Here is a 108410-nt window from a genome sequence, read left to right on the forward strand (position 1 = left end):
AAACCAAAGTTTTGGACCATTTGGAGCAAACAGTTACGATTGTCGCTGGTAGTAGTAGTAGTTGTTTAAACAGTAGTATCTGGGTAACTACTAGGAATATTTCCCTTTTTTTTTTCGATCCTTTCTGACGACTAATCTTTTGATTTCGGTGAGTAGTTTGTTTAACGATTTACAACAGTTGTAACCGATTTATAGCCGTCAAGGTGCGTCTGTGCGAACTCACACAAAACATTGAAGAGAATTATTACATTAGGTTGTGCATAGATAGCTCTCGCTGAGATTAGTGTAGCTCTTAGTATTCATTGTACTTTTTTTTATGACATCATACTAAAATGCATTTTTGTGAAATATGCATTTGAAATTTCGCTGGTTTCCTGTCTCGGGGTTGGTTGTACTTTCGAATGCTTTTGATACTAATAATATGAAGGCACAATATTGTTTTTTTTTTATTGCACAAGATAGCAATACAATCCATATAATAGTCGATTTGTAATGTAAAACAATGCGTGTAGCATAAAAACGTGTGTGGATGGAGTGAAATAGGACACTAGATTTAGTTCTGTTTGTTGGGGGATAAATTATTATTTTGTTTTTACGAATTCGTCCGTTGCTGCAATATTCTTTTTGCGTTTTGCAAAACTGCTGGAGCTGGAGGACAGAGAAAATGTCTTCAAAATAATTACTTTCTTTTGAAACGTAAATTAAAACATAGAATAAAATTAAAAAAAAAGACCTTACAACCCACCCCCCCATTAAGAATAGTAAGAAAAAATAATAAGATCAAGATGTTCAAACAACAATCCACAGTCTATACAGAGATAGAGCTCTGAAAGAATTCAAACGAGACACATCATACGTATTGACTACAGGCCCCACAGCAGAATGTCTCAAGCCAGTCGTACAGTATACACACACACACAAACACACTAAAGAACTGCACTATTGGAGTGATGCACCACAGGCACACAGAGCTGTGCGGAAATGGGGGAACACACAAGAAAACATAACACTGCCTGCCACAGAGAGCGACCGTTTCCTTCGCGCCACAAACACACAAATAAAACAAAACGTAAACGTAAAACAATGTCTCCCGCCCCCTCTCTTTTTTTATTTGTACAACTAATAGACAGATAAACACACGCAAAGAAATGAAATGTATAACCAATGTTAAATGGCGAAGGCGATCGGTATGACAGAGAGAGAGAGAGAGTGCGCGCAAACCATAAGAATAAACGTTGAAACATTGAAGCCAAACCTTCATTCTTACTTGATAAATAAATCATAAAGCCATAACCGATACTCATACAGTAATGTAAACGCACAAACACACATGCGTTCATACATGTGCATGCATGTCCACTCAATTACATATCACCCCGAATACATTGGCGATAGCGTGATCTCTTGAAGCAGACGAGCGAGTGCCATTTGCCTGCCGAGACACGGGAACCAAGGTGAGTAAAGTGAGTGCCGGAATAATGGAAAACGGAAACATCTCAAACAAATCACTGTAATGCAAAAAAAAAATAATAGAGTGGTACAAAAAAAAGAAGAAATGAAAACAAAAAAGCGAACCGGTGCCATGCGAGCGTAAAACAATAAGTAGGAGACGAACGAGTCACTCACAATTACTAGGAGCGAGTACAGTCGCTTAGTACACTCACCGTGCTGGGTGGGATATGTTTTACCGCGCTCAACGCGTCTGGACAGTTATTGAAGCGTTTTGGAAGCAACGCTTAACGCTCACTATCATTGCAAAACTCATCGCAAAACAAACGTCCTGTGGAGAAGAAAGTCATCCAGACAACACAGTGACAGTTTATCGCAACAAGAAATGCAACAGAAGAAAGAAGGAAAACAAAAAAAATAACAAAGTAAAAGCAAACACGAGTAAATGAAAATAAAATAAACATAGTATGACACACGTGAGGCAGTGCATAGAAGAAATTAACAAAAAAGAAAAACCATTCCCATTGTAATCATTATTCTTACGCATTCAAATCTGCATGTAGCATCTAGTTTGTCGCAGCAGGCGGTAAAATGAAGAAAGTAATACATTTATTAAATAAAGGTAAAACAAAACCAAAACAACACACTCAAATATTACTATAAACACGGACCGAGAACGGCAAGCCGAGAGGCACGAGGAAGGAAAACAACATTTTAGCAAGCGTACAGTAAAACGTAAAAAGTAAATAGCAAAGGCGAAACAATTTTCGTACAAAATTGAAACAGCAAGTAGACGCGCAAACGAAAGAGAAAAGAATCCCCTCATCCGCCTGCCGCATACAGACACACACTCACCCGTACATGTACAATGTGTAAAAAGGAAAAAGCAAAAAGTGTGTATAAAAAAAAAAAAAAAAAAACAAAAAGTTTATATTTTACCGTAGAATAAGTTACGCTGAATTTTGTGTTAAGCAAAGCACAAAGAACTTACCAACAACACACTGGTGTATGCATACAATCTCCTGCATAGACCGGACATGCATAAAACATACGTATATACACAAACACACAGCATACAACAACACACAATGCAAGTCAACCAGAGCTGTAAAAAAGTGGCACACAAAACACCTAAAGCTGCTGCGACAGAGATGCTAACGAAAACGAAAACAAGTTTAAAAGAAAAAAAACAAGCAGTTACAAATTGCAAACAACAGATTAGATGAAAGGTTCGTATATTTTTATAAGAAGCGAGTCAAATTTTGTTAAACATTGCCCTCAATTATCGATCAAACCCCTTTCCCTGGAATGTGCGGCGATGCAAAGCGAAGGAGAGAACGGTGGTAATGGAAGGCGCAAATCGAACAAGAAACTGTTGTTAAATCACAAGCGAGCAGAGGAAGATTACGGATTGATGCGCTTGCATACTAACCCTTGTAAGGGAAAGGGGGTAAGGATCTTTGTTGTGATTATGTATACATTGTACCTTCCTTACCTGTACGGAGAAGAAAACAAAAGTAATCAAAACGATTGGGAAAACAGAGCCAATAGCAAAGGTGACGCTAGCGGAGGGGAGTGCGAAAAGTAAGGGCAAGCTGGGATGAACTAGATTAGGGAGCCGGATGTTGAACTGGTGAACTTTTCAAGCAAATGGCGCTAAGAGTGTGGCTCTTGATAGACCATATATATATTCTTGTTAGTTTTATTATTCTTCAAATTCGGGAGGGAGCATACGGTCAGCTGAAAAGTGAAGAAAGCGAATGAAGACACAGATGAATCGCTAGTGTAGTTTGGTGCTCCGCGCGGAATCATCTAGCGACGAGCAGCAGACCACAAACAGTGTTGGTTGGCTTATGTTTAATTACCTTAATCCTGCAACGTTCTGTAAAGCGAAAAAGGGGGCAAATGCATAATGCAGTGCAGATCATTTTAAAACGTATGGTAGCTTTACTTTGACAATTTCATTACATGAGCTTAATTATTCCATTTCATTTTCAAAAAAATATGAAAGAATCATTCCTTCAAAAGAGGCCATAGATACTGTAGGAATCCATGCACTGAGACAAGGGTTGATTTTTTTTAAATAAACATCATATCGATTATGTTGCTAGTCGTTCTCCAATTTCCGTATAATAAAGCTACCATAAAGAACCCCGAAAACCAGGGAGTGAGAAATACAAAATGATTTTTTTAGAAGCAAAGCTCTACACAGATTGATTTATATATTTATATAGATGTATGTGTGAGTTTTTTTTTTTTGTGACACTAAAGTATGAAATACCTAGCGAAGAAACACTACAGGACGAGAATGCTGACTATAAAGTGTGCTGTTTGGTTAATTTGATCTCCCGTAGGGTAGTTTGCTTGGACAGGATTGGTACATTACACACACACACACAAAATGCAATGAATACTAGTGACATACACACACACTACACTTTAAAGATTACAAGTACGAACCAGAACCCGGAAGCACCGGAATGTTTGGCGGGTGGGAATGAAGATGACAATGGATGATTGTATGAAGCCACACGATCGCGCTCGTGCGTGTGGGAATGTGTGTAACAAACGATCTCGTATGTGTAGAAATCAGTTGATGGAATAAAATTTGAACCTATTTGGCTAATGAACTGTAAACAAACGTATCGCGGTGTTTAAGCTATATAAGTTAATAGTTTTAAAATCAAATCATTTTGTTACAGAACGATGCAGATCCAGACTCGTTGGGACTCGGTCGAAATTGCGGAATTAAATACAATTTTGAGCTGAAGTCGGATTGGGATTTCCAGAACCAGAGTCATCAGTTTGGTGTGGAAAAGTGGAACTTCAGACAAAAAGCATTCAATTTACACCGACACTGTTTCGAGACTACAGTTCTATTTATGAACTTTCGTTGCTTTTTACTGTTTATGGATGTAAATTTATAGGGCTCTCCTCCAAACCTCTATCCCGTAGTAGGGCCTATAAGATCCTGTTCGATATCCTACTCTGTATGCTTGTTGGGTCTGTCTAAGGTAAATACACCAGCGACAAAATGTGCAGAACCTTTAGAAGTGCCTAAACTACCAGATTCCTGCACACTTCAAGGCGGCCTACGATACCATAGCGGAATCACTTTCCTGGGAGTTAGAGTCCCCAATGAATTGGAATTAAAATCATTGCGAAAACGAAGTACCTGTTTGCTGAAGGATCAACCCTTGATATACCCCAATTGGGAGGCAGCTTTTTAGTGCATGGTGACAATTTGAGGGTGCTAGACGAGTTCTGCTATCACAGGTCGTCACAACGACGTCAGCAGCAACATCTGGAGACGCCCAGTGGTCCTCTATGGGCATGAGTTTTGTTTGAACGACGCAACCTTCCAGATCATTTATGGCTGTGTGTTCGAGCATGAAGTGTTGAGGCGAAGGATGAATCAGGAGCATGCTGAACTGTACGGCAAACCTTAAATCCTGATAGTGGTGGAGGTCGGCATGTTATAAGGATTGTGGACATATACCCCACCGAGAAGGTGTTTCACAGCAACATATAGCTCGGTACGTTCACTGGAAAAATTCACGTTGTTTCGGGATTTTGCTAAACTTTTATGTTCCTTGGTAGGGTAAATGTACCAATATTGGTGCAATTTGTGGTGGTACAGATGTATTCTAATGGATTTAAAGTGTCAGGAAGGACAATTTTTGAATATTTTAACACATAAAAGTTGGAATATGTTTTATCTTCGCAATCATAACCATTTTTACCATGAAACACATCAAATTAACGAAAAAATACATATTTTTGTGATTGCTTCGTTGTACCTATAATGGTGGTATGGTTCCTATAGTCGTCGTATTGTGTTCCTATAGCGGTGGTAAACAAAGATACCTCAAAAATAGTGTATAATATCAATGGAACTTAGTTTTGAAGCTGTTTTCGTATGAATAGCAAGGATTACTGCGATAATAATGATTTCTTTCGTAATTTAATCGTAAAAAATGTATGAATTTGGTTGATGAAAATATTGACTAAAGTACTGAATTACACCTGTCGTCAACCCACACCCAGAAGAGTTTGCTTGCTTTGAAGTCTATTTTTCACTCAGCCAAATAAGCGAATTTTGGCCTTTGTTTGGTAAATTATTTACAGAAAACTCATTTTTGTTGCTTATTTTAATGAAAACAGTGCGACATGTCAAAAATGTTGTCGAAAAATATCTAAAATTACCTGTTTTTATTGATTTTACAACTAGGACCACTAAAGGAACATGCCTGTTTGGTGTACCTATAATGGCACTATCGTAAAAAACACTTAAAAATACGTAAATATGGTCAAAAGCCAATGAATTTGTATAAAACAATATCATTTGATAACAATTATGTTAAAAAACTAATAATTGCGTTGTTATGAGGTCATTTAGAACGTTAACAAAAATATGAGTGTCGTTATGAAATCCTAGGGATTTTGGAAAAATGTTGATACCTTTCGCAAAATAATGGATTTTTCGGTCACTAAGAAACGGAATAGCCCCATTTCATTTTAAATCCTTTGCTAATCCTTTGTTCTCTAAAAGCTAGAGAACATTTCACACTATCGTAGCTAACTTAAATACTGTTAATTTATCGTATGAGACGCATTTTCGTGCAATACCACCACTATTGGTACTAGCACCACTATAAGTACGTTTACCCTATGACTTTTTTTATTTATTGCCATCGTTGTTGCTGGGGCTAAAACAGAATTTGGACAACATATTTAAAATATATTTTTTGAAACAAACAATTTTGAGTATCCCTTGTTAAAATGTTGATAAAATGTACTGGCGGACCTGGTAGATGAAACTCGCGTGTCACATTCTTTTGGAATCCGGTCTCCTAGGAGGACTCAGCAATTTTTTTTTCAATTTATTCAACGTATGGGGAACGTTGAATAAATTGAAGAAAAAAAAACACAATTTGCTGAATTCGATGAATTGGTAGTACTGAGGCATGTGATTCATTCGTTAATATTTCTTTTGTTTGTATTTTTTATTCAAATAGCAAAATCAAGACCCCTTCGTTTGATAAAACATCATATACACTGGAAAGTGCTTGTTTTGAAGCCTATCCAGTGATGAGCTTAGAGCCACTACAGTGACTAGTAATCAGATTCCAAATGAACGGCACTTTTCTGACATCAAATGGTTTTGAAGGCGATTCGAATGCATTTTAGGGCTTAGTTGGCTTAGGAGGGTAATAAGGTTTTTATCTGAAAATTTTACGGCCGCAAGATAATTTCCCCAAAACTTTTCAAATATTGAATTGGTCAAAAACGGATAGCTTATCGCTATCTGAATTTGTTGTTTGATTTATTTTTAAGTTCGTTTCTGGTTTCAAAAACAGCGAAATATATGTTCAAAATATGAAAAAGACCTGTGTTTTTGAATTTTTATTTGTTTTAATACTGCGTTTGTATTTAAATTACAAGTTTCATGCTATAATCAAGTAAAAATAAATTTTAGGAACAAAGAATTATCATTCAGTAACTTTTTAAAAATTATTTCATTTACTAGCAATTCCTGCAAAAATTCTGATTCTAGAATTGGCTCCCGAGTCGAAATTGACCTGAGAATCGCAATTTGCTCCTGAAACGGAATCAGAATTGACTACAAAATTGGAATTAGCTCTCGAAAGAGAATTAGTTCTTGAATTGAAATAAGAAGTTTTGGAAGCGAAATCAGTCCAGAAACCATTCTGAGAATTGATCATTTACTAGTAAATTCCGTTTCTTTGCGGCTATCATCATTGGACCCAAACGGCTGTTCTCATGGAGATGCCGAATTCAGAGACAATTTAAATTCCGAAGCCGACTCCGGAACCGATTCCGATTCCGATACTAATTCCGATTCGAGAGCCGATTCCGGAATCAATTCTAGAGACTTATTCCGGACCTACTATTCGGAATCGATTCCAGAAAACATCGGCGCCAGCAAGCTTCGACTCCGACGAAAACTTCATTTTTCTCATCACTACAATGACGTAATGCTGAAATATTTCATGCAACCATTCAAGTCTTCCATGTATGAACTGTCAAATTGAGCGACAATAAATGACAGTTGGCTCGACACTGTCCGGTGCGGACGGTTACCAACCATATGCGCTGCAGGGGAAGCGAACAAACGCGGCGAACATTGTACCATCACCGACGAATTGTACAAAACATGGCAACATTGTCCTACAGCCTCAATGTATACAGTGCTGGTTAAAAAAGTAGCAGAAGGTTAAATCAATATCTTACGCAGATTAATCAATTCCCGCTGGTGTTTTGTTTAGAGAATTTACAAATTGCACCGAAACTTACGCGCTTGTATGTATGCAATATTTTGTGAATATTACCATTTGCCCAGTTCTGGACCGGAAATTGGCGTAAGAAACGAATCATATTCATTGTTTTCGTGTTTTTTTTTAAATAATTTAATAATTATTAATAATTAATTTAATAATTTAGGTAATAATGATGCATCAGTTCAGGCCAAAATGCCAATCAAATTAACATCCGGGTCCTCAGGCTGCCTTGCGCTCCGGCTTTGAGCATCCGTTTTAGCAACCCAGAGCCATGTGCATTTTGCTTTCGAGCGATTTTTCATGTCTATTAAATTGGTATGAAATTTTGCCGTGGTGGAATAGTGAAGAAAAAGGATAAAACCATTCGTTGGACATTCTAGGCTAACACTACGTCTAGAGTTCAAATTATGGATACGGGAAACACAAAATCAAATGAATCGCTTTTGTTTAAACGAACCAAAAATGTTGTCGCCGAAGACGTCGCCCAAAACGAAGGAAATAACATTTTTTTACAACTTTTTGATTTTTCAATTATTTGATTTAAATATATTTATTCCCGAGCTTGAATAGCGCTTCGTCTTTAGTTTAAGTAACGACAGCTTCCATATATGGTATAGTATTTGTATCTTCTTTTTTTTTTGCTTTGCTTGCTCTTTGTTCTGCTGCATGCTGCAGCTAGGCGCGTTATACACAGGCAGGGCCCTACAGTGCGCCTTTCGATCCGAGGCGCTAGGCGGTAAGCGACGGGGTATCACTATTCTTCTCTAGTTTTGGTAACATTTGATGATCAACAATTCGTACACACGTACACTGTTCCTGAAGTAACGCAACAAACACAAAAATTGGGTGATGAGGGGAAAGATGGGAGGGTCTGGGGGGGGGGCAGCTATTACCGAAACGCGTGCAACACTTTCCCCTTACGTTCAACTTTAATTATATTTAAATACACCGACACGTGCTGTAAGGACACTTATTAGAATACTATACTGTATACTATGTATGTATTTGTTTGTTTTTGTTTTGTTTGTTTGTTTTTACTATCCTCAAATCCCCTATATTTGATTCGGGGCCTAATTGGTGAAGAAAAACGTGCAAAGAACGCGTTTTAGATTATCCCGTAGGTGTAATGTTGGTGCGGAAGCTGTACACTAACGCTGCTGCCTGTCATTCGTCCCTGCGATTACTTCTTCAAACAACGCCCTTTAGAACACCGCTGCTTCTTGCATAGAGAGATAGATAGATAAATAGTGGCAAGGTAATGATCGAATCAAGTGCAAAATGCTAGCGATTCTATTGTTCTATAAAAAAAAACCCTCCCAAAAAACGAAACAAATTCCCACCCAACTTTTAACCCCCCTCCGTAATGTAATTGTCCTAGCTTCCGCCGTATTTGTCGTCACTATTCGGTCACCATTTCAAAACTGATACTGTTACTAAACACAACCAACCTACTGCTGCCCATCCGCAATTGGAAAAAAAATGTAACAACAATCAAACGTGGAATCCAATAAAAGACGAAGGCCAATAAATTAATACTCAAAGCCCCAACGAGTCGCTCACTTCCCCGGTCAGGCACAGTAACTCCTATGGGCGCGAGGAGGACCGTTGATGTACGCTGCTGATGCCGCCGTTACTGGAAATGTGAGAGCAGCGTGTTAGAATACTCGAACCATCAAAACCCAGCGTCCAGTCCCCAAACTTACGATTTGCTGCACTTCAGATGGATGATGAGCAGCACGCAGCCGAGCAGGAGACAGACGCTACCGACCACGATGTAGGCGAAGCCGAGGAACGGGTTCTTGCCGCCCAGAATCGAGGTCGTCGACAGGATGAACTTCTTCGTGCCCTCGAACTCAATCACCGAATACGCTGAGGGGGCATCGGGTGAGCAAATAATAAAAATAAAAATAAAATACAGAAAATTGGTTGAGTTTCATCAATCTTTCGCTGAGACTCATTCCGATGAATCTTCAGTGATGAGTGATACGAATCTTGAATCGACTCTTCAAAGATTCGAGAATCTCAAAATATTCATGAAACTCCAAGGTTTTATGAATCTCAAAAAAATCATTAATCTTCAAGGATACATGAATTCCAAACGATACATGAATCTTCAAGGATTCATGGAACCATTAAAATTCATATATCTACAGGGATTCATTAATATATAGAAATTACTCACAGTACTTCACCGTGAGCGTGTAGTTGCCGCTCATCAGCCCCTCCCGGAAGTGCTCGTGCGAGTGGTCGATCCGCCGGTGCAGCTTGCGGAACGTGGGCAGCGCGGCCGTCCGCATCCACACGATCAGGTCCTCGTTCTGGAAGCCGTTGTTGTCCTTGTTCGTCTCGTCCAGCTCCCACAGCTCGCGGGTCCACGCCTTCGGGCGGCTGAAGCCGCGCAGCGCCTCGCGCAGGTCGCCGTCCGGGTTGCGGAACTTGATCTGCCGGTCGGACGGCCACGCGATCTCCGTCTGCAGCAGCGGCACCGGCGTGCCGAGCGTCTGCGAGAACAGCTCGAACTTGTCGCTGAACAGCGAGTTGGCGATGGCACCGCACGGCGCGATCGGGACGCGCTCGTCGTCGTCCGCGTACGCGAACGGCGCACAGTCGCTGGACGGGATGGGCGAGAGGCGCCCGAGCAGCTGGTCGTCGTCGCGCGACTTCACGTACCGCCGGTGGTTCTGGTAGTAGTTCGTCAGCCCGTAGTACAGGTACACCTTGTCGTGGAAGTCCTTCTCCAGCTCGAAGTGGATCGTGCAGGCGCAGCTCGTGCCCGGGGCGGCGCTGATCAGCTCCGCGCAGCTCTGGTTGCCCGTGTCCGGCATGCAGTGCGTGTAGTCGTACACGAACTCGTTAATCTGTGTGGCGCGAGAGTGCAAAAGGAAGGGGGTGTTAGATGGCCGGGGCACGCAGCAGGCTCCAGGGCTGGGCTACTTACGGAATTGGACGACAGCAGCAGCAGCACACCGATCGGTATGAACAGCACGCCGATGAGGAAAAAGGCTGGCAGTACCGTGCCAGCGGTCAGGACGGGCTGCCAGGCCGGAAGCCGCTGCTGCTTGAACGCGGAATCTGCAAGAACAAAAAACAAAAAAAAAGTCTCCTTATCATACACACACACGCAAACACGCTGACACGAGCACGGTTTCGCATGTCACAAAAGAAGGTAGGGCGCGCTCCAGGGCGCTTACCTGAAGGTCGTTTCGACTTGGGTATCTCGGCCCCGTCCACCGTATCGGGCATGGCCTGGCTTATTATAGCAGCCATCGTTGCTCACTGCTTGCCTTTCCGTGCGTTTGCGGAAAACCCTTCACGGGGAACACTTTTGATTGCAGTCGCGGAGGAAATGCAAAATATTGATCGAGCCAGCCAGTCGGACTGAATTTTCACCACCAGCTTCGCACACAGTATGACGCACCTGAGTGAATGTGTGTATGTGAGTGTTTTTGTTGTTTCTTTTTTTTTGTTTTTTTGCAGAAACGTCAAAGCAAAGCTTGCAGGGGGAAAAAGCTCGCCCAAGCAGTCGTTTTCGAACTTCAGGGGCTGACAGTGGGATCGCCGGGTGGTCATGATTCCATTGCATTACTGTTTATTTCAAAAAACCACCTTCCAATGCCGTTTTGTTCATTAATTTCAAAATAACTTTTTATTTAACAATCTTATCGGGTTCAAATTTTTACAATACCTAGCCAAACATGTGATCCAAAAATCAGATTTTCAAAAATGTGAAATGCTTGTACATTTTTTTAATTTCTCTTTGCACCTCTTTACTTCTATAACCACCACCCTCTGCTTAGGAAATACATGCAGTAAGCGGGATTAAATCATTAATTTTGTTATGATATGAACAGTAGTTTGTGTAGTTAAACTTATAGTTTCTATTTCAAAAGTTGTGCAGCCTCAAACCGTTTCCTAAAACCATACAGATTGCATTGTTTGGTCCGAATAACTAGAATAACATTCCGGTGAAACCACTTTAAATATTTATTATACATTAAAATTATCATCACAATCACTGTAACAATTCTACTAAATTTCCTACGCTAATTCCTACGCTGCACATTAACTATCGGGTATGGTTTGACGACTGATTGTAACGGTTCCATACCCAAACCAGGTCCAAGTATCGTTCCGAAATCGAATCCAGAACAGCTCCAGGTACAGTTCTTAAAAATAAATGTAATCGGGAGCTATTTCTGTCGGGACCGGGACCGGTATGGGTTCAGCATCAGTTTCGATACCGGTATGGGTTCATAACAGGTCCCAGGAACAGCATGGGTCATGACAGGTCTCAGGACCAGTATGTTACTGATTGGTTCCAGGGCAGCTATATCTTAATGATTGATTCCAGCACCGCTATGGGTTCATGATCGGTTCTAGGTCCGGAATAGAGGCATGATTGGTTCCAGCAACGGTATGGGTTCATGATCGGTTCCAAAACTGATATGGGTGCTTAATGAGGTCTTCGACTGGTATGAACAGTATCGGTTCCTGTACCGGCATAGGTTCAGTAACCAGGTTCAGGACTGACATTTGATCATGTGCAGTTCTTGAACCAGGAAAAGTGATGTATTGGTGCCAGTACCTCTATGGGTTGGGTTTTAGGTCTCATAAGGGGTCGACCTAAGAACCTCATTTTAATAAAATTCCAAGACCACTTTTTTCGGCGTACTCTTAACAGTAAAGGGGATCTTTGAAATTTTGTTGCGTAGCCCTGTAATCTGGCAATATTAACTTAAAATCAATTGGTACCATAAAAAAAAATAAAAATATGTAATAAATACGATTTTTATTTTTGTATTTGGAAATCAAACAAACTCTCATATGAAATGTTCGGCTACACCTTTACCTTCCCAGCAAGATGGTGGTGAAAGAAAAGTTGTAGCTTTGGTTATAGATGTGCAGAGAAACTGATCCAGTATTCCCAGTCGTGATGGGAAAAAAGAACTAGCTCCGTAGTTGTCTGGGATTAATTCTGGATAGTAAGTCCGGAATCAGTTTCCGGAATCGAAATCGACCCCGGAATTGGTTACGGAATCGACTTCGGAGTCAGAATCGACTCCGGAATAGGAGTCGGTTGCAGTATCTCCATAATCGTTTGGGTCTAATGTTTCTACGTACTAATAGCCGCAAAGAAACCAAATTTACTGGTAAACTATCAATTCTCATAAAGATTTGAGGACTGATTTTGCTTCTGAAAAATCTCATTTGAATTCAAGAACTGATTTGCGAAGCTGATTCCAATTCTGGAGTCAATTCTGATTCCGTTTCCGGAACAAATTGCGATTCCTAGGTCGATTCCGACTCCGGCATCGACCTAGGAATCGGAATGGATTCCACCATTGAAATCGGCTACGGAATTGATTCCGAACACGAAACCGGAATCGATTCCGAGCTCCGACCACTAGTTCCGAGGGTGGCTGTTTGGGATATGGAAATTCCAAGAAATGAAATGAATCTGTTCCCGCCATGTGAAGAAATTACAAGAGACGTCAAGATTATCAAAAAACTTCAGAAAAAAATTCTTCGTACACTCACGGGCTGCTGATCTATTTACTCAGCAAATAATATTTGTATGGGCCTTTTTTAATTTGAAATGTTTTACATGTTGACAATTTCGAGATGCATAATATGAAAATAGCCTCACGGTGAAGCAGCATATTTATGGCTGTAGAAAGGTAATACAATTCCAGAAATGTTTCCAGAAGTCAATTTAATTACAGTTCCGCTCCAACAATGTGATATCAGCAGTTCCGAAACCAAGATATGTTCGAGTTCAAATTTTAGATCCTGAACAGAATATACATGAGACCATTTCCAAAGCAAACGATGACTTCAGGAAGTTTCGCGAAGCAACTCAGACCCTAAAAACACAAATTAGGATAACGTGTGGCTTTTATTTTTTACATTTCATTCCTCCCCAAAATATATCGTTTTCATCGTTGCGTCCTTCTTGCCGCTTTTACTTGCTACAACAATATAATTCTAGCAAAAATCTACCTATTTGAGCCTCATGTCACTCTTACAATGTGTATCCAAATTTGTACATCCTTACAAAAAAAGAAGAAGAAAACAACTCCCTACTCGGTACTCCCGCTCTCGTCACCATTCTAACGGCTCCGCCTGCTCCAGCCGCCGCTGCAGCTCCGGCAGCCCGGTGAAAACGTGCCCGCTCGGGATGGTCGCCAGCAGCTGCCGGTTCTTCGCGTTCGGTGGCACGTTAACGAGCAGCGCACACCAGCCGGCACTGCGCGCCCCCGCATAATCCTCCCGGCACAGGTTGCCAATGTGCAGCGCCTCGTCCGGCCGGATCTCCTGCCCAGCCGGCGCCCGGTGCACTTGGTTCGCGCGCCGCAGCGCCGCTTCGAATATGGCCGCGCTCGGTTTTTCCACCCGCGCCTCGTAGCTGGTCACCACAAAGTCGACGACCGGGCCGCCCGGTGTGATGCCATTGTTGCGCAGTATGATCTCCAGCCGGGGATCGAAGTTGGACACGATGCCGAGCGTGCGGGTGGGAGCGGCCGGCTGGCGCAGCTTGGCCAGCAGCTCGTCCACGCCGGGCCGCTGCCGCCAGCAGACCCGCCGCCCGTCGTACGTGTAGTCGTCGATCAGCTGCTCCGCGATGGCGCGCAGGAGCGGCGCCGGGATGGCCTGGTGCCGGTCGGTGCCGGTGGCCGCAGCGTCCACTACCACGCGCTCGACCAGCGTGCGCCACCACCAGCGCCAGCCTTCCTCGCTGCCGGTCGGACGGTGGCGCTCGGCCCCGAAGTTCGGGTACTGCTGCTTCATCGCCCGGAAGCAGCGCCCGAACGCGGGGCCAATCTGGTCCTCGCGCAGCGTAAGCCCGAGCCGCGGCTCCAGCACGCCGTTGATGACGTGGGCGTAGTGCCGCTCCGGGCGGACCGCGTACTCCAGCAGCGTGTCGGTCACATCGAACGTGATCAGCCGGAACCGGGCCAGATTGTTCCGAACTGGGGAGTGGAATAAGCAGAGGAAACTCGGAGTAATCGGGGGTGTGCTCGTCCCCTTCCCATACTTACAGTGGTTCATCTTCCGCTTGTCGCGGAACGGGGAGAGGAGATTTGTTGTGGTCCTTGGACGCTGCTTTGCTGTCACTGGCACACCGGTTCGCCTTATTTACACATTACATAATGCAGCACACCAACAACACGGCGCCGTCTCACCATCCCATCGTAGTTCGGCCAGAGAAAATAAATGCACCAAAGCCTGGAGAAAATAGTGGAAAATCGAAAACAAAATACGCTTGAATTTCAAGAGCAACCTAAATGTGGCAACAAAAACTCACCCCCGAACAACAGCGAGCCGGAGCCGAAAACAGCTGATTTGTCAAATGTAGTCCCTGACTGTAATCGGCCCGACAGCGAGAATGCAAGTGTGTCTATCTCTCTGGCAATGCGATGCACCTTACACGGTGCACGAAAATTTGCATCTCTTCTTCTTTTGTATTTGCTTTTTTGTTTGTTTGCTGATAAGAAACGGTTTGAGACGAGAAGAAAACGATCAACACTACGGTTAATATTGCTGAAGAGGAAGTTAATCTCCACGGCACCATACTTTTGCACTCCATTCCGCGACTTTGCTAGTGTACAGTATGGTATGGGCAGGGCAGATCAACCATTGTTGGAGGTCCTCGGGCCACAGTTTACGCAGAATCCACGATTCGAAAAGACCAGATTAATGTTTAACCGTTGGCTCTATGACCAAATTTACATCTTCATCTCTACGTTTCGATACATTTTTGGTATGGAAAGTTTTTGTTTTTCGCATTAACTCTTCAATAACTTTTGTTGCGTAAAAAATTCAAATTTCAAATTTGGTACAAAGATGCGGACACATTAGTCGTATTTACTTTAGAGAAAAAAATATCGGATTTTTATAGACACGTTTACTATTTTTGAATATTTTTTTAAGTCTGACAACTCGCCTTTTAAATTGATGTTTTCACTGCTGTTTTATGTCAAATACATTGAAAGTGCCTTTTTCCGTACATTGTTCTGATGATTAAAAAACATCATTTTTCAATTGTTTTATACTGTTTCTATGCTTCTATGCTATGTTTTATACTGTTTCTATGTCTACTATGCTATCAAACATCATACGTTTGGTAAGTACTCTTTCATAATTATAGAATTTCATGAATAATACTAATTCTATCACACTTTTCTCCGCCGGATTTCTTGTAAATGCAATATTATTAAAAGAGATCGAATATGAGGGAAGCAAAAGGACATAATGCAAATGTAAATAATATCAAGGGGTTTTTATTATTTTTTTGTGGAAAAAAATTAATAACAGAGAACCATGTTCAAAAAAAAATTATGAATAATTTCTACTTTTCTATTCATTTTCTATTCTATTCTATTCTTCAACAAAGCACATAAGACTAATGTGTTTATCATTAAACCCTATTTTGAAATTTTAATATTAACCATAAGTTATGAAAGTTTTAAAATGAAAAAGTATCACTTCTCATACAAAATGTATGGTATACCCGGGCTCTCTCTACGCCCGGCCTATGAGACAAGGGGAATCAAACGAACATGTTAAAAAGAAAACAATTGGGAATTTTTGAAAAAATAAGTGTATCATGTGCCCTTTATAAGAATTAAATTACCTAAAGATACGGGAAAAATAAGTAGCTCAAATAAGTTCAAATAAGTCCAGTTTGAAAATGAAAATAATACCCGCGGGTATCAGGCCGTAGAGTTGAAGGTGAATTAAGTTATTTGTATGGTGATAATGTTGAACAGATTAGAATGGATTTGAATTTAAATCTAGTTCAGAGTTCAATTGTGAAACATTGATGAACAAAAATCATTAGAAAAATGAAAAGAATTATTTGATTGCTGTTCAGGGTGGTTGGTTGCCCATCCCTGGCCTTTAACTTTTAAAAATAAATGTAGGCATTATGCATTAAATATTTAATTTATGGCAAGTTTTACACATTTTAAACATTAAGTGTGACAACTATTTCAACTATTGCAAACTGGCTTTATTTTTTATTGAGTTTGATAATCATATTATTCTGTTTTGGCTTATTGAAACAAAACCAACAAAAAAAAACTAATTAAATTTAAATTAGCCCAAGCTGATTCATAAAATCGCATTTTTCCAATGTTTGGTCTTCGCCGCTAATTGTCCCCAAAAGTAACACGCGCACACTCACAACCACACACACACACTATAGAAAATTTCGTTTCGTCCCCCGTGGCCCCTGCTTCGCCCGCTCACTTGTAGAGCAGACCGGCGGCAACCTTGTCGGCCACCTCCTGCCCGACCAGTGCCGCCCCGATCGCCAGCCCAAAGTCGAACGTGGTGGCCGGCCCGAGGCTGGTAATGAGGTTCTCGTCCCGTACGACCCGCCCGAGACTGCCGGCCGCCGGTTCCTCCCACCGGTACCCATCCGCCTGCAGCTTCTCCCGGAAGGACGGGTAGGAGGTGAGGCGCCGGCCGGCGAACAGCTTGCCGTGGGCGGCCAGCACCGTCGGCGCGGCACAGATGGCCGCGACCAGCTTGCCGACCCGGGCCTGGCGCTCCAGCAGTGCGCCGACCGCCGGCGCTTGGGCCATCGCTTTCGCGCCCTCGAGCCCCCCAGGGAGAATGATGGCATCCGGCAGGCCGTCATCGGTGGCGGCCTGCTGCTCCACGTACGCCTGCAGCGTGGTGTCCGCCTTCACGTTAACGCCGCGGGAGCAGCAGGCCACGAGCGGCTCGGTATTGCCGCCCGCTGTGCTCTCCGCCTCCTGCACCAGCGCAACGGTAACCTCGACCTGCAACGTGCGATAAAGGTGGTACGGGTGAAGTGAGACGGGTCAGTCAGCAGGAGTACAAGTGTTACGGCATCTTACGTTACAGCGGCGCAGCACATCGACGGTAATGACGAGCTCCATCTCCTCCGAACCGCGGGCGATCAGGGCAAGGGCGCGCTTGGTTGCTGCCATCATAACGCTGTAGCTAATGGTTTTTTTTAAACGCAAAGTTATGGGCTTTGCAGACCGGAAAATTCACGGGAAACTGCTGTCCGGTACCGGGCCAAACCGGGATCTGTTGTTTTGGTCTGCGGTGAAGGTCAGCGGCGATAGAAAGCTTTTCGGGGACCGTTGACGTTTCGGTACAGCTGTTAAAGCACATCATCGTACCGCTGTATCGAGCAGTGAATTTTTTTTTTCCCAAGTGACATTTGCTCGAAATTGTTTTTCCATATCTGCTCGATTAGTACTCGAATAACCTGAAATTGTAGTTTTGAGTGTGATCAAGTGTGTTGAAAGCGTCAAGATTTTGTGTGTTCGTAAATTAGACTTGCTTCTTTCAAATTCACACAAATGGTAATTGATATTTGTTAGCACGGAATTACGATAATTCGAACTATTTCCCTTAAAATTAGCGCCTTAAAACTTCCTGAACCTTTAAGTGGGCAACCGGATACCCGGGTATTTTTTTCAACTTTAAACTGCAATAACGTTTGATTCATTGCTTGTATTGACCTGAACTTTTCCGTAGCCTCTCAACTTTTAATTTCAGATTTTTTGGTGCATATATTGTAGTTTTGACGAATATCTCTCAATAATTAATTTTGATTTATTTTAAACTTTACCACGTAAGTTGGCAACCAGCACATACGGGTATTCCATACCTCAAATAACCAGCATGTACATTATAGCTACATTGATGATGTTTGTAAAAAAAATGTAATATTCTTTCAATATTTTCTTCCGAAAGTAGATCAAAACTTTGAGAGGGTCGATAAAAGTTTTTTTTCTCTTATCCTCAAATCAATTTTTTGTAACCGTTTTCGTGGTAATACTGATGGTACGATGCTGGAAATAAACTTTTATCTATTACATCACTATATCACTATACAAATTCTACTAAATTTCCTACGCTATTTCTTACACATTTCCTACGCTGCACATGTAATCCCGGATATGGTTTGTCGATTGAAATTGGAACTGTATCGGTTTCAAAACCAGACCATGTGTTCAAGAATCGTTCTGAATCCGAATCGGGAACAGTTCCAGGTACTATTATACATAACTAATGGAATCACGTGCTTTTTCTGGATCGGTATGGGTTCATTATCGATTCCAGGACCGGTATGGGTGTATGATAGGTTCCAGGATCGGTATAGATTCATGATCAGTTCTAGTATTGGTATGGGTTCAGTATCAGTTTCAGTACCGCTATGAGTTCATGATAGGTTCTAGGACCAGTATGAGTTCATGATAGGTTCTTGAACTGATATGGGTACAATATCTGGTCCAGAACCGGATCAGATCTAAGACCAGAATGGGTTCATAATCAGTTTTTGTATCGGTATTGGTTCATGGTAGTTTCCAAGACCGGTATGAGTAGTATCGATTCGTAGACCGGCATAGGTTCAGTAACCAGGTTCAGGACGGCCATTTTATCATGTGCCGTTCTTGAACTATGAAAAGTGATGTAATGATGTAAGTGATGGTTTCAGGACCAGTATGGGTTTGGTTATAGGTCTCTTTAGGGGTGACCTAAGTACCTCATTTTAATTGGATTGTGAGACCATTATGTTCCACTTTCTCTTTTCAATAATGGGAATTAAAAAAATAAATAAATTGTGTAGTCCTGTAACCTAGCAAAATTAACTAGTTTTTTTATATAAATGGCCCTAGACAATCGGATAACAAGTTTTTATGATTGTCTGAATTATTTTTGCTGACTCTGCGTATTTGAGGGGCCTAACCCAAATAGCCAGCTCGTACTTTATAGCTGATTTAGAGCTGTTTAACGAAAAATCGGTCCGATGTCGTACTTTGTGGCTGATTAAGAGATAGACGGTACTTTGCGGAACTATGGAGCTTTTTAACAGGCACATGGTACTCTTTGGAACTTTGCGGCTGATTAGCACTATATGTAGGGTTCATGATGGAACTTGAAGGCTTGTTAAGAAAGGGTACTGAACTTGGTGGAACTTTATAGCTTTTTAATGCATGACATCGGTTCAAGGTGGCTCTTGTCAAAGTGTCAAAGACAAACGCCGGCAATAATCTCATTGCTGCTGCACAAGTTAGATTCGTTAAATGAAGAATGAATATTGAGTGAAGTGATTGTGAATTATCAGTAAATTGTGTAAAATTTTGTGTAATTCATCAATACAAAAGATTAAAAAATATACATATGTGTTTAAACGAAACAAATCTTGTTGTTTATTTCATCGATGACGCTTGCTTGAAAGTAAAACACAAAGAAAAATAATCCCTGGCATCGTGGCATAAGGAAGCTGCTTAGGCGCTGTTTGAAAGACCCACATAGAACTTTGATGCTGTTTATCTACTGCAAAAGGCGAATTAGAGCAGCGATCTTTAGCGTGCCAAAATGAGCTGCTTAAGCAATTCTGGCTATTTGGGAAGGCCTCAGTATTCAAACTGTTGTTTAGTTTTTTTAACTTGTTCATTTATTTAATCTACAACAATTTTTCGATTAAATGTACTCTTAAAACATATTTTGGGCTTTGTAACTTCATATTTAACATAAACACATAGATCGAGCAAAGGTATTGCAGTAAACAACAATTATATGAAGTGTTATTGCATGGATGTATTGTATAATTCACTGTGTTTTTCGATATATTAAATGCTAATAAAATAGAAATATTTTATTTAACTTCTTTTCATATTCATTACTCATTTTCTACTCATTATAGCGAGAAACTATCAGGCTTACGGACGATTTGAGAGTAATGTGTACTCTTACTTACTTGATTTTAGATTTCGTGACTAAAACAATCATCAAACCTTTAGTTAATATGATGGATATTTGCTACAAAATCAATACAATCAATATAGCAAGAAATCTATATAACCAAGAAATCTGTTACATTTGCAATGTTTTGTTTACGGAAACCATTGGTTAACGGGTTTAAAAATGACGTAAGGTCCCTCACATGTAGCGACGCTTGAAAGGCCCCTTTTCACAACCTAGTATCTTTAATACAGCTTGTTCTATTTCTCAGAAACGTCCTTAAGGTATTGCTGAGATTTTCTGGGAAGCGCGAACCAATTATTTAAAAACGCGTGTCGATCTACGATCGCCACATCCCTCACCCTTCCTCTTTGCTTTGCAAACCAAAAACGGATTCGAATTCGAAGATTCAAATTCTTCTTAGCATTCGTTTTTCCCAACACTAAAACAGACATTTTTGGGAACGGCTTCAGTTCGTCAATAAGCGTAACCAACACGGTCCGACGTAGGGTAATAAAATAACCCTAGGATTGGTACGAGCAGCGTGTGAAAAGAGATTAGGAGAAAAATGCAATCATGCTGAACACTTTAATGTGCACCAAATAATGTATCCTTTCATTATCCAACCCATGGCGCGGTGGTCATAAAATCTCGCATGTGCTTCGGATCGAACAAGAAATGCATCATAAAGAATCGTAAGGAACAGAAAACAGATCATTGCATAGATTTCCAAAAAGGCACAATATTTTTCACACGTATCGAAACCAATACATTTAAACATCGGGTTCGGTTTAATAGCTTCACGTTTTATAGCTCCTTTTGGGCAGAAACCCACTTCATTATATAAACCCGTTTTCGGTTGGAGCTTAGGACTCTAAACGCTTTTCCTTCGCGTTATCTGGCCCGAGTTCCGCCGTCAACAGGCTTTCATTGTGCGGTTACCGTTTGGAAAAGTAAGTTGTTCTTTTTTTTGCTCGAAATCAACATGAACCCCATCGAAATTACCAACTTTGGCGCCGTTGTCCAGTGCCCTTACAACAAATCGCACACTATTCTTGCGCAGCGTTTTGTGAAGCATCTGATCAAGTGCCGGCGCCAACATCCAAATGCCAAGATCGCTATCTGCCCGTTCAACAGCTCCCACCACGTTAATGAGCAGGAGATGAAAGTGCACACGACGACTTGCCCCGATCGGGGACAAATCGAATCGTTCATGTATCCGATCGGGTGTCTGGCAAATCCGTCGATGGATAGTACGCCAGTTCCGTCTGACCAATGCGTAGCTGGTGGATTGATCGATAGTACGCTGGTTCCGTCCGGAACTGGTATACCGGATGAGGCGGCACACTGCTCTACGTCCGATTCATTGTGTGAGGAGGAAAATTGGGACGACATGGATGAGCCGCCCTACAATCCGCAAGAGTATTGCGAGCGCAATCTGATCATCCGGAAGGCGACTCAAAAGACAAAATTTCAAAGACAACAATTTCGTGAGGCAGAAAGGAAACGTTTTGAAATGCTGAAAAATCGTGACGCTTTTGTTAAAAAATCGTGAAACATGATGTGTGTATGTGTTGGAAACCCCCGAAAAGGAGATATTTGGAGATCGTTTTTCATATTGTTGCAAATAATTTACAGCAGCGAGTCCCTCTTTTACGGAACAAGTAGAAATGCAGACGGGTGAAACGATACACCGACAGCAACCACTGTATCCATCACAAATGATTTCAAAATAAATCTTCCCCAATCAAACAAGCTACAGCAAATCGCCCTCTTTGTGTGAACAGACACGAACTAAGAAAGATTGTTCCCTAGCAGACAAATGCAGTCGAAATATTTTTTATATTTTTTCAGCATTCTTATGTTCTTCGGTCGAAGATTGCTTTGTTATTTGATGGACACTTGCTTAAATGGTTTTATGTGACGAAACTATGACGATCGATTGTATGACAGTCGACTGCGCCATAACCATCTTCAATGCTGCAAATATCTATTCGCCTGTTACGCCGGAGGTTGTTTTCTCATATTTGTTCTTTAGTTTGTTACTATGATAGTTCCTTTAGTTTTGAAATAACAAATAGAATAACAATTTATTGCTATTTCTGCTTGAACATTGGATTATTCAAACTGAAGCGGACTGATAGACTGTTGGTGCTGAATTGAATAGCTTCTGCTGGCCGCAGGTTGTTTTGTGTATCCGATGGTCATGTTAAACACGTTGGCCTGACCTTGGAAACATGATGCTGCACGTCCCAAATAGCCAGCTTGTACTTTATAGCTGATTTAGGGCTGTTTAACGAAAAATCGTTCCGATGTCGTACTTTGTGGCTGATTAAGAGATAGACGGTACTTTGCGGAACTATGGAGCTTTTTAACAGGCACATGGTACTCTTTGAAACTTTGCGGCTGATTAGCACTATGTGTAGGGTTCATGATAGAACTTTAAGGCTTGTTAAGAGTGTGTATCGAACTTGGTGGAACTTTATAGCTTTTTAATGCATGGCATCGGTACAAGGTGGATCTTGTCAAAGTGTCAAAGAGAGACGCCGTCAATAATCTCATTGCTGCTGTACAAGTTAGATAAGTTAATTAAAGAAGGAATATTGAGTGAAGTGATTGTGAATTATCAGTAAATTGTGTATAATTTTGTGTAATTCGTCAATACAAAAGTTTTAAAAATATACATATGTGTTTAAACGAAACAACTCTTGTTGTTTATTTCATCGATGACGCTTGCTTGAAATAAAACACAAAGAAAAATAATCCCTGGCATCGTGACATAAGGAAGCTGCTTAGGCGCTGTTTTAAAGACCCACATAGAACTTTGATGCTGTTTATCTACTGCAAAAGGCGAATTAGAGCAGCGATCTTTAGCGTGCCAAAATGAGCTGCTTAAGCAATTCTGGCTATTTGGGGTAGACCGTTGGGCATATCCGGGTGTCGCTAGTTATCGTGGGGAAACTTGCAACTTGCAAATTTCATGCTATGCACAAACGATGTACAAAGCTTTATATAAATCCTTGTAGGTGATGTTGTAGGTTTAATGCAAATTGCAGAATACGATGGATGAAGCCATCAGGCCGTTTCACGAGCGAGGGCCCAAATAGCCAGAATTGCTTAAGCAGCTCATTTTGGCACGCTAAAGATCGCTGCTCTAATTCGCCTTTTGCAGTAGATAAACAGCATCAAAGTTCTATGTGGGTCTTTCAAACAGCGCCTAAGCAGCTTCCTTATGCCACGATGCCAGGTATTATTTTTCTTTGTGTTTTATTTTCAAGCAAGCGTCATCGATAAAATAAACAACAAGATTTGTTTCGTTTAAACACATATGTATATTTTTAAATCCTTTGTATTGATGAATTACACAAAATTTTACACAATTTACTGATAATTCACAATCTCTTCACTCAATATTCATTCTTCAATTAACGTATCTAACTTGTGCAGCAGCAATGAGATTATTGGCGGCGTACGTCTTTGACACTTTGACAAGAGCCACCTTGTACCGATGTCATGCATTAAAAAGCTATAAAGTTCCACCAAGTTTGGTACCCTTTCTTAACAAGCCTTCAAGTTCCACCATGAACCCTACACATAGTGCTAATCAGCCGCAAAGTTGCAAAGAGTACCATGTGCCTGTTAAAAAGCTCCATAGTTCGGCAAAGTACCGCTTCATCTCTTAATCAGCCCCAAAGTACGACATCGGAACGATTTTTCGTTAATCAGCCCTAAATCAGCTATAAAGTACGAGCTGGCTATTTGGGGGGGCACGGATACTTCAGACTTGACTCATACACAGGCTTAGTTTCCTGTTACAACGATATAACCAGATTAAAGAGCATTTTGTACTGCTCTTATTTATAAAACCTTTTTATAACATTTTTATAACTTGTCTATAGTTACATAACTTAAACATTAATTTCAGGCGTTTTTGTACATTTTTTCTCATATTTGGCAAACAATCCTGGAAAACAATCCTTTATAATGTATATCAGCAACATTGGTTAACAATTTATATAGTTCAAGTACAGGCGGCCCTAAAGATACACGGTACCTCTTATACGCGGATTCGGAGATACGCGGTTTCCTCAATTTGATAGTTAATTGGGCAAATTGTACTGATTTGACACATCCATTGTCAAATGCCCAATAATTTCCATATTGATAGAATGTTTGAAACCATTCGGAATGAATTAAAATTTCTTAAATTCAGTCAGAATCACAACAATTAATTAATACCCCAAGCACCACAGATTAAACTTAAACGACTGTGAAATCAAATACTCATAAAAACAAAACTAAAGCTCCATAGCTTCATTGGTTTACTTAAAAGATGACGTATTACAACTCATCATTATATTGCTGTCCTTTCCTTGCAATGTGTTTTGACAAGCTTCATCTAATCGTGACCTATCCCAAACAGCCAGAATTGCTTAAGCAGATCATTTTGGCACGCTAAAGATCGCTGCTCTAATTCGCCTTTTGCAGTAGTTAAACAGCATCAAAGTTCCAGGTGGTCCTTCTAAATAGCGCCTAAGCAGCTTCCTTATGCTACGGTACCGGGGATTATTTTTCTTTGTGTTTTATTTTCAAGCTACCGTCATCGATGAAATAAACAACAGGATTTGTTTTGTTTGTGTACATGTGTCTATTTTTAAATCCTTAATATTCATAAATTACAAGAAATGTATCACAATTTGCAGTACAATCACAATCACTTCCCTCAAAATCCCTTCTTCAAAGAACTAATCTCACTTGTGCAGCAGCAATGAGATGATTGACGGCGTCAGACTTTGACAATTTGACAAGAGCCACCTTGTACCGATGTCATGCATTAAAAAGCTATAAAGTTCCACCAAGTTCGGTACCCACTCTTAACAAGCCTTCAAGTTCCATCATGAACCCTATACATAGTGCTAATCAGCTGCAAAGTTCCAAAAAGTACCATGTGCCTGTTAAAATGCTCCATAGTTCCGCAAAGTACCGTCTATCTCTTAATCAGCCACAAAGTACGACATCGGAACGATTTTTCGTTAAACAGCGCCAAATCAGCTATAAAGTACGAGCTGGCTATTTGTGATATAGCCTTCTAACTTTCCGAGCAAAAATCTATATGAACCCAAATAGCCACAATTGCAATGTGTTTTGACAAGCTTCATCTAATCGTGACCTATCCCAAACAGCCAGAATTTGCTTAAGCAGCTCATATTGGCACGCTAAAGATCGCTGCTCTAATTCGCCTTTTGCAGTAGATAAACAGCATCAAAGTTCCAGGTGGTCCTTCTAAATAGCGCCTAAGCAGCTTCCTTATGCTACGGTACCGGGGATTATTTTTCTTTGTGTTTTATTTTCAAGCTACCGTCATCGATGAAATAAACAAAAAGATTTGTTTCGTTTGAGCACATGTGTATATTTTTAAATCCTTAATATTCATGAATTATACAAAATGTCACACAATTTACTGTACAATCACAATCACTACACTCAATATTCATTCTTCAATTAACGAATCGAACTTGTGCAGCAGCAATGAGATTATTGACGGCGTCAGTCTCAGGGTATACCTATAGGCACATCAAAAATTTCTCAATGACGAAAGAATTACCGTTTGAACGTCATGAAACGATTTCTTCGGCTGCTAAAACTCATTCATATAAAAAATCGGTAGGAATACAAATAAATCGGTATTTCTGGTCACTCTGCGTGCCCCAGCCAAGCGATCCCGTTTAACCGGGCCAACTCCATCATCCAGCAGCAGCAGCAACAGCAACAGCAGCAGCAACAACAACAACAACAACAACAGTAACACCAGCATCAGCCTGCCGCGAGTGGGGGCACCCAAAACACGGGTACGGTAAAAGCTACAATGTTTTCGCAACAAGCTCGTGCTCCTGTCTAACTTGTTTCTTCGCCAGTTGCGGCCAAGCCCAGGCAAGTGATTCTGTGCTGAGCGTAGTGATTTGCAAAACATGTAACAACAACAAACGCTCACCTCACGGGAAGGGGAACGCTTTCCCCCGGGTGGTAGGAGGGGAAGGGAAGAGAGAGAGAGAGCGGGATAAGAGCCCAAGGATTGCGGATCTGGGTTGTGCAAACAGTGCACTCCTCGCGTAGTGTAAATAAGCACGGCCGGAAGCGTGCAGCGCTGGTCCCAAAAGCACAGCGACCAAAACAGGTGGTGCCTGGCGAAAGGGGTTTTTTCCCCCGTGGCGCAATTCCGAGATGCAGCTGGAAGCTCCCGCCTGGCACCTCTCTTTGTGTGATGAAGGAAACAAAGCGCCACCAGCACCACCGCATACCAGAGCGCACGAACTACCTGCGGAGAGTAGTAGGGCTCTCGAGGCAGCAAGGAGGAGGGAGCAATACACCAGAAAGTGGCGGCCAAACACACACACACACAAACACACAGCAAGAGTGATATTGGAAGAAAAAAAAAACATACTATTCCGCGTTTGATTCAACCCTTATCCCACCGTCCGAACTGTGAAAAGGTGGAGTGCGGATCGGAAAACGGTGGGAAAGGGGGGGGGGGGGGTCCGAAGTGAGGTGTGGTGTTTGTGTATGAAAAAAAAGTTGTTCAATTGTGCTCTTTAAATCAGTGAAAACAACACCTACATACACACATACACGCAAACATTTAGCAATGGTCCACCCACAACACAACAATTGCCCCGTGCGTGCGTGCGTGTGGTTTTGCTGTGTGTGTGTGTGTGTGTGCCTTTATCTCTGTCTCTAACGCCCTCTCCTCTTTGGTTCTGTTGGTGGTGTTGCTTCACTGTGCAACATATGCAAAAACCAACAAGACCATAATCGGTGTCAAACGCATATGTTCCACCTCCTTTTAACGGGAGATTCCTCTCATGTCGGATTATGTCATAGTTGCCAACATTCTAAGCTTCCCCAACCACCCCCACCCACCTCTGCGCTAAAATTAAACCACACAAACCCAATCTTAGCCATACACACACACACACACACACACATACAGGTGGTTCCAATAATGCATTTCCAAAACATACACTGGAAATAGTGAATTCCATGGTGGTCGTTTTCTCTTTAACGATAGAAGATTTTCCTATCCAAAACAATCTCTTTGTTTTCCTTCCTCTGTGTAAGTGTGTGAGTGTTCTTGGGGTTTCTTGTCCTTTTTTGGCTCTCAAAAAAAAAGCTACGGAACTTGTGTTATAATAATACATTCGGGAGTTGTGCAGATGAAACATGTGATTGTGCGTGTGTGTGTGTGTATGTGTGTGTGCAATGCCCATTAGAAAGGAGGATAGAAAACCTTTCACCTTGCCACGCTTGCGAGGGTCGGGGAGCGAAACGGGAGTAGCCGCAATGTAGGACACGGTGATTTAAATTGTTGTTTTTTTACGTTCCCCCCCCCCCCCCTCGCTAACTGCCAACGAGTCAACTCCCTCCGCCTCCCCTGCACCATCAACTGTATCAACAAGCAGGCTTAACACGCTGCACATCGCATCTATCAGCCGCTACACTCAACCCGAACATTGCACTATGCGATCGACGATTAGCTTTTCGATGGCTCGATGGCGTCCAATCCGTTTTGGCGTTATATTTTTCCTGCAATTATGAAACTCTAATTGTCTTTTTTTTTTTAATTATTATTCATTTGTAGATTCACCCATCGCCTCCCCCCCGCCTCAGGTGGAGCAGGGTGGGGCAAACGGAAAAGCGCGGCCCCGATGGCCGCAGCCCGGCCAGACAATGGCAGCAAGCAGAGCGACACCGCCCCGATCCAGCCGATGCAGCGGCCGAAGCCGCCCCAACAACATCACCCAGCAGCAGCAGCACCACCACCACCGTCGTCGCCATCTTCGGCTGTGAATCGATATCCCACGATCTTGCTGAACGCGCGCAAACAGGCACCACGACCGGCCGTGCCGCACGTGGTACGCCGGCTGGCCCCGGCCGTACCACGCCGGGGCCAGCTGCCCAGCAGTGCCAGCCCGATGCTGATTACGGCCGACAGCTTGCGGCGCACGGTGTACGCTACCCTGCCATCGGTTTCGTACCACAGCGCCGGGCCCGGTAACGGGCTGACCACGAGCACGATCGTTAGCTTTGCGGGCAAGCAGCAGCCGCAGCAGCCACAACCAGCCACAAACGAGCTGGTCTCGGTGGTACGGCCAACATTGCCACCGCCGCCGGCCACCATCTACAAGCTGGTCAGTGCTTCGGCCGCAACCACCGGCCGGAAGCGGATGCCCCAGATAGCGCCGAAACCACCGCCCCTGCCGCCGGCCAGTCAGGCCGACCCAGCTCCGAAGGGTGAGCAAAGGCCGCCGACGGTGGCAACGGTGCGGCAGCGGCGACCGGCCCCGAAAGCGACACCACCGTACAATAATGCACCCGGCTGGCGGCGTATTCTGCGCAACAAGGTGATCGTTTATATAAGGTAAGTTGGGGCAGCGCGCTTGTAAATAGCCGGCGTTTGGACGAGAATTGTGTTTCGAAAAAAGCTCTTTTATTGAAGTAGATCTTAAACGTTCTTTTTTTTATTTGAAACAATGGCATTTTTAAGATTTTTTTGACAATTGGGGCATTTGAAAATTCGCGACGTAACAAGGAGTATTCTGCTAAAAGAAACAAACAAATTTAAATGCCATCAGACTAAATGGTTGAATATAAAAGCAACGAAAATGTTTCTAGTTACTAGATTACCTAAAAATTATTCAATACTCAAAATACTATTAATCAAAGTAGGCGTTGAAAGCAACAAAAAGTTTGGTTACTAGATCAGCTCCTAAAACTTATTTAATAATCACAATGCTTTTAATTAAAGCAGGCGTTGAAAGCAAAAAAATGTTTGGTCACTAGATCAGGTCTTAAAAATTATAAAATAATTAAAATGCTTTTAATCAAAGTAGGCGTTGAACGCATAAAAAGTTTGGTTACTAGATCAGATCTTAAAAATTATAAAATAACCAAAATGCTTTTAATCAAAGTAGGCGATGAAAGCAAAAAAGTTTGGTTACTAGATCAGATCTTAAAAATTATAAAATAACCAAAATGCTTTCAATCAAAGTAGGCGATGAAAGCATAAAAAGTTTGGTTACTAGATCAGGTCTTAAAAATTATAAAATAAACAAAATGCTTTCAATCAAAGTAGGCGTTGAAAGCAAAAAAGTTTGGTTACTACATCAGGTCTTAAAAATTATAAAATAACCAAAATGCTTCCAATCAAAGTAGGCGTTGAAAGCATAAAAGTTTGGTTACTAGATCAGGTCTTAAAAATTATAAAATAACCAAAATGCTTTCAATCAAAGTAGGCGATGAAAGCATAAAAAGTTTGGTTACTAGATCAGGTCTTAAAAATTATAAAATAAACATAATGCTTTCAATCAAAGTAGGCGATGAAAGCAAAAAAGTTTGGTTACTAGATCAGGTCTTAAAAATTATAAAATAAACAAAATGCTTTTAATCAAAGTAGGCGTTGAAAGCAAAACAAGTTTATTACTAGATCAGGTCTTAAAAATTATAATATAATTAAAATGCTTTCAATCAAAGTAGGCGTTGAAAGCATAAAAAGTTTGGTTACTAGATCAGGTCTTAAAAATTATAAAATAATTAAAATGCTTTTAATCAAAGTAGGCGTTGAAAGCAACAAAGTTTGTTTACTAGATCAGATCTTAAAAATTATAAAATAAACAAAATGTGTATAATTAAAGTAGGCGTTTAAAGCAAAAAAGTTTGGTTACTAGATCAGGTCTAAAAAATTATAAAATAACCAAACTGCTTTTAATCAAAGTAGGCGATGAAAGCAAAAAAGTTTGGTTACTAGATCAGATCTTAAAATTATAAAATTAACAAAATGTGTATAATTAAAGTAGGCGTTTAAAGCAAAAAAGTTTGGTTACTAGATCAGGTCTTAAAAATTATAAAATAACCAAAATGCTTTTAATCAAAGTAGGCGTTGAAAGCAAAACAAGTTTATTACTAGATCAGGTCTTAAAAATTATAAAATAATTAAAATGCTTTCAATCAAAGTAGGCGTTGAAAGCATAAAAAGTTTGGTTACTAGATCAGGTCTTAAAAATTATAAAATAATTAAAATGCTTTTAATCAAAGTAGGCGTTGGAAGCAAAAAAGTTTGTTTACTAGATCAGATCTTAAAAATTATAAAATAAACAAAATGTGTATAATTAAAGTAGGCGTTTAAAGCAAAAAAGTTTGGTTACTAGATCAGGTCTAAAAAATTATAAAATAAACAAAATCCTTCCAATCAAAGTAGGCGTTGAAAGCAAAAAAGTTTGGTTACTGGATCAGGTCTTAAAAATTATAAAATAACCAAAATGCTTTCAATCAAAGTAGGCGATGAAAGCAAAACAAGTTTGGTTACTAGATCAGGTCTTAAAAATTATAAAATAACCAAAATGCTTTTAATCAAAGTAGGCGTTGAACGCATAAAAAGTTTGGTTACTAGATCAGGTCTTAAAAATTATAAAATTAACAAAATGTGTATAATCAAAGTAGGCGTTTAAAGCAAAAAAGTTTGGTTACTAGATCAGATCTTAAAAATTATAAAATAACCAAAATGCTTTTAATCAAAGTAGGCGTTGAAAGCAAAACAAGTTTATTACTAGATCAGGTCTTAAAAATTATAATTTAATTAAAATGCTTTCAATCAAAGTAGGCGTTGAAAGCATAAAAAGTTTGTTTACTAGATCAGATCTTAAAAATTATAAAATAAACAAAATGTGTATAATTAAAGTAGGCGTTTAAAGCAAAAAAGTTTGGTTACTAGATCAGGTCTTAAAAATTATAAAATAATTAAAATGCTTTTAATCAAAGTAGGCGTTGAAAGCAAAAAAGTTTGGTTACTAGATCAGGTCTTAAAAATTATAAAATAACCAAAATGCTTTCAATCAAAGTAGGCGATGAAAGCAAAACAAGTTTATTACTAGATCAGGTCTTAAACATTATAAAATAAACAAAATGCTTTCAATCAAAGTAGGCGATGAAAGCAAAAAAGTTTGGTTACTAGATCAGGTCTTAAAAATTATAAAATAACCAAAATTCTTTTAATCAAAGTAGGCGTTGAAAGCAAAAAAGTTTGGTTACTAGATCAGGTCTTAAACATTATAAAATAACCAAAATGCTTTCAATCAAAGTAGGCGATGAAAGCAAAAAAAGTTTGGTTACTAGATCAGGTCTTAAAAATTATAAAATAAACAAAATGCTTTCAATCAAAGTAGGGTTGAAAGCAAAATTAGTTAATTACTAGATCAGGTCTTAAAAATTATAAAATAACCAAAATGCATTTAATCAAAGTAGGCGTTGAAAGCATAAAAAGTTTGGTTACTAGATCAGATCTTAAAAATTATAAAATAACCAAAATGCTTTTAATCAAGGTAGGCGATGAAAGCAAAAAAGTTTGGTTACTAGATCAGATCTTAAAAATTATAAAATTAACAAAATGTGTATAATTAAAGTAGGCGTTTAAAGCAAAAAAGTTTGGTTACTAGATCAGATCTTAAAAATTATAAAATAACCAAAATGGTTTTAATCAAAGTAGGCGTTGAAAGCAAAACAAGTTTATTACTAGATCAGGTCTTAAAAATTATAAAATAATTAAAATGCTTTCAATCAAAGTAGGCGTTGAAAGCATAAAAAGTTTGGTTACTAGATCAGGTCTTAAAAATTATAATATAATTAAAATGCTTTTAATCAAAGTAGGCGTTGGAAGCAAAAAAGTTTGTTTACTAGATCAGATCTTAAAAATTATAAAATAAACAAAATGTGTATAATTAAAGTAGGCGTTTAAAGCAAAAAAGTTTGGTTACTAGATCAGGTCTAAAAAATTATAAAATAAACAAAATCCTTCCAATCAAAGTAGGCGTTGAAAGCAAAAAAGTTTGGTTACTGGATCAGGTCTTAAAAATTATAAAATAACCAAAATGCTTTCAATCAAAGTAGGCGATGAAAGCAAAACAAGTTTGGTTACTAGATCAGGTCTTAAAAATTATAAATAACCAAAATGCTTTTAATCAAAGTAGGCGTTGAAAGCATAAAAAGTTTGGTTACTAGATCAGGTCTTAAAAATTATAAAATTAACAAAATGTGTATAATTAAAGTAGGCGTTTAAAGCAAAAAAGTTTGGTTACTAGATCAGATCTTAAAAATTATAAAATAACCAAAATGCTTTTAATCAAAGTAGGCGTTGAAAGCAAAACAAGTTTATTACTAGATCAGGTCTTAAAAATTATAATATAATTAAAATGCTTTCAATCAAAGTAGGCGTTGAAAGCATAAAAAGTTTGTTTACTAGATCAGATCTTAAAAATTATAAAATAAACAAAATGTGTATAATTAAAGTAGGCGTTTAAAACAAAAAAGTTTGGTTACTAGATCAGGTCTTAAAAATTATAAAATAAACAAAATCCTATTAATCAAAGTAGGCGATGAAAGCAGAAAAGTTTGGTTACTGGATCAGGTCTTAAAAATTATAAAATAACCAAAATGCTTTTAATCAAAGTAGGCGATGAAAGCAAAACAAGGTTGGTTACTAGATCAGGTTTTAAAAATTATAAAATAACCAAAATGCTTTCAATCAAAGTAGGCGATGAAAGCAAAAAAAGTTTGGTTACTAGATCAGGTCTTAAAAATTATAAAATAACCAAAATGCTTTCAATCAAAGTAGGCGATGAAAGCAAAACAAGTTTGGTTACTAGATCAGGTCTTAAAAATTATAAAATAACCAAAATGCTTTTAATCAAAGTAGGCGTTGAAAGCATAAAAAGTTTGGTTACTAGATCAGGTCTTAAAAATTATAAAATTAACAAAATGTGTATAATTAAAGTAGGCGTTTAAAGCAAAAAAGTTTGGTTACTAGATCAGATCTTAAAAATTATAAAATAACCAAAATGCTTTTAATCAAAGTAGGCGTTGAAAGCAAAACAAGTTTATTACTAGATCTGGTCTTAAAAATTATAATATAATTAAAATGCTTTCAATCAAAATAGGCGTTGAAAGCATAAAAAGTTTGGTTACTAGATCAGGTCTTAAAAATTATAAATAATTAAAATGCTTTTAATCAAAGTAGGCGTTGAAAGCAAAAAAGTTTGGTTACTAGATCAGGTCTTAAAAATTATAATATAATTAAAATGCTTTCAATCAAAGTAGGCGATGAAAGCAAAACAAGTTTATTACTAGATCAGGTCTTAAACATTATAAAATAAACAAAATGCTTTCAATCAAAGTAGGCGATGAAAGCAAAACAAGTTTGGTTACTAGATCAGGTCTTAAAAATTATAAAATAACCAAAATTCTTTTAATCAAAGTAGGCGTTGAAAGCAAAAAAGTTTGGTTACTAGATCAGGTCTTAAAAATTATAAAATAACCAAAATGCTTTCAATCAAAGTAGGCGATGAAAGCAAAAAAAGTTTGGTTACTAGATCAGGTCTTAAAAATTATAAAATAACCAAAATGCTTTCAATCAAAGTAGGCGTTGAAAGCATAAAAAGTTTGGTTACTAGATCAGGTCTTAAAAATTATAAAATAAACAAAATGCTTTCAATCAAAGTAGGGTTGAAAGCATAAAAAGTTTGGTTACTAGATCAGGTCTTACAAATTATAAAATAACCAAAATGCATTTCATCAAAGTAGGCGTTGAAAGCATAAAAAGTTTGGTTACTAGATCAGATCTTAAAAATTATAAAATAACCAAAATGCTTTTAATCAAAGTAGGCGTTGAAAGCAAAACAAGTTTATTACTAGATCAGGTCTTAAAAATTATAATATAATTAAAATGCTTTCAATCAAAGTAGGCGTTGAAAGCATAAAAAGTTTGTTTACTAAATCAGATCTTAAAAATTATAAAATAAACAAAATGTGTATAATTAAAGTAGGCGTTTAAAACAAAAAGTTTGGTTACTAGATCAGGTCTTAAAAATTATAAAATAACCAAAATGCTTTTAATCAAAGTAGGCGATGAAAGCAAAACAAGTTTGGTTACTAGATCAGGTCTTAAAAATTATAAAATAATTAAAATGCTTTTAATCAAAGTAGGCGATGAAAGCAAAAAAGTTTGGTTACTGGATCAGGTCTTAAAAATTATAAAATAACCAAAATGCTTTCAATCAAAGTAGGCGATGAAAGCAAAACAGTGTGGTTACTAGATCAGGTCTTAAAAATTATAAAATAACCAAAATGCTTTTAATCAAAATAGGCGTTGAAAGCATAAAAAGTTTGGTTACTAGATCAGGTCTTAAAAATTATAAAATTAACAAAATGTGTATAATTAAAGTAGGCGTTTAAAGCAAAAAAGTTTGGTTACTAGATCAGATCTTAAAAATTATAAAATAACCAAAATGCTTTTAATCAAAGTAGGCGTTGAAAGCAAAACAAGTTTATTACTAGATCAGGTCTTAAAAATTATAATATAATTAAAATGCTTTCAATCAAAATAGGCGTTGAAAGCATAAAAAGTTTGGTTACTAGATCAGGTCTTAAAAATTATAAAATAATTAAAATGCTTTTAATCAAAGTAGGCGTTGAAAGCAAAAAAGTTTGGTTACTAGATCAGGTCTTAAAAATTATAATATAATTAAAATGCTTTCAATCAAAGTAGGCGATGAAAGCAAAACAAGTTTATTACTAGATCAGGTCTTAAACATTATAAAATAAACAAAATGCTTTCAATCAAAGTAGGCGATGAAAGCAAAACAAGTTTGGTTACTAGATCAGGTCTTAAAAATTATAAAATAACCAAAATTCTTTTAATCAAAGTAGGCGTTGAAAGCAAAAAAGTTTGGTTACTAGATCAGGTCTTAAAAATTATAAAATAACCAAAATGCTTTCAATCAAAGTAGGCGATGAAAGCAAAAAAAGTTTGGTTACTAGATCAGGTCTTAAAAATTATAAAATAACCAAAATGCTTTCAATCAAAGTAGGCGTTGAAAGCATAAAAAGTTTGGTTACTAGATCAGGTCTTAAAAATTATAAAATAAACAAAATGCTTTCAATCAAAGTAGGGTTGAAAGCATAAAAAGTTTGGTTACTAGATCAGGTCTTACAAATTATAAAATAACCAAAATGCATTTAATCAAAGTAGGCGTTGAAAGCATAAAAAGTTTGGTTACTAGATCAGATCTTAAAAATTATAAAATAACCAAAATGCTTTTAATCAAAGTAGGCGATGAAAGCAAAAAAGTTTGGTTACTAGATCAGATCTTAAAAATTATAAAATTAACAAAATGTGTATAATTAAAGTAGGCGTTTAAAGCAAAAAAGTTTGGTTACTAGATCAGATCTTAAAAATTATAAAATAACCAAAATGCTTTTAATCAAAGTAGGCGTTGAAAGCAAAACAAGTTTATTACTAGATCAGGTCTTAAAAATTATAAAATAATTAAAATGCTTTCAATCAAAGTAGGCGTTGAAAGCATAAAAAGTTTGGTTACTAGATCAGGTCTTAAAAATTATAAAATAATTAAAATGCTTTTAATCAAAGTAGGCGTTGAAAGCAAAAAAGTTTGTTTACTAGATCAGATCTTAAAAATTATAAAATAAACAAAATGTGTATGATTAAAGTAGGCGTTTAAAGCAAAAAAGTTTGGTTACTAGATCAGGTCTAAAAAAATATAAAATAAACAAAATCCTTCCAATCAAAGTAGGCGTTGAAAGCAAAAAAGTTTGGTTACTGGATCAGGTCTTAAAAATTATAAAATAACCAAAATGCTTTCAATCAAAGTAGGCGATGAAAGCAAAACAAGTTTGGTTACTAGATCAGGTCTTAAAAATTATAAAATAATTAAAATGCTTTCAATCAAAGTAGGCGTTGAAAGCATAAAAAGTTTGTTTACTAGATCAGATCTTAAAAATTATAAAATAAACAAAATGTGTATAATTAAAGTAGGCGTTTAAACAAAAAAGTTTGGTTACTAGATCAGGTCTTAAAAATTATAAAATAAACAAAATCCTATTAATCAAAGTAGGCGATGAAAGCAAAAAAGTTTGGTTACTGGATCAGGTCTTAAAAATTATAAAATAACCAAAATGCTTTTAATCAAAGTAGGCGATGAAAGCAAAACAAGTTTGGTTACTAGATCAGGTCTTAAAAATTATAAAATAACCAAAATGCTTTTAATCAAAGTAGGCGTTGAAAGCATAAAAAGTTTGGTTACTAGATCAGGTCTTAAAAATTATAAAATTAACAAAATGTGTATAATTAAAGTAGTCGTTTAAAGCAAAAAAGTCGGTTACTAGATCAGATCTTAAAAATTATAAAATAACCAAAATGCCTTCAATCAAAGTAGGCGTTGAAAGCAAAACAAGTTTATTACTAGATCAGGTCTTAAAAATTATAATATAATTAAAATGCTTTCAATCAAAGTAGGCGTTGAAAGCATAAAAAGTTTGTTTACTAAATCAGATCTTAAAAATTATAAAATAAACAAAATGTGTATAATTAAAGTAGGCGTTTAAAACAAAAAAGTTTGGTTACTAGATCAGGTCTTAAAAATTATAAAATAACCAAAATGCTTTCAATCAAAGTAGGCGATGAAAGCAAAAAAAGTTTGGTTACTGGATCAGGTCTTAAAAATTATAAAATAACCAAAATGCTTTTAATCAAAGTAGGCGATGAAAGCAAAACAAGTTTGGTTACTAGATCAGGTCTTAAAAATTATAAAATAACCAAAATGCTTTTAATCAAAGTAGGCGTTGAAAGCATAAAAAGTTTGGTTACTAGATCAGGTCTTAAAAATTATAAAATTAACAAAATGTGTATAATCAAAGTAGGCGTTGAAAGCAAAAAGTTTGGTTACTAGATCAGATCTTAAAAATTATAAAATAACCAAAATGCTTTTAATCAAAGTAGGCGTTGAAAGCAAAACAAGTTTATTACTGGATCAGGTCTTAAAAATTATAATATAATTAAAATGCTTTCAATCAAAGTAGGCGTTGAAAGCATAAAAAGTTTGTTTACTAGATCAGATCTTAAAAATTATAAAATAAACAAAATGTGTATAATTAAAGTAGGCCTTTAAAACAAAAAAGTTTGGTTACTAGATCAGGTCTTAAAAATTATAAAATAACCAAAATGCTTTCAATCAAAGAAGGCGTTGAAAGCAAAACAAGTTTGGTTACTAGATCAGGTCTTAAAAATTATAAAATAATTAAAATGCTTTTAATCAAAGTAGGCGTTGAAAGCAAAAAAGTTTGGTTACTAGATCAGATCTTAAAAATTATAAAATAACCAAAATGCTTTTAATCAAAGTAGGCGATGAAAGCAAAAAAGTTTGGTTACTAGATCAGATCTTAAAAATTATAATATAATTAAAATGCTTTCAATCAAAGTAGGCGTTGAAAGCATAAAAAGTTTGGTTACTAGATCAGGTCTTAAAAATTATAAAATAATTAAAATGCTTTTAATCAAAGTAGGCGTTGAAAGCAAAACAAGTTTATTACTGGATCAGGTCTTAAAATTATAAAATAACCAAAATGCTTTCAATCAAAGTAGGCGATGAAAGCAAAACAAGTTTGGTTACTAGATCAGGTCTTAAAAATTATAAAATAACCAAAATGCTTTTAATCAAAGTAGGCGTTGAAAGCATAAAAAGTTTGGTTACTAGATCAGGTCTTAAAAATTATAAAATTAACAAAATGTGTATAATTAAAGTAGGCGTTTAAAGCAAAAAAGTTTGGTTACTAGATCAGATCTTAAAAATTATAAAATAACCAAAATGCTTTTAATCAAAGTAGGCGTTGAAAGCAAAACAAGTTTATTACTAGATCAGGTCTTAAAAATTATAATATAATTAAAATGCTTTCAATCAAAGTAGGCGTTGAAAGCATAAAAAGTTTGTTTACTAGATCAGATCTTAAAAATTTTAAAATAAACAAAATGTGTATAATTAAAGTAGGCGTTTAAAACAAAAAAGTTTGGTTACTAGATCAGGTCTTAAAAATTATAAAATAAACAAAATCCTATTAATCAAAGTAGGCGATGAAAGCAAAAAAGTTTGGTTACTGGATCAGGTCTTAAAAATTATAAAATAACCAAAATGCTTTTAATCAAAGTAGGCGATGAAAGCAAAAAAGTTTGGTTACTAGATCAGGTCTTAAAAATTATAAAATAACCAAAATGCTTTTAATCAAAGTAGGCGTTGAAAGCATAAAAAGTTTGGTTACTAGATCAGGTCTTAAAAATTATAAAATTAACAAAATGTGTATAATTAAAGTAGTCGTTTAAAGCAAAAAAGTCGGTTACTAGATCAGATCTTAAAAATTATAAAATAACCAAAATGCCTTTAATCAAAGTAGGCGTTGAAAGCAAAACAAGTTTATTACTAGATCAGGTCTTAAAAATTATAATATAATTAAAATGCTTTCAATCAAAGTAGGCGTTGAAAGCATAAAAAGTTTGTTTACTAAATCAGATCTTAAAAATTATAAAATAAACAAAATGTGTATAATTAAAGTAGGCGTTTAAAACAAAAAAGTTTGGTTACTAGATCAGGTCTTAAAAATTATAAAATAAACAAAATCCTTTTAATCAAAGTAGGCGATGAAAGCAAAAAAGTTTGGTTACTGGATCAGGTCTTAAAAATTATAAAATAACCAAAATGCTTTTAATCAAAGTAGGCGTTGAAAGCATAAAAAGTTTGGTTACTAGATCAGGTCTTAAAAATTATAAAATTAACAAAATGTGTATAATCAAAGTAGGCGTTTAAAGCAAAAAAGTTTGGTTACTAGATCAGATCTTAAAAATTATAAAATAACCAAAATGCTTTTAATCAAAGTTGGCGTTGAAAGCAAAACAAGTTTATTACTGGATCAGGTCTTAAAAATTATAATATAATTAAAATGCTTTCAATCAAAGTAGGCGTTGAAAGCATAAAAAGTTTGTTTACTAGATCAGATCTTAAAAATTATAAAATAAACAAAATGTGTATAATTAAAGTAGGCGTTTAAAACAAAAAAGTTTGGTTACTAGATCAGGTCTTAAAAATTATAAAATAAACAAAATCCTTTTAATCAAAGTAGGCGATGAAAGCAAAACAAGTTTATTACTAGATAAGGTCTTAAAAATTATAATAAAATTAAAATGCTTTCAATCAAAGTAGGCGTTGAAAGCAAAAAAGTTTGGTTACTAGATCAGATCTTAAAAATTATAAAATAACCAAAATGCTTTCATTCAAAGTAGGCGATGAAAGCATAAAAAGTTTGGTTACTAGATCAGGTCTTAAAAATTATAAAATAACCAAAATGCTTTCAATCAAAGAAGGCGTTGAAAGCAAAACAAGTTTGGTTACTAGATCAGGTCTTAAAAATTATAAAATAATTAAAATGCTTTTAATCAAAGTAGGCGTTGAAAGCAAAAAAGTTTGGTTACTAGATCAGATCTTAAAAATTATAAAATAACCAAAATGCTTTTAATCAAAGTAGGCGTTGAAAGCAAAACAAGTTTATTACTAGATAAGGTCTTAAAAATTATAATATAATTAAAATGCTTTCAATCAAAGTAGGCGTTGAAAGCAAAAAAGTTTGGTTACTAGATCAGATCTTAAAAATTATAAAATAACCAAAATGCTTTCAATCAAAGTAGGCGATGAAAGCATAAAAAGTTTGGTTACTAGATCAGGTCTTAAAAATTATAAAATAACCAAAATGCTTTCAATCAAAGAAGGCGTTGAAAGCAAAACAAGTTTGGTTACTAGATCAGGTCTTAAAAATTATAAAATAATTAAAATGCTTTTAATTAAAGTAGGTGTTGAAAGCAAAAAAGTTTGGTTACTAGATCAGATCTTAAAAATTATAAAATAACCAAAATGCTTTTAATCAAAGTAGGCGATGAAAGCAAAAAAGTTTGGTTACTAGATCAGATCTTAAAAATTGTAAAATAAACAAAATGTGTATAATTAAAGTAGGCGTTGAAAGCATAAAAAGTTTGTTTACTAGATCAGGTCTTAAAAATTATAAAATAATTAAAATGCTTTTAATCAAAGTAGGCGTTGAAAGCAAAAAAGTTTGTTTACTAGATCAGATCTTAAAAATTATACAATAAACAAAATGTGTATAATTAAAGTAGGCGTTTAAAGCAAAAAAGTTTGGCTACTAGATCAGGTCTTAACAGTTATAATATAACCAAAATGCTTTTAATCAAAGTAGGCGTTGAAAGCAAAAAAGTTTGGTTACTAGATCAGATCTTAAAAATTATAAAATAAACAAAATGTATATAATTAAAGTAGGCGTTGAACCAAAAATACTTTTGGTTACAAGATCAGGTCCTAAAACATATTCAATAATCAAAATGCTTTCAATCAAAGTAGGCGTTTAAAGCAAAAAAAGTTTGTTTACTAGATCAGGTCGTAAAAATTATAAAATAACCAAAATGCTTTTAATCAAAGTAGGCGATGAAAGCAAAAAAAGTTTGGTTACTAGATCAGATCTTAAAAATTATCAAATAACCAAAATGCTTTTCATCAAAGTAGGCGATGAAAGCAAAAAAGTTTGGTTACTAGATCAGATCTTAAAAATTATAAAATAACCAAACTGCTTTTAATCAAAGTAGGCTTAGAAAGCAAAAATATTTTGGTTACTAGATCAGGTCTTAAAAATTATAAAATAACCAAAATGCTTTCAATCAAAGTAGGCGATGAAAGCAAAAAATTTTGGTTACTAGATCAGGTCTTAAAAATTATAAAATAATTAAAATGCTTGTGATCAAAGTAGGCGTTTAAAGCAAAAAAGTTTGGTTACTAGATCAGATCTTAAAAATTATAAAATAACCAAAATGCTTTTAATCAAAGTAGGCGTTGAAAGCAAAACAAGTTTGGTTACTAGATCAGGTCCTAAAAATTATTCAATAATCAAAATGCTTTTAATCAAAGTAGGCGTTGAACGCATAAAAAGTTTGGTTACTAGATCAGGTCTTAAAAATTATAAAATAACCAAAATGCTTTCAATCAAAGTAGGCGATGAAAGCAAAAAAGTTTGGTTACTAAATCAGGTCTTAAAAATTATAAAATAAACAAAATCCTATTAATCAAAGTAGGCGATGAAAGCAGAAAAGTTTGGTTACTGGATCAGGTCTTAAAAATTATAAAATAACCAAAATGCTTTTAATCAAAGTAGGCGATGAAAGCAAAAAAGTTTGGTTACTAGATCAGGTTTTAAAAATTATAAAATAACCAAAATGCTTTCAATCAAAGTAGGCGATGAAAGCAAAACAAGTTTGGTTACTAGATCAGGTCTTAAAAATTATAAAATAACCAAAATGCTTTTAATCAAAGTAGGCGTTGAAAGCATAAAAAGTTTGGTTACTAGATCAGGTCTTAAAAATTATAAAATTAACAAAATGTGTATAATTAATGTAGGCGTTTAAAGCAAAAAAGTTTGGTTACTAGATCAGATCTTAAAAATTATAAAATAACCAAAATGCTTTTAATCAAAGTAGGCGTTGAAAGCAAAACAAGTTTATTACTAGATCAGGTCTTAAAAATTATAATATAATTAAAATGCTTTCAATCAAAGTAGGCGTTGAAAGCATAAAAAGTTTGTTTACTAAATCAGATCTTAAAAATTATAAAATAAACAAAATGTGTATAATTAAAGTAGCCGTTTAAAACAAAAAAGTTTGGTTACTAGATCAGGTCTTAAAAATTATAAAATAAACAAAATCCTATTAATCAAAGTAGGCGATGAAAGCAAAAAAGTTTGGTTACTAGATCAGGTCTAAAAAAATATAAAATAAACAAAATCCTTTTAATCAAAGTAGGCGATGAAAGCAAAAAAGTTTGGTTACTGGATCAGGTCTTAAAAATTATAAAATAACCAAAATGCTTTCAATCAAAGTAGGCGATGAAAGCAAAACAAGTGTGGTTACTAGATCAGGTCTTAAAAATTATAAAATAACCAAAATGCTTTTAATCAAAATAGGCGTTGAAAGCATAACAAGTTTGGTTACTAGATCAGGTCTTAAAAATTATAAAATTAACAAAATGTGTATAATTAAAGTAGGCGTTTAAAGCAAAAAAGTTTGGTTACTAGATCAGATCTTAAAAATTATAAAATAACCAAAATGCTTTTAATCAAAGTAGGCGTTGAAAGCAAAACAAGTTTATTACTAGATCAGGTCTTAAAAATTATAATATAATTAAAATGCTTTCAATCAAAATAGGCGTTGAAAGCATAAAAAGTTTGGTTACTAGATCAGGTCTTAAAAATTATAAAATAATTAAAATGCTTTTAATCAAAGTAGGCGTTGAAAGCAAAAAAGTTTGGTTACTAGATCAGGTCTTAAAAATTATAATATAATTAAAATGCTTTCAATCAAAGTAGGCGATGAAAGCAAAACAAGTTTATTACTAGATCAGGTCTTAAACATTATAAAATAAACAAAATGCTTTCAATCAAAGTAGGCGATGAAAGCAAAACAAGTTTATTACTAGATCAGGTCTTAAAAATTATAAAATAACCAAAATTCTTTTAATCAAAGTAGGCGTTGAAAGCAAAAAAGTTTGGTTACTAGATCAGGTCTTAAAAATTATAAAATAACCAAAATGCTTTCAATCAAAGTAGGCGATGAAAGCAAAAAAAGTTTGGTTACTAGATCAGGTCTTAAAAATTATAAAATAACCAAAATGCTTTCAATCAAAGTAGGCGTTGAAAGCATAAAAAGTTTGGTTACTAGATCAGGTCTTAAAAATTATAAAATAAACAAAATGCTTTCAATTAAAGTAGGGTTGAAAGCAAAATTAGTTAATTACTAGATCAGGTCTTAAAAATTATAAAATAACCAAAATGCATTTAATCAAAGTAGGCGTTGAAAGCATAAAAAGTTTGGTTACTAGATCAGATCTTAAAAATTATAAAATAACCAAAATGCTTTTAATCAAAGTAGGCGATGAAAGCAAAAAAGTTTGGTTACTAGATCAGATCTTAAAAATTATAAAATTAACAAAATGTGTATAATTAAAGTAGGCGTTTAAAGCAAAAAAGTTTGGTTACTAGATCAGATCTTAAAAATTATAAAATAACCAAAATGCTTTTAATCAAAGTAGGCGTTGAAAGCAAAACAAGTTTATTACTAGATCAGGTCTTAAAAATTATAAAAAAATTAAAATGCTTTCAATCAAAGTAGGCGTTGAAAGCATAAAAAGTTTGGTTACTAGATCAGGTCTTAAAAATTATAAAATAATTAAAATGCTTTTAATCAAAGTAGGCGTTGAAAGCAAAAAAGTTTGTTTACTAGATCAGATCTTAAAAATTATAAAATAAACAAAATGTGTATGATTAAAGTAGGCGTTTAAAGCAAAAAAGTTTGGTTACTAGATCAGGTCTAAAAAATATAAAATAAACAAAATCCTTCCAATCAAAGTAGGCGTTGAAAGCAAAAAAGTTTGGTTACTGGATCAGGTCTTAAAAATTATAAAATAACCAAAATGCTTTCAATCAAAGTAGGCGATGAAAGCAAAACAAGTTTGGTTACTAGATCAGGTCTTAAAAATTATAAAATAACCAAAATGCTTTTAATCAAAGTAGGCGTTGAACGCATAAAAAGTTTGGTTACTAGATCAGGTCTTAAAAATTATAAAATTAACAAAATGTGTATAATTAAAGTAGGCGTTTAAAGCAAAAAAGTTTGGTTACTAGATCAGATCTTAAAAATTATAAAATAACCAAAATGCTTTTAATCAAAGTAGGCGTTGAAAGCAAAACAAGTTTATTACTAGATCAGGTCTTAAAAATTATAATATAATTAAAATGCTTTCAATCAAAGTAGGCGTTGAAAGCATAAAAAGTTTGTTTACTAGATCAGATCTTAAAAATTATAAAATAAACAAAATGTGTATAATTAAAGTAGGCGTTTAAAACAAAAAAGTTTGGTTACTAGATCAGGTCTTAAAAATTATAAAATAAACAAAATCCTATTAATCAAAGTAGGCGATGAAAGCAAAAAAGTTTGGTTACTGGATCAGGTCTTAAAAATTATAAAATAACCAAAATGCTTTCAATCAAAGTAGGCGATGAAAGCAAAAAAGTTTGGTTACTAGATCAGGTCTTAAAAATTATAAAATAACCAAAATGCTTTTAATCAAAGTAGGCGTTGAAAGCATAAAAAGTTTGGTTACTAGATCAGGTCTTAAAAATTATAAAATTAACAAAATGTGTATAATTAAAGTAGGCGTTTAAAGCAAAAAAGTCGGTTACTAGATCAGATCTTAAAAATTATAAAATAACCAAAATGCCTTCAATCAAAGTAGGCGTTGAAAGCAAAACAAGTTTATTACTAGATCAGGTCTTAAAAATTATAATATAATTAAAATGCTTTCAATCAAAGTAGGCGTTGAAAGCATAAAAAGTTTGTTTACTAAATCAGATCTTAAAAATTATAAAATAAACAAAATGTGTATAATTAAAGTAGGCGTTTAAAACAAAAAAGTTTGGTTACTAGATCAGGTCTTAAAAATTATAAAATAAACAAAATCCTATTAATCAAAGTAGGCGATGAAAGCAAAAAAGTTTGGTTACTGGATCAGGTCTTAAAAATTATAAAATAACCAAAATGCTTTTAATCAAAGTAGGCGATGAAAGCAAAACAAGTTTGGTTACTAGATCAGGTCTTAAAAATTATAAAATAACCAAAATGCTTTTAATCAAAGTAGGCGTTGAAAGCATAAAAAGTTTGGTTACTAGATCAGGTCTTAAAAATTATAAAATTAACAAAATGTGTATAATCAAAGTAGGCGTTTAAAGCAAAATAGTTTGGTTACTAGATCAGATCTTAAAAATTATAAAATAACCAAAATGCTTTTAATCAAAGTAGGCGTTGAAAGCAAAACAAGTTTATTACTGGATCAGGTCTTAAAAATTATAATATAATTAAAATGCTTTCAATCAAAGTAGGCGTTGAAAGCATAAAAAGTTTGTTTACTAGATCAGATCTTAAAAATTATAAAATAAACAAAATGTGTATAATTAAAGTAGGCGTTTAAAACAAAAAGTTTGGTTACTAGATCAGGTCTTAAAAATTATAAAATAAACAAAATCCTATTAATCAAAGTAGGCGATGAAAGCAAAAAAGTTTGGTTACTGGATCAGGTCTTAAAAATTATAAAATAACCAAAATGCTTTTAATCAAAGTAGGCGATGAAAGCAAAACAAGTTTGGTTACTAGATCAGGTCTTAAAAATTATAAAATAACCAAAATGCTTTTAATCAAAGTAGGCGATGAAAGCATAAAAAGTTTGGTTACTAGATCAGGTCTTAAAAATTATAAAATAACCAAAATGCTTTCAATCAAAGAAGGCGTTGAAAGCAAAACAAGTTTGGTTACTAGATCAGGTCTTAAAAATTATAAAATAACCAAAATGCTTTTAATCAAAGTAGGCGTTGAAAGCATAAAAGTTTGGTTACTAGATCAGGTCTTAAAAATTATAAAATTAACAAAATGTGTATAATTAAAGTAGGCGTTGAAAGCATAAAAAGTTTGTTTACTAGATCAGATCTTAAAAATTATACAATAACCAAAATGCTTTTAATCAAAGTAGGCGTTGAAAGCAAAACAAGTTTATTACTAGATCAGGTCTTAAAAATTATAATATAATTAAAATGCTTTCAATCAAAGTAGGCGTTGAAAGCATAAAAAGTTTGTTTACTAAATCAGATCTTAAAAATTATAAAATAAACAAAATGTGTATAATTAAAGTAGGCGTTTAAAACAAAAAAGTTTGGTTACTAGATCAGGTCTTAAAAATTATAAAATAAACAAAATCCTTTAATCAAAGTAGGCGATGAAAGCAAAAAAGTTTGGTTACTGGATCAGGTCTTAAAAATTATAAAATAACCAAAATGCTTTTAATCAAAGTAGGCGATGAAAGCAAAACAAGTTTGGTTACTAGATCAGGTCTTAAAAATTATAAAATAACCAAAATGCTTTTAATCAAAGTAGGCGTTGAAAGCATAAAAGTTTGGTTACTAGATCAGGTCTTAAAAATTATAAAATTAACAAAATGTGTATAATCAAAGTAGGCGTTTAAAGCAAAAAGTTTGGTTACTAGATCAGATCTTAAAAATTATAAAATAACCAAAATGCTTTTAATCAAAGTAGGCGTTGAAAGCAAAACAAGTTTATTACTGGATCAGGTCTTAAAAATTATAATATAATTAAAATGCTTTCAATCAAAGTAGGCGTTGAAAGCATAAAAAGTTTGTTTACTAGATCAGATCTTAAAAATTTAAAATAAACAAAATGTGTATAATTAAAGTAGGCGTTTAAAACAAAAAAGTTTGGTTACTAGATCAGGTCTTAAAAATTATAAAATAAACAAAATCCTTTTAATCAAAGTAGGCGATGAAAGCAAAACAAGTTTATTACTAGATAAGGTCTTAAAATTATAATATAATTAAAATGCTTTCAATCAAAGTAGGCGTTGAAAGCAAAAAAGTTTGGTTACTAGATCAGATCTTAAAAATTATAAAATAACCAAAATGCTTTCATTCAAAGTAGGCGATGAAAGCATAAAAAGTTTGGTTACTAGATCAGGTCTTAAAAATTATAAAATAACCAAAATGCTTTCAATCAAAGAAGGCGTTGAAAGCAAAACAAGTTTGGTTACTAGATCAGGTCTTAAAAATTATAAAATAATTAAAATGCTTTTAATCAAAGTAGGCGTTGAAAGCAAAAAAGTTTGGTTACTAGATCAGATCTTAAAAATTATAAAATAACCAAAATGCTTTTAATCAAAGTAGGCGTTGAAAGCAAAACAAGTTTATTACTAGATAAGGTCTTAAAAATATAATATAATTAAAATGCTTTCAATCAAAGTAGGCGTTGAAAGCAAAAAAGTTTGGTTACTAGATCAGATCTTAAAAATTATAAAATAACCAAAATGCTTTCAATCAAAGTAGGCGATGAAAGCATAAAAAGTTTGGTTACTAGATCAGATCTTAAAAATTATAAAATAACCAAAATGCTTTCAATCAAAGAAGGCGTTGAAAGCAAAACAAGTTTGGTTACTAGATCAGGTCTTAAAAATTATAAAATAATTAAAATGCTTTTAATTAAAGTAGGCGTTGAAAGCAAAAAAGTTTGGTTACTAGATCAGATCTTAAAAATTATAAAATAACCAAAATGCTTTTAATCAAAGTAGGCGATGAAAGCAAAAAGTTTGGTTACTAGATCAGATCTTAAAAATTGTAAAATAAACAAAATGTGTATAATTAAAGTAGGCGTTGAAAGCATAAAAAGTTTGTTTACTAGATCAGGTCTTAAAAATTATAAAATAATTAAAATGCTTTTAATCAAAGTAGGCGTTGAAAGCAAAAAAGTTTGTTTACTAGATCAGATCTTAAAAATTATACAATAAACAAAATCCTTTCAATCAAAGTAGGCGTTGAAAGCAAAAAAGTTTGGTTACTAGATCAGGTCCTAAAAATTATTCAATAAACAAAATGCTTTTAACCAAAGTAGGCGTTGAAAGCAAAATAGTTTGGTTACTAGATCAGGTCTTAAAAATTATAAAATAACCAAAATGCTTTTAATCAAAGTAGGCGATGAAAGCATAAAAAGTTTGGTTACTAGATCAGGTCTTAAAAATTATAAAATAACCAAAATGTTTTCAATCAAAGTAGGCGTTGAAAGCAAAAAAGTTTGGTTACTAGATCAGGTCTTAAAAATTATAAAATAATTTAAATGCTTTTAATCAAAGTAGGCGTTGAAAGCATAAAAAGTTTGGTTACTAGATCAGGTCTTTAAAATTATAAAATAAACAAAATCCTTTGAATCAAAGTAGGCGATGAAAGCAAAAAAGTTTGGTTACAAGATCAGATCTTAAAAATTATAAAATATCGAAAATGCTTTTAAACAAAGTAGGCGTTGAAAGCAAAATAGTTTGGTTACTAGATCAGGTCTTAAAAATTATAAAATAACCAAAATGCTTTTAATCAAAGTAGGCGATGAAAGCATAAAAAGTTTGGTTACTAGATCAGATCTTTAAAATTATAAAATAAACAAAATCCTTTCAATCAAAGTAGGCGTTGAAAGCAAAAAAGTTTGGTTACTAGATCAGGTCCTAAAAATTATTCAATAAACAAAATGCTTTAAATTAAAGTAGGCGTTGAAAGCAAAATAGTTTGGTTACTAGATCAGGTCTTAAAAATTATAAAATAACCAAAATGCTTTTAATCAAAGTAGGCGTTGATAGCAAAACAAGTTTGATTACTAGATCAGGTCCTAAAAATTATTCAATAATCAAAATGCTTTTAATCAAAGTAGGCGATGAAAGCAAAAAAAGTTTGGTTACTAGATCAGATCTTTAAAATTATAAAATAAACAAAATCCTTTCAATCAAAGTAGGCGTTGAACGCATAAAAAGTTTGGTTACTAGATCAGGTCTTTAAAATTATAAAATAACCAAAATGCTTTCAATCAAAGTAGGCGTTGAAAGCATAAAAAGTTTGGTTACTAGATCAGATCTTAAAAATTATAAAATAACCAAAATGCTTTTAACCAAAGTAGGCGTTGAAAGCAAAAAAGTTTGGTTACTAGATCAGGTCTTAAAAATTATAAAATATCCAAAATGCTTTTAATCAAAGTAGGCGTTGAATGCATAAAAAGTTTGGTTACTAGATCAGGTCTTAAAAATTATAAAATAACCAAAATGCTTTTAATCAAAGTAGGCGATGAAAGCAAAAAAAGTTTGGTTACTAGATCAGGTCTTAAAAATTATAAAATAATTAAAATGCTTTTAATCAAAGTAGGCGTTGAACGCATAAAAAGTTTGGTTACTAGATCAGGTCTTTAAAATTATAAAATAAACAAAATGCTTTTAATCAAAGTAGGCGATGAAATCAAAAAAAGTTTGGTTACTAGATCAGATCTTAAAAATTATAAAATAAACAAAATGTATATAATTAAAGTAGGCGTTGAACCAAAAATACTTTTGGTTACAAGATCAGGTCCTAAAACATATTCAATAATCAAAATGCTTTTAATCAAAGTAGGCGTTGAAAGCAAAAAAAGTTTGTTTACTAGATCAGGTCGTAAAAATTATAAAATATCCAAAATGCTTTTAATCAAAGTAGGCGATGAAAGCAAAAAAAGTTTGGTTACTAGATCAGATCTTAAAAATTATAAAATAACCAAAATGCTTTCAATCAAAGTAGGCGTTGAAAGCATAAAAAGTTTGGTTACTAGATCAGGTCTTAAAAATTATAAACTAATTAAAATGCTTGTGATCAAAGTAGGCGTTGAAAGCAAAAAAGTTTGGTTACTAGATCAGGTCTTAAAAATTATAAAATAACCAAAATGCTTTTAATCAAAGTAGGCGATGAAAGCAAAAAAAGTTAGGTTACTAGATCAGGTCTTAAAAATTATAAAATAACCAAAATGCTTTCAATCAAAGTAGGCGTTGAAAGCAAAAAAGTTTGGTTACTAGATCAGATCTTAAAAATTATAAAATAAACAAAATGTATATAATTAAAGTAGGCGTTGAACCAAAAATACTTTTGGTTACAAGATCAGGTCCTAAAACATATTCAATAATCAAAATGCTTTTAATCAAAGTAGGCGTTTAAAGCAAAAAAAGTTTGTTTACTAGATCAGGTCGTAAAAATTATAAAATATCCAAAATGCTTTTAATCAAAGTAGGCGATGAAAGCAAAAAAAGTTTGGTTACTAGATCAGATCTTAAAAATTATAAAATAACCAAAATGCTTTCAATCAAAGTAGGCGTTGAAAGCAAAAAAGTTTGGTTACTAGATCAGGTCTTAAAAATTATAAAATAACCAAAATGCTTTTAATCAAAGTAGGCGTTGAAAGCAAAAAAGTTTGGTTACTAGATCAGGTCTTAAAAATTATAAAATAACCAAAATGCTTTTAATCAAAGTAGGCGTTGAAAGCAAAAAAGTTTGGTTACTAGATCAGATCTTAAAAATTATAAAATAAACAAAATGTATATAATTAAAGTAGGCGTTGAACCAAAAATACTTTTGGTTACAAGATCAGGTCCTAAAACATATTCAATAATCAAAATGCTTTTAATCAAAGTAGGCGTTTAAAGCAAAAAAAGTTTGTTTACTAGATCAGGTCGTAAAAATTATAAAATATCCAAAATGCTTTTAATCAAAGTAGGCGATGAAAGCAAAAAAAGTTTGGTTACTAGATCAGATCTTAAAAATTATAAAATAACCAAAATGCTTTCAATCAAAGTAGGCGTTGAAAGCAAAAAAGTTTGGTTACTAGATCAGGTCTTAAAAATTATAAAATAACCAAAATGCTTTTAATCAAAGTAGGCGATGAAAGCAAAAAAAGTTAGGTTACTAGATCAGGTCTTAAAAATTATAAAATAACCAAAATGCTTTTAATCAAAGTAGGCGTTGAAAGCAAAAAAGTTTGGTTACTAGATCAGATCTTAAAAATTATAAAATAAACAAAATGTATATAATTAAAGTAGGCGTTGAACCAAAAATACTTTTGGTTACAAGATCAGGTCCTAAAACATATTCAATAATCAAAATGCTTTTAATCAAAGTAGGCGTTTAAAGCAAAAAAGTTTGGTTACTAGATCAGATCTTAAAAATTATAAAATAACCAAAATGCTTTTAATCAACGTAGGCGATGAAAGCAAAACAAGTTTGGTTACTAGATCAGGTCCTAAAAATTATTCAATAATCAAAATGCTTTTAATCAAAGTAGGCGTTGAACGCATAAAAAGTTTGGTTACTAGATCAGGTCTTTAAAATTATAAAATAACCAAAATGCTTTCAATCAAAGTAGGCGTTGAAAGCAAAAAAGTTTGGTTACTAGATCAGATCTTAAAAATTATAAAATAACCAAAATGCTTTTAACCAAAGTAGGCGTTGAAAGCAAAAAAGTTTGGTTACTAGATCAGGTCTTAAAAATTATAAAATAATTAAAATGCTTTTAATCAAAGTAGGCGTTGAACGCATAAAAAGTTTGGTTACTAGATCAGGTCTTTAAAATTATAAAATAACCAAAATGCTTTTAATCAAAGTAGGCGTTGAAAGCATAAAAAGTTTGGTTACTAGATCAGGTCTTAAAAATTATAAAATAACCAAAATGTTTTCAATCAAAGTAGGCGATGAAAGCAAAAAAGTTTGGTTACTAGATCAGATCTTAAAAATTATAAAATAAACAAAATGCTTTAAATTAAAGTAGGCGTTGAAAGCAAAATAGTTTGGTTACTAGATCAGATCTTAAAAATTATAAAATAACCAAAATGCTTTTAATCAAAGTAGGCGTTTAAAGCAAAATAGTTTGGTTACTAGATCAGATCTTAAAAATTATAAAATAACCAAAATGCTTTTAATCAAAGTAGGCGATGAAAGCAAAACAAGTTTGGTTACTAGATCAGGTCCTAAAAATTATTCAATAATCAAAATGCTTTTAATCAAAGTAGGCGTTGAACGCATAAAAAGTTTGGTTACTAGATCAGGTCTTTAAAATTATAAAATAACCAAAATGCTTTTAATCAAAGTAGGCGTTGAAAGCAAAAAAGTTTGGTTACTAGATCAGATCTTAAAATTATAAAATAACCAAAATGCTTTTAACCAAAGTAGGCGTTGAAAGCAAAAAAGTTTGGTTACTAGATCAGGTCTTAAAAATTATAAAATAATTAAAATGCTTGTAATCAAAGTAGGCGTTGAACGCATAAAAAGTTTGGTTACTAGATCAGGTATTTAAAATTATAAAATAACCAAAATGCTTTTAATCAAAGTAGGCGTTGAAAGCAAAACAAGTTTGGTTACTAGATCAGGTCTTAAAAATTATAAAATAACCAAAATGCTTTCAATCAAAGTAGGCGATGAAAGCGAAAAAAGTTTGGTTACTAGATCAGGTCCTAAAACTTATTGAATACTCAAAATGCTTTTAATCAAAGTAGGCGTTGAAACAAAAAAAAAATTGGTTACTAGATCATGTCCTAACAACTATTTAATGATCAAATTGCTCATTTGGCAACTTTGCCAGAAAAGCACTTGAGATTTGATAAAACTCGTTGAGTTGTCTTTTCAACTATCTAAAAAAGAATTACCCAAACAAACATTTCTCGTTCAAATTCTTTTACCCGCAAAGAGGCAGCTGCTAACCTGTTCCCATTTTATCCACAGCCCTTCCAACATAGTGCTTCACAACTACGAGCAGGTGAAGGAGTACCTGCTGTCTTCCGGTACGTGCAAGTGTGGTCTGCCGTGTCCCTTCAACCCGGAGCGGTTCTTTCAGTTTGACGCACAGGTTCGTGTTTTGCTCCAAAACCCCCTCCTGAATAAACGTTGCTTGGGCGCTAACCACCACTCACTTGCGTTGTTTTGTAGATCCCGAATCAGACGATGGCGCCAAAAAACCGACAAGTATTATGTTCGCACCTGCAGCGGGCACCCGAGGGCCGCACGAAGCGACTGCACGCGGAGTCCGACTGCAAGCCGGCTAGCAGCAGCATGGCCAGCATCAACAGCACTACCACCACCATCACCACAACCACCGCTGCTGCCGGCGCCGCCAGTGCCAATGCCGTGCTGCTAAAAACGCCTCCCTGGCGAAAGAACGTCCCGGTGGCCACCTCCTCGCCGCAAGCTGCTGCTACGCCGGTCTCCGAAACGGGCACGCCAAGGTTGGCCGATGGGACGGGCGGGCCGCCGTTCACACCCACCCTGCCGGACGCACGGGACGCCAGCCCGGAGCAGAAGAAGAAGCCCACGTTCAAGGACGACCCGACCGGCTACCTGAACCAGCAGACCGCCATCCTGCACAGTTCGATTTCGTTTCTGCACTCGCCCGACCGGCGCTCCCCGGCGCTGGTGGGCAGCGGTGGCCTGAGCCCGAAGCCAGCCAGTGACCTTCCGCCGACCAGCGGCCGACCCACCCCGCCGAAGGACGAACGGGCGGCGACGGCCCGTAGCCGACAGCGCACGGTCCAAAGCGCCAAGCTGACCTCCCTCTCCGGGGTGGTGAAGTACGAGGCGAAGGCGTCGCCGCCGGTCGCTGCTGCCCCCGCCAAACTGCTGCCACCGGCCGGCAGCATTAAAGGTGTCGCGAAGCCGCCCCTCCCGATCGCCCGACTTGCCGGGGATCGTGCCGGCCGCATGGCTTACTACGTGAAGGCGAACCCCGCGGCCGACCCGTGCTCGTCGCCCAAAGTCGCCAAGCTGACGGTTGGGACGGGCGGTGAGCCGAACACGGTCGCTGCTAGCCTCACCGCCACCACCACCACCACCACCACCATGACCCCTACGATAGCGCGCACGGTAACGACGCCGACCAGCGCCACCATGTACGTGCCGACGCGCCACACCACCACCCCGCACGTGATCAATGCGGGCGGCGCCCAGATCGTCGTGATCGATGGCCTGCAGCACAACGATGGGCGGGTGCGGCTCGGGGGCTTCCAAACAACGACACCCGGCGGCCCGAGCCCCGCCCGCCCCGCACAGCTGGTGCCGACCGTGCCGGCGAAACCGGCCACCGTCGTCAATTACAACCTTGCCCGGCTGCCGAACGGTACGACGGCGGGTGCGGCCGCTCCGCTCCACCAGCCCACGGCCGCGCCCAGCTCCTCCGGGACGATGCTGCTGAATGGCACGAACATTATCCACCTGAGCAACGGGCTGTCGCCAGCGGCCACGTTTCACGGGGCGGGACTGCTCACCACCGGCAGCACGTCGAACGCAGCGGCCAGCGGGAAACCGAGCGCACTCGGCACGCTGCCAAACGGGACGCTGGGGCTGACGCCGGGCTCGACGGTGGTGCTGAATCCCACCACCAGCATACGGTTCGCGGACAGTGCCAGCTTCACAGCGCCCGGTGGCTTCCCGACGGCGACGGTCGCGTCCAACGCGTACCACTACGGCCCGTGCCCGCCCGGCGGCGGAGAGCCAACCGTCACACTGGACGGGCGGAAGGCGCTCAAGGGCCGGCCGCTGAAACCGCTGAACGGTACCGCGCTCGGGCCGGGCACACCGCCAGGCGCGCCGGCGCCGACCGGGCTGACCGGTGGGCTGGTACTGCCGGCCACTCTCAGCACGCAGGCACCCCAGGCGCCGGCCACCTTCCAGCAGCAGCTGCAACCGGGCCCATACGTACAGATTGCCTCACCGTACGGCGCCATGCAGAACATTCAGCTGGCCCCGAGCCTGTCCGGCATCACCGTCGTGCCCGTATCGAAAGCCACCACTCTCGTGCAACAGCAGCAGCAGCAGCAGCAGCAACAGCAGCAACAGCAGCAGCAACAGCACCAAACGCCCTACAGCATGCTTGGCCAAACGCAAACCATTCTACTGCCCGCCGGCATGGTAATGACGTCGGACGCGACCTCTGCCACGCTGCTCCAGATACAAAACATGGCACCGTGCGGTACGGGCGCGTCGCTGCTCGCCGGCCAGACCGGGCTCGTCCTGCGCCACCCGAAACCATCCCCCACCGGGTTCCTCTCGACCGTCGGCCCACAGTCCTACCTGATCGGTACGAGCGGCGGACCGGCAGTACGCACACCCACCGTCACCCAGCGGCAGCTGGCGACCGCTGGAAACGGCAACAGCAGCAGTAGCATCACCACCACCACCACCTCGCTTCCCGGCACCGCTCTCTTCACTGGTGGTGGTGGTGGCGGTCTGGGCAGCGGTGCGCTGCTACCAGTCAGCAGTCTCACCGTGCAGCAGCAACCACCGCAAGCTCCACTGGCCGGCAACCACAACACCGCCACCGTCAGCCCTGTCAAGCTGATCGAAGCGTCCTCCCACCCGGCGGTACTCCTACACCCTGACGGCACACGGGCGGCGACACACCACGTCGGCCAGCCGGACGGTGACACGAAACCTGCGGCCGACGGTACCCCGGCTCCAAAGGCTAGCAGGAGCGACAGCAAGCCACTGTACCATAGTAGCGAGACGAGTATGGTAAGGCGATCGATCATTCCCTGGTGTGTTGGGGCAGGCTAAAAGCTAATCCTTTTTTCTCTGTTTTTTGCTTCACTTGCCCAGTCCGTTTCCGTTAAGGAGGTTGATGTGCCTGGGATGACGCTTACACTCAAAGGGCCGCTTCTGGCAACGGTCGCGGCCGAGCAGCAGAAAAAGGTTTGGCCTGATACGTCCAAACAGCAGCAGCAACAGCATCAAGGTAGGAACTTCGTTCACCTGTCTTTAAATTTCAGCATTGCAACATTGCTCTTTCGGTAACCGGCCTTCGGTGTGATCTGCCGTTTCAACAGCTCAATGTTTTTGGACACTTGTCTAAAATGGAAATTTGTTTTAGGGGAAGGCGGGACAAAATGGGCATGTGGGGCAAAATGGGCACCATTTATTAAAGCATTATCTCACTGCAAAGATACATTCCAATGCCCAAAATCTATTCATTGGAGTGTTTTTTTTTCATGCCGTGTAAGTTTTATAACCCTTTAATAATAAGTTGCCAAGAAAAATGCAAAATAACATTAACATCAGTAGCATTTTGATGTAATTTTTGCTACTTTGAAAATACAGAATTTCCCACGATTTTATTGGTCGGTTCCCATAATTTGGTGGGCTCGTCTCACGATTTATTCATCGTATCCCATAGATTTTTGGTTCGTTCCCATAATTTATTGGTATCGTCTGATTGGATATCAATACAATTGAGCCAAAAAATTCTGGGAACCGACCAATAAATCGTTAAAACACACCAAAAAATATGGGAACCAACCAAAAAATCGTGGGAAACCCTGTAAGCTTAAAACAGTGTCACAGGGATGCTTGGAAGTTTCGGAAATTTGGAAAATCGTCTTGGTGAACCTCATGAAAATCATTCTCCACACGATGTAATGATTAACTTTCATGAACACAAGATTTATACATATATCCTGACGCAATCCCCAAATGATCTTATTAGTGCTTAAGCACTTTCTATTAGTAGATGTATCACTGATGGTTTCTATGTTCTACATTTAAGATATGTTCTGCTAAAATCACATAAAGTATCCATATTTGTAAACATATTCACTCTCTCTCTTGAAATTTCCTTTGGATTCCGTTCCATGGTGTAAGCATGTCATAGATACCTACTTTCATCCAACAAGCGAAAACAGACGTTAGCATTCCTGGTTTCAATACTTTCCCACTTGGCCGGTGAACTTGACTCCCCAATGATTAAAAAAAAAAACAAAAAAAAATGTGCAACTAGACATCTTTGTTACAATTCTTTTTGTTTCTATTTGATCCTGCTCAGATCATTAGATCATATCAGTATTATTAAACAAATTGACTTAGTGCCATTTGTGTATTAGTTTCATTCGCTCCGTGTTTCAAATCTGGAAACGTTCGTTACTTATAAATTTATAGGTACTTTTTCTATGTGCTCTGTTGTTTGTGTTTCAGATGAGAAATAATTTACTTTCAAAGAAACACACAATTCATACTATGACATATATTTAAAATATGCTATTTTAAAACTAAGTAAACACAATGATTCACTGATGTAGGGAAAGCCTAGCTGCCTTCCGTGCATCTTTCTCGCGCAATTTAAGCTATCCATCGCTGTCTTCTCTATCCATTGCTGTCTGATACGATTTTTTGCTTTTTATCCATGTTTGTACAACAGTTTTCAACTACAAACGAGGCCTAAGTGTTTGTGACAGTGGTTTATTGTGCATTTCTTACAACTGAACTTTTGTATCCGACAAAGATTCGAGACGTACTTGGACTGGTCCAATGTTAATTTTATCCCGTCCAAGTTTAATTTTGACAGCCCTATCGAGGTGCAGGTTTGCCTATGTTTTCTACATTATTTTACACATTTTTATATATTTCAATGCACAAAAACGGAAAGAAGAAGACTTAAGCTTTATAATGATGTGTCATTTGATCCATAACTCGTTTTTTTTCACTAAGTGATAAGCATTTCAAAATGACTTGTAAAATCCTATATTTTGACACTTGTTTCTGGTAGAATAGGGAAAAATTCGTGAACAATATGGGCTGTTTTATTACGTGAACCTTTTAAGAAGCTATATGTTGCAGGGCTTCGACATCTCGATTCTTTTAATCCTGAATCTAAATCCTTTTATCGTAAATGTAATCCCTTAATCTTAGTTTTGATTTTTGGGGAAGTAAATTATTCTTGTAGAATGTGGGATATCAATAATTTCAATTTGGCTACAAACGCTTTCAATCAAACATATTCGTTATAAACTGATTTTTATGGTTGTATGACTGCGACAAAATAAGAAGCAGCTCCAATCGGCATCAAAGATGTAACATTCCAAGGTCGGTGTCGTGCAGAGCCGTTCGGAACAATCCAAAGCCGACTGAAGCCTCTACTCGGCAGTTGGAGGCGTTGAGATCGTCCAAATCGGTGGGACCGGCAGGAGCCAGTTCTGACTGCAGACTAGCCGTTCCGTGCGACAACCGACGACTCCAACGGTTCCAGCAGCTTCGGACGACACCGAGCGGACCTGTTGGTTTGATTTGGTCAGAATCGGAGCAAGACAATCAGAATCGGAGCAATTAGCGGAAATGATTTTGAGCCGTGGATGCGGATTCCGACAACCAATCACTAGTTGTTACAATCGAGTCTACCCAAAATGTTGCTATAATCCAGGATTCAATCGAAATGTTTGCAATGAGTTTGTATTCGATTTAATGCTTCTTAAGGGTCTTAAGGGTTGCTCTGTACGTACATGAAGAACAAGTTTTTTTAGATGTTATGGGTACAAACATATTAGTGTCGAAAAAAGAGGCGACAAAATGATTCTTCTTTTCTGAAATACTTAATGCACTCCAAAAAATTATAATACTAGATTTTTTGTTGTGCAATGCTTTAAGCAATTCACAGAATATTCTCCCGGGCCACCAGTTGGACATACCTGCCTTACAACATGCCCGTTGTAGGTGAAACATTACAATAATAACATTGTTTAAGGTATTCTAGACCTGTATTGACTGCGTTTGTTGCGGCGTATGAGCAGAGTAGAATTAGTAGAATGATAATTTCTTCTAGTTTTTGGTCTTACATATGCTCTGTGTACCTTCCAGTCATGCAAAGGCATGTCCAACGTAAAAACAAAACCTTGGATTTCGTATGTTATTCATGGGTTTTAGTTTTATGTCTAAAGACGTCTTAGGACATACTTTGGACCAACTTATCCAAACATATGGCACCAACATATGGCACTATCGCAGTCTTACTTAGACTTTTGATCCTAATTTACCTATTTTTTGTCCATAAGGCACCATGTGTTGACAGTGTATTACAATGTTTTTGCCTGTAAGGCATCCACTTTTGTCTCTTAGGTATCGATTTTTTACTGCAGTCTGGGTTTTTTTATACAATTTATCCTGAACAACAAATTAAACAAGTGAAACTCCTAACTTGATCCGTTTGCTGTATGGTGTTTAGACCTTTTAATGTTTTAGACAAAAATTGTTTGAATTGATTGGGCAATGATTTGTCCCGATACCTTGAAAATTAAAAATTGTCTAGCTCCAAACCATTTAATTGCAACAAAATGATCATCGAAGAAACGAACCGGATTTGAATAGCACTGTTGCATTCCGTAACGTGTCTGACGCAGGCAAAGCTTAATACATTTATTGTCGCTTTATTCTTTTCTGTAGATAATCGAATAGTGCAGGGATCGCCCAACCGCACGGGCAGGACCATCGGGACGGCCCCAGCCGCAGCGGGTGCCGGTGGACGTGTCGGTGGTATCGGGCAGGTACGCCGGGGCCTACCCGCGGTACAGGCTGTGACTAGCAAGCATCCGGAGCGGGTGAAGCTCGCCATTGTCGCGGCACCGACCACGACCGAAGGATCCGCCTGCCGACCGTCGGATGTGCTGGCCGAGCGAAGCTATGGTGAGTAGTGGGGCAGCGGGCTGGGCGCGCTAGAAAGCGATGCTTTGGTCGGTGGTGGGTCGTCACCTCCTACACATGCTTAATTAACATAGGAGCGATTTGTTGGTGGTGTTGGTGTGTAACAAACCTGTGTACCTTGTCCATGCATCAGGCCGCAAAATAATCCCTCCGGGTGTATAACAAACGAAACTAATCCCATCCCAAGGTGTTGCGCATACTCACCAGGATCTCAGGCGTTGACTCTGGCGCGTACTAACACGGTTGTGCTTCTGGTGCTTTCTTCTGCTTCGCTACTTTTACTTGCTGCCCGTTTGTTGGTTGGCACAGGAAATCTAACTGCTGCAGTGTCTTCTGCCCTACGATTACGCTCCACTGCCGCTTCACTCGTACGGTACACACTACTTTGGTGACGGGACCTTCCGTATTGATTTGCGTGAGCGTGTGTGTGTTTTTTTGTGTGTCTTTGCATCTGTGCGCCTTTCACCGACACTGATCAGACTGATTGATTTCTTCTCACTTAATTTTTGTGTTCCCGACTCCCGACTACCCGACCGTGTCGCCCACTTGCCCATCCCAACCACACCAACACACTCGCGAGCGCAGACAACGCTCCGCTCAGCGAGAGCGCTTTGGCCACCGGCAAGCGGAGCTCGAGCGAGCCGGACGATGATAATGGTGATGAGGATGAAGGTGATGATCAAGATGATGATCAAGATGATGATGATGATGCTGATGATGCTGATAGCCAACCAGAGCAACCGCCACGACCTGCGAGCGGCGGCCGTACCGTGCAGCGCCAGTTTCGCGTCGGCGATCTGGTCTGGGGTGCGGTCCGCGGATTCCCGGCCTGGCCGGGCAAGGTGCTACCGGTGCCAGCGACCGATCCGGACCCGTCGGCACCATCCAGTGTAGACCCGGAGCACGTCTGGGTGCGGTGGTTCGGTACCGGCCGCACCAATGCGGAACGGGTCGAGATCGGCACACTGCAGAGCCTGTCCGAGGGTCTCGAGATGCATCACCGGGCGCAGAAGGACGCTAGAAAGTGAGACCAAAGTGGAAACTATGCAGAGAAAACCAAAAACCCATCGACCCAACGCGAATTCTTTCGCTGATCTTTTTTCTCATTTTTTTTTCACCTACCTCCGGGAAGATGGACCTCCGGTCTTAAACCTCAAACCTCAGCGATCGTTCTAACATTGACTGCTGCTTACTGACGTTTTCTTTTTTGTCGTTGTAGGAGCCGTAAACTGAACGCGCAGCTCGAGCAAGCCATCCAGCAGGCGATGCAGGAGCTGGACCATGCCGCACAAGCCTCGTCCGGCTTTGGTCGTGGGCGCGCGTCCTCCCTCGGCAAGCAGCAGCGGCGTCGGCGCCAACAGCGACAGCAGCGCCGGCAGGCGGTGGCCAAACGGCACCGGACGGTCGGTGGCCACAGCACAACCACCACCACCACCACCACCAGCAGCGCCACTACCACCGTCACCGGCAGCACCCTGTGCAATAGAAAGTCCGGCAGTGTGCGGTATTTGCGCGGCAACAAATTTAAAGCCAAATCGTAAGGCCGACAGGCAAGGTGTTGGACCGTCAACGTATCGCGAATCGATCGTACAACAGCTCGAAATTAGGCGGCAAGCGATTAGCACATTTTGGGGCAGCACTCGTGCGCGGGGGAGAGACATAACGGTCCGCCAAGCTAATAATTGTTAATAAGCGTAATTGTTAGGTGTGCGTGTGTGTGTGTGTATGTATGTATGTGTGTTGCGTAAACGTACGGGCACTCGTCCAAATGCGTTGTCCACGTTTGCTGTAATTCCGGACCGCAGCGGTGTAGGCGAACAACTAGGGCCGGGGGTTCCGTTTTTCGGCTATCCGTAAATGTTGTTATCCTCATACCTTTTTGTTATATATTTTTTTAAACCACATGCAAAGTGTATCTGCAAGACGGAACCATTTTTGTGTGGTTGTTGCTAGAAAAGGGGAACACGCAACACGACGTCCCCTTGGGAAACACAACGAGTAGAGAGTGTGCGTTTGCCGAGGCAGCGCAAGAAGAAGAAGAAAAAAATATCATAATGTGTATATCAAATGCAGTAGAGAAACGTTCCAAGAAATGGTTGCGTTTCGTTTGTTTTTTTTTTTTTATTATGGTTTCGATTTACCTAACCACTTAGCAAAATTGTGAAAATTCGCAAAATCGCCTGCGAAACTAGTTGCGGCTAGGCGTTGCGGACGTTGCGCCATGACAGCAAACGTGTTTGTGTTTCGTGTGGGCATATCAACACTATTCGAGCAGCTGCTGGGCACTGTGTGCATCGTTTCACTCCTCTGCAGATGAGACAGGCAAGCCATCGCTGCAACGATGCTCGTTACCATGGACAAACAAAAAAGGATAAGATCGGTGGATAAGAACACTGCGATAAGTAGGGTATTGCATATAAATAGACTACACACCGTCCAGCTTGTTTTGAGACCACAATCGATGTTTGCGCTATGTTTGGCTGGAAATATTGTGTGCGCGCGCGCGCACTACTAAAGTCAATATTTTGTAACGAAAAACGTAAAAATCGTGGTTTGGTTTTAAGCTAGCTGAAAAGAATGTGTAGAAAAACAGGCCGAGAGCTAGCAGCAACCAAGGGCAAGCAAAAGAGAGAAGGTAACCACATTTGTTGCAAGGTTGTACTTGAAGCACGGAAGCGTATTTTTGAGTTACAACCCAAAAGTAATAGCTGCCTAATTTTACTCAATCTCAACGCCCCCGTTTTCCGTTTTAGGTTAGCATTAAGTTTTGCTATCAGCAAATTGATTATTAGTACTATTAATGTTTTGTTTGTTTGTTTGTCTGTTGAGCGTGCGAGATGTACGAAATTACGCATTTAATCGACGAGCGCTGTCCTAAACGTGCTGCAAGCCGATAGGTTGCCCGTGGAACAGGAAAAAGTTAATCATTGTAATCTGTTTTTTTTTTTTTCTTCGATCTGTTAAGTTAAGAATAAGCGTGAGATTGTCGGCAAGCTGTATGTTATTGTGTTATGTTTTTATTTTAAAAAAAAAAGTTGTTTGTACTTTAACGTAATAACGGTGCGAAACGGGCAAAACGGGACGGATGAAGTGAGTGGAGGATGGGATGCGGGCCCACATCCTATAGCGAGGCGATAGGTTTACCGTGCGCGTGTTAATCAAAAAGGGAGCGGAGAGACGCAAAGCAAAACAATTAGTGTATAGCTGATCAAGTTGGAAGGGGAGGGTAATGAGGGGTAAAATGTTTGTTTTTATACATAACTAATTAGTGCTATTATGGATGGCGGAAGGCAGGAACAGGAAGAATAGTAGGAAACGAGAGCCGGTGGTTAAATGATTGCGAGCGCGTGCGCGCAGCAGTGCCAGTTTTCAAAGCAGGTCATACACGTGCGTACACATTTTTTTTTTTATGTTAAGGCAACCCACTTTGTAACGATAGTTTTGGGCAATAATTTTCTAAAAGAAAAACAAAAACAATTCCTAAACAAACACGTACCCCTCGCAGCGAACGGAGGTTAATTATTTGCAGTAGGCTTTGGAAAGGATGCGTCATGCGCTGGTGCCGTGTAGTTTGGTTCCCAAATCAAGACGGAGGAGAAGAAGAAAACGCATCGCCTTGTTTGTTTTTTGCTAATTTTTTTGTTTGTTTAATTTTATTACTGTTAGTGGCGTCTGGGTTTATTGCCGACATTATTCTTGTTGTTGTTGTTGTGATTAAAATGAGTTTTAAGACGTAGGATCGATTTACAGAAACTCTAGAAAGGGAGAGATAGAAAGAGGAAGAGAGTGAACAAGCTAGGCGAATAAAAAATGGAACGCAAACGCTCTATTTCAAAATCAAAAGCCCCCCAAAACAAGCAGGAAACATTGAGCATAAAATAGGATGGTGCAGGATTAAAACAGACAATAAGACACACCTTCCCTACTTCCACTTACCACACACGTACAGAATTCCCAGAATAGTCGCAATTGCAGTTGTAGGAAGCAAACGGGAAGCCCGGACTGTATAACAAACTGGCAGAAAGATGGCCAGGTGAGTTCGGTTCTCGTTAAGGCGAAGCGAAGATTTCCCGACCCCGATGTCAGCTCCTCACACCAAACATAATTTAATGCAGAAGCACAGCGGAAACAGTGTACGATTAATAAACTAAAACAAAAAAACACGACGGGCTAATTAATGATATAGGTATAATGTACTCAACGAACGGACGAAAAAATCACACACTCACTCAGTGTGTCCACGAGCGTGTGTGGGGACAGAGAGATTGTTTGCAGGGAAGCGAAAATAATTAAATTATTGATTGGTTTGCATAAAGCTGCGAGATTGCAAAATATCGGTGGCTCTGTATACCCGGCATAGGCAATTAATTGAACTGGAAAAAGAAAATCAGATTGGATTTTCACATCCGAAAAGCAGCAATGATATCCGAAACCAAAAATCTTATATTACAAATTCTCCTGTTCGGCAGACGCTGTTTCTATTAAATGAACGCTTAACCCTCTATGTTTTTCTTTTCGTCTATTTTTTCTTTTATTGATTCACACCATCTGTTTCGTGTTATTTATAATATCACGCTTAAAATTATTTTAATGGTGTCTTTAACCCTTCAGCACCCGGCCATCAAGCCTAGGTAGATTATTAGCATATTTTATCAACTTTTGATGAATATCACAACTACTTATTACTTCAGTATTCTCTACTAATGGTCTTACATGTGTTCACGAAAAAAAGATTTTTGTTTTGTAATGGCAGTACATAAAAATTTTATATTTTACTGTCCAAGGAGATCATATTTTTATATAGTGGCTGCACGTATTGCTACGCGATGATTTACTTTCCCTAAGATAAATTTCTCTCTGAGTTGTTGGTTCTTTAACTACTCGTTCAACCACTAGATAAATTCATACATGCAACTTTCGAGAGAAATTCGTCTTACGAATGAATGCATCTTGCAGATGACAAAACATGTTTGGCATATGATGGAACTATGAAATAATTCATCTTAGGGAAACAGTTCATCTAAATCTTATTGGACGCGATCACATCTTAAAGCGTTAGACCTTGCGTAAAAGTGAACGTGAAATTTTCGGTTTTTTGCTATATTTAATTGAATATTCATCAGAATATGGCTCATCGTATACCAAAAGAAAGGATATTCAATTCCCCAGCTCTTGGGACTACAAAACATGATAAAATAATGAATTAAATGCATTTCCTTATGCACACCCCGACGACCATTATTTTTTCACCGCGAACAAAGCGGAGAATCACAAGGAAATGCGTTTAATTTATTATGTCAATATTTTTTATAGTCTAAAAAGTTGGGGAATTGAATATCATTTGTTTTGGTGTACGATAAGCCATATTCTCACAACATTTTATTGAAATTTCACGTTCAATTTCACCGGGGCTCTAACGCGGGCGTTAGAGATAGAGGTAGTAGAGGATATGACGCTTTTAGCAACAGCCTTGTGTCAAACTCGTTAAGCATGAGGTAATCTGCACAGACATGACACCTGATGCATAACAACCATTTCAAACACGCTATTTTTTTTCAAATTCGAGAAGTGCAAAAGAAATCGAATCACAGAAGATTTCACAAATAAGTTCACAATAGAAAAAAATGTAAATTGATTATGATAAAGATGTAATTCATTTATTTTTTGTTTTAACATCAAATTCTGAACTCGCTACGACCTAACCGTCAATTGAAGAACATGCTAAAGAGCTAACCTAGGATGTTTTAATATATGTTTAGTAAACCTAGGCAAGGGTAACAATCGAATGTTTTACAGGTGCTAACGATGAAATTCATTTATTTTTTAAGAAGCAATTTTGAAACCGTTCAGGCCTAACCGACAGTTGAGGAACATGCCAAAGCTAATTTAGGATGTTTTTAAATATGTTTAGTAAACCTAGGCAGGGTAACAACCAAATCTTTTAACTAGTGTTAAAATGAAATTCATCTATTGTTGAATGAATTTTTAAAATCCATTCAAGCCTAACCGTCTGTCGAGGAACATGCCAAAGATAATATAGGATGTTGTTAAATATGATTAGTAAAACTAGGCAGGGTAACAACCAAACTTATTACTAGTGTTAAAAATGAAATTCATCTATTAAAAGAAAATAAAACCGTTCAAGCCTAACCGTCCGTCGAGGAAAATACCAAAGCTAATATTGGATATTGTAAGATATGTTTAGTAAACCTAGGAAGGATAATAACTGAATGCTTTGCGCCGAAAACATCTTTAACCATGTACAGTTCCAAACTTTAAGTGAATAATAGTTTACATCTCCGTAACCTCAAGTCTTACATCTCCGTAACCTCAAAGCAATTACAGTTATCACAACCTTTCCAATGGCGGGACCGCGTAAGTGTCCATTTTGGCAAGTTCAGAAAGATGTATCACTTGGCTAATGGGTTCTATAGATATACTAATCCTCTGAAACATTCAAAAGAGTTTCTAATTTCTAAGCCGAATGTCGTGGCTATATAACAATATATAACCTCAGTCTCAAGGCAATTGTAATCATCACAACCTTTCTAATGACCAGACCGCGTTAAATACCGAACCTTCGACAGATTCGAAACAGTTTCTATCTTCTTATTTCTAAAGAATGTCATGGCTAACTCCTAACTCAATTTTTGGATCGTAGATACAAAATGACCGACATGTACCTCACTAGCTTTCATCCGGATTGGTGAATTGGAGTGTTATAAATGTTATTCCACTGGGCAGAGTTTACCAGCAACTGATCAGCCAGAAAGTACGGCATTCCGGCTCGGCCATACATAGTTCATAGTCAGTAGCAACATTCGTCCACTGGCGTGCGAATGTTCCTGACCACTTATGATATGGTATTACCTTGACGCGTTTTTTCCAAATTTTATAATGAATGTCGTTTCTTATGAAGTGTTGCTATGATGAAGCTATCATGCCCAACTATCAAAAGGAGGAAAAATTACTATTCGCTTTCCTCTTCCAGCGCTACGCAATAGTCCGGCACTAGTTGCTCTTGCACAATTCCATCGGCTTCATACCGAACTCTGAACATTGGAATCTCTCGGTACTCTATGTCGATAACTTCCCCGAAGCAGCACCACAGCCGGGGCGTATAGAGCATTACACTCACCTTGGATCCGATTTGGATCGGATCCGGAACGGTCCACTGATTAACACCATCTGTGTACTCTATCATCGGATTAGCCATCAGAAAGCGCAACAATTCGCGGCGCTTTTCTAGCTCGACGCGTTTCTTGCTTATGAACGCGGGCGAAAAGCGACCAATAAGGACACGTTTCCGGACGTTATTACTAATGAGTTTCCGCTCTACATTGGTAATGGACGAATTGACCAGCGTCGGATACAAGCTTTCTTTCTCCTGCCGGAAGATCGAGTCAAATTCATAGTGCCCTTTTAGTGCAAACGCAGCTGCATCTATATGACTGACGAACCTTTGGCACATCATCGTACGGTACAATTGGGGATTCATCCCATTTTTCAAAACCTGTTTCCTCTTAGAAATGGCACTAGCTGAAGAAGGCGTAATAGTGTTCGGTGCGTCAGAGTCGTTTCGTTTTGCAACAGTCCGACCGTTTTCTTCGCCTTCAACCCGTACGACGTCTTTGCGTTGCGCTGTATCCGATGGTCCAGTATTCAGCAGGTTCATCGAATCGGTAAGTTCAGCAGAGTGTTGAAGTATCTTTCCTTCTTCCGAAATTGGATGCTTCGCTGATGAAATGCTGAAATTCATTCGGACGTAACTAAGCGTTTCTTAATCAGGCAACCTTATTTCCTCCCCTTTGTACCTACCTTTTCAATTTTTTCGAACCTGCATCATCCAGCTTTTCTTCAACTTTAGTACGCTTTTCGATTGCTTGTTTCTTTACTGCTCCACTTTCTTCCATCTCGGTTTATTTTAATGATAGTGGCACTCAATTATAAAGAGGTGAGACGCGTGTGATCTACCACGGTGTGCGTTTTTTGCTCAATGGGAAAGAGCCTACAATTGCCGCGTTTTCTGAGTAGAGAACAAAGTGGGTATAGGGACGAGGTGACTTCCCAAGCGACAAAATCGACATGCTTTCTCGCTCTCTCAGGTTTACTGTTCTATTGGGTAGAATGAGAAAGCATGTCAATTTTGTTAGTTGGGTTATAGATTTGGCGGGAACGCCATATTGGACGAACGTATGACAGAAGTGGGTTCGATTGTGACGCGCAAGATGTATGTATATTAAGATGTGAAGTGCTGTTGAGCAAATTGACATTTCACGACTTGATTTCACGATAACAATACTGGTGGCTCCAGTATTAAAGTCGGGAAGGGCTGGGGGGAGGGGGGGGGTATAGAAAATTGTATGCGATTTCACATAATAATTCTCTATGATGACGCCCGACAAACGGGCTAATAATTCATCCCTTAAATAAATACAGCTTGTGTGATACGTATCTTCCCAGGTACCTACCCAAGTAAGGCCGCAAATACACGACGCGCGTTTCCGCGGGCGCGTTTAAACGCGTATAACAGTTCCGCAGAGATATCCAGCTGAGCATCTCTGCGTTTCCGCGGTAGCGCGTTCGAATGACATTTCATTTCTATGGCTGGATTGTTATACACGTTTCCGCGGGCGCGGAAACACGCGTCGTGTATTTGCGGCCTAACATTTTCGAGCAGGTTTTTTAGTTTTTCGAGTTAAGGCCTTAATAGACAGAGGAAAATACTGTCATTTCTCCTATAGCCCCTGACCTATATAACCTTCTAACTTTCTGAGCAAAAATCTATATGAATGGTCGTGTGGTCAGATACGTGGGTATCATCAACATCGACTATAAGGCAGCGGTAATCGCTACTGCGGGCGTGCGGGCGTGCGTGCGGAAAAATCAAAATTCCCAAGTGCCACAAATCCACTAAACGACCACTAAACGGCTTCTAAACGACTCAAGTTCTCTACCTAAACGGAATATAGAAAGACTTCGTTTAGCAGACGCCAAACGACTCATGCATTCTAAAAATAGCAAAAAAGCTGGTGGCGCCATCTGTTTGTGGGATACCCCAACCAGTTGAGCTTCATCGCTTGGAGGAGAGCTTTCTCATTTCCTCTGTACTGTTGTATGGTTTCGCATTGAAGTTATGCATCGCTAGAACTAGAACGGCGATACGATTGTTTAAATACTAAACTCCAACGGAAACCACCAGTACTGAAGCAAGTGAGATTTGAGCAATGGTCGTTGGTGTTGATACCCACGTATCTGACCACACGACCATTCATATAGATTTTTGCTCAGAAAGTTAGAAGGCTATATAGGTCATTATAAGGTGAAACTTGTCGAAACACATTGCAAGAAAAGGATAGCAATATAATGATGAGTTGTAATACGCCATCTATTGATCAAACCAATGAAGCTGTGAAGCTTTCATTTTTTTCCTATGGATATTCAATTTTTCAGTCGTTTAAGCTTAATCTGTGGCGCTTGGGTTCAAACCCACGTGGGTTTGTGGTGGTCGATTCAGTCGTTAACCCACCAAATTTTAGAACAATCGGAGCTGCCAGTTCCGATCCGATGTATTTATCTTGTCCAACCTTAACCCACCTTTTCCAAAAATGCTTTGAGGAAAAGTTTGGTCAAGGTTTGGCTTAGGTCAATATGCTGAACAGGATTTGAACTCCTCGGTTGATTAAATTCATTCACTTACATCACTGCACTTCAACTTCAGCAATATTATTAGTCTATAGACTATGCACTGACCAGCGAAATGGAAGAGTTCATTCGCAAGTAAACGAACACACATTAACGTAAATTAACGTTTGTAAATTAACGTCACACAAAATCCGCTTTTGTTTTTCATAAATTATCAAATCTACGAACGTGAAATGAGCTCGACGGCATCATCCATCGAAAGAAAAAAAGTCTAATTTACAAACTCACCAAATTTTAGCGCTTTCAAAACACTTGATCGAACACAAATCCACAATTTCAAGTGTATCGAGTACTAATCGAGCTGGTATCGAAAAACAATTTCGAACAAATGTCACTTGGGCTGCGTTATGAGGAGGATATTTAAAAAAAACCGTTAAAGAGCACTTTGTCACAACAAAAGACACGATAATTCAGGGCAAATTTCAAATATGGGAAAAAATAAGAAGTTAATAATTTTTTTTTATTTTTCTTAAAAAATAAGATAATTTCCCAATAATTTATCAGGAATTGGTGAAAAAATATATCATTTGACTCATTATCCGTGTTATTCGCATATCCGGGTGAGGTCAAGTCCCGAGAAGCCCGGATAAACGGCGCTCCACTGTAGTGAAAATACTACAAGTATTCATCCGTTGACACGAAGGTTAACGAATAGCTCTAATCAACGATCCTTCAACGAAGCTTCGTAAACGCTTCGCAAACAAAAACAATGCTACGAAAACGGACTACGATATGGATGACGTTCCTTGCTAGTGCAGGTGTGGGATTGTGTTTAGCACCGCGAAAACAGACTGCAAAAGGAGAAGGGAGGGAGAAGGGTTCGACCAATACCGACAGCACCGAGGCCGAAGAAATCCTCCAGCGCGTCTCGCCAGTGGACCAGTATCTCCCGACCCGAGCACAGTGCTCGTCCGGTCTGTTGCTTTCTTCTTCCATCCGAGTTTCCGCCGGGCCGGAGGTGGGACGTACACCATGTGCGAACGCCCTTGACCATCTTCCCAGCCGTACCGTACGTCACACCCCGCGTTTCCCCTGTTGCTGACGAGTACACCGCCGCTAGTTCGGTCGGTGCTTTCTGATTGAATTGACATTCAAGTGACATTCTCGTGCCAGTGCGAACGTCGGCCGCCTCCGCCGTGCAAAGGAAAAGTTCGTCTCGCCAGCCGACACACACACACACACGCGCGCGCACGCAATCACGTACTGTCGGGAGCTCGAGACGGGTACGGGTGAAAATTTCCCCTCGCTCGCTCGAGTTCTTCTCCCATCACTTCTCCCCATCCCCTTCTGTGCTTCGAAAAGAAAAAAAGGAAAAACACAGTGTCCCGAAAAGTGCTACTGCTTGTTTTGCCCAACCGAATCGGTTTACGTTGCCGAAATCAATCAACCTTCCTGTGGCCAGCCGCCGACCGTGTGCAAGAAAGAAATCAACCGAAGCTACAATCAAACCTAGCCAATTTTTTTTTGGAGTCGACCGAGTGGTCGGGTGACGTGAAACATCCCACGAGTCAGTGAAACGAGAGGACAGCTTATCCGCCCGATTCGCTTACCAGCAGGCTCCTCCAGCGTTTCCCGTTCCCAGCGGCCAGAATGCGTAGCCGGAGCAATTCCGGGGTTCGCCTCGACTACTACCAGCGGATCGTGCATCGGCTGATCATGCGCCACCAGCAACCGGTGACCGGGCTGTTCCCGGCCAGCCCCCAAACGCAGCACGCCTGGGTAGCGTTTTTGTTTCGCACACTAGCGTTGATTGATCGAAATCGGCACCAATTGATTACGCTCCCGTTATCTCTCTCCGTCTCTCTCTCTCTCTCTCCCTCTATCCGCAGATTCGCGACAACGTGTACTGCATACTGGCCGTCTGGGGGCTGTCGATGGCGTACAAGAAGATCGCGGACCAGGACGAGGACCGGGCGAAGGCGTACGAGCTGGAGCAGTGCTGCGTGAAGCTGATGCGCGGCCTGCTGATGGCGATGATGAACCAGAAGGAAAAGGTGGAGCGCTTCAAGACGTCGCAGAACCCGCTCGACTCGCTGCACGCCAAGTACTCGAGCCGCAACGGCCAGATCGTGGTGGGCGACAGCGAGTGGGGCCACCTGCAGATCGACGCCATCTCGCTCTACCTGCTCATCCTCGCCCAGATGACCGCGTCCGGGCTGCAGATCGTGTTCTCGCTCGACGAGGTCGCGTTCATCCAGAACCTGGTGTTCTACATCGAGTCGGCGTACTGCATCCCGGACTACGGCATCTGGGAGCGGGGCGACAAGTCGAACCACGGCCAGCCGGAGCTGAACGCGAGCTCGATCGGCATGGCGAAGGCGGCCCTGGAGGCGATGAACGAGCTCGACCTGTTCGGGGCGCGCGGCGGCTCCGGCTCGGTCATACACGTGCTCGCGGACGAGGCGCACAAGTGCCAGGCGGTGCTGCAGTCGATGCTGCCGCGCGAATCGAACAGCAAGGAGCTGGACGCGGGCCTGCTGTCGGTGGTCGGCTTTCCCGCGTTCGCGTGCGACGACCCGCAGCTGATCGAGACGACGCAGGAGGCGATCATAACGCGGCTGCAGGGCCGGTACGGCTGCAAGCGGTTCCTGCGCGACGGCTACAAAACGCCGAAGGAGGACAACACGCGCCTGTACTACGAGCGGTGGGAGCTGCGCATGTTCGAGAAGATTGAGTGCGAGTGGCCGCTGTTCTTCTGCTACCTGATACTGAACAAAGCGTTCCAGAACGACAAGCAGGCGGTGGCGGAGTACTCGCAAAAGCTCGAGGACATACTGGTGAAGACGGAGGAGGGCATGAAGCTGATACCGGAGCTGTACGCGGTGCCGGAGAAGGCGGTGGCGGCCGAGTACCAGGCGCCCGGCAGCCAGCAGCGCGTCGTGGTCGGCCGCTGCCCGTTCCTGTGGGGCCAGTCGCTCTACATCCTCGGGAAGCTGCTGCAGGAGGTAAGCGCCACGTGGTCTTCCCGTGTTATTTTTTTTTTATTTTCCTCTATCCTGCCCTTTGCTGACTGTTATGGCTTTTTCTTTTCTGTTTTCTGGTTCGTGTTCGACAGGGTTTCCTTGCCGTCGGCGAGCTGGATCCGCTGAACCGGCGGCTCGGGGCCCAGAAAAAGCCGGACGTGGTCGTGCAGGTGGTGATACTGGCGGAGGACAACGACATACGGGACAAGCTGGCGGAGCACGGCATCCAGGTGCAGACGATCGCGGACGTGGCCCCGATCGAGGTGCAGCCCGCCCGCGTGCTCAGCCACCTGTACACGTACCTCGGGCGCAACAAGAAGCTGGGCCTGTCCGGGCGCAAGTCGCGCGACGTCGGCATACTCAGCACCAGCAAGCTGTACTCGCTCAAGGATCGCATCTTTGCGTTTACGCCACAGGTAGGAGGCGGCTAGGTGCTGGCCCAGGCTCTTTGGCCAGCCCTATTTTGGTTAACTTTTCTTTTCCATAGGACTTTCTAACAAAACAAGACGCAACGCGGGTGTCACGCACCTGCTCACTCATTGGGGGATGACCAGTGCTGCAAAATGTCATGAGCATCACGAGATATTCACCAACGAAAACAATTAACATATCCGTGGTAGCTTGATCAATGAACACTGTGACCAGTGTTGCCAAATGCCACTGTTTCAGTCACCAAAACTCATGACTGAAACGAAGTTCAAGTCAGCTCACATACACGCCTGTGATGATCAGGGGTGAGACAGTTGGTGGATCAATCACATACTTAGTGACAATTTATTTACCTCCCAACTCTTGGTCACTCACTTGGTCACATTTTCTGTCGGTGATAATCACGGCATTCTTGGAATATACAACAAAATTAGCATACTTTCTCGCTCGGTCTGGTTTGATGGTCTGTCGGGCCAGACAGAGCGAGAAAGCATGCTCAGTTTTTTTGCATGGGAGCACTCGCAAGCACCGCCCGTCATATTGCACAAAATGTCACCAAGCATGTGATGGTCACACCAACTGTTTGAGCCTCACCTCTGATCATCACAATAGAACTCGTGTCGCTGACATGATGTTTTAGACGGAATTTGTCATGACTATGTCAGTAACATTTTGCCGAACAGAAAAAAAGTCATGTCTTGTCATGACTGATCAAGCTTTGGCTGCATGTGATGGTCACATCAGCTTCTAATCATCACAGTAGAGCTCGTGACACTGACATGGATTTTGTTTCAGCCGGAATTCGTCATGACTATGTCATTTTGCATAGAAAAAAAGTCATGACATTGTGACTGACCAAGCGATGGTCGTAAAAATGTCACGAAGCAAGTATTGGTCAAACCAATCGTTTTGAGTATAGCCTCTGGTCATCACAATTGAGTACGTGACGCTGACAGGGATTTTGTTTCAATCAGATTTGTTTTCATGACATTGCCAATGACATTTTGCAGCACTCGGGATGAAACTTCACCTACAGTGAAATTGTGGGTTACGTCTGGGAGGATAACCCACCACATACACACACACAACAACAACAACACAAATACACTCACACACACACACATATAGCCAAACATCGTGTGAAGTAAGGCCATTAGAACTGACATGCAATTTATCGGCTGAGTGCCTGCTGATGATCAGCCGAGCCCTGATCCGATTTGTGGTGTAGGGTCTCTGTACATACACACAAAAACAGCACGGCAGCTCCCTCAGTGCTTCCCACTTACGGTTTTGTTTTTTGTATGTAGCCGACCTTACACAACTTCATCCATCTGTTTCGTCTTGAGCTGCTGCACCCACGGCGTGTGCGAGGGTTTTTTTGGCAATATACATATATATGCTCTTCGTCTGCTTCTACTTCTTCTTCTTCTTCTTCGTTTCTTTTTCCGTTGTACCATCCTACCGCACTAGTTCTCCGACGTGAACCGATTCTATATCGCGTCCGACAACGAGCTCATGATCGATCTGCTAAAGGGCGAGATCAACTTTCTGAAGTCAGCGTGGCAGAATCTGCTCGGCCGCCCGCTGCTGACGCTGGTGCTGAAAACCGTACATCTAGGTCGGTCCAACGCTTTACTCTACCCGTCTTGCCTCCCTCACTCTCTCTCTCTCTCTCTATCTCTCCTTCTCTTCCACACACAAAACTTTCTTTCACAACCACACCCACTATCTCTGTTTTACCATATTATCCAGCGTGTTTCCGGTAGTGTGTTCGATCCTTTTTCCCATCTACACCCATTGCGTGCGCGACCCACGCACCCTGTACATAGTAGTTTGTCACCCCCTCCCACCCCTTTTAGTAGTAGATTTTGATTTGTTGTGTGTTCCGTTTTTTGTTTCCCCTCTCTCTTGTAGTGTTGGCTATCGTAGTATGTGGTGTTGCTGTTTTTTTTACTCTTTTCTTATTTTATTTTATTTTGGTTTTCTTCTTCAGTAAAAGCATTGCATTGAGTGTTTGTATTTGTTCACTAAAAGAAACCCCCCAACCCCCCTTTTTTTGATACCAAAGCTCCCGTTTTTATATGCCCGTTATACAAATGCGTGAGGTTTTTTTTGTTCTATAAATTTTAATTTTGTTTTTTTATTTATATTTTGATTATTAACAATTTTGTTCACCTTTTACGTAGTTTTGCCCTTTACCGAGCGATTGTACAGTGGTTGTGCGATGCACAGCGCACAGTGCTGTGTTCTGCTTCTGGCAGAGGGAATAATTGCACACCAGGACTTAGGGTGTATGTGTTAGCTCTATCCCCTTTTGCTTTTGCACAAAACACACAACCACCCGCTGGAGAAGGAGCGCAACAGCACAAGCGTTTGGGCTGTTTGTATTGTCTCCCTTTCTTGCGTCGTTTTAATTGGCCTTTACAACAACAACAACAACAAATCGTCGAAATTTTTCACAACACACTAACAGACACAGAAGCAAAAAAATATATACTCCCTCCATAATACACTTCTAAAAAAAGATAAAAAAAAGGAAACCCCAACAACAGAGCTGCTGATTTTCATATATTCATCTGCAAGGATTGTAGCCCGCCACGGAGTTGCAATTTTTTTTTGCATTCTTCTCAAATTATGTCACCTTTTCAATAATTGGCAAATCTTTTTCATTTGTTTCTCTTTTTCTCCATCTCTTCTCTTTTCGCGCTACAATCCCCCCTTTCCCATGTCGTGTCGTCAAACATTTTTGAACAATACAAAAAAAAAAAAACAAACAAAAAAAAACAAATAATAACAAAAATGCAATTCACACGAACCACGGATGACGGGAATGATGGCGGTCACGGTTGGTGGTGGTGGTGGTGATGATCGTGATGGCCCCCTCCAACATCGCACCTGCCCTGCTGCACTTCTATAAAACTACGCCCACACATACACACATATGCAATCTCTACACCCTGCCCTTCACCTCCACTCATCCTGGTGCCCAACATCTCTGCCATCAACTCACTGTCTCTCACTCACTGTGTGTGTGTGTGTGTTTGCTGGGATATGCTGGGATGTGCTGGGTCACAACACACCAGATATTCGATCACGACGAGTACTATACATCGCGCGATCCCGCCCTGCTGGCGAGCAATTTCACCGACATACTAGCGTTCCTTAGCTATAGCTGGCGCCATCTGCTCGGTCGACCTACGATCACACTGATGGCCACCCATTGGCTCTTAGGTAATTATGTTACACTCCACTCCCCCCAAAACGCATCAAAATAATGGTTAGCTTGCTAAAGCACAAAGGTAATGCAAAAAAAAAACTTAAAGAAACAAAGCAGAGAGGACAGAAAATCAAGCAATCACAAACAAATCTAGTGATGGGAAAAATGAAGTTTTCTGAAATCGATTCCGGATGGTAGGTCCGGTATCGGCTTTCGGAATCGATTCCGGAATCGGCTTTCGGAATCGATTCCGGAATCGGTTTCGGAAATGGACTCGGCTCCGGAATTGGAATCAGCTTCCGAATCAAAATCGGTTCCGGAATCGGTTCCGGAATTGGGATCGGTTTCGGAATCAGAATCGGTTCCGGAATCAGAATCGGTTCTGGAATCGTATACGGAGCCGGAATTGAAATTGGCTTTGGAATTGAAATCTTCATCAGAAAAGACGTTTGGATCCAATGATACTACGCATTGATAGCAGCAAAGAATCCAAATTTTAATTGTAAATGACCCATTCTCATGGAGATTTCCGGACAGATTTCGCTTCGGAAACTCTGTTCAATTTAAGAAATAATTATCATTCCGAAGGCAATTTCAATTCTGGAGGTAATTCTGATTCCGTTTCCGCAGCATCTTGTAATTCCCTGGTCGATACCGCTTCCAGCGCCGATTCTGATTCCGGAGCCGATTCCGATTCCGGAGCCGATTCCGATTCCGGAGCCGATTCCGATTCCGGAGCCGATTCCGATTCGGTATTCGGAGTCAACTCCGAAATCAGCTTCGGATTCAATTCCGGAATCGAATCCAGAATCGGATCCAGATTCGGAACCGGAATCGGATCCGGAATCGAATCTGGAATCGTACTAGGAACTGGCACCATTATCAGAATCGGCTCCGGAATTGATTCCAAAGACGGAATCGGAATCGGATAGGTCCGATTCCGCGCTCCCACCACTAAAACAAACCATTCAGGGCCATGCATCGGGAACATACTTGTCATACTCCCCATACTCCACACATTTCATCGATGCCTTTTCATGCTTTATGTCCTCGGCTCTCGGTATGCACACTCGGTACATCTGCTTGTCTACCTAGTTTAGTTCTGGCGGTGCTCATTTTCCCGACGCTTTATTATTTTTATTTTTTTTTAATCATCCACCACATACCTCTCCGCACACATTGCATCGGATTGGCTCACACTCGCAGAACGAACTAAAAACAAGGTGCAACAACGTTATTAGAGGTCGATCGACGTTACAATCATTATTTAAAAAAAAAAAAAAAACTATGCGGCTTTGCATTTTGTGTGCACACGTCTGTGTCCCATGTTATTCGTCTGCGTCTACGATTAAGCGTGTCTGTTGTCCTGGCTGTTGCGGATTGGGAAGGGCATCAGTTGTGACACCGTCCCTACCATAAGGCTAGTAATCGGAGCGATCGCTTAATGAGCTTGTTTGGCGTTGGATTGTTTAGTAAAACAATTGGCAGTAACTTAAGCAAATGCGCACACAAACACACATACTTTCACGTAGAGCAGGTATGACAAACTGGTGGCCCGCGGGTCGATGTTGGATACGGCCCGCAAGAATTTTTGGAGAATTGCTCAAAGCAGTGCAAACCAAAAAATCTATTTTTACAATTTGTCTGAGTGTATTAAGTTTCCCAGCGAAGAACAATCATTTTGTCGCTATATTTTTCAACACTAACATTTATGTTACCCATAACATCAAGTATACGCAAGTAACATAATTTATGTTACCCATAACATCAAGTACAGAGCAACCGAGACTGCCAAGAAACATTAAATCGCATGCGAACTCAGTCGCCATAGATTTTGATTAAATCCTGGATTACAGCAACGTTTTGGGTAGACTCGCGGCTAGTCTGTTGACAGAGCTGGCTCCGGTCGGTCCCACCGATTTTGACGATCTTAACGCCTCCGACTGCCGAGTAGAGGCAACAGTCGGCTTTGGATTGTTCCGAACGGCTCTGCACGACACCGACCTTAGAATGTTACATCTTTGATGCCGATTGGAGCTGCTTCTTATTTTGTCGCAGTCATACAACCATAAAAATCAGTTAATATCCAATATGTTTGACTCATTGAAAGCGTTTGAAGCCAAGCTGAAATTATTGATATCCCACATTCTACAAGACTAATTTACTTCCCCAAACATCAAAACTAAGTTTAAAGGATTACATTTACGATAAAAGGATTTAGATTAAGGAATAAAAAATTGAGATGTCGAAGGCCTCGAGAAGCCTGCACTACATAGCTTCTTAATAGGTTAGCTATGGGCTATACAGCCCATATGTTTGTTCGCCAATCTTTTTGTATTCCCACATCCCAAATCTTCGTAATTGAGCAAAATAATACCTAAAATATGGGATCTTGTATTAGGAAATGCACAATATACCACCAGAACACTTGGGCCGCTCGTCACCTGTCACCTGGAAAGATTGCAAGCAAATATTTTTGTTATCCATCCAGCGATGGATAGCTTGGATTGTTCGAAGAAGATTCGCTGAAAGCTAGACTTCTAGCTACCTGAGGAAAAAGTGTGTGTGCGATTTCGGGAGATTCGTTGTGTGCTGCCTGTACATTCGGTAGTGAAGCCGTTGGCAGAAACTTCTATTCAAGTACGTTCGGAATCAAAGTTAAATGTGTTATGGAACCATCTCGAAACAACTCGACGTGATGCTTGTTGAAAGATAAGTTGTAGAGTACGGTTTTGTGTGATAGTAACTGCCACAATTTCGGGAACGATCTCATGACGCATGCCCCTGTAGGAAGATACCAGGGTTGTAGTGCATCTGTAGGCTAACCAATTATCTGCAAGAAGATTTTGGCTTTTGTTTGTCTAACGCCCGGACTTATAGTGACGAATCTAACATGCAGCTTGCCATTATCATTCCTTCAAATGATTGTTTTATATGATGCGCAGTAAAACATAAGGAGAAGAAAACATCACAACATCTTGATCGTGTGGCTTTTATGTATGTAGTGTATGTGTTTCTTTATTGTTTCCCCATTCCATGGTTAGCTAGTAGTGTGTTAGGGAGAGCAAAAGTTATAATATGGAAACGTCTCCAGACTGTGCAACGCTTAACCATAAGGCTTCGTACCTTCCTAGTCCCAGTAATCTAAACAACAGCCTTTCTTGCGCACAATGATAACATCCAATGCTACTCGCTATCTCGATATCTATCTGCATGTCTGCCCCTCTTCACATTCCCTGCGAGAGAGCGCGTGTATGCTTAACTCCTCCTTCAAATCGGCATGATCCACTTTAAACTGCATCAGCTACTAATTCTGCTGTCTTTTTGGACATCCTTGCATTTTGTTGCTGCTCTCCGCTTCCTTCTACAAATGCGTCCACGCGGGGACGACGTCACGAAACCGCCAGATAACAACAAGGTGCCGCTGGCAATGATCCAAACGATGAAGAAGCTCAAGTCGGGCTACATCAGCGGTACGCGCGTCATCCTCGGCAATTTGGGCGACTTTATCAACACGTCCGCCATCACGGATCTGAGCTTTCTCGGCAGCCAGGAGGACGGCTACCCGGACAGTAAGTGTTCGCGCAACGTTCCCACCCAAAAATCCCCTTCTAAAGTTGGCATTTTTCCTTCTTTGTTTTGTAGAATTGAATCCCGCCGTGCAGGCGTACCTGGACGAGCATCTGCTGCGCTCGTTCAGCCACCGGGCATCGACCACCTCGATCCGGTCGTCCGGCCTGCGGCCGAAAAATCTGCGCCGCCGCATGTCGGTCAAGGGTGCGATCAAGAAGACGCGCTCGATCAACGTCGACTGTACGTAACTCGCGCCCGCGGCTCTTGCTGTATCAGACTAACCCCACTTCCTAAACTCTTTTCTGCACCCTGCGTTTACAGCGGAAACACTCGGCATGGAGGGTAATGTGACCGAGCGACGCCTGTCCCACGTGACACCCCAGTGGCTCGAGCCGAACCAGACAACGGTCGGTGCTGCTGGTGCTGCTGGTGTTGGCACTGGTGCTGCGGCCACTGGGCCATCCGGCGGTTCGCCAACATCGCGCGATCCTTCCCCGAACACGCAGGCCCAGCAGCAGCAGCAGCAGCAGCAGCAACCGCGGTACGGTACGGAGCGTGTGTCGCTCGACGACGACGGCAAAAAGCTGCACATCCAAACGTCGGCAACTGCGGCCAGTAAGTAACGCGCGGCCCCACAACCCGCCACTCCCAAAGTGCTCATTTGCTTCTTTTGCTTTGTTTTTTTGTGTGTCTCAGTGCCAAAGATACACATTCAGCCGCTGCCGCGCCATCGGCCCACCACGGAGACCAACTTTGAGAACACCGAGGTGGAGGAGCTGATTGCCATGCTGCGCGAGACGGAGAATCTCGAGGAGCAGGGCGACATACTGCAGCATCTGGTCGATACGCAGGGGCTCGATTTCAACACCGGTACGTTGCTGTGCGCGATGCACGCGGGTTGTGGTTCACGGGAGAAGTTACCTGTTGCGGGTTGAAACGGATTTATCTGACCGATGTGAGACGCAAAGAGCTTGAGAGGGAATGTTTAAAGCATCATGCTCTGTTGCTAAATGTATAACTCTACGCTGTTACATTTGCAATCAGATAAATCAGTTTCGCCTGGGTTTTTATTGTTTTCGTGCGTAATTTGTGCTTGCTCCGTACACCGATTGGCAATTAGCTGTGTGCTGTACATTAATCACTGTCACAAAACCGGTTCCCAGAAAAGGTTAACGTTGGTTAGAACATTTTCATGTTTGATCTTGTTTTGTCTAAATTGCTTTTTTATGTTTCAAGCCAAAATTAAATGTCAACAAACCACTTTTACTAGTTCAAAATTCACTCTAGCTATAAAAACGTTGATTTTTTCACGCTTCAATTTGGGATTGTTTGTAGCAGATTGTGTGTTTAATTTTTTTTAATACCGTGTAACTCCTGTTTTTTGCATTCCTCTCTTCATCAAATACCTCTCGTAACGAGTAAAATCTCGCATAATGAGCAATATCATTTGCGTATTTTTTTGATTTTTTTATACATGTGTGTTTTGTGTGTGTTTGGACTTTTCAACATTTGATCGTCCAGACGATCATAGAAACCTTTAGGAGGTGTCCCTTACTGGAAACGTTGGAGTTTAGAGGCCTTAGCTTGGGAAGGGGGACATAGCTAAACTTTTTAAATGAGAAGTCAATAGATGTTGGATGGGAATAGTCCTATCCTAACAGTCCGAACGAAGCTGACTTGCCACGGTCGGAATCAGTTTCATTTATCCTCAAATGAAGTTAAGGGTTTCGCACATTTGGTTCCGGGTTTAATGTTGGAAAGTTATTGTTTTCACTGAGCTAGATACGTTTGTCTTTTGTTGACAAGAACAATGGTTCTTGTCACTTAGTTCCTGTTTTGGGTTTAATGTATATACTGTTCCTGCTTTGGGTTAAATACTGTTCCTGCTTATGTTGTGCGTTTCGGTTGTTTTTGATAAACACACATCTGTTATTTGTTTGAATGGACGGCCTGAACTCTTCCGGGTGTGTTGCTATGGTATGATCTAACTTACTGAATGTGTTATAATGAATGTGTTACTATTTGGCTTTCCAAAGTGTGTTACAATGTGTTTATTGCTGATAGTGAAAATTGAGCTTTTCTTTAGTTTTGATTATCGCTCAGGCCCTCTGGCTTCTGAATGACGAAAGAGTTATTGTTTGAATGTTATGTAACAATCTCTTTGGCTACCTCAAAATTAATTATCGCTCAGACAAAACAGAAAATTTAGAAACTAAGAATCTTTAAATATAAAATCATTGCCAGGGAGAGAAGTGCCATATAATTGGGCACAAGTTTGTGGTATATTTTATTTTACTTTATTTTATGTTAGGCTATAAATAGCTACCACCGATGGCTACGTATAGGAAAACTAAAACATAAAATTAACATTAACCAACTAATAGCTTAAATCTAACCGGACATCCGACTGCGTGGTAATGAATTGAGTCTCGAAAGTCTGTATAGGCCGGCATGTCCGCGTAGGACGTTACGCCAAATAGAAAAAGATCTCAATGCTGGAGCGTGGCAATGAATGAATTTTGCTATGTGTTGGGTCATTTTTTTTTATTTAATTTTTATAGAGACTTTGAGCCTTCTGTATGTATCTTGAATGAACGCACTTGAATTTTTACCTGAGAGCTTGTTTGTGCAACTAAATTCTTGTGGTGCACAATGCGTTTAGCCTTCTGCAATAACTAATTGGATAATTGGTATATCGGACTATTAGACTCTACGGTAGAGCATTGTACAGTGTGATGTCAACCTGTACAGTATAATATTATTAGATACTATTTGATTCTGATCAGAATTATTAATTCAATCGAAGTAGTGCAAATCAATCCGCAATGATTTTAGCAAGCCGATTAAACTTGTTGGCTGTTTGACTTTGCATAAAAATTGCATATGTGTATAGCAAAACATTTCTGATTTGCTTCTTTATTGTTGTTCTTCTTCTTTGGCATAACAACCGATGAGTTACTTCTCGACGGAATGGTGAACTCAATATGTTGATTGATTGGCAGTTTTACATCAAAGAGAACTCCAACATCACGAATAACATAAACACGATGTAATGCCAAAGAGTTTAACGTATAATTGTAGTACAAAAACCTGGGGACCGAGAGAAAGATATGGACGCACCTGTTTTTTAATACAAAGGGAAAGAAACTGTGCAGAACAGCAAAGCGAGAAGGCGTCTAATAAACATTGAAGAGACGCATACGATTGCCAGTGGAGTTGTTATAGTTGTGGGACACTTTATTGACTCTTTGTTAAGCGAAATGAACTTAATATAATGGGAATTGGACACTACAGCACCCTTGTTGGACAAATCTAATAGGAATTTCCAAGCAGCCTGTCCAAAAAGCGTGCCAGAGAGTCCTATTTCCATCATTTGAAGTTCACTTTCCATAAGAAAGAGTCAGGGAAGTGTCCCACAACTATAAAAAACCCCTGGAAACCCCTGTAATTGGTATATCAATTGCTGCCCCTTGAAAAAGTTTCATTTGTCTACAAGTGTGTCGTAGATTTGATGCGAATGCATTTATTGAACTCTTAATTCGTGGTGTAGAATATTTACCACAAAGTTTCAATTGTAATGAAAGTGGTTTATTTTGGAAGAAAATCTTCCACAGAGACAACCCGATTAAAGATCGTTTGCCATTGTTATTTTTCAGTAAGTCAAGTGAGAAAATCGCGAAAATGGTAAAGAAAATGATTTGGGGAAATGCGATTTCTAACATGAGACAATATTTGGGACAATAGTGGACGGGGGACTGAAGGGTGGAGACTTCGGGAACCATCTTCTACAAATCAAACCCAAATCCTGGCATACGTTGATCATATAAGCATCATTGGTCTGCGGCTCTCCTATGTAGCAGAAGCTTGCCAAACTACGTAGGCGTGAGGTACAGATAGGAGAACGTACTTGTGAAGTTGTCCCAGAATTCACCTATGTTGATTCAAGGGTCAGTTCCGACAATAGCATGGATGAGTTGTAAGCAAGGACATTCATTCTACAGTCTAAGATAGCAGTTCACCTCAACGAACCTGTCGCGACGGACGAAGCTGCGACTATACAGTACCTATATAGTACCGGTACTCCCATACGCCTCTGAGTTATGCGCACTGTCCAAATCTGATGAAACCTTTCTGGCCGCTCTCGAGAGGATGATGCTCTTAGTCTACTACGATTGTTAATCGAGAAGCTATCGTCTTTTTTAATCGTCATTTATTTTGACGACTTCCATTCGCGATGCCACCCATAGACTATAGAAAATAATGTCTCATAACTGCCATACAAACGGTCGGAAAAAAAAAATCCCTAACGAGTTCAGGATTATGCATTTGATATCTGTAAAAAGATATCATAAAAAGGCGAACAGTGTACAAAATATTTTCGGAGTTTTAAGGGAACTAGGGGCTCCAACTAGATCCCCCGCATAGGATAAATCCGCCTCTGGGCTCCACTGTATTGGAACACGGATGTAGACATAATTTGCGTTAAAATAATGTTTTGTCGTGCACAATAATTATCACCAAATATTTCAATCTTCAAGATTGTTTTATTCCTTGCAAAAAGCTGCCTGTGAAATGGCTTTGCTGAAAAAAAAATCAACTTTTCAATTAATCTTAAGCTAGTGATAAGGGGTTTGTTGACACTTAATTCTGACATGCAAAAACTCTGTACTAGCGACATCATGCGGTTATCATTTTAACTATAGCATTCAATTGCTTTACCTGGTTGTTTGTCTCTTAATTATTAATTTTCTTTATTTTACCCATCTTAAGAATGGTTTAATTTAAAATAACACATTTTGCACTCTAATCAATAGAATTTTTCTAATATTTTTCCTTTTTAAAGTTAATACTTTATACTAATTTAAATATATGGAATAGATAAATTCAACTAAAAAGTTAAAAGTGCAATAACAAGTACTGAAATGCACGTGGCTTCCATCAAGCAATTCTTTGAACTGTTTAACGTGGCGGTAAACGCATTTTGAGCTACTTATACAGTAAAGTAACATAACAACCAAGCATGAACACAACTTCTACCAGGACAATAACACGGGCTGGCACACTTTATGTATCTTCTTATATAAATATGTGTTTTGCTTTTTCTTGTTGTCGTCGTCGTGCGATGTTTCTGCTGCTCAACTAATTTATATTTCTTTCCTTACTTGTTTGACGTTGACGTTTCGTTCTGCTGCCTCATCTTACCTTCCCGCTATCCTGCCCCTGCTGCACTCCTTGTGCACTTGTTCTATGTCCTGTGTGTATGTGTGTGTGTGTTTGTGTGTGCTTGTACCGTCGTCCCGCGTCCCGGTGCCGCGGCTATGGTGATAATGCTGCTTTGCCTTGCTGCCTGCCTCGTCCTGCACTTGTCCGCACATCGCACCGGTTTCTGCTTCTGCAACTGCGCCCAACCACCCACCCACTGCTGCCGTTGCCTCTATCGGTGGCACTGGTTGGGTCGGGGTTAACCCTGCTTGCCGCGCGCACAACGCCGCTGCTACTGCTGCACGATCGCTGTGGGGTTGGGGGTACACACGGGCCTGGATGGATAGAGTTAACTGCGGGCGCTAATGAAGATTCCCCTTCCCAAGGCATGCTGGAGGAGGGCAGGGTAGTGACGGTGCGCGGTCTGCTGAAGGGCCTGTACGAGAAGGCGTGCCAGCAGAAGATGTGGGGCCTGGTGCGCCACACCGCCGGCATGCTCGGCAAGCGGGTCGAGGACCTAGCGAAGGCCGTTACCGATCTGCTCGTGCGCCAGAAGCAGGTAAGCGCAGGGGGGGGGGGGGGGGGGGTGGCGCTCAGCCGGTAATATCTTCACTAATCGCTTCCGCTCCCCCCTTTAACTGCACAGGTTACGGTCGGCATGCCGCCGAACAGCGAGCACACGATAACGGCCCCGCTGCCCGAGATGGAGCTGCGCGCCGTCATCCACGAGGCGTACGGGGACGACGAGAGCACGGCGATGCTGTCCCAGGAGCTGCTCGTCTATCTCGCGATGTTCATCCGCACCGAGCCGCAGCTGTTCCACGAGATGCTGCGGCTGCGCGTCGGCCTGATCATCCAGGTGATGGCGAAGGAGCTGTCCCGCACGCTCAACTGCGACGGCGAGCAGGCCTCGGAGCATCTGCTCAACCTGTCGCCGTTCGAGATGAAGAACCTGCTGCACCACATCCTGAGCGGCAAGGAGTTCGCGATCAACAGCGTCGCCCGCGGCAACATCTCGATCGTGAGCTGCAAATCGAGCCGGGTGAGCAAGAAGAGCCAGATCGGCATCGGCGAGCCGGAGGCGGCCGAGGGCTCGCTGATCGACGACCGGCAGGGGCAGTGGCTGCGGCGCCGCCGCCTCGACGGCGCCCTCAACCGGGTGCCGCGCGACTTCTACCCGCGCGTCTGGACGGTGCTGGAGCGCTGCTCCGGGCTGGCGATCGAGGGCCGCATCCTGCCGCAGAGCCTCACGCAGGAGATGACACCGAACGAGCTGAAGTTTGCGCTCGAGGTGGAGACGGCGCTGAACACGATCCCGCAGCCCGAGTACCGGCAGCTGGTGGTGGAGGCGCTGATGGTGCTGACGCTCGTCACCGAGCACAACATACTCGCGTCGATCGGCACGATCATCTACGTCGAGCATCTGGTGCACCGGGCGAACCAGCTGTTCCTGGAGGATCAGCGCAAAAGCCACGGCGACGCGATGCTGTGCTGCGCGAAGAACAAGGACGTGCGGGAGACGACCACCGCCGGGCTGCTGCTGTGCGGCGGGGCCGCCTACATCTGCCAGCACCTGTACGACAGTGCGCCGAGCGGCAGCTACGGCACGATGACGTACATGGCCCGGGCGGTCGCCTCCGTGCTGGAGCTGCCGAAGCACGGCGACATGGACTGCACCATCTCGTAAGATGGGGGTGGTGTGCGGCTGTTTTGTTTTCTTTTTTTTATTTCCGTTCAGCTGTGTGTGTGTGTGTGTGTGTGTTTACTTAATCGAAGCGAGAAGAGGAAGATGCTTAATTGAACCCGGGGGACCTCTTCCTGTGTGCTCTGCTCTACCCAACACACGCACACACGCACACACGCAATCGCGTTGTTATCGCGGCCCGATTAGTCGTAGTTGTTGTTGTTTATGCTCCTCGAGTGGGGCGGGGCAAGGGGGTATGATATAGATAGGAAGCAGGCTGTTGTTACATACACCCGCTCGGCAGGAATACTCTCTCTAAGGGCACGGGAAGGAGGACGGCTCTGCGCTTGACAGTAAAGTTTGTTATAGAAAGCGATCTGATTTTTTTTTTGTTTTACAAATTCTCCTCCGCCCCACCCAACACGAGGACGACAATTTATAGATTAGATGCGTATACACTAAGCAATAGCTGTATCTCTCCCTCGCTGCTCTCTCTCTCTCTCTCTCTCTCTCTCTCTCTCTCTCTCTCTCTCTCTCTCTCTCTCTCTCTCTCTCGCTCGCTCTCTTTCGCTTTCTGCTGTACATGTCTTTGCTGGGTTTTCCAAGTCACTTTCGAATGTGAAAACACTGGTTTTCACCGCGTGCAAGATGTTGTACGCCGCACTGATATTTCATTTCCATCATAATCATTTTCAATTTCTTCAGCATGATTTTCAACACGCCTATGGCTGGATTGAGATTTGACAGTTCTTTGTGATGTGTTTGAAAATCCTGTGTTAAATCTGAAAACCTCATTATGAAGCGAATACACCATTTGACAGCTGTTGAAAAACATCTTGGAAGCGGTGAATAATTATGTGCAAATTAGACAGTGATTTGGAAAACCCTGTAATGATCGGTTAAAGTAAATTAAAAAAAAAACACTCACTAAAACCAAAATACAGGGTTTTTGCTGAGTCAATTTCCAATGTCAACGACAACTGTTTTCATTACTTGCGAGATGTTTTTCATCAGATGGCAAATGTTGTATTTGCATCACAAAACATTTCTCATTTCTTTCGCATGATTTTCAAAACACAACCACAAGCTGTACTGACTTTAACAGCTCTTTGTGGTGTGTTAAAAATCATGTGGAAGAATTGAAATTTTATTGTGATGCAAATGTAACGCGTGACAGCTGTTGCAGAAACATCTTGCAAGCGATGAATAAATGCTGTGCACATAAGCGATTGCCTTGGAAAATCCTGTAAAATTGCCTTCAAACGTGAGTGTTGTTTCATTGCTCACTTCCACCAATTGAATTTACGTTTGAATCAAAGGAGCAATGAAATCCAATAATTTTGAAAACATTGCAAACATCTTGATGAAATGCGGCTTCAAACCGCTGTGAAAAAAACGATAGCAATAGACTACACAAAGTGTTGAAAATCATGCTGAAGAAATTAAAAATTAAGATGGAAATGATGGATCAGAGCGATGTGGAATAACATTTTGCACGCGTTGAAAAACAATGTTTAAATTCAAAAATGACTTGGAGAATCCTGTATCGGTCGCGTGAAAAAGCAGTCCTATTCGGGCACAGACACCGCTCCCTGAAAAGCTCCTCTCTGTGTAGGATACCCACCACCTTCCACCATTGTTTCAGTCTCTATCTCTCTCTCTGTTCTAAAAAAAATAATAAAAATGACATCCCGCATTAAACGGGCCCAACTCTGGGGCAGAGGGCAGGGGAGCGAGGTTTAAAGAGAGAATGCTAATAAAGATACGAGCAAACCAAATAAAAAAAGGTAACCCCCCCCCCTCCCCTCAATGAAATGATGTATGTTGCAAAAAAGTTAAAATAGAAGAAAAAACAAAGCACTATATTGTTCAAGTTATTCGCACGTGGTTTTGTTTTATTTCTGACTGTTTAGTTCATTTGTGCGTAGTGGTATTCGTTCACTTTGGAGTTCGATTGCGAAGTTCTCTTCCTGTTTTGTTCAAACCACTTCAACCCTCTCCCCCTCTGTGAGGTTTTGTGAATTCATTCATTTTGTTTCCCTTACGCAAGAGAAAGTAAGAGGGAGAGGGAGAGAGAAAAAAACGTAAAACAAAAAATAATATGATAAGCATAAAAGTTGTCTGTGTTCTCGCACATGTGGTGTATGTGTGAGCGGGTTTGTTTGCGAGGCTTCCAGTGGATGGAAGGGTGGGTGATGGTGGGGGGGGGGGGACACATTTCTCGCTGCACATTTCGGACCAGTGCTGCAAAATGTCACGAGCATCACGAGATGTTCACCAACGAAAACAATGTTCATTGCTGATACTCGAAACGAAAGTGCGTCATGACATAGTCATGTCAGTGACATTTTGCAGAATTGATCACAGCAACAACAACAAAAAAGTCATGACATTGTGACTGACCAGGCGTTGGTCGCAAAACTGTCACGAAGCATGCATTGGTCACACCAATCGTTTTGAGTATCACCTCTGATTATCAATATTGAATACGTGACGCTGACATGGATTTTTTTTTGTTTATGACATCGACAGTGACATTTTGCAGCACTGTTTCGGACCATCACACAACAAACCCGTGTAGTAGTTGAGACGCCGCCCCGCTGCTCGCGTTACGAATTTTGCTCCTTCTTTTCGCTCGTGTCCATGTCCTCTGTCCCTCCCACCTCTTCCTCCACCTCCTTCGCTTCCTGCTCCATTTTCTCCTCCTGCTGCTGCTGCTGCTGCTCCTCGCCGTCGTTACGCTGCTCCTGCTCGTAGCACCCGTCCGTCAGGCAGGCCTTGAGCTGGTCCAGCAGGGCGACCGACGGTGCGACCGTCCGCACGTACCGGTACAGCTCGGCCAGATCGGCGCTCAGCGCTGCCCGTGCCTGGTCCCGGTCGTGGCACGGCTCCAGCGTGCTCAGATGCTGCAGCACGATCCGGATCGCGTTCTGGCACGCGTCGTCGATACCGCGACCGCGCTTGACCTGGGCCGGCAGCAGCACCTGCAGCAGACAGGCGATGAAGTTGCTGGCACAGTGGCGTATCAGGCCGCCGTGCTTCGAGCCCTTCAGGATGTGCGTCAGTCCCAGGTCGGCCATCGCTGGAATGTACGTACCGACCCGCTTGTCCCGGGCGAGCGCCAGCACCTCCGGCAGTATGCAGCGGGGAAATACCTGGCAAAACAAAGGAATAAGAAATGGTTTGAACATGGGAATTTGCTGTACGTTGCTTTAACTATTGGTCTAATTTGCTTACAGTGTAAGCATTAGTTTTTTGCAGTCCATTTTGCACAGGCAATGTTGGCTCCAAGGCATCCAGTTTTGACAATGCGCATCACTTTTTGACTGTAACGCACCTAATTTCTGTCTCTAGGTCAACAATTGTAGACTCTTGTCGCGTAAAAATTAGCTAATTTGATTTTTTGTGATAAAAAATAATGAATTTTAAAGCCATTTTTTATACCTGGAAATACTTTTTAACTTTTTTTACTCCATTAAAGCTACAAAAATTGGCATAAAAATTGCTGTTTTTTTTAAATTGTATTAATACAATTATTAACTACTTAAAATCATTGATTTAAATCATTTAAATTACACTTAAAATCCTTAATTTTCAATAATTAAATTACAATTTCAATAAACATGATCAAATTTTAGATTCTAACAGTGAAATTATTAACTACGTAACTTAATTTCAATAATTTTGGAACACTCAGTTTCAGACAATAAATTAAATTTTGTAAATAAAGCAATTGACTTACAGACAAAAATAGATGACAAAAAAAGTGTGACACGCTGTCAAGCATTGGTGATTTAGAGCCAAAATTTAGTGCTAACGATTGTACTCTATTCAGTCAATCGAGTTATCTCAACGTCGAACTTAAAATTGCCAAGGAACTAAAGGGTTAAGTAGCTTTGTTTAGAACAAAAAGTTTTGGTGGTTTCAATGGAAGTGTATCAAGTATTATAGCTTTACGCATGTAATTAAATTCTAGCCAGTCGCTCTCGACTTCAAAACCCGGGAGAACGATATTTTGCCTACCTCAAAGAAAATGGTTTCAGTTTTAAGCAATAGCAACACAAATTCGTGCAGTGGTATGAGTTAAATTAACTATACAAAATAAATATATAAAAGAGCTGAGCAATATTTTCAAAATAAAGAAGCATATTCAGTGGAAACCCACTTAACCACAATATACCACCAAAATTCTGCACAATTATTCGACACTTCGCCTGGCAACAATTTTACTAATAAACGACTCTTAGTATCGAACTCATTTGCCTGACCTGAGCGATAATCAAAATTAAAGAAATGCTCAATGTTAATCTATAAGAAACACGTTTCGTTTTTGTTTTTTTCATCTACTAGCAACTAAGTAAGGGCTGTCCCTACTGAACAATAAATAAATAAATAAATAATAACTAGGGAAGAAACAAAATTCCCTATCGTTTTTGCTGGCGTTCCAATCTTGTTGACGTGTTGTAAAATCGTCCCCGAGATTTGATTTCAACATTTCACCCCTATTGCATTTTCAACCGCTCCTTTCTATCAGTGTTGTTTTAATAATTGACTCTATTGTGTTTTAACTATTATTATTTTTAAATAAAACTCATAGTAAGCGGCTGGTTCAAATAATTTCTCGTTTATGATATTCACCGTTTACCATGACACCACATGCCAATAACCACATCCATGTGTGTAGTTTTACCGTCAGTACCTTTGATTGCAATGCAATGTAAAATTAATGTCATTTGACATTATCCCAATTCTTTATCGTGCATGAACCGAATATTTAGAGCTGTTGGAAGAATAGTTGATATTTCCATTCGGTCAGCCAGAGAATCAGTATTAGAATACGACAGAAAGTGAGACAAAACCCGCATTTTAGCGTGTGTAACGACTCCCTTCTTTTTGTCGAAAATAACCAAACTACACGGATAGTAACTTTTCGATTACACCTGAGACATTACACTCAATTACATCCAAGGATAGTCTGGTGCATGGGGGTCCTCAAAGATAATACTAGAAAAAGCAAGGAATGTTGCCAATGGAAAATTAATGTTGAAAAGGAAAGAGGTTTGAAAAGTGAGAAGACAATTGATCTCACTGGTCCTTAGATGATTGATGATCAAAAACTGAAGCTCGGATAATACCAAATTAATCCGAAGGATTTGGTCTGAAGCAAATTGGTAAAATGGACAAAGTTGTTCTTGAATTTCGTAAAAAAGTTTAAAAAAATGTTTAAAAAATTTAAAAAAAGTCCTAGTTCACTCGAAATACAGAGTAAACATTAAAGTCAAATGAAGTAAAACCAGAATGATGCCGAGTTTTTCACGGTTGATTTTTAAAAGAGTTGATTCCTATCCTACGACCTTTTTTGAACTGTTTCTACTCTGTTCATCTTTAATATTTATGCCTGTTCTTTTCAAACACCCGTTTATGACATGGATACGGATATACGGAGTGATTGGATATGGCTCCTGCAACAAAACATGTCAAAATCGCTCGCGCTCTTTTCATAAAAAAGTTAAATAATTTTCGGGGTCGCAGATGGTCGCTGCTAATTTCTACAACAAAACGAAGGATAAATGTTGATCTTACCTATGATATACGACTCACGACTGACATCGAATCGAATCATAAAAATATCACCCTCCACAATAAAAATATAAAAAAAATTGCAAGTGATTTTTAGTGTTCAATCATTTATGAACTTTAAAAACCATTCTTTTGCAAAAAATATTCAGGCATAACATAATAGTATGATAAAAAACCTTTCCTACGACACATTGATTATTAAAATTTGACCATCATTTACTCAAATATGATGATTTTAATCGATTGATCGAAAAATAGCTCAAATTTCGGAGAAAGAAATAGCACAAAGCTTGTACTTTGATGGCCTACATCTCAGAAAGTTTCAGCTCAAAACGTGAAATATTTTGGATTGAACTAAGTTAAAGTATCTATTTTAAGAAAATGTGCATGGTGTTATCCTGCGATAAAGTTGATTTTTCGATTTTTATACAGGCGTTTGCCCAATGTAAACTGGGGTGCTCTAGATTTTCTCTACTAGACTTTAAAGCACACAAAAAAATACAACTTTCAAGAAGCAATTGAGTCATATTTATCGAATCGACACGAAACCAAGTTTAAGAATACAATCTAGGCCTCTGTTTAGCGACTTGAACAGTTGAATTGATCAGCGGAAACATGATGTAAATAAGTATTGGGATCAATCTCTTCAAACAGTAACTTTGAATCAGTGGGTGTGAGAAGTACTTATCTTAAAATTAAATAGGAATTAATAACTCAAACTCTTACCATCAGAAGGTGACTCAGGATGTCGTTCTCGTCCGAGGACGGGTTGAGCGAAGTGCGATACATAAAGGCCTCGTACGCAATCTGCTTCGGTTGCTCCTTCTTTTTCTCCACCGGCTGCGGTATGTCGTCGAACTCGCCGTCCAGCAGATCGTCCACCTCCGGCGGCGGTGGCTCCAGATACAGAAACTGGTGGATGTAGTAGAGCGTGCTGGCGTCCACCTCCTGCTCCATGCGCTCGAGAAACTCCGTCTTGTCTGAAGAAAAGGACAGGGTGGGTGCGTTACAAGCAGTGTGTGCGCGAGATGCGAACTGCGTGATGCGGCCCCTTACCTGCGTCGCGGAACTGCTTCTGCATCTGCCGGAGCGTGGCGACCAGCTGCTCGAGCGCGGCCGCCACCATTGTGGCACGATCCGGCCCGACCTCCTGCACCTTCTCGCTGATGGCCATGTGGTAGCGTCTCATGTGCAGGATGTCGGCCAGCAGCCGGGCGACCCTGCGCATCAGCGACCGCTTCGGCTCGCTCGACTCGTACGCGGCATCGCCGCCGTCGTTCGGCTCGTCGGTCGCCCAGCACCGGGGACAGATCGCACCGTACAGGCGTATCAGCTCGTACAGTGCCGGCCGGTTGTTCTTCTGGAACGATTCGGCCAAACCCTTCGCCAGGAACTGGCCCACGAACTCGACCGGCGTGTACAGGCCGCACGCAAACAGCCGGCTAGCGAAGACGCTGAGCGCCGGCTGGCGGCACAGCTCGAACTCGTCCGTCAGCAGGGCGGCCAGGTGCGGGCGCATGTACCGCTTGGCGATCGTTTTGTGCTGCGCGATGATCGCGACCACCGCCTCCGCCAGCCGCTCCTGGGAGGTGCCCGTCCCGCCCGCGTACAGCGCCCGTACCAGCCGGTCGAAGAACTTGCCCGGCGACTGGAACAGCAGCTGCTGCACGTTCGGCACGGTCTGCTGCTGCTCCGCCAGCCGGTTCACCAGCTGCACGATGGACGGCACCAGGTCGGGCCGCTCGTAGCGGCTAAAGTCCGGCCCGAACGTGTCGAGCGTGTAGCAGAGCAGCCGCTCGAACTCGGGCGCGGGCAGCCCGTCCACCGCACGCAGGATGAGCTCCCGCAGCTTGACCCGCTCGTCCGTCAGCTCGTCCCGCTCCTCGTCCTCTTCCTCCTCGTCCTCCAGCTCGTCCCCAACCGGTTCGCGCACGTCGTACTCGATCATCATGCGCACGTGCGCCCCGTTGAGCAGGCGGCAGTGCTGCTCGATCGTGTCGAGACACTCCGCAACGTCCAGGACGCGCCCACCGCGCGACAGAAACTCGCCCAAATACACCAGCCGGTCCTCGTCCGTGCCGGCGGCGTCGATGCGCGCCATCAGCGCGCCCAGCGTCAGGCCGGTCGCCTTTTCCGCGAGCGTTTTCGGCCGCAGCGCGAACTGCGTCAGGTGGCGCAGGATGCTGTGGCGGAAGTGTTTGTGCGACTTGAGGTCCTCGCACAGCCGGTACGCCGACTCGCCGATCACCTGCTGCAGCGTGACCGCCTCGTCCCCCTCGCCGAACAGGTCGATCTCGGCCCAGTAGCAGAACCGCTCGAGCGTCACGTGCATGATGCAGAACTCGAGCGTGTTCAGCAGACAGTGGTTGATCTTGAGCAGCGTCGCGTCCGACGCGGGCGAGTACTCGGCCGGGGACGGCTTGTGCACGTGCCGGTCGTCCATCAGCTGGTAGACCGACATCGCCGGATCGACCGGGATGGCCGGCCGGCGGTAGTACCGCTCCAGGCAGGCCATCGTCATGCTGAACATGTGCTTCACCACGAAGCCGAAGTAGCGGTGCTTGCGCAGCTTCGACCACCGCTCGAACTTGGCCACGTCCGGCTTGTTGAAGAAGCGCAGCATCTCCACCACGTAGTCGTACAGCTTGCCGAGCGTGCGCTGCTGGTCGACGTGCCGGGCCCGGTTGACCTCGCGCAGGTCGACGTCCGTGCGGCAGATGGCGAAGTAGATCGCGACCACCATCGACTCGACCCGCTCGAGCACCTCGTACGGGCGGCCGTAGTCGAGGCTCGCGGTCGCCTGGTCGATGAACTGCATCGAGAACCAGGGCGGCGCGTACCGCAGCATCTCGTAGAAGAACCGGTCGAGATCCAGGCCCCAGATGCAGTTCATCAGCAGGCACTTGGTCAGCTGGGGCAGGCTGTTGAGCAGATGGTTGACGCGCGCGTCCTGCTCGAGATCGTACCGGAAGCTGACGTCCGTGTTGAGCAGCAGGTACATCGTGATCCGGCGCAGCTCCGGCTCGTACTGCCCGTTCACCTTGTTCTCCTCGTCGAGATAGTTCTGGACGCGCAGATACTTGAGCAGCCGGGCGACCACCTCGATGATGTACGGCTCATTTCCTGCGTTGAAAGCGGGAAAGGGAGGAGGGAAGCGGGTTAGCGGGGTCGCGAAGATAGCAACGGTCAAATTTAAGCGTTTCAGCGAGCGTAGGGCGTAGGGAAATGGCGTTGCTTACCGCTGTGAAAGACGATCCGGTCGAACGAGCGGACGAACTGGTTGGTGTTGTTCAGGATAAGCTGCAGCCGGTTGAAATCTTCGCAAAACTCCATGTCCGTCTCGGTACTGTTGATCTCATTTAGCAACGCGAGCAGGTCTCCCATGCCGTTCCTTCCCTTCTTCCCACGGCCGAGCGTTTCGGGCCGGCTTGGCGACGGTGCTCGCTCCTAGCTCGCTCGCACCAGAAACCCGCTTGTTTTCGTTCCGTCGAGCACACACACACACACACTCTTCTATCTCGCCACGCCAAGTAGTTGCGCGCTTTTTTTTTTTGCTTTCGCGTTGCCCAAGGCCGAGCGTTGTCTTCTCTGTGAGCCGACTGTGTCTGGAAATTTTCCACCATCAATTGTCAAAAAGGAAAGGGATGAGGGGGGGGGGGGGGGGGTAGGAGAGGGAACATTAGAACATAAGCATGAGCATGGAAATTAAGGTGTTAAGTATGCTCGTTTTTGGGGCAAAAACTGTTCTCAAACGGAACTCCACACACATACATACATACACATACACAGAACTGTGCGGCGTTTCCCAGGAAATGTGTAGAAGCGCGCAAATGTCGCCTCCACATACAACTGGCACACAGATGTGATGCCGACCGTGCGTCCATGTGTCTGTGTGTGTGTGTATGGGTGTATGCAGCCCGGTGGCGTGGGCCGGCCAGGAACCGGGGGAATTAATTACATTTCGTGGAACCGTCTGCGACATACGCTCATACTAAAATGACAAACCTTTCCCCCCGTACACCACCATGCCTGAGCATTCACAGGAATCTGGGGACGGCGTGTGACGCCATGGAACGCTATTGAAACCGGACGCAACTTACGGGGAAGTGTTTGATGGTCGTTCGCCTCTTCGGGGTTGATTGGGGCTACGCTGCTGGCCGGGGGATTCACGTCCTGACACGGGGCCCGCCAAAGGTTGGCCGCGGACACAGCAGGGGCAGCACACACTTTCGCCAGTACCACACGCACAGTCTATCGATGCCGGTTCTTTTGTCACGGTTTCCGAGAAACTGTTGTTTGTGAACCGATTGGGCGCGCGGTACGTCAGAAACGGCGCACGGATGAGCGGGATCGAGCAGTTTCGAGCAGCGTGCAACCATGCTGATGTCAGCTTGACGGCCGGCCCATTCACCGATCGTGTGCAAGGTGTATTTATTGAGGAGGTGAATTATTAGCGCGTTTGCCGGGCGCCATCATTGAGTATTGTTATGTCAAATCGTATACAATTTTCTATACCCCCCCTCCGGCCCTTCGCGATTTTAATACCGGATCCCGCAGTATTGTTATGTCAAGTTGTGAAATGTCAATTTGCTCTGAAGCACTTCACCTCCTAATATCCATACACTTTGATCGTGTGCAAATTAACGTCAAATTTGTTTTTTGAGTACAGGCGGTCCCCGAGATACAGTCATTATCCGATATACGCTATCGTACGGGACCGAGCGCAATAGCGTATCTCGAGTTTTCACGTATAGCGGATTCCTATGGAAGAATAGTTTACACTACCGATTCCAGGATTGAAATATATCGGTACAGAGTTTTGCATTAAAGTTTTTTGTTATAAAACAGGTATTTTTTGCACAAATTCAATGCATAATGCATTAAGAACATAAAGGAAATTCAAAAAGAACATAAAATATTTCAAATAATTAAAATATTTGCAAAAACACATGGAGTTGTCAAATTTAGAGGAATCACGTAATGCGAATTCGCGTATATCGAGTATCGCGTACTGCGGATAATTGCTGTACACGGTTAATGGTACAAAATATCACTAATTTTCGTGCAATTTTGCAAGTAGGGGGTTGTTTAAGCCACCAAATTAATTATTTGATATGTTTCTACTGAATTAAACAGTTTTAAACCTTATGAAATGGTATTTCACAATCGATCAATACGGTAATTATTTAGTATTTCACAGTGGATGTGTCAAATCAGTACAATTTGCTCAAAGAACTGTCAAATTTGGAAGACCGCGTATCTCCGAATCCGCGTATAAGAGGTACCGTGTATCTCGGGGACCGCCTGTATGTCACATAAAACATACGGTGCACAATATTGAAAAGGTAGTGTAACTATATAGGCCGTTCCACTTAGAACAAGATCACAGCGCAAATGCACTTGCAAGCACGATTCTGACAATAATTTTCATAGATGCAGTTGCAAATTACGATGACAGATGTGCCGTAACGGTTTTTTTTTTCAAATGAAAAACTCTCTTTTCAAGTGCCACAAATCCAAATCCACTAAAAAACTACAAACGATCACTAAACGGATTGTAAATAGCTCAAGCTCTCAACCTAAAAGGAATCTAAAAATACTTCGTTTAGCAGACGGTAAACGCATTCTCAATATGGCACAAAAAAGCTGATGGCGCCATCTGTTGGTGAGATAGTCACACAGTAGAGCTTTTCCTCGCTTTCGTCTTTCTCCTTTCGTCTGTACTGTTCACAAGTGCCACAAATCCATAAAACAACCACTAAACGAGTTCTAAACGACTCAAACTCTCTGCATATACGGAATATAAAAAGATTTAGTTTAGCAAACGGCAAACGACTCATGCATTCTGTGGTAGTGAGCTTCTAACGATAGCGATCGTTAGATAAGTATTGGTGCTGTGTCATCGAACACAGCATCCGAGAGTGCGATGAGCACATAATAAAGAGAGCACTTGATAGTTATCAACCGAGCAAACCACACGTGTTTTATTGAGTACCACACATTCTAAAAATAGCAAAAAGCTGAATGCGCCATCTTTTGGTGGGATAAGCAACCAGTGGAGCGCTTTCCTCGCTTGGAGAGCTTTCACATTCCCTCTGTACTGTTATATGGTTTCGCATTGAAGTTATGCATCGCTAGAACTAGAACGGCGAGACGATTGTTTAAATACTAAACTCCAATGTAATCCACCAGCACTGAAGCAAGAGACATTTGAGTAATGGTCGCGTTTGTGTTGATACCCACTTACCTATCTTGACCACACGACCATACATATAGATTTTTTGCACGGAAAGCTGGAATGCAATATAGGATAGAATTAGATGAACGCCAGGATAAGTGGGTATCGACATTCCAACAACCATTACTCAAAACTCTCTTGCTTCGATGCTGGTGTTTTACATAGGAGTTTAGTATTTAAACAATCATATCGTCGTTCTAGTTCTAGCGATGCACAACTTCAATGCGAAACCATACAACAGGACAGAGGGAATGAGAAAGCTCACCAAGGGAGCAAAGCGCTCCACTGGTTGGGATCTCACCAACAGATGACGCCTCCAGCTTTTTGGCTGTTTTTAGAATCCATGAGTCGTTTACCGTCTGCTAAACGAAGTCTTTTTATATTCCGTTTAGGCTGAAAGTTTGAGTCGTTTAGAACCCGTTTAGTGGTCGTTTAGTGGATTTGTGGCACTTGGGTTGTATGGTATCGCATTGAAGTTATGCATCGATAGAGCTAGAACGGCGATACGATTATTTAAATACTAAGCTCCAATGTATATCATCGGTACTGAAGCAAGTGAGGTTTGAGTAATGATTGATGGTGCTGATACCTGCGTATCTGACTTCACGACCATTGTTATGGATTTTTGCTCTGAAAATGAAAAGGATATATAGGCCATGATTAGATGATGCTAGGCGAAACCCCTTTTTCTCAGGCCACTATCGTTCACGATCTATCGTGCACAGGCCAAGAAGAGAGAGAAAGATAGAGATATAAATATAGATAGAGAGAGAGAGAGATATAGAAAGAGAGAGAAAGAGAGAGAGAGAGAGAGAGAGAGAGAGAGAGAGAGAGAGAGAGAGAGAGTGAGAGAAGAACAAGAACAAGAACCTATCCGACTAGCAACGTGTGAAATATACAGGCATCCGCGTAAGTCGAATCTCTTGATTTCCAGCCCAAATATCACTAATGTTCGTGTAATTTTGTAGGTAGGGGTAGTTTTAGCCACTTGATCAATTATTTGATACGATTCTGACTGTATATAATAGTTTTAATTTTTTTAAAATGGTTTTTAACATTCAATCGAAAGGGAAATTATTAAGCATTTGACTATTGATGTGTCAAATCAGTACAATTTACTCAAAGAACTTTCAAATTTAGAAAACCGCATATTTCTGAATCAGCTTATAAGAGGTACCGTGTATCTCGGGGACCTCCTGAACGCAGTAGTTTTCGGCCGTTTTTGGTCCCCATAAACCGTGTATCTCTGGGACCGTCTGTAATAACAGTTAATTATTGTATCTTAACATTGGGAAATTGTCTTGAAAATAAGTCGAATTAAAAAAAGATAATCAGAGCCCCTCTCCAGGATCGATCATGAACAATACCGGTCCTGATAACAACCATGACCAAATAACAGTCCTGGAATCGTTCATAAACTTATACTGGGCTTCAAGAATTAACTGAATTCATGCAGCGCAGGAATTCAGCGACGTAATTTTTATTCAGGTTGTTTAGTAATTAGTTAATTTGGCCAGGATGATATTCAGTTTATACCTGTCCTGGTACCAATTAAGAGCTCATACCGGACCGGACCGATCATGAACCGATACCGGTCTTGAATCCGTACATGAACCCATAACGATTCTGGTACCGGTTATGAACCCATACCGGTACTAGAACCGTTCATGGCTCAAACCGTTTCTGGAACTGATCATGGACCCATACTAGTCCTGGTACCATTCATAAACTCATACCGGTAGTGGAACCGTTCATGACTCATACCGTTCCTCGAACGGATCATTAACCCATACCGATCCTGGAATCGAGCATTAACTCATATTGATCCTGGAACCGATTATAAACTCATATCAGTCCTTTTTTTTTGTTAATCGAGTGACCGCCCGTTTGTAGCTCTCCGAGCTGCGGGACATGATGCGTGCAAAAGATCATGAACCCAGTCTTTTGGTGGACAAGATCCAAACCGACTCCTTGCAACCACCGCTCGATCCTCTCCAGGTTAGCCGTCGCCAAAGCGCTGACCTGTTCCGTTGTCCTTCCTAAAAATGCGAAGGCCACATCGTCATCAAAACCGATAATGTTCGCTCGTAATACCTCGAGCGCCATCGGAGTAGGTCGTCGTACGTGACGTTCCACAGTGTTGGTCCTTGAACCGAACCCTGAGAAATGCCAGCAGATAATGTCCTCGACACTACTCCTTCATCTGTATCGTAGTGGAGTGTTCGGCCAACAAAATACGTCCGCAGCAACACCTGCAAATAAGGCAGATTGTGCATATGCTGCAGAGCTTGACCGATTGCTGTCCAGTTTGCCGAATAAAAGGCATCCCGGACGTCCACCGTTACTACCGCACAGATGCGATCCCCCTTTCGCTTCTTGTCCAGAACGACTTTCCCGTTATCCATCGCCCGGGTGATGGCATCCACGGTCGCATCGGGAAAAGTGCCAGTCTCCAGAAGCTGCTTGTAGCTTTTGGCAAGAACGGCAGGAAAAGCCATAATTGCCGCAGCTGCAGCCATGTTCGGGATATTATCATCCCCCGGAGCTTTCTTGGGATTGAGTGAGCGGAATCTCCTTCAACTCTTCCGCTAAGTCCTCCTCCGAGACCGGATCCCCACCAACTACCGTCTGGGGCCACTCCATCGGGGGATGCTCAGGAAAGAGCTCACTCACGATGTGTTGGAGCTTATTAGCATCCCGTTCCATCGGAAACCGAGCTCCCTCTCACTGCTACTTGCGAATTTGGTATGCAGGGCCAAAGCCGTGCGGTTCCAATTGATCCGGCAGATCCTCCCTGTTCTGGTCCTTGCGGAGCTTTATGGCCCGTTCCAAGGCAACGCGTGCATCCGACTTCATTTGACGCTTTTCCTCACGCTGCTTCTCGGGTGGGCCCTGTTGAACTGCCGTTACATTCCATGAAAATGGCAGTGCAACTGCTCAATCTCGGACGTCCACCAATAAACTGGACGCCGGCCCTGTCGCCTTGGGTGTTGCCTAGACATGGTACCACCGTGATGGCCTGGGTCAGCTCGTCTGCCGTAGCAGTGTGTCCAAAAATGTCCTGGCCCCTCATGATTTCTACGAACAAGTCCTTGTTGGAAAATATTGTTGAGCCGACGTAGCAGTTGGAGCTGTCGGAGCCGTCGGAGCCGTCCGAGCCGTCCGGAGTCGTTAGTCGGCAGTTGGAGCAGATGGAGCCGGTTGGATCGTCGGAGCCGACGGAGCCGTCCAGAGCCGGTCGGAGTCGTCGTAGTTGTAGGAGCCGTCGGAGTCGTTGTAATAGTCGGAAATATTCTCAAGCGCGTCAATTTCCTGATATCAGCGAGAATTTCATTTTCTAAAATAGCTCACGAGTAAAAAAAGAGTCTTCTTCATTTATTGCTCTGAGTTTTTTTTTTGTATTTTTTTAAACAATAAAGTCAAAAATAATTGTTTGCTAGCGTATATAGCATATATGTATATATACAGGAAAAAAATGAATCAAACTAGTGATGGGCAAAACGGCTCCGACCGGCTCCAGACAATTTCCACCAACGGCTCGGGAGTTGGCTCCGCACTAATGGCTCCGGAGCCGGCTCCGCACCCACGGCTCAAAAAAAAAAAAAAATACAAGAAATACAAAAAAACTTCAGAGCAATAAATGAAGAAGACCCTTTTTTTTACTCTTGAGCTGTTTTAGAACATGAAATTATCGCTGATATCGGGAATTTAAAGCGCTTCAGAATATTTCCGACTATTACAACGACTACGACAGCTCCAACGACTGCGACGGCTCTGACGGCTCCAAAAGTTCCAGCTGCCGACTAACGGCTCCGGACGGCTCCGACGGCTCCGGGCGGAATCGACGGATTGAATTATTTGGAATCGGAGCCGGAGTAGTAATGCTCGGAAGCGATTCCGAGCCGTGGGTGCGATTCTGGTGACCCATCACTACTGCCGACCACAAACTTAATAGTATTGTGGTCACTGGGGTTATCGTCACACACGCGCCAATTATTATCCCCTACCAAGGAAGGGCTGCAAAACGACACGTGCACTATGGAGTTGTGGCCATTTGCCCCAATCCAGGTGCTCTGACCACCCTGGTTTACAAGAACCAACCCCAAAGCAGCCGCCGCGTCCATCACCACTCCTCCCCTAGAGACCCTTTCCCCATCCTTTGGCCTCCGCTCCATCCCCATGCACCTGACCAGCCGTTTAAATCACCCCGATCACGGTGTCCCGATTCCGTGGGAGCACAAACGCAATTTTGGCCCATTTGCGTTTGTACTCCTCGACGGTCAAATCAGAACCCACGGGTGGTAGGTAAACCGAGCAGAAAACAATGACCCGCATGTCGACAATCACGAAATCCTCGCGTTGGTTTTCGTCGTTGCGCTGGAAAGTATATTCCCCAACTGATACCACTGCTACACGACCAGTGGCATCGGTGACCCAATTGCTGTTGTTACTCGGCACCCAATAGGGGTCCGAGATAATGAAAATATTACAACCCTCGGCACGAGCATTTTGCAAAAGCAAGTCTAATGCCGTTTGATCATGATTGAGGTTCTGTTGGCACACTCTAATCATGACTGGGCTGTGGGGTCACCTTTCCAAAATAGCGGCTGTTGTGACCGGATTGTTGCTCACCCCTGGATCGCGGCTGGAGACAAACTACAAAAGTGGCCACTGCACTGGCCTAGCGAGAGCCCGATTGCATCCGGGCCCTGGCATCCCAAGTATTGCCGCCGGCGTTCCAAAAGCCGAAACCTGCAGGATCTGCTGAAGCCGACCGTGTACTGCCTCGCAAGGGCCTGATCGGTCACTGCTATCGCTGGGCAGTCGAAAAAGGCGATCAACGTACCGTAATGGATATTTATTTGGTCGCTGAAAACGCCCAGTGCGACACTCATCTCCAACGAAATTTCTTCGGAGGCAGTGCCAGGCGGAATGTTGGTGCAGTTAAGCCGCACCGAGAGTGTCCGTGGTCGGCATTTTGCTTTGCCATCAAGGGCCGCAGACACCTCTCTCCAAAGGGCCATCGTTTCCTGGTGCGACATTGGTGCTACTTCCAGGAGTAGATGACCTTTGATGTTTGTGCGAGTTTGTCCTCCTTTTTCACCGTTTCTTTAAAGATTGGCATCATGTCCGCGTGCTTGAATCCTCCAATTGATTCAAGCTCTATGGCGTTTGACATTCGGCCGGCCCTGGGATTAAAAGTAGGTGCCAGCTTTTGCTTAGGCTGGGAAGCAGAAGGTTGAGTATTTGCGACGAGGCTGGCTGCTTGCTCAGCTTCACACTGCTTCTTCCTCTTCCGCCTCTCCCAGCCCACTGCGGACTTCCCCTCAACAGTCCGCCATTCTTGAGCCCCTTCCCGCCCCTCTGGAGGCCCTGATCCCTGGTCCATCGGACAACTTTCCCCTTCAATGGGCGCCTCTGCCACAACCAAATTAGATTCCCCCTTCCCACCTTTCCCCTTCTTCTTGCTGTTTCTCCCTCCCTGGTCCACCAATTGCTATCCTACCAAGGAAGGGCTGCAAAACGACACGTGCACTATGGAGCCCATGTTTGGTTTTTTGCAAGGAGCCCATGGGTATTGAATCTGCCGGATACGCAGTTGCAAAAAAAAAAATCCTGTCGTATATTTAGCCTGCCTTAGAACCCTCGCCTTAGCTGTCTTCCGCAATCTGCGAGAAGACAGAGACTCTTTCAGCTTTGCCCTCGACCTCCACCGAAGAGGCTCTTCGTGAGACAGGTGCCATCGACTTGGAGCCAATCAGCTGGGTCGTTGATGCCCGTCTACCAAACCTGGTGGCCGAAGCCTTAGACAGGGACATCGTGCCCAGCAAGCTGCGGCGAATGGTGTATCTATTCGTCACTGCCTTCCAGTCACTACTTCTACGAGCTAGAGAGGAACGTGCGTTCATCACCATTTTTACTACAGTCTAAACTCATATCAGCCCTTAAACCGATCATAAATCCATAACGGTCATGGAACTGACATCGAACCCACACCGATCATGAACTCACACCGGTCCTGGCACTGATACCGAACCCATACCGGTCCTGGAATCCGTACTCGTCCTGCAACTGGTGATAAACTCATACTGGTCCTGAAGATACTGGGCGTAGGTATTTTAGGTCAATTTGTAAATGATAATATAGAAGAACGTGTATTGGAATATCATAGGCGAGAAAACTACGAAAAAAAAAAAATAGTCGGCTAGTGGATTGAGGCATCCAAGATAATAATTATAATACTAAATATAAATTGAAGAAAGTACGAACAGTTAAAAACTTAAGCTCGCCCTTGAAACACCAGTGATAAATATCAACTTGGAGAAAAATATCCGCATTTCAAATCAAGCCCAGTGATATCCTTTGTACAAGTAGAACCATTGATATAAATCATAAACAGCATAACTATCAAAATAGTTCCAGAATGGAACATCTAGTGGAGAGGCATTGGGAATTTTAGGTGTAAAGACTCTTTTCGGGACGAATCCTGACTTTTCGGTTAAAGCAAGAGGAATATGACTATGCCGAAGTTACCAAAACTGTTTCCTTATGTATTTTTCCTCTTTGTCTAATCGCATCTAATCACACATTAAAAAAACTATTAAAAATAAGGTGCTAGAATTGATCAAATTAAGCTGACAGTCCTAAACCATAGAAGTGAATATTAAAAGATTGAATAAAGGCTTAACCCCACTCTCTAACACACTCTTAACAAAAATGATCGAAGATAAAAAAAATCACATTTGAACACGCAAGAAAAAAATGCGCCCGCCGGCAGCAGGACACACACATATGGTATTGTATTGTGCATTGTTCGCATGAGGAGAAATTGACCTAGGACACAATACAACCGGAGACAATCACTCGAGACAAATATTTCACATCAGGCAATAATTTGCTCGAGAACTGTACCTACGACACACGAACACGCCAACGATGCCGATTAGGCAAACCACAGACAATTCTGATATATTCCGGCATGATGGGAGTGAAAAATGAGGATTTGTTCCGTATTTTTCGCAGCCGCCATGTTGACATTTGCAGATATTGAAGAAAATCGCCACTATTGTATGATACACTTGTTGGTACAAAGACTATATTATTTCTTTCATACACAAAATAAAAGAAACACTCGAAATTTATTGAAAAAACTGTAGTTTATTGAAACTAAATTGGCCAAGGACTTGGTTTGGGGAAGAAATGTTCTGAAACATGTTAAAAACATCAATTGTGACGTTTGCTGGAGCCACACATTTTTTTTTAAATAATTATGCACATGAGTCACAAATGCCGGGATTTTAACTAATGGTCTCTACAGACACAGCACATTTTCAACGGAATTCGGTCGTTGTCGGTTCCGCGGTACTTGTACAAGCTGGAACAAACGACGAACCTGTCAAAAGCAGCCAGCCGGATCACACACACACACACACAGATGCAACACACATACCGGTACACAACAAATGCCGATATTACGGGATGAATGGCCGTTACAATCATCAAATTACACTTGAATATTCAACATTTCCTGCCATTTGTCACGAAATTACGGATTTTTCTCAATTTTCCACACAATTCACACAATTGTTCACTCACGCACACCGCCATAAGGGAACCGAAAATCCATGTAAAAACCCACCCACGGTCGGAAAAGTGTGGATTAAAGGTGGTCGGTAGGTAAATCGGTCCCGTCAGAACAAGATTTTGAGTAGAAATCATGCGGAAATGTGTTAAAATACACAAAAATACGAAAAAAAATCCAAAAACGCACACACACACACACACACACACGCACACACAGAGTGACATTCGAGTTGGGCCCAAGGCTCGAGCTGCTTGACATTCGTGCTGTTCGAGCAGAGGGGTACAATGGCGGATGAAAAATTACTATTTTATTGTTTTAATTAAATTAAACACAATTAAACGCACGCAATGGGTGTAGAAAATTATGAAAAACATTTGCAAACACACTTTTCACGTAAAATCTGCCCAATTTGTGTATAAAAACTACAACGAACAAACTGTCACTCCTCGGTACAACCAGACACCCGAGTAAATAAAGTTATGCTAGAATTGAGCAAAAATAAGCGGAATGCCCTAAACTATGGAAGTGAAGCTTAAGGCCACTCCCGAACACTTTCTTCAAATAAATTATTCAATGAACAAAATAAAAAATCACATTTGGTCACGCAAGGAAATATAAGAGCAAATATTACGTAATGGGGCTGTCATCTCATGGCTTGCAAGTATGTGTGCGTGTACATGATCCGTTAAATAGTGGCGGCTATATTATGATTTAGTAAAATAGCTCAACACTACCAACAAGCCTTTGTGATATTATGGATAGCAAACTCTCTTGATAGAAATCTGATTGGTTAAAAACTCAAACTATATTCAGATCATTTTCCTCCAAAACCCACACCTTCCAGGATATTGTAAAACAAACACTGGTTCTCCAAATGACCAAACAGCCGAGACGAGACAGTATTGGACAACGCATTGTCTAAGTGCGCCCGCCGGCAACAGGACACACACATATGGTATTGTTCGCATGAGGAGACACTGACCTAGGACACAATACAACCGGAGACAATCACTCGAGACAAATATTTCACATCAGGCAATTTGCTCGAGAACTGTACCTACGACACACGAACACGCCAACGATGCCGATTAGGCAAACCACAGACAATTCTGATATATTCCGGCATGATGGGAGTGAAAAAATGAGGAATTTGTTCCGTATTTCTCGCAGCCGCCATGTTGACATTTGCAGATATTGATGAAAATCGCCACTATTGTATTATACACTTGTTGGTACAAAGACTATATTATTTCTTTCATACACTACATCAAAATGAAACACTCGAAATTTATTGAAAAAACTGTAGTTTATTGAAACTAAATTGGCCAAGGACTTGGTTTGGGGAAGAAATGTTCTGAAACATGTTAAAAACATCAATTGTGACGTTTGCTGGAGCCACACATTTTTGTAATAATTATGCACATGAGTCAGAAATGCCGGGATTTTAACTAATGGTCTCTACAGACACAGCACATTTTCAACGGAATTCGGTCGTTTGCTGGTTCCGCGGTACTTGTACAAGCTGGAACAAACGACGAACCTGTCAAAAGCAGCCAGCCGGATCACACACACACAGCTGCAACACACATACCGGTACACAACAAATGCCGATATTACGGGATGAATGGCCGTTGCAATCATCAAATTACACTTGAATATTCAACATTTCCTGCCATTTGTCACGAAATTACGGATTTTTCTCAATTTTCCACACAATTCACACAATTGTTCACTCACGCACACCGCCATAAGGGAACCGAAAATCCATGTAAAAACCCACCCACGGTCGGAAAAGTGTGGATTAAAGGTGGTCGGTAGGTAAATCGGTCCCGTCAGAACAAGATTTTGAGTAGAAATCATGCGGAAATGTGTTAAAATACACAAAAATACGAAAAAAAAAAATCCAAAAACGCACACACACACACACACGCACACACAGAGTGACATTCGAGTTGGGCGCACGGCTCGAGCTGCTTGACATTCGTGCTGTTCGAGCAGAGGGGTACAATGGCGGATGAAAAATTACTATTTTATTGTTTTAATTAAATTAAACACAATTAAACGCACGCAATGGGTGTAGAAAATTATGAAAAACATTTGCAAACACACTTTTCACGTAATCTAATCTGCCCAATTTGTGTATAAAAACTACAACGAACAAACTGTCACTCCTCGGTACAACCAGACACCCGAGTAAATAAAGTTATGCTAGAATTGAGAAAAAATAAGTGGACTGCCCTAAACTATGGAAGTGAAGCTTAAGGCCACTCCCGAACACTTTCTTCAAATAAATTATTCAATGAACAAAATAAAAAATCACATTTGGTCACGCAAGGAAATATAAGAGCAAATATTACGTAATGGGGCTGTCATCTCATGGCTTGCAAGTATGTGTGCGTGTACATGATCCGTTCGATAATGGTGGCTATATTATGATTTAGTAAAATAGCTCAACACTACCAACAAGACTTTGTGATATTATGGATAGCAAACTCTCTTGATAGAAATCTGATTGGTTAAAAACTCAAACTATATTCAGATCATTTTCCTCCAAAACCCACACCTTCCAGGATATTGTAAAACAAACACTGGTTCTCCAAATGACCAAACAGCCGAGACGAGACAGTATTGGACAACGCATTGTCTAAGTGCGCCCGCCGGCAACAGGACACACACATATGGTATTGTTCGCATGAGGAGACACTGACCTAGGACACAATACAACCGGAGACAATCACTCGAGACAAATATTTCACATCAGGCAATAATTTGCTCGAGAACTGTACCTACGACACACGAACACGCCAACGATGCCGATTAGGCAAACCACAGACAATTCTGATATATTCCGGCATGATGGGAGTGAAAAAATGAGGAATTTGTTCCGTATTTTTCGCAGCCGCCATGTTGACATTTGCAGAT

At 40.8% G+C, this 108410-nt stretch overlaps 9 protein-coding genes across 27 annotated transcripts in view; 4 read left to right on the forward strand and 5 right to left on the reverse strand.

The window, feature by feature from the left end:
- The window catches only part of LOC121599358 (proton channel OtopLc), a 37185-nt gene extending 33099 nt beyond the window's left edge, over positions 1-4086 (forward strand). For all 10 annotated transcript variants that reach the window (XR_006005666.1, XM_041927113.1, XM_041927105.1 and 7 more), the window contains one exon: positions 1-4086. This exon is cut by the window's left edge. The gene's annotated coding sequence lies outside the window, so the exon portion shown is untranslated.
- Positions 4087-8408: 4322 nt separating this feature from the next.
- LOC121595298 (cell cycle control protein 50A) lies at positions 8409-11187 on the reverse strand. Its single transcript, XM_041919191.1, has 5 exons — positions 10943-11187; positions 10690-10823; positions 9934-10609; positions 9455-9620; positions 8409-9384 (listed from the first exon to the last, which is right to left on the reverse strand). The coding sequence occupies exons 1-5, from the start codon at positions 11016-11018 to the stop codon at positions 9336-9338; spliced, it is 1101 nt and encodes a 366-aa protein (XP_041775125.1). The 5' UTR covers positions 11019-11187; the 3' UTR covers positions 8409-9335.
- Positions 11188-13628: 2441 nt separating this feature from the next.
- On the reverse strand, positions 13629-15600 carry LOC121596041 (rhythmically expressed gene 2 protein-like). Of its 2 annotated transcripts, XM_041920634.1 has the most exons (4): positions 15327-15600; positions 15058-15237; positions 14792-14978; positions 13629-14722 (listed from the first exon to the last, which is right to left on the reverse strand). In XM_041920634.1, the coding sequence occupies exons 3-4, from the start codon at positions 14799-14801 to the stop codon at positions 13854-13856; spliced, it is 879 nt and encodes a 292-aa protein (XP_041776568.1). In that variant the 5' UTR covers positions 14802-14978; positions 15058-15237; positions 15327-15600; the 3' UTR covers positions 13629-13853. The 2 variants fall into 2 exon arrangements, with proteins under 2 accessions (XP_041776568.1, XP_041776558.1); XM_041920624.1 differs by having other exon boundaries at positions 15058-15600.
- Positions 15601-16749: 1149 nt separating this feature from the next.
- Positions 16750-17892, reverse strand: LOC121596051 (protein dj-1beta-like). The gene is made up of 2 exons (XM_041920645.1): positions 17621-17892; positions 16750-17542 (listed from the first exon to the last, which is right to left on the reverse strand). Exons 1-2 carry the CDS (start codon positions 17714-17716, stop codon positions 17000-17002), a joined length of 639 nt encoding a protein of 212 aa, XP_041776579.1. The 5' UTR covers positions 17717-17892; the 3' UTR covers positions 16750-16999.
- Positions 17893-21395: 3503 nt separating this feature from the next.
- LOC121594547 lies at positions 21396-22208 on the forward strand. Its single transcript, XM_041917935.1, has one exon. It carries the CDS (start codon positions 21472-21474, stop codon positions 22039-22041), a length of 570 nt encoding a protein of 189 aa, XP_041773869.1. The 5' UTR covers positions 21396-21471; the 3' UTR covers positions 22042-22208.
- A 3995-nt stretch (positions 22209-26203) lies between these two features.
- Positions 26204-63162, forward strand: LOC121590287 (methyl-CpG-binding domain protein 6-like). Of its 6 annotated transcripts, none has more exons than XM_041909805.1 (8): positions 26205-26417; positions 28123-28902; positions 52584-52707; positions 52788-55364; positions 55449-55584; positions 59055-59294; positions 59898-60336; positions 60532-63162. In XM_041909805.1, the coding sequence occupies exons 2-8, from the start codon at positions 28190-28192 to the stop codon at positions 60851-60853; spliced, it is 4551 nt and encodes a 1516-aa protein (XP_041765739.1). In that variant the 5' UTR covers positions 26205-26417; positions 28123-28189; the 3' UTR covers positions 60854-63162. The 6 variants fall into 6 exon arrangements, with proteins under 6 accessions (XP_041765783.1, XP_041765739.1, XP_041765747.1 ...); XM_041909813.1 differs by having other exon boundaries at positions 26205-26335; XM_041909841.1 differs by lacking the exon at positions 26205-26417 and adding an exon at positions 26484-26510.
- A 1796-nt stretch (positions 63163-64958) lies between these two features.
- On the reverse strand, positions 64959-67335 carry LOC121592861. Its single transcript, XM_041914709.1, has 2 exons — positions 67131-67335; positions 64959-67060 (listed from the first exon to the last, which is right to left on the reverse strand). Exons 1-2 carry the CDS (start codon positions 67223-67225, stop codon positions 66283-66285), a joined length of 873 nt encoding a protein of 290 aa, XP_041770643.1. The 5' UTR covers positions 67226-67335; the 3' UTR covers positions 64959-66282.
- Positions 67336-69744: 2409 nt separating this feature from the next.
- LOC121598877 (probable phosphorylase b kinase regulatory subunit alpha) lies at positions 69745-86208 on the forward strand. Of its 4 annotated transcripts, none has more exons than XM_041926238.1 (10): positions 69745-70736; positions 70847-71962; positions 72073-72396; positions 73880-74027; positions 79034-79198; positions 79272-79439; positions 79521-79814; positions 79896-80069; positions 84749-84960; positions 85048-86208. In XM_041926238.1, the coding sequence occupies exons 1-10, from the start codon at positions 70608-70610 to the stop codon at positions 86086-86088; spliced, it is 3771 nt and encodes a 1256-aa protein (XP_041782172.1). In that variant the 5' UTR covers positions 69745-70607; the 3' UTR covers positions 86089-86208. The 4 variants fall into 4 exon arrangements, with proteins under 4 accessions (XP_041782172.1, XP_041782188.1, XP_041782164.1 ...); XM_041926254.1 differs by having other exon boundaries at positions 84788-84960; XM_041926230.1 differs by lacking the exon at positions 73880-74027 and adding an exon at positions 75493-75640.
- A 2183-nt stretch (positions 86209-88391) lies between these two features.
- On the reverse strand, positions 88392-96009 carry LOC121598900. Its single transcript, XM_041926265.1, has 5 exons — positions 95766-96009; positions 94905-95270; positions 92722-94788; positions 92392-92645; positions 88392-89240 (listed from the first exon to the last, which is right to left on the reverse strand). Exons 2-5 carry the CDS (start codon positions 95047-95049, stop codon positions 88695-88697), a joined length of 3012 nt encoding a protein of 1003 aa, XP_041782199.1. The 5' UTR covers positions 95050-95270; positions 95766-96009; the 3' UTR covers positions 88392-88694.
- Between the last annotated feature and the right edge of the window lie 12401 nt (positions 96010-108410).

The sequence above is a fragment of the Anopheles merus genome, chromosome X (assembly GCF_017562075.2).
Source record: "Anopheles merus strain MAF chromosome X, AmerM5.1, whole genome shotgun sequence".
Classification (NCBI taxonomy): Eukaryota; Metazoa; Arthropoda; class Insecta; order Diptera; family Culicidae; genus Anopheles; species Anopheles merus.

What these genes read in the sequence shown, in the direction of transcription:
- LOC121595298 (XM_041919191.1), bottom strand. Translation starts at nt 11,018, where the DNA reads ATGGCTGCTATAATAAGCCAGGCCATGCCCGATACGGTGGACGGGGCC. An exon ending in CAAGTCGAAACGACCTTCAG is followed by an intron (nt 10,824 to 10,942) that starts GTAAGCGCCCTG and finishes TTGTTCTTGCAG; the next exon opens with ATTCCGCGTTCAAGCAGCAG. An exon ending in CATCTGAAGTGCAGCAAATC is followed by an intron (nt 9,385 to 9,454) that starts GTAAGTTTGGGG and finishes TCACATTTCCAG; the next exon opens with TAACGGCGGCATCAGCAGCG.
- LOC121596051 (XM_041920645.1), bottom strand. Translation starts at nt 17,716, where the DNA reads ATGATGGCAGCAACCAAGCGCGCCCTTGCCCTGATCGCCCGCGGTTCG. An exon ending in ATGTGCTGCGCCGCTGTAAC is followed by an intron (nt 17,543 to 17,620) that starts GTAAGATGCCGT and finishes CGCACGTTGCAG; the next exon opens with GTCGAGGTTACCGTTGCGCT.
- LOC121594547 (XM_041917935.1), top strand. Translation starts at nt 21,472, where the DNA reads ATGAACCCCATCGAAATTACCAACTTTGGCGCCGTTGTCCAGTGCCCT.
- LOC121590287 (XM_041909805.1), top strand. Translation starts at nt 28,190, where the DNA reads ATGGCCGCAGCCCGGCCAGACAATGGCAGCAAGCAGAGCGACACCGCC. An exon ending in TCTTTCAGTTTGACGCACAG is followed by an intron (nt 52,708 to 52,787) that starts GTTCGTGTTTTG and finishes GTTGTTTTGTAG; the next exon opens with ATCCCGAATCAGACGATGGC. An exon ending in ATAGTAGCGAGACGAGTATG is followed by an intron (nt 55,365 to 55,448) that starts GTAAGGCGATCG and finishes TCACTTGCCCAG; the next exon opens with TCCGTTTCCGTTAAGGAGGT.
- LOC121592861 (XM_041914709.1), bottom strand. Translation starts at nt 67,225, where the DNA reads ATGGAAGAAAGTGGAGCAGTAAAGAAACAAGCAATCGAAAAGCGTACT. An exon ending in GGTTCGAAAAAATTGAAAAG is followed by an intron (nt 67,061 to 67,130) that starts GTAGGTACAAAG and finishes AATGAATTTCAG; the next exon opens with CATTTCATCAGCGAAGCATC.
- LOC121598877 (XM_041926238.1), top strand. Translation starts at nt 70,608, where the DNA reads ATGCGTAGCCGGAGCAATTCCGGGGTTCGCCTCGACTACTACCAGCGG. An exon ending in GGAGGACGGCTACCCGGACA is followed by an intron (nt 79,199 to 79,271) that starts GTAAGTGTTCGC and finishes TTTGTTTTGTAG; the next exon opens with AATTGAATCCCGCCGTGCAG. An exon ending in AACGTCGGCAACTGCGGCCA is followed by an intron (nt 79,815 to 79,895) that starts GTAAGTAACGCG and finishes TGTGTGTCTCAG; the next exon opens with TGCCAAAGATACACATTCAG.
- LOC121598900 (XM_041926265.1), bottom strand. Translation starts at nt 95,049, where the DNA reads ATGGGAGACCTGCTCGCGTTGCTAAATGAGATCAACAGTACCGAGACG. An exon ending in GAAGCAGTTCCGCGACGCAG is followed by an intron (nt 92,646 to 92,721) that starts GTAAGGGGCCGC and finishes CCTTTTCTTCAG; the next exon opens with ACAAGACGGAGTTTCTCGAG. An exon ending in TCCTGAGTCACCTTCTGATG is followed by an intron (nt 89,241 to 92,391) that starts GTAAGAGTTTGA and finishes TTGTTTTGCCAG; the next exon opens with GTATTTCCCCGCTGCATACT.